Consider the following 144,179-nt stretch of genomic DNA (forward strand, 5'->3'; position numbering starts at 1 on the left):
TGAACTCTTGATCCTTCTGTCTCAGCCTCCAGAGCCACTCGGGTTACAGACGTGCACCGCTGTGCCTGGCTAGAAGAGAGAAATTGATGATTCTATCACTATAGCATCCTCATCATACAGCAGTTAATTTTAGTTCAATGCTTCAAACATTCCTCAGGCCCAGTGTGTTTTCAACTGTGTACATTAATGGTGAGCACCCATTCAATCATTGTGGTTTCTACTTTCTGCCGAGTGTTCAATAAACTACACAAGAGATTCAACGCCTTATTATAAAATGGGGTACATGTTAGATAGTTTTGTACAACAATAGGCCAGGTAAGTGTTCTTTAAAGTGGGCTGTCATGTTTGGTAAGTTAGCTGTATTCAATGCATTTTCAACTTCTGATACTTTCAAATGCTTTTTTAAAAAATATTTTATTGTCAATGGACCTTTATTTATTTACATGTGGTGTTGAAAATTGGAGCCATTATCTCAAACATTCTAGGCAAGCTCTCTACCACTGAGCCACAACCCAAGCCCCCAACTACTTTTAATTATGGGTTTATCAGAATGTAACCCATATAAGTTAAGGAGCATCTCTGAACTGTATGTGTGTGTGTGTGTGTGTGTGTGTGTGCGTATACATTTGTGTATTTGCAATGCCTGTTTTTATTCAGATAACAAACAAAGGCTCAATGCTCACCTGTCTTGGTGTTTACTAGAATTGGAATTCAGAAATAAAATTCCTGCTATGGAGCACAAATTGACATTTTTCCTTTAATTCAAAGTGAAGCTGGGTTTTTCACAGCACACACATGTCTGATTTGACTAATTGTTTATGTGAGAACTGGTTTTGCCAATGAGGTTTTATATAGCTGATATGTTTCATAAACTAAATGGGATAAATTTGCAACTCGAAGTATATTTTAAAATATATTTAAAATTTCATATGTAATATTCTAGAAGTTGTATCTTTGTAACTATTACATTTATATAAAATTTAAATGTCAGCTTAAAAGTATAAGAATATATATATTTTAAAATCACAGTGTGAAATGGAATATTTTATGTGTATTATAAAGAAAGCTTTAATTTTAAGACCTTATAATAATTTAAAAATCAGAAAAATTATCTTTTGAATAATAGGGCTTGACTAATTTAAGGGACCTAGAGACCCCATCAACTTAGTAATGAGAAAATGAGGGTAGAGAGAAGTCAACAACTAGTCTGTCCATTAAGATAAGGACTAACTCCATCCATTTTGCTTGCTTTGTCAGAATACTGCTCATTATACTTATAAAAGGCTTATGAAACTGCTATTGTCAGTCCATGAACTTTTATTATGTAAGGGAGCATGAATATACTGTACAGTTCATGAAATACACAAGCATAAATTTAACCCAATAACAATATAATATGTATTATAAACTGAGCATTTAATTAATAGCTGTTTCTTTACCTTCCCACCATATATAAGGACTTCTAGACATTTTTGTAATACAAATCTTTTAAAATGTCACCTAGGGAACTGTGAATTGATTTCCCTTCTTCTTTCAATAATTTTCCCTTCAGGAAATACTTTTAAAGCTGTTGCAAATATTGTTAATTTACTAATTAGCCATCACAGTACCTTGTGAAACAAAGAGCACCAACTTCTGGAAATAGGAGGCTTGGACCTAGTTCTACATGTACCACTATACGTCTGTGTGACTTTGGCCCTCGTGTGTGTGTGTGTGTGTGTGTGTGTGTGTGTGTGTGTGTTGAATTGGTTTCACTCTGAGAAGCAACTGTAACTGATGACAATTTCCTGCAGTTTTGCATAAGGAATTATTTTAATGCTACTGGCTTTTGTGGGAAGGGGTGCTGATTGGTTGAAATGATCTCTTAAAGGTGTAGATGGGGGATGTTGCATATTTGTCCACTCATATGATACAAATAATTATGTTGACAGTATTTGGTCTTCTGATGCACGTTCACCTATGTGTGTGTGTGTGTGTGTGCGCGCGCGCTTGCACACATGTATGCACACATGCGTGTGTGCCAAAGCCATCTGTGAACTATGCATGAACTGAAGCAATGTTGAAGCCATTAGGCAGGAAAACCCGGTATCAGGAACTCCCAGCAGCAACCCTGCTGGTTTGAGAATGCCTGATTCATGTGGAATCTTGCCTAGCTCCATCTCAAGCTAAGCACAGCATCAGAGATGAGGTGGCCTGCTAGAACCAGACAGCCTCTTGGAGATGGGTGTGGCTTGCCAAAAATGCCAATCAACCTGCTTACTGCAAGACCCCTGCTACACTGAGAAGCAAGCACTGAACCAAGACTCCTCCTGCTGAAACTTTACCCCTGCCTTTGATGTACTCCCCCTTAGATAAAGAATTAGGGCCCTTTTTCAGTTGTTCAATTGCAGCTCCTATTAGGACTGGAAGATACTTCCTTTTTTATATCTAATTTCTGACTCTGCCTCTTATTTCTTAGTAATTATTTCAGACTTTTTGTTTCCCAGGTGGCTCACACCTCCTGAGCAGGAACCTACCCTGGTAGGGTGCTGGTCATCTCGATATGTGAGTGTTCCTCCTAAACAGGGATTCCTGAAAGGAAATAAGAAGGCAAGAGCAATCATATTCCTTTAATTACTGTGGGGCAACTGCCATTTGTGAGTTTTTAAAAATAACTGCCAAGATCACCTCATTTTCCCTCTAGATGAACAGCTCACAAATGGCAGAATTAGAAATGAATTTATAAAAATTTGAGGGACAGATGAGGTCGTCATCTGGGGTCAAGTATGTTATAGGTAGAGCATTTCAGAAAGATTTTGATTGAGTCACTTTCTCATGGCTTGTACCATTCCTTTGCAGATCTATGGATAGATTTGCTTGGTTGAAATAGATTTCTCTCTTTCTCTCTTTTTCTTTGAGGCTGGGGATTGAACCTAGGTTCAAGCAAGAACTTTACCACTGAGCTATACCCCTGGCACTTCTGAGCTTACTCTTGATGACAGATTCTTGACTATTAAATTCACATGCATCTGGTGCGTAATAACATTATTCCTAATTAAAAATGGGTGATAGATCTTTCATAAGTCCTTTACCTAAGATAGGCACTTCCTGGTATCAAGGTAACTGGGAAGTAAGTTTATTACTGATCAGAAGAAAAGCACAGAATTATAGTCCTGGAGATGAAGTGTGTTTAAATAGCCTTAAAAAAAAGACTCAAAAGGCATACTGGGCACTGTGCGTAAGGGGTAGTGTGTGTCATCAGCAGGCTGGCTTTCCATCTTGTCTTGGAATGTATAAACCGTGTTTATATGAATTATGATCAAGTCACATTCCTATGAGTCACGGTTTTGGTATTTGTGGGACCTGAAGAGGACAATACTCTGGACTTGAAAGGTTGGCAATGCCCATCCTTTTTATCATCTATCTGGAGACAGTGCTGTGGCTAATGGGTGGGTGCTGGGAAGCAGAGAATGAAAAGAAATTCAACATGAAGAAAAGATAAGAAAGGAAATCTTCAAGTACAAACATTCCAAAAGGGAGGCAATTGACTTTTATACTAGTTTGTTTCCGTCCTTCTTCCTTCTGAAACTGGATGTGGAATGTTATGGTGAATGGGAGGCTGAGGGGGACTGTGCCATGTGCATAGATTACGATCTGTGTACATGCATCAAAGGTGAGTCTGCATCTGGAGGCTGATGTCACATGGCACATCCTGCTTTGCAGACCCTTAGAAACCTATGTTTAAGTGGGGAGTCAGAGCATAGAGTAAAATTGAGCTGTGATCCAGAAGTTTCCATAGGGCAGAGATTGCTGACTCCTCTTTACTAACTGTTCCTCCTTTCCCTTTTAGCAATAGAATTCCCCTCCAGTCAGTTTTAGTGGAGCAGGTGGTCACTCCAGCTAGAGAACATATTTGTCAAGTTGTGGTCACGTAAGTAAGTTTAAACCAATGAGTGGTGGGAAGAAATATGTGTAATTTCTAGGTCTCATCCTTAAAGAGTACTGTTTATCTTGGATTGTTTTTCACCCCTTCCTGATAGCTGGGAAATATTGAGAACAGGTGCAACCTTAAAGATCACGCGTTGCCAATGTTAGAGCCACATTGCCAGCTCTGGACTGCCTTGTGGGAAAGTAATAAACTTTTTTTCTTAATATTTGGGGTCTTCTTATTATGGCAACTAACTAATGCAGAAAGTAGTACCCAGGACTGAGGTGCTACATAACAATAACAAAAACTATGCTTGGCAGTCTGTCAGTGGGTTGCTAGGCAACGGGTGTTATAGACTGTCGTAATGCCACCTGCTGGCTGTTGAAAAAAAACTTGATCCTATTTTGACTACAGCACGGGGAAGATAGAACACATGGCTACTGATTCTGATAGTCTAGGGTAACTACATGGAAAAATTCTGAAGTTCCATGTTTATAGACTTGCTGCTCTTTTCAAGACAGGTAAGGACAAGACAAATGTACTTGGAGCTTGGCAGAAGCAAACCTACAAGAGCCTATCCCATTTTTGAGGAAATGGTTGTGCCAAAGAAATTGTACATATGGCTTACATAAGCTTATGATTGTTCTGATCCATCCCCTTCATTCTGCACCTGGGTCAGCAGAAAACTGGCATATTTGTCAACATCTATGTTGTGTGGCTGTGAGGTCATTACAGTGGTGGGTGAGAGCAAACCATCCAGACAGCAATGCCAGGGGACACAGAGGGTTACTGACAAAGGCGGTTCTTCTTAGTAAGTAGAACTATATTTCAACCAAGAAAAACGCTGTACTTATAAGACAGGGAGCCTTCACAAATTCCACCTGGACAGATTCATGATCGCTGTAGATCAGCCATTGCTGTGCGCACACCATTCCCTCATTCACAAGTGGCATGTGTTATTGCAGCTGTCCCTTCCCTTCTCTATCATTGCAAGTGGGGCAGAGCAGAGACTTGTGTGTTAGTTTATAGGCTGATTCAATGTGAGGAACTTTATTTGAACCTGATGGAAAGGACTTTAGCACCACTCAAAGACCCAAGGTTTTAAGCTGGAAAAATTCACAGGACTTGGGGATAGCGTAAGTGTGTTCTTTATGTTCAAGAAACAACATGCATGAAAATTTGAATGACCAGATGGTTGGGTTGTGACATTAAATCTTACCTTTCACCCCTGCTCCTATTACCAAGAAAATTCTCATAGCTAGCTAGGCATGGCATTTCTTCACCTCTCTCGCCAACTATTGACCAATAGGATGTGAGCAGAGGAATGTGTTTGGGTTTGGGGCATCTCCTTCAATATTCTTTTGCTTGTGCTAGTTATTCTTGTTTTCCTGTCACTAGTTGTGGAATGGTGAGACTTTGGAATGATCTTGAGAATCATGTGTAGGGAACAGCAGAGTTGACTCCACCAGGTCTGGATTATTTACATCTGGACTGTTCTGGGAGAGAGTAAGCAACCTCTACTTCATTTAAGACTACTCTGGCATTGCTTCCTTTGAGGTACTTTGTTACAAAAGATCAATTTCTTTCTTCTGGTATTACTAAAGTAACTGTGGATGCACTCCTGATAATAGTAACACAATGGCTTGCTAGGATGTATCTACTAAATTCTAAGATCTTATAACACAACCATACCCCAGTGGAGACTGACTTCCTGCTGGTGGGGTTTCTTGTGTCTGTATTGAACAGTACTGGTTAGAAGTGATGTGGTTTTTCTGTATCTCATTATTACTTGCTTATTTTCCCTCTTTTCTGGTGATTTTAATTAAATAATGCTTATTTAACTTATTATATTTTTATAAAGCTGGAGACAGTCTGTACAACTCCAGTATGTATTTATATAATTAGATGAACCCCTGGCATTCTTCAAGAAACCTGATATAATAGGCTGAATTAAAGAATTAGTACAAGATGACCCTTAATGAACAGAAATGTGGTGTGAGATGCACCAAATAATGAAAGCTCTGTGTATCTATAAGAATAATGACACCATAATGATATCCAATGTATAATCAGTTTTTTAGTCAGGTTTTTTTTTCTGCTGTGACTAAAAGATCTGATCAGACAATTTTAGAGGAGAAAAGTTTATTTGGGGGCTACTAGTTTCAGAGGTCTCAGTCCATAGGCATCAATCAAGATGAGGTAGAACATTATGGTGGAGGAGTGTGGCCAGGGAAGCAGCTCACATGATAATCAGAAAGCAGAAAGAGACTCCACTTGCCCGATACCAAATATATATACCCTAAAGGCATGTCCCCAGGGACCCACTTCCTCCAGCCACACTCTACCTGCCTTCAGTCACCACCCAATTAATCCTATCAGGGGATTAATCCACTGATTGGGTTATGTCTCTTATAACCCAATCATTTCTCCTCTAAACTTTCCTGCATTGTCTCACACATGAGCTTTTGAGGGAATACTTCACATCCAAACCATAACACTCAGTTAATTTAATCCTTTTAATGAATTTCAATTTCATACTACTGCAGCTGAAGTAGAATCACTTCCTTGGACACCATAAGATGATCCATCACTACATTCATATTATGAGAGGGACCGGGAGAAAGGCATGGGAGAGAAGCTGGGAGATTCTCAGTGTGTTGGGGAATTGAGCTGGGAAAGGGATCCTCCAGCAGTGAGGGCCTCTCTCTTCCTCTCATGCTCTCACTGGGATTTGTAGTCCAGGGCTCTTACTCCTTGGAGGCCATGTGTACCATAACATCCACCAACCTGTTGCTACAGCCAAATTAATTTTCATACTAGGAAATATTTTTGCCAGAGTGGTCATTGAGGGCAAGACCAGGTCCAGCATTGAAGGTGGACTAGTGGGTATTTCTGTTAACATTGCAGGAGGAAGCCTGGTCCTCCATTTAGTCCAGTATGTCCATTAGGGGCCCTTTGATGCCTGCTTTACCACCTTCTTGGTGTCATGGTATTTGGCAGCTTTCTTCAGGTGACAGGTCATATCCATTACCTACACTTTGGAGGTGGAGAAGGCCATGCCAGTGAGATTCCCATTGAGCTCAGGGATGACTTGGCCCAAAGGCTTGGAAACATGTGTGGACCCAGGGATGATGTTCTGTGCAGTTCTACCTCCATCATGTCTCAGTTTCCCAGAGACGCCATCTATGGTCCTCTAAGTACCAGGTACCTCTAAGTACCTCCCTCCATGATGCCACAGTTATGGATGACCTTAGCCAGGAGGGCTGAACAATTGGTGATACAGGAGGCATTGATGATAATCTGGAGGGAGTCGTACTTTTCCTGGTACACCACCAACATGGGGGCATCAGCAGAAGGGGCAGAGATGATGACCTTTTAGGCTCCATCCTTCAAATGAACCCTATGGTGGGAGGGTGTACATATTTTTATACCCACTAACACTGATATCCTCAAGGTCGGCAGTATTCCATAACAAGTGGATTAATGATATTTATTAAAAAAAAACAGGACCTCAAATGATATTATAAAGTTGGCACTCCAAGAAGTTTGGAACAAGCCAATAATGATATGTTCTCATGGGGGAGACACAATGAAAGTGGAATTTGAAAGGGATTAAAATAAAGATATTTTCCTTGATGTCAGAACATCTTTCCAGCTTGAATAACTGATCTTCAAGAGCTTGTGTTTATAATCATCATCCATAAGTTAGGGAGCTATGCCCATTGGTTGTGAACCTATAGTATTCGAAATATTACTATTAGCTGCTTTTTATATAGAGAGATCATGATCATGTCTGGGTAGTTATAAAGGGAGATCAGTGAACTATTGCTGGCAGTAATTGCACTATTTGTAGTGCCCTTGTCCAGCCATTCTTCTGTCTCCGACACCATACAAATATGAGCAGCATGTGTCTGCATGATGCCCAAAGGGCAATCAAATGAGGCTGACTGATTTTAATATTCAGATTGAACTCTTAGTGTTAGGTTTGTAACTACCAGGCACTAACTTGTGAGTTAGCAAGGTCAGACACTGAGTAATTAGTATGTGTTTGAATCTGTGCATATAGTTTTTATGTATAAAATCTATTAAATCCAGGAACTCAAACATAATAGGAATATATTACTTCATTTATAGTTCTGCCTGGTATCTTTCAAGGTATATAAAGACACAAAGAGTACAACTTCACATTAAAGGTTTTCCTGATTATATATTATTTATGTTAATAATCTGAAATTTACAAAGGCCATTTTAATAGTGGGTGGAAGAAATTTTTCATTTTCTTTTTTTCTAGGTTATTGACATTGGTCCTGAAAAAACAGGGAATTAAAAAAATTCTCTTCCTTACTTCAGTTTCTCTCTCTACTTCTTTGTAAGTTTGGTGAACCACAGGACCCAAATATAATGTTTTCTTGTATTTTTACAAATGGATATTTCAAGTAGCAGAGTCAGAAGTTCTGCAATATAGAATGTGTTTCTTATGTCACATAAGCTCTGCTGCAAAGTTTTTTTTAAAAAATTAACATGATTTTTCTATTTTTGTTTATTTGTAGCAGATAATGGTTTTAAGAAAATCTATAGGCTTTTATTTCTACAGGCTGACATTGTGAAACTAAACTGTTCAAGCTTTTTGCCAGGAGGTCTCAGAATGAGTTGGAAAGAATGCCAGTTGTTGAACTTCATGTTTTCTCTCCCTTGTCAAGTCTGGTGTGAGGAGCTGCCTTAGTTAGGATTGTGGATTTATTTTCTATCCCTGTAACTATGGACACTGATGATGGGGAAAGGGGAGTTTTGGTGAGGGAGAAATGAGGCACTCTTTGATCAATGCTATACTTAGGATAATATTCATGGGATTACAGAATTTAAAAATGTAGAGGATATCAGAAATGATTACATCCCTCACTTTCTAGAGGGAAATGGATTCCCAGAGGTTAAGTTGAGCTGCTGGTGGTACCTCATCCCAGTGACAAATAGAAGATTGCAGCAGTGTGTGGAAATCTGGTTGTATGACTTAAGTTCAGGCCACATTTTCTCCCCTCGTGTTTGCGGTTTGGGGCAGCCTCATTTTTTCCTGCCTGTCTCCATCTCTTCACTTAAGCAGACGTGTCCTCAGTCTCTCCCAGTGAGGAGTCTTGCAAACAGAGTGTTTCCCTTAAGCTTGTTTTGTGCCTATGTCCACTTCACAAAAGGCCTCATTACAATCTTCACCATTGTTATAACTTCTTTCTTGGAGATGCATTAAGAATGGAGAAGAGAGGAGTAAAGAAGGCAGAAAGGAGATTTTCCTCATGATCACTCTCTATCTCAAGGGGACACATCACTTCTTTTTCCTCTCTTTCTTCCTTCTGAGCAAAACCTGCCCAAGCAGCCTCATGTGGACTCTGGCTCAGGCTTCTCTACTCCATGGAAACTGGTTCAGTACATGTCAACAGTCATTCTTGGATTGTCAAATACAAGGGATGCTTTTCTAGGTCTTTTCTGACTTGATCCTTCTGTACATCAACACATTTGGTAACTTGCCCCTTGAAATAGTTCTTCCTGTATCTTCTGTAATAAGACTGACTTCTGTTTCATTTTTCTATCCTTGAATATTTCTGTTCCTGCTTCATGGGCATCTCTACAAAGGCCGTGCCATATATTGGGAGTTAGGATGATGTAGTGCTTAAAAGTTTATATTCTGGAGCCAGATAACCTGTGCTTGAACCCTATCTGTCCCACTTAACTTTTCAGTGCCTCAATTTTGTCATCTGAAAAATGGTGAGATGTTGAGAGCCACAGCCAAAGGGGCCACAGCAAACTTCCAGCTGCCAGCAATCCAGCTGCCTGCTGATGATTGGCTCACAGCGGCCCCAGCAACATCTAGCTGATTGGCTCCTCTGCGGTGATGTTCATTGGGCTGTTTCCCTGCCCTTTCAGACCACAGAGCTGCTCATTGGGGAACTTCTTTGGCTCCGCCCACACGACCCAGCCAATCGGCCTCAAGAGCAGGAGGATTGTGGGAGGTGGTGAGGCTTGTGTGGAGAGAGGCTTGGGGAAGCTGGTGGTGGCAGTTGGGCTCTGAGGGTTTTTTCCTAAGGAGCTGTTTTGTTTGGCATGTGTAGTTCTAAAAATAAAGTTTGTTTCTTTTGACAAGTGGCTCCTGAATTGTGCCCAGCCAGACTGCGCCAGTGATATTACTAGTACTGTTACTTAGTGTTGTTTTGCAAATTAAAATTTTTAATTGATTTTTTTAAAAAAATAAATGTCAGCGGAATGCATTACAATTCTTATTACACATATACAGCACAATTTTGCATATCTCTGGTTGTATATAAAATATGTTGACACCAATTCGTGTCTTCATACATGTACTTTGGATACTGATGTCCATCACATTCCACCATCCTTACTAATCCCCTAACCCCTCCCTTTCTCTCCCACTGCTCTTTCCTATCTAGAATTCATCTAATCCTCTCACGCCCCCTCCCTACCCCACTATGAGTCAGCCCCCTTATATCAGAGAAAACATTCAACATTTTTTTGGGGGGGGATTGGCTAACTTCAAAGTGAAGCAAATTAAATTATTTAATATTCATAAAGTATTATGAGTAGTTCCTGGCAAATAATACATGTTATAAAAAGGAGAGAAAGAGAAAGAGAGATTGCAAGAGAGTGAGTATGTGAGTGCTGTGGTTAAGAACATTTGAATGTCTGTGATCCTCATGTGGAACTCTTGAATAAGATTTCTAGACCCATGCTTAAAAGACAAATGAAACATGCTCACATATTCCTTTTTGAATAGATTTAACTATTTTGCAATAACTACCCCATCTAAACTTTTGTGGCCAGACACACTACAGAGCTGCTGGACTCTGTGTTCATCTGTGACCATCGCCCCTACACCAGCCTCCTGCTCATATTAACCTGTCCAATGTCAGGCCAGCTTCCTCTGCCCCTGTGCTCATATTTGTAGCTTCAAACTTGTGTGTTAAATATAATCTCAGTAAAAATTAACATGGTGTCTAAGCCTTTCCCCCATTATTTAGAAATGTAGAGGACAGGAAGGTGTTTATTATAATTATCACAGGAGAAAGCATTGGGAACCAAAGAGGAAAGATACTTTCCAGAGCTCTGGGTGCAGGAGGGTGGTGCGAGTGGTGGCATGGAGGTTGTGCTTGCAGAAGCTTTGATCTCCAGCTATGTGGCAGGGAGAAGTGACATTCTCATGGGCTGTTTCTATAGGAGGAGGTAATTCTCAGACAAACAAGAAGTGTTCCCCACAGAATTTAATGCAAGCACTGCTGGCACTGCTGTGGTATATGAGGGCAGTGCCAGGGACAGGGTGGGTAGAAAGGAAGAATTTATCCTGGTTTGTCTAATCTCCATATAGCCCCACAGTGTTCAAGAAATTGGTGTAAAGAACTTGGGTCATTTTTGAGATGACCTTTAGCTATTATGCCATAGTCCCTCATCAACTGCTGAGACTGAGCCTGGTGCCTGGCTTCATCAGGGAACATAAGTCAATATCTTTGCAAAGCATGAAATAAAATTTCGTCATCAAACATACTCCTCTGTTTGAAATCATAGCTGAAAATTTCCTCTGTGCTTTACCACTTAGTTGCCAATACTTCCCTTGCCTCTGAACTGCCCTTCTAGCAATTATTGAAATCTCTCTAGGCTCATCTTTGCAGTAAGATTCTTCTCACTGGTGGTAACTCATTTGTTCACCCAGAAAAATGTTTTTAAAATCCACTTACAAATTATGGGCTTCTTGTGGTTAGGGAAAATTCTTGATATATCCTTTGCCCCTTATTTAGTTTTGCATTTTACCTCGTGTCTTTAAGGCACATTTCACATAATTGCTACAGTAAATCCTAAAACAAAATAAAAAACAACAATAAAATAAACAAAAAAAACCCTTTGTTCAATAAAAAGGTAGAGTAATTGTTCCATTTTACAGATGGAGAAAATGAGGCTCAGTGGTGTGGAGTGAGCTGCTCAAGGACATGTGACTTATAGTTGGTGATTTTTTTTGGTAGTGGAGATTGAACCCAGTGGTGCTTAACCACTGAGCAACATCCCCAGCCCTTTTAAAAAATATTTTATTTAGACACAGGGTGATGAGTGGCTTTATCCAACTATATTGTGAGAGGTTGGGTCAAGCCTTTGTAGGTTTGTCATTCTCTGTTTGATATTAAGAGGACAAAATAAGTATAAAAGTAAATAAATAAATAGAAAAAAGAAAACCATCAGGATGTTGCATTCTGTTATATCTTTTTATTTTAGCATCTCTAGAAACAGAACCAGATTGCAGGCTACACAAGGATGAGTTGTTGGGCACCTTCTCAGTGTTTCACAAAGTACCTTAGTGTGTGGGGGGGCTGGAAATACCGCACTTGACAGAGGGGCATTCCTCAAAGGAAAGTTGTGGGGAATTTTAGTATTTTAAGTTTCTAAGGGAAATAAATATCCATTTAGTGGGTTTGGGGGAAATGTGGATAATGGCTAAGAAATTGGTGCTGACACTTGAATTCTGAGGACTATGATTGTAATGGAAACTTATAAAGAAAATGCACAGTTTTAACATAATCTGTAGAAGAACAGTGTGGCATTGCAGGCTTTAACTGACATTCCTGCAATGCTGTTGCAGTTTTGATAACACTTTGACAATCTGTTTGACTTAACAGAACACCTCTGTGCTTGGACCCGGAATCATAGAGTGATGATGGATGGGGCCAATAAAGGATAAATATATTGGCTATTTCAGGACTAAAGATCAGAATCGCATGACACACTGAGGCCCTAACTTCACTTGTTGCTAAGGGGTCCCCTTGTTCTCATGCCTTCCATGGTGATTTAATTTCAGTGAATAGCACTCATTGTCTTTAAAGACATTTTTAAGATTGATGTGAGGACTTACAAGAGTAGATGACACAAAACTGCTGTCCTCTAGTCCCTCCCTATTTAGGGAAGAAACTGAACTCCTCCAAAATCTATCAGTTTGGAAGCCCTAAGTGTTGCATTTTGATAGCTGCATAGGGAAAAAAAACTATATTAAGTGTGTATACAGGCTAATCCCTGTCTACAGAGTCAGCTAATTAAACCCTATTTCTGTGATATTCAATAGAAATTTAAGTTTCTTTTAGGTTTTGGGGACTCCTGGGTGTGTGAGTCATGAACCCTGCTTTTGTGGTGCGGGAGAGATATAAACAAAGCATGTGTGGGCAGGGCAGCTGGGCAAGTCTGTCCAATTACAACAGGACAGAGGGGAAGGAGGGAACAGCTAGTTCAGGGCATGAAGAATGAAGTTAGGAGGAAAGGAAGGGCTGGGGAGAGGAGGGAGTTTAGCTATAATAAGGAGTGGTTACCAGTGGGCCAGGAACAGAGACATTCTGGGTAGAGGGAATGGCTTGTGCCTTCTGTTATACCTATCTTAAATGGGCACTTAAAGGTTAATCAATCACATTTTACATTTAGAGTTTTCTTCAAAAATATGGTCTTGATTCAGTTTCTCAATTTTCTGTAATGGCAGAAACAAAATTATTTCACTTTTATTCCAGTGTGGAAATGGAGTACACAAGTAATGGAAAGAACCATGAAATAAAGGACTGAAATAATGTTTAGGGTAGCACCTAGATTACTCACAAGGCTGGCACCACTGCTGCTCTTCTAAAAATTCTGACTGCTTCATCAGTGCTGAAGTGTTTGATAAATATGATGGACGAGATGTGACATTAAGTTGGAGAACTGGTTTGTATGAATGTCTGGATGTTTCATTTTACAGTCAAAACTTTATCTGAAACTGCACTTGTTGGTTCTTCTTATTGCAATCTTTCATGCATTGTATATTTTTTTCTGGAAATAGTCATTAACTGGCATAGTAAGTCACTATCATTTGTTCTCATTTTCTGAAAAGACATACTCCTTTTTTAAAAAAATGTCTAAGATCTGCTAAAATATTCGTAATCCAAAAATGTGATTCTGTTAGATTTTTTTAAAAAGCAGAGGGCTGGTTCTGAGTTTGGCACAAATAACAGAGAAAAAGACACATCGATTAAAGTATAAAGTATAAAACTTATCAGTTATATTTAAAAAAATGTCAGCCTCCTAAAAAACTGGCCAGAGCAATTAGATGAAAGAAATCAAAGGGATACAAATAGGAAAAGTACTCAAGTTAGCACTATTTGCTGATGATATGATTCTATACCTAGAAGACCCAAAAAATTCCACCAGAAAACTTCTAGAACAAGTAAATGAATTAAGCAAAGTACCTGGATATAAAATCAATATATGTAAAATGCCAATAAATCAAAGGCATTTCTGTATATCAGTGACAAGTCCTCAGAAAGGGAAATGAGGAAAAATACCCCAATTACAATAGCCTCAAAAAAAGAAAAAAACAACTTCTTGGGAATCAAGTAATGAAGAGATGGAAGACATTTACAATGAAAACTACAGAATGCTAAAGAAAGAAATTAAAGAAGACCTTAGAAGATGAAAATATCTACCTTGTTCTTGGATAGGCAGAATTTATATTGTCAAGATGACCATACTATCAAAAGCAATGTATAGATTTAATGCAATTCTAATCAAAGTCCCAGTGACATTCCTCATAGCAATAGAAAAAGCAGTCATGAAATTCATCTGGAAAAATAAGAGACCCAGAATATCTAAAGCAATCCTTAACAAGAAGAATAAAGCAGGTGGCATTACTGTACTAGACCTTAAACTATATTACAGAGCAAAAACAGCATGGTACTGGTACCAAGATAGACTTGTAGACCATGATACAGAATAGAGGACATAGAGACTAACCCACATAATTACAGTTATATTAGACAAAAGCACCAAAAACATACATTGGAGAAAAGATAGCCTCTTCAACAAATGGTGCTGAGAAAACTGGAAATCCATATGCAACAAAATGAAATTAAACCCTATTTCTCACCATGCACAAAACTCAAAGTGGATCAAGGAACTAGGAATTAAACAAGAGACATTGTGTCTATTAGAAGAAAAAGTAGGTCCACTCTCCATCATGTAGGATTAGGCCCCAACTTCCTTAATAAGACTCCTATAATGCAAGAATTAAAATCAGGAATCAATAAATGGGACAAATTCAAAACTAAAAAGCTTCTTGTCAGCAAAAGTAACAATTAGTGAGGTAAATAGAGAGCCTACAGTATGGGAGCAAACTTTTACCACTTGCACATCAGGTAGAGTACTAATCTCTAGGATATATAAAGAACTCAAAAATCTAACCCCCAAAACAAATAACCCAATCAATAAATGGGTCAAAGAACTGAACAGCCACTTCTCAGAAGAGGATATGCAATCAATCAACACATGTATGAAAAAATGTTCAACATCTCTAGAAATTAAAAAATGCAAATCAAAACAACTCCAAGATTTCATCTCACTCCAGTCAGAATGGCAAGTATTAATAACAAAGGCACACTCATACATTGCTAGTGGGACTGTAAATTGGTGCAGCCAATATGGAAAGCACTATGGAGAATTCTTGGAAAACTGGGAATGGAACCACCATTTGACCCAGCTATCCCACTCCTCAGTCTATAACCAAAGGACTTAAAAACAGCATACTACAAGGACACAGCCACATCAATGTTTATAGCAGCACATTTCACAATAGCTAAACTTTGGAACCAACCTAGATGCCCTTCAATAGATGAATGGATAAAGAATATTTAGTATATATACACAATGGAATACTATTCAGTATTGAAAAAGAATAAAATCATGGCATTTTCAGGTAAATGGATGGAGTTGGAGTTGGAGAATATAATGCTAAGTGAAGTTAGCCAATCCCAAAAAGCCAAATGCTGAATGTTTTCTCTGATATAAGGATGCTGATTCATAATGTAGTTGTAGGAGGTGTGTGTGGGAGGGTTAGATGAACTCTAGATAGGGTAAAGGGGAGGAAAGACAGTGGAATGAAATGAACATCATTACCCTAAGTACATGTATGAAAACCTTAATGGTGTGACTCTTCTTTTTGTACAATCAGAGATATGAAAAATTGTGCTCCATATGTGTAATATGAATTGCAATGCACTCTGCTGTCATACATAACAAATTAAGTTAAATGATTTCATTCTTACCTCTGTTTCTTTTGCATGTTTTTATTAGTGTGCCATACCTAATAGTGGGGTTCATTGTGACAGATTCATGCATACAACATAATTTGCTCCATTTAATTCCCTAGTACTTCCCTTTTCCCTTTCCTCCTCCCTCCCCTGAACACCCTTCCTCTACTTGTCTCCCTTCGAGTTATTTATTATTTTTAACTTGCTTATTTTCATTCCTTAAAAGAATGAGGGGCGGTGGAGAGAGAGAGGGGTAGGGGAGAGAGAGGGGGTGGGAGTGGCAGCAGGCATCACAAAAGCAAAGGAAAATATTTGTTATGTGGCTTTTCTTATATCTCTAAGATCACCAATAATAGGCAGCATTTATGAAATGCTTACTCTGAACCTTTCAAAGCAAATCTCTAAGGTAGGAAATATTATGATGATACTCATTTCACAGTTTAGGAAACCGATGCCCCAGATGTGAAGCCATGTCACCTGTGTGTGCATGTTCTCGGAACTGTTCTTCTACAGCTGCCTTCAATTTACACCTTTGCTTTGTAGTAAGGGGCTCTCCCTGGCTAAATTTCTAGGGACTATTTCCTCCTGTGAGGTATATGTGTGAGTATGATGTGTGTTTCTACATGGGTACATACTTACATATGTATGCTTTGTATATGTGGACCATCTGGGCAAAGTTTCATAAGCAACCGTTGTACTAGTCAAGATTAGGTAGGCCACGGCAGCAGTAACAAATGATCCCTGAATCTTGATAGCTTAATACAGCAGAAGTTCATGCAAACTTATGAAAAAATTTCTTCCTGTCCAACGTGTGGTCAGACGTGGGGATAGGAGATGGTGATAGAGAAGTTTGTAAATAATAAAAGGGCATAGAATAATATAACTTTAAAGCATTTAGTAGGAGTAAACTCATACTCAAAATTTCTGGGCAATCTCAGCCTGCCCAGCCACCTCACCTCTTCCCCTGACGGTTCTTGAGGGTAGGCAAGACTGTGGGTCACAGTCTAAATTCACTCTTGTGACATACTCTGGACTTCACTGGACATGTGGGATTTTTGAATGACTGAGATTCTCTCTCTCTCTCTCAGCTTTGCCTCCATCCAGCTATCCTCTTCCCACTACATTGGGTGCTGCCATGCAGAAGACTGATAGAGCAAAGCTTTGCCTGTACTCAATTCTCTGGATATCAATAACAATGAAACTCTCTCAAAAATGCTCAGAAGGAAGAAGCAACTTCTTTCTTTTTTTTTTTCCTGATTGCATTTTCCTCACTACGTTCTGTGTCGTTGCCACATTCAATATGGCACCTTGGCATATTGAATGTTTTAAGCTGAAGGAATTTGTAGAAGCTGGAAGTTCTCTCTGTCCTCCCACACTCCCCCGGCCTTTTCTCTGAACCAGGTCATTAGAGTCTCATGTGAGAAGTTCTCTCCCCAAACTTGTAGAGAAGTGCCACAGTCTGGTTGGGCACAATTCAGGAGCCACTTGTCAAAAGAAACTAACTTTATTTTTAGAACCACACATGCCAAACAAAATAGCTCCTCAGGAAAAACCCTCAGAGCCCAACTGCCACCACCGGCTTCCCACAAGCCTCTCACCCAAACACAAGCCTCACCACCTCCCACAATCCTCCTGCTCTTGAGGCCGATTGGCTGGGTCACGTGGGCAGAGCCAAAGAAGTCCCCCAATGAGCATTACCACAGAGAAGCCAATCAGCTAGATGTTGCTGGGGCCGCTGTGAGCCAATCATCAGCCGGCAGCTGGAAGTTTGCTGGCAGCTGGAAGTTTGCTGGGGCCCCTTCAGCTGTGGCTCTCAACAGAGAAGAGCATCCTTATCTCAGAAGATGAAGAAATAAAGAGAGGAATCTGAATGAACAGGCCTTGATGGGTTCCCCAGTTCTCTGATATTTATCTCATACTCTATTTGGATCATATTTCTCCAGGACTGACCACTCTTAATCAACCCTACTACATAAAGTACTCTGGTTTAATTGCCTCTTTGGGTCTTCATTTCCTCCCATGTCATGTAAAAATTAGATCAAATTTTATGCTTTTCTCTTATTGATCCATATTTTATTATAGGAGTTCCAGTCATGAACTTAGAAGAGTTAAAGAAATACATATCCTCTCTTACAACTGGCTCTTCCAAAGGACATTTATCAATTAACTGATTTATTGATCAATTGATCCATCTATCTAAGTGAAAGATATTTCTAATATTTTTACCAGAAGTGCTTCTGGCATCACCTTTTTGATACTTAATTTAATTAAATAAACAGAAATGAGATTTTAGCATTGTTTCAGCCAGCTACTTCCCCAAGCAACTAATACAACTCACCAAATGTTGATACCTCTGTACCCAGTCCACCAGATTTCCCTCAGAATTGGACTATGCTAAGTTCTTGATGGACATTCAATCCCTAATAAGGTAGGGGGAAGAAAATATCATATGACCTGCAGCGTTCTTTTGAGGTCACAAACATGAAACAGAATCCTTGATATAAATATCTCAACAATACATAACCAATACAGGGCAAGTAAAATATCATAGCCATAAAACTCACCTCCTGAATTATGAGAGATCCAAAGGAAGTTAGACTAGATCTTTATCCTGGAAAGTTTTTCTCATGGAAGTTATTAACAGAATAAATATGATAATATAATCGTATCTATTGCTTCATATTGTGGACTTATTAGCACACAAGTATTCCAACCTGATACATTTTGGCACAAACTTTGGGACCTTTGTTTCCTTAGCCTGGTTCTTTGCCTCTGAAGCATCAGAATGGTAGAATGGACTTTCACACAGGCCTCCGAGTGATAGACTATGAGTTCTTTGAACCAAACTTGTGTGGGAAGGATGGGTTTAAGAAACTGAAGGAGCTCTTGTGCATGAGGCAGCCTGTGTACTTAAGGAGTTAGGAGAAAAATCTCTTTCCAAAGATACTCTTCTGCCCTTCCACACACTGCCAGTGGTAGATGGTCGCTTTGTCATAGCGACAGAAATTGTACTAATTAGTGATTCACTTATGTTAACAAGCATCCCTTTTAAGATGCAATTACTTCGAGATGGCAATTGCTAATTCACAAGTTCATGCAAATTTTCTTAATCATATTGCTTTCTCCTTAACACCTCGCTGTGATTGTTCTTCCTAAAGGAAATTAGAAGGAAATTTTGGAATTTGATGGTGTTAGGGGCTGAGTAAGGGTGGGCACAGGGCAGAGACAAGAAAGAAAAGGTATTTTAATGTATTTTTTTCTAATGATCAAAATCTTTGATGCAGTTCAGTGGAGTCAGGCTTTGGAGCCAGGTTGCTCTTGCCAGTCCTGTGAGTTTGGAACATTGCCTCACTGCCACATACCTCAATGACAGGAAGGAAACACTAATACTTACATCAGAGGATTCTGTTGTTATTGTACTTAAGATTAGTTGAGTTAATGCATGTGAAGACTTTAGTGCATAGAAAGCACTCTAGATTTCAACTCTTTTGAACAATTTAGAAAATATAAACAATAAGAATTTCTTGAAGATCCTCAACATGTCTCCAAACCATTGCACCTTTACAATGTCCACTGTTAATATTTTGCCCTGTTTTTACCCAGGATGTTTACATTCCATATAAAAAAACAGAGAAATTTAGATCACTTTTTTTTTTCAGATAATATTAGCTATGAATACTTTGGGGGAGACTTTGTTCAGAAGGTGGGTCAGTAAAAGCATTTCCAGTTAGATTAGAAAGGTGTTCACAGGCTAGGGGTACAGTAAAAACAAAGGCACAGGAAGACCTGAGGATACCTGTGGGGAGGGGGTGGGCAGGAGGGCTCAGGAGGTGGAGAGCTGAAGAAGCACTTGGGTCTCATTTTGGAGGAACAGGAATACTTGCTCTTTAGGCACTAACAGTGGGTTAAGTTTGCAGTGGATTACAGTACACAGGAGTCGCTTGCAATAATCCAGGGATAAGGGACTTGAACTGTTCACATTTGAATAAATAGAAAGTTATGGGAGACAGTATAGAGAAAGAATTGACAAAATGTGCTGATAAGATAAGAAGCTGTTGGAGAAGAGGGAAGAGATAAAGACAACAATGAGAATTCTAGAAAGTATAAATGGTAGAGTGTTGTACTATTCAGAGACACAGGAAAGAGGAGAAAAAGTCAGTCTGGTTGTTTAACTTTCAGATGAGAAAACAACAACTACAGCAACAGTAGTGGTTGTCTGTTAAGCATTAAGTATAATTCTGGTATTGTGCTAAGCATTTTATATGAAAAATCTTGTTTAATCTCCATAAGATTATTATTTTTCCCACAATTTATGGATGAGCAAATGTGATGGGGAGAAGTTAATTCCTCTTCAAAGTAACACAGCACATAAAAAAACAGGGCCATAGTTGGAGGCCTGCCTACCACTGAACCTGATGTCCACCCTTCTCAATGATCATGCCTCCAAGCTTAGTCTGAGGTGTATGTACGGTATGTTTTCACTGTGTCCAGCACAGAGATGGAAATTTGGATTTGAAGTCTAGGAAACAAATCAGGATATATTAGAGATGTGCAGATGATCAACATGAACAGAATTAATTGAAGTACACATACAGATTATTATAGAGTATGTAGAATGAGAATATACAAATAATCTGAAAATGTAACTATAGAAGAATGAATATCTAATGGTGACTAAATGGAATGAGATAAACTGATATAAGGTCAGAATGACAAGAAAGAATTAGAATTAGGAAATTTTCAAAAAGTTAATTATGAAGATAAATATCCAGGAAGCAAAGGTCAATAGCATTAGGTTTCCAAGAGGTCTTGCAGGATGCGAATTAAGAAAATGGGTTTGATTTGTGACTATAAGTCCCTTAAAGACATTTAAGACAGAATGTTTAGAAGATTAACAAAGAGGAGTACAGATTTCAAGGTTAATAGCACATGGCTAAGAAGTTCATAAAATGAGTGGACGAGTGTAGATAACTTTTTCAAGGGCTGATGTCAAGAAACATACCATGAAATGATAACTTAATGGGGGAATGAAATAAAACAGGTGAACTTTTTGCTTTGTTTGTTTCTGATTAATTTTGTTTTCTCTTTAAAGATAAGAAAGATCTCTATCTGACAGGAAGGGAACAGGTGAAGATGAAGGATAAAGGTAAGTTAGCAAATACAAAAAGATAAAGGGCCTCCTTGAAAATGAGGAGGTTGCTACCCACTTCTCAGAGAGAGTGATGGAAAGAACATGCAGTATGGGGGTAGGTGAGAGATATTGCCATGGAAGGAACTGGAGATCAGGTCGTAGCTAAGGGCAGTGAAGGCAAGCACTTTCTGGAGATGGTGGTGGACTGGAAGATGTTCTGACTAACCATGACAAAAGGTTAGGAATTTTTAAAAAGATACTCTAGTTCTTTGAGGCTTACCTTATTTATCAGAGAAGAACATATACCAATTTAAAACCAAATTTAAAATTCAATCAATGTGCTATACAAATTCTTTAGTTAAATAAACATTAGTTATTGAAGACATCTTCTTTTACTATAGCAGTAAGGGAAAAGATGCATAATCATATAAGTTATGTGCTAATTCACGTCTCCTTTCAATTATTGCTTGGACTTGAAGAACAGAAAGAACAGTGTCTTCTATGTCTATCTGAGGAATTGGTCATAAAGATTCTTTCTCTGCCCAGTGCTTTACCTATTGTCTAATAGGTGCACTCGTATTACCTCACATGCTAAAGGAATGGAAAGGCAGAAAACTCTTGAATATAATTCACATTGGAAAAATATTTCTAGAAAAGGGATGGTCTCTCCCCGCTGAATAACCACTATTCCAGAAAAACTGTATAGAAAAGAAAGTAATACTCAAGAACAACTCAGAGAGTTCTTCTAAGATCTTGTTAAAGGAGTTGTTGCAAGTGTTCTTGAAATTTGATACTTTGCCAGTAAAAATATTTCTTTTCCCTTAAATTTATGAAGGCTGCACAGAGTGCTCTGAGCTTCTTGAAATTCCAATTAGTACTTTTAGATAGTAAAGCAATAATAATTTCTTAAACAGCCTCGAGCTCTTTTCTAGGAATGGTGATGAGTTTTGCAGATTAAGTTAAATTTCTGTGTAAGCATTTTAAAACATCTGGTTACATTTAGGCTACTGGTCCTTAGGCCAAGTCAGAAATGCTAATTATAGGGTTCTGAAGAATTGGCTTTGGCCTTGACATGATTATCTAAAACTCAGTTAACAGCACAGTGGAGGGCTCTTTACGGTCATATACACTAATTTCTGCTAGCTGCTACTCTTTCACATTTGAAACTCAGGAATGTGCCTTGTTAGATTTTTCATATTTAGAAGTGTCACATATAAAAATCATGTTTTATATCCTTCACAGTTTTATACACTCCATTTGATCCTCACAAATCCCTAGGAAATATGCAGGTCAGAGCAATATTATTCTTCAACAGGGGAATAATTCTGTAGTAAAGATGATTTATCCAAAGTCTCCTGCTTGTAACATGGAAATCAGGATATAAGAGAACCCCCTTTCTCTTGTATCTGCTTTTAACTGACATTTTAATGTTTATTTATCATGGGATTTGATTTGAGAGTAATAATAAAAGTGAATTTTGTTTTTATTATTTGGAAATAACATACAACTTCCACTTTTCTCTGTCTGAAATGATTTAACATCAGCAATGTCATACAGGGAGCCAAATCCTATGTGGAATTAGTGTGGAATTTCCAGTCAGATAAGCCTAAGCTGGAATTCCAGTTCTGCCCCATGTTAGTATTGAATTACCTCTATAAAACTATTTAACCTTCCTAATCATTTGCTTCCTGAGCTTTAAAAAAATGTTGACAATACTTAATATAGAGGTCCTCATGCAGAGCACATGGTACAATGTACTATCTCAGTACATGATAGATAGTAAGTTAAAAATAGCTCACAGCAAATATCATTGTCAGCAAAGGATTAACAATGCCAAATTGGATAATAAAATTAGTATTTTAATTATATCTGTATGTTTGATATTGTGTTTTTAGAAAAGAAATAATTTGTCATTTTTTTGGTACTGGTGTGTTATTGGTCATTTCAATTTCATTTTATTTTGCATATGTACATTTTCTTATTTTCTATAATAAACAAGGGATGATTTTTATAGTGGATATAAAGTTATAAAATAAAATTTTCTTTAATTACTCTGTGTTAAAATATTAATTATGTGAAAAAGGACAGCTTTCTAAAAAATCAATAGACCTTGGATAAACAGAAATGGTTGATATTTAAAACAAAATTCAATGTACCTCTTCCTTCTGATAATTTGCATTCATTTACTCATTCAACAAATAATACATAAGTGGCAACCATGTTCCAGGAACTATGAGGAGAAAAAAGATGGAATTCTTAACTCATAACTGGTTATTGATGACTTATCTTTTCATTAGAATGTGGAAATGCAAAGAAACAGCCCCAACTTGAGCATCCAGATGTATGTACTCTATATGCACTGGTGAGCTTGCTAAAACAGAGCAGGACATAGAAATTCAGCTCCAGGGAAATAAAGGATTATGCCTATCATAATTCAATAGCAACTGAAAGACTAATTTTTAAAGAGAAGGTAGTTTATTTGCCATTGAAAAAATTTTTAAAAACATGCTAGGAATAGGTATTTGCTATCATTAAAATATTAAAATAATTCATGCAAGGAAAAATAATTATAGGTTTTTATGAAAAGAACATTTGCCTTGGGATAGAATAACTTAAAACTAAAATTCAAGGAATCCTTGAAATAGCATGTTGTGAATTCTGTCCTGTACTTGCCACATGTTGGAACCAATACATTTCCCCTTCTTTCAAGATGTAGGTCAAAGTGAACACATTTTTTTTTATTCAATGTTTAAAATTTTAGTTAAACAGCATTGGTACTTATTGATTTATTTTTAACATTATAATTAGGAAGAAATGTGTATTTTCAGAAGGTGCCTATTATAGAACTGGCAGCTGAATCTGAATCCTGTTTCTGTCCTAATTACTTGTATGATCTTAAGTAGGTCACTGAACAATTCTGAACTTCAGTTTTCTCATCTATTAATCAGGCACAATGGTTTCTAAGGCATGGGATGGTTGTGAGGATTAAGTGTGACAAGATAAGGAACATACCTATGACAGTATCCAAGACACAGACTCAAAAACATTCCAGTATTTAAAAAGTATGATGAATGGAGTGTAGTTTTCAGAGATTTGGTTCGATTTTAACCCTACATTTAATTATTTCTTAATAATTGTTTCTCCTGCAGAAATATATAGCCAAGTTTATATAAAAGTCAAATGGAGAGGACAGGAAGATCTGATTTCTTAAATTAATTGTTTCACCTGGTATTTTAGATAAATGTCTATTTTTTTTAATAGAAAGGTAGTCTTGTATGTTTGCAAATATTTTCACATGACACCAGGAAATAGTGGTATGAACTGATTTTTCATGCAATAAAAATATTTTGAGTTAACTACTGTGAGGCATGAATGAAACAGACATGGAACCTTCTCTAATGAGACTCATAATAAGATATATGAAAGATAGAGAAGAGGGAACTACAACTCTAAACTGTGTGACATGAGAGGACATGTCAGTTAAGACTGAAGAATGAAAAAAAAAATTAACCATGAGATAGTAGTGAAAAATAGGAATCCAAATGCCCTGAAATGGGAAAAATGCATACAAAGAAATGACAAAAGGGAAGTATGGCCAGAGTATGGGAAGTTTGCAGAGAGTGGTGTGAAATATTAAAAAACTGGTGAGTGACCCATCACCCAAGTCCCTGCAGACCATGTCAGGGAATGTTCATTGTCTTCAGAGCACAGGGAAGGCAAAGACGGAAAGTAAAAATTATAAAATGCCTGGCCCTTGTGCTGTGATTAGGTAAGACATATATTGTGAAAAGAAGTGGGCCAAGACTTAGTGCTGAGGGACTCTGATGTTTGGAGGCTGGATTGAGGGGATGAGGGCAGGTTGAAGCCCATGGAGACCAAAGAATGACAAAGAAGATTAGAAGATCTGAGAAGGAACCCAAGGCATAATTCTAAAAAGAAAGGTTACAGGATGGCAGGAGCAATTCTTCCTCGTTTTCTTACTTGATTTTTTTCTCCAACAAGGCTGTATTTCAGCTATCACATTATTACTCTGCATAACTAAAACCTAATTGTATTAACATTTTCTTCATACATAAAGTTCTCAAGTAATTGATATTGTGATCATAATAGCAATATTTGTATTCACTTCTTTTCTCATTACTGTTTATTGAGAGAACTATTTACCAAATATTTAGAAATATCTTCATCCTTAAATTGCTCCATAAGATTAATTTTGTTCCCCATCTGCCTTTTTTGCCTTTATGTATGTCTCAACATGTGTTTGTTAAAAAAGAAAGAAATGAACTGGATTGAAGTAAGATGGGTGTGGATGAGTGAGATTAAAGTATCACCAGAATAGTTAATTAACTTTGAAAACAGGCTATTAAAGAAAATGGTAATGTCATCTATCACTGACATACCAGTATCTTCAAAGTCACAAATATAATACAGCAAGATCATTGGGCTTGGTTGAAAAAGAGCAGGATGGATAGTAGGTTTCGTTTTACTCAACTAATATAGGTTTAATAAATCAAATTTTCAGGCTGGGTGTTACTTAAACAAATCTATGTTTGATTTGATTTTCCAAAGCATCACCAGAAAATTAATTTTACTTCATTGTCAATGCTACCAAACAATTTCCTTGGTTTTGAAGTAATTCAAGGAAGGCTTAAAAAAAGAGAGCCAAGAATACATTTTCACAGTTGATTTTATCTGTCTTCTAATATCCTGACTTATTTCATAATTTAGAAATGTATTTGAAGCTACAGCCACCTTGGCCACTGGTAAAATACATGTTATTTTCTTTTCTCAGAAGAAGTTGTTCTTTCAGTTTGGGTCTCATTAATGTTTCTACATTGTTCTCTTAGCTATGAAGAAAATACTGTACTCTTTGGCATTATGGCAAATAGTATACAATTACAGATTTTTCTTGAAGTTATTTCTTAATAGTCCAGGTGGTATTTATAATTGCATATGGAATACTTTAGTTTTAAGTAAAATTCTAAAGTCAATTTATATTAATTAAAATAACAGCAAATGGTCTCTTTTCTAATCATTATTTCTGATACAGTTAGGACAAAGTATTCTGAATTTGTGTCTTCATATAATTTCAGTTTGAATATATAAGGGATAAGACTTAAAAACTATATAATGAAAGTATTCTCTTTCTCTCTCCCTCACTTTGTTCCTTTTCTCTTGTGTTTCACTAAGCTTTAAAGTGGCATATAAACATGTTTCTCTCTCTCTCTCTCTCTCTCTCTCTCTCTCTCTCTCTCTCTCAGTTACAGTAAATATAAGACTAGCAAGACATGTAAAGCAAAGGAAAAAGTAAAGGGTAGAAAAAGTAAAATGAAATCAGGAGTGAGATTAAATACCTAAATTGTAGCCACATAATCCCATGTTCTTATTAGAAGTGGGTGGTGGATGTGAAACTAAGGCTTCTAATTGTCAATGTGAGTATGGAAAAACAAATTTTTCCATAAAGAAAAAAATAAGCTAACCTAGGGTAATCAGCATTATTCTTGACAGTGAGACCAAAAGAGCTTTTCTACACTTGATCCTTTTTGAGGGGCACTGTGTAACACACTCAACAAAATCATCAACAACATTCTCAAAAATTAACACAGAATCACTCATATGGCCTTATGGCATTAATCCAAAATATAACTCAATAAAATAAATTCAGGTTCAAGGGGTTGGGAATATGGTGGGCACTTATAATGTGGTCAAGGGGAAACAGTCTGTAATGAACTACTCCTATTCAGATTACATAATATTTTGATGAATGGTAAGTTTCATATATTTTATAGCAGTGATCATCAAACTATAGGTTATATCTGCTAGTGGGTTCTAAAATTAACCAACTTTTAAAAAAATAATAAAATAAATAGAAATAGGATGTAACAGAAAAATCAGAGTGTTTTGAGAAATGTTTCAATATTTACTATCATTTTGTGTACTGGTCATGAAGCAATATGTATTTCCTACTACAGGTCTATTATGGGATTTTGAAAATTCTGAATTGAGACAATTCTCATAAGTTCATCTTCTTTGCTTAAATTTGGGGATGGCATTGTTTGGCAGTATCTCTAAGATTATCTTTTGGTGAGCACCTTGAGACCTGAAATTCTGTGTTTAATTATCAGCTACAGTAGATGGTAGATTGCAGAGAAAGGGAGTGGAAGGGAGGTCATTGGCTGTCCTACATACTACTCTACAATGTGGTAAACCAAGACAGTATGCACCAGGCAGACCAGGATTTTTTATGGAGAAAAAAGGAAAACCTATATAAATAAATGCATTGCTTATTTAAAAGTTGGAAGCCACCAATCCAAAATAGTGATTTGGGTCCTCTTTTCAGGGGCAGACCAAAGTTTCAGAGGTAAGAAATATGGTAACTGCATCATTGTGGTAAAATTACAGCAGGTACCGTGAGATTAATCTAGAAAAGAATACCTTCCTTCTCTTTCCATAAGGTAAGTATCCCTTATTCTAAAGACTTTTTTTTTGTTTTAGGTCTTAAGAATTTGATCAGATTTCATAGGATTTGTAACTGATACATAGAAGTGCTTTTGATTTATGGGTATTGATTTTATATCCTGATACTTTGCCGAATTCATTTACTAGTTCTCAAAGTTTTCTGGTGAAGCTTTTTGGGTCTTCTATGTATAGAATCATATTATTAGCAAAGAGTGCTAATTTAAGTTCTTCTTTTCCTATACATATCCCTTTAATTTTTTTCATCTGTCTAATTGCTCTGGCCAGTGTTTCAAGAACCATGTTGAATAGAAGTGGTGAAAGAGGGCATCCCTCTCTTGTTCCAGTTTTTAGAGGGAATGTCTTTAATTTTTCTCCATTTGGAATGATGTTGGCCTGAGGCTTAGTGAAGATAGCCTTTTACAATGTTGAGATTTGTTTCTGTTATCCCTAGTTTTTCTAGTGTTTTGAACACAAACATGGTAATTCTTACATCCCACTTGTCCTAAGAGAAATCACATAAGGGAAGGTTGTAACAGCTCATGTCTTATAAGTATATATTCTTGGTTCCTGTGAATCATTTTTTCCCTCTGGTCTTGGCTTATCCACCATCCGTAAGTTCCTTGAGGTCACTAACAATGTTCTCTACTTTTTAAAGAAGTGAATTCATTTAGGGAGAATGTATGTATGGTAGAATTTGTCCTTGTTGCGTGTACAGTTCTAATGAACTTTGACAAATGTATGCTGTGTTCTGTAACCCCCATTGATATCAAGGTGTAGAACTCCTTTATCACCACCAAAAGTTCTGTGACCCTTCGTCATTATATTTCAGTTTCAGCCTCCAGACCTTGATAACCACTAATCTGTTTTGGTCTGGTTTTGTGTCTTCCTAAGTTATGTTTAAATTGAATTATGCAGTATGTACCATTTGGGGTTTATCTTCTTTTATTTTGCATAATATCTTTAAGATTCACCCATATTGTTGAATGCATGAGTGATCCATACCATTTTAATGCTGATCTGTATTCCATTACATGCAATATTTTTAATCTGTTCTCCAGTTGATAGATCATTTGTGTTTTTCCAGTTTTTAGTGATGATAGCTGAAGCTGATATAAACAATTATGGTTTTTATATGGACATATACTTTTATTTCTCTTGGATAAATGCCTAGGAAGGAGGTTGCTGGGCATATGATGAATGTATACTAACTAAAAGAAACTTCTTAACTACAGTCATTACTTAGTTGTTTTTAGCCAAGGACCAAAGCTAATATGGAAGAAATTTGGTACATGTAAATGAAAACCTTTTATTGGCCATTAATCCCAAGTGAATTATTACTAGAAAGTATAGGGTAATTGAATTTTGTCTCCTTAGTTACCTTTGTTCATTTTAAATTAGCTGGAAATAAAGAGTGAGGTGACCCAAGGCCTATAGAAAGGAAGACAGAGAAGCAATCAAAAATCTGCTAGATTCATAAACTGAAAAATAAACATCTAGAGAAGTGTGGATTAACTATGCTTAAATATATGTAGTGTTTATACTATTATCATTTTTATACTTTGAGGTTAAAATTTAGTGATATTTTAAAAGATATTATTTTTCAGTTAAAGCAGTTGATTTTGCACATAAGTAACACTAAAGGTGACCCAGTTATTTCTCTTGAAAATATAAAGAAAAAAAATTTTGCACTTATAGTGCTAAGTTTTAGAATCTTGACTGGAGATAAATAAACAAATGTTATCAAATTAAGGTGCTGTTTGATGTTTAAGTATCTTAATGTATTTCTGAAAATAAAAAACCTACTACAATATGAAATTCACATTTTAATCAAAAACAATTTCCATTGTGTCTTTCCTTTTATTTTTTTGTTTGTAAAAATTTCAATTATTTTGACTAAGACTCAAAACTCCATCAATACAGTGAAAAGCTGTTTTTCTGTCTTAAGTGCTCAGAAGAATTCTTCCAACTGAGTTAATTATCAGAGCTATTTTGATTAAGTGTTGTTCACTGTAGGAATTAGAATTCATAAATGCAAAGATTATGTGAATGATAATTAGTTTTATTATTTTTTAACAAATAAGGTGTTGTGGGGATTTACTCACACAAAAACTCTGTTGAAATGGTTTAAACTTTTATAGTAATTATGTGCTTTTCAAATCATGTATTAAATATACACTGTAGACTGTCACATTTTTATGGTCACTAATAAATGCAAAAACAAATTCCATGGTTATGAAAGAGGCAGTCAGGTTATACTTAGAAGACAATATTGTATTATTACACATAGAGTCACCAACTGGTACTTGGCAGGACCAGCAACAGTCTTACATGATAGTATGAAAAAAAGGCTAAAGAATAGATAATACTAGATAGGATGAGGATGCCTGGAAATGGTTGAAGAAGAGGAAATGCCATAGATTGGGAAAACACAATTCATATCCTAGAACCTAAATTGTAGGGCATGACTTGCTGCCCGCTTCCGGTCTTGAGGCCACACATGTGGTTGGGATGGCTCCTGGAAATCAGCCAGGAGGCGGTGCTGTGGGTGGTGATGGAAAAGGTGGACCACTTCCAAGATAGGTCCAGGACTCTTCCACCCTCGTGGACAGCTTGTGCTTTTCCTTACAGACTATGGGATGGGTGTACATGTGTACTCACTCCACCCCTCTGACCTTTATCCTGATTGGTTCCTGTGCAGTATATAAGTTGTGTGTATTTCCTCAATAAACGAGATTCTGCTTCTACTCGTCTTCCTGGCGCGTCTGATTGTCCTCCGCCGAGGGAGGGCTGGGTGCGGGCCACCAGTCGACGTGTACCTTTCTTGGCTTGTCCTGGTCGGGGCGTGCTTTCCCTGCTTCTCCTGCTGGTCAGGAGGAGACATGGGGCTAAAAACCTTGACACTAAAAGAACTTGCTTTTACTCTGGAAATATAAATAACTTTTCCATAGTTCCCTATAGATAGTGCCCTGCCACCTTTGCATAGGACACTTGACCTGATCAATAATGGCTCCCTTTGCAAGTATGTATACAAAAATCAGAGCTCCTCAAAGGAGAAATGATGGTGCTTTAAACCTGGATGATTGTGGTGTAGAGGAAGAGAACAACCAGATTGATCAATGCCAAATTTGCTAATTGTTTGTTGGGCTGTGGGTGGGGGTAAAGAAAAGACATGAAGCAATGATGGACAACAAGGGACAGGATCATGGAGAAACAATTAAGGGGTGCATTTTGATGAAATTAATTCCAAGATGCCAATAAATATGGGATGAAAATGTGAGACTCACAGAACTCTTGGCATGAATGACTTCATTCAACTTCCTGTAATAAGAAACTTGACTGAACTCTACATAACTTCTATCAGCCCCACATCATATCCCTAACAAGACCCCAGCCTCTTTAAAATGCCAGCCTGAGAAAACTCAATAGTACTGCAAGAATTTACTGTTTGTTCCAGCCCAAACCTGACTGTAGATCCCTGACTTCCCTTTCTTTAGAACAAGTTATTTTAGAAAACTTGGAATTGTAAACCCTTTCTCTGCCACTTTTAGAAGTTAACTAGAAAGTTAAATGCCACCCAGAAATGTCTTCCCAAGGATCTGGGAGTGGTCTGTTTGGAATGCAAACATCCAAGGAGACAGCTTTCCTCATTTCAATTCCTGTGGGAGGGTAAGACCTAACTTTGGTGGACATTGTGTTCTAATTTGCAAAACTACCTTCAGGTGGTTAGGGGTTGGGTTGGTACAAGGGAGTGGTGAGCCTTTCTTAGAAACACCCTTGGGCGGGAAATCAAAACTTAACAGTGGCTGTCACTTAAGATGGCCATCCAGATGCTAAGCAAGGACCTTATATACCTCTTTTAAACACTTTATTTCTTTTCCTATCATGCATTTTGGTATTTAAAATGTCTCATGCCTTCTGTTTTAGTAGAATTGAGATCTGTTTGCACTCAATTTTTTCTCTTCTTCTACAGTATCTGAATAAAATTTGTCTTACTGCCTTTAACAAATTTCCAATTTTGTTATCCTTTTCCAGATGCCAAGTGGGCAATTGATATACACATCAAAAGTTCAGAGGATAGGTTGGGTATTAGACATGTGAATTCAGAAATCCTCAGTACATGAATGCTATTTAATTATCATAGAAAGAAGAAGTGGGAGAGAGAAGGAAACTTAGAAGAAAGTAGTGGGGAACCTTACATTTAGATGAGTACTATGGTTTAGATATGAGGTATATACCCAAAGCTCATATGTGAGATAATGCAAGAATGTTCAGAGGTGAAAGGATTAGGTCATGAGAGTCTTAACCTAGTTAGTGGATTAATCCACTGATAACAGATTAACTGGGTGGTAACTATAGACAGGTAGGATGTGTCTGGAGGAAGTAGGTCTCAAGAAGCCTTGTTGTTTACATTTGGCTCCTGGTGAGCAGAGCTCACTCAATCCACCCCCTTACTTCTTGGTTGCTGTGTCCTGTGCTTCTTTCCTTCTTTCCTCTACCACCATGTAGTTCTCCCTCACCTCAAGAGAAGTTGAGTTGGAATCCTAACCTGGAATAACCTGGACTGAAGCTCTGAAACAGTGAGCCAAAATAACTTTTCCTCCTCTAACTTGTTCTTGCCTGGTCTTCTGATCACAGAGATGCCAAACTGACTAAATCAGACTAGGAAGGGTAGAAGAATCAAACATCAAATGGAAAAGAATCTAGGCAGAGGATTGAGGATGGCTTTCAGTGAGGTAAAAGGAAAACTGAGAGAGTATGTTATTGTCACAAAAACAAGGGAGGGAGTTATTCCAGGTTAGGAGTAGCTAGTCATATCAAATGATATGGATGAATAACATAAGGAAAGAGAAGTGACTACAAGATTTGGCAATGGGTTGTTGGCATTGATGACTTTGATAAGCTCTATCAGTAGGTTCTAAGGGTCAGAAGATAGAGCTTAGAGGATGAAGGAGTGAACAGGAGCTGAGGAAGGGGGAAATTTCAAGTTCTACTGGAAAGAGAGTTAGAGAAGGGGACATTAAGTGCATTGTTTCATTTTTCTTTTCTTTCTTTCTTTTTTTAAAATAAACACTAGAGCTGGATATAGTAGGACACATTTGTAATCCCAGCAATTTAAGAAGCTGAAACAAGAGGACAGCAAGTTTGAGGCCAGGCTAGACAATTTAACAAGACCCTGTCTCAAAAGAAAAGTTAAAAGCATTGGAAATGTAGCCCAATGGTAGCATGTCTCTGGGTGCCACAATATGTCCATTCTAGAGATTTTAAGATAGTGGGCATAGCCCAGTAGGAATGGAGAATTAATGATCTATCTGGGGCAGGGAAGGGAAAATGCTAGAGTGAAACCCTTCAGAAAGTGAGAGAGATGGGATCCTCCAAATTAAGGTCTGTACTCTTATAGGAAGAAGGGCACCCTCTCTATTCTTAAAAGCAGGAAAGTTTATGGATTGAGTGATATGAAGATAAATGAGTTCCTGTGTGGTGGTACTTATTTCCTCCATAAAACCTGAAGTGAGGTCACAGAGGAATGGGGAAAAGTCAAAGAGTGAGGGAAAAGTGTAAAATCCTCATCTTGAGGGAGAATGGCACAATAACTGGGGAAAACAGTCAGATGCTGGTGTTTTGAAGGCCCATGGGAGGCATGGTCATGAATGGTCTATGAAGCGGTCACTTTACATGTGTGATTTTCTCCAAAAATGTTCATCTGTTTAGTTAACTATAATAAATTTGGCACCAACCAGGACTTTTATTTTCTATTGGCACTTCCATTTAGGGAGATAGGGCAAAGAAGATGGCCTGATAGAAAACCATGGAGTCCCAGAATAAAGATCTTAATAAGATTTTGTTAGTGGAGGTATTAAATAAGTAATTTAGAGGACTAGAGGTGGTGAGTGAAGAATGAAATGTTTGTAATTGAGATTCTGAATGTGGAACAATTTCCAATGATAAGACATAGGACCTAGGATATAACGGTATGTGGGGGTGACTGGGGTACTGTGATGTGACGTACATAGTCTCTTAAGAAAATGACGGTCACAGGTACTCATGTGCATGTTGAAGCCATTCTGAATGGTGGCAGTAGTTTTGATGGAAAGGAAGGCCACACACAGAGCAAGGGAGGCTGACAAAGGCCCTCACAGATGATAGCAAAGAAGAGACAAATGACATGCTATCTTTAGGTGGCCTATGCATCAAGGAAACAGGAGGTGTGTCCTTTCCCCTCCCAGGACATTTGCACCAACCACTTCAAACTCTTTGAAGGGGACCACAGGACTCCCTGCTTTTTCTGGTACCATGCTTCTGAACAGCACCTACATTCCAGTTACTATGGCCCTTCAGTTTCATGAGGAGGCTGAACTCTTCTACCTCAGGGTCTTACCACATGCTATTTCCTACGCTTTATATTCTTATCACACGAATGACCTTCTTTCAGCCTCAGTTTAGATGTCATTTCTTTCCTAATCTCACAGATAAAGGTGTTCCTACGTATAATACCTTGTTAACAAAATTTGAAAGTTACATATTTTTTTTTTTACTTTTTAAATTTTTTTAAAATTTGAATTTGTTATATATGACAGCAGAATGCATTATAATTCACATTATATAGAGAGAGCACAATTTTTCGTATCTCTGGTTGTATACATTTTGTCTTCACACATGCACTTGGGGGTAATGATGTCCAAATCATTCCACCATCTTTCCTACCCCCATGTCCCCTTCTTCACCTCCCTCAACTTTGCTCTATGTAGAGTTCATCTAATCTTCCTAAGCTCCCCCTACACAACCACATTATGAATCAGCATCCTTATATCAGAGAAAACATTCGGCATTTGGCTTTTTGGGCTTGGCAAACTTCATTTAGCATTATATTCTCCAACTCCATTCATTTACTTGCAAATGCCATGATTTTATTCTTTTTTAATGCTAAGTAATATTCCATTGTGTATATATACAACATTTTCTTTCTCCATTCATTCACTGAAGGGCATCTAGGTTGGCTCCACAGTTTAGCTATTGTGAATTGTGCTGCTAAAAACATTGATGTGGCTGTGCCCCTGTAGTATGCTGTTTTTAAGTCCTTTGGGTATACATCAAGGAGTGGGATAGCTGGGTCAAGTGGTGGTTCCATTCCCTGCTTTCCTAGGAATCTCCATACTACTTTCCAGATTGACTGCACCAGTTTGCAGTCCCACCAGCAATGTATGAGTGTGCCTTTCTCCCCACATCCTCACCAACACTTATTGTTGTTTGTGTCCTTAATAGCTGACATTCTGACTGGAGTTAGATGAAATCCTGGAGTAGTTTTGATTTGCTAGAGATGTTGAACATTTTTTTCACGTATTTATTGATTGATTGTATATCCTCTCCTGAGAAGTGTCTGTTCAGGTCCTTGGTCCATTTATTGGTTGGGTTATTTGTTTTTTTGGTGTTAAGTTTCTTGAGTTATTTTTATACTGAGAGATTAGTGTTCTGTCTGATGTGCATGTGTTTAAATTTGCTCCCAATCTGTAGGCTCTCTATTCACCTCACTGATTATTATTATTATTATTATTATTATTATTATTATTTTATTTTTTTTTGCTGAGAAGAAGCTTTTTAGTTAGAAACCATCCCATTTATTGATTCTTGATTTTAATTCTTGCATTGTAGGAGTTTTATTAAGGAAGTTGGGGCCTAGTCCAACATGATGGAGATTTGGGCCAACTTTTTCTTCTAATAGGTGCAGTGGCTCTAGTTTAATTCCTAGGTCCTTGATCCACTTTGAGTTTTGTGCATGGTAAGAAAGAGGGGTTTAATTTCATTTTGTTGTATATGGATTTCCAGTTTTCTCAGCACTATTTATTGAAGAGGCTATCTTTTCTCCAATGTACATTTTTGGTGCCTTTGTCAATATAAGATAACTGTATTTATGTGGGTTAGTCTCTGTGTCCTCTATTCTGTACCATTGGTCTCCCAGTCTATTTTGGTGCCAATACCATGGTGTTTTTGTTTCTATCACTCTGTAGTATAGTTTAAGGTCTGGTATTGTGATACCACCTGCTTCACTCTTCTTGCTAAGGACTGCTTTAGCTATTCTGGGTCTATTTTTTTTTAGATGAATTTCATGAATGCTTTTCCTATTTCTATGAGGAATGTCATTGGGATTTTAATTAGAATTTCATTAAATCTGTATGTCGCTTTTGGTAGTATGGCCATTTTGACAATATTAATTCTGCTGATCCAAGAATAAGGGACATCTTTCCATCTTCTAAGGTCTTCTTTAATTTCTTTTCTTAGTGTTCTCTAGTTTTTGTTGTAGAGGTCTTTCACCTCTTTCATTATGTTGATTCCCGAGTATTTTTTTTTTGAGGCTATTGTAAATGGGGTAGTTTGCCTCATTTATCTTTCAGAGGATTTGTCACTGATATACAGAAATGCCTTTGATTTATGGGGGTTGATTTTGTATCTTGCTACTTGCTGAATTCATTTACTTTAGCCCGTGGCCAGCACAAGTTTCATAAATGAAGGCTCAGATACGTGAGAAATCCAAAAAGGGAGTTTGAATTAAAGAGACAGACTCTAATTACCTTTAAACCAGCTCCAGGATGGCTTCTCCTACCTTCAGCCTCAAGCTACCTATTAGAGTATCGAGGTTTACTGAAGAGGAGAGAGAGAGAGAGAGAGAGAGAGAGAGAGAGAGAGAGAGAGAGAGAGAGAGAGAGAGAGAGAACAAGGAGTGGACTTTTATTGGGGAACAAAAAATTCTGGGGAAAATCCCATCCAATGAAGATTAAGAGGGGCAGTGTCCCAAGGTCAGGTGCGACGATTGGGTCTTCAGGAATTATGGCCAGACACGCCTCCACAAGGACAAGCCCTCGGACCTGAGAAGGGTGGGGAAAGCTCTGGACACAAAGTTGTGTCTAAGAGCCTCTCGCCCAGCCAGGGAGATAACTCAAATCACCTGCAAGGATGGCCTCCTACAATTTACTAGTTCTAGAAGTTTTCTGGTGGAATTTTTTGGGTTTTCTAGGTATAGAATCATATCATTGGCAAATAGTGATAATTTGAATTCTTCTTTTCCTATCTGTATCCCTTTAATTTCTTTCATCTGTCTAATGGCTCTGGCCAGTGTTTCATAAAATGTTAAATAGAATTGGTGAAAGAGGGCATCCCTGTCTTGTTCCAGTTATTAGAGGGAATGCTTTCAATTTTTCTCCATTTAGAATGATGTTGGCCTGGGGTTTAGCATAGATAGCTTTATAATGTTGAGATATATTCCTGTTATTCCTAGTTTTTCTAGTGTTTTGAATGTGAAGGTGTGCTCTATTTTGTTGAATGCTTTTTCTGCATCAACTGAGATGATCATATGATTCTTATCTTTAAGTCTATTGATGTGATGAATTACATTTATTGATTTCCGTATGTTGAATCAACCTTGCATCCCTGAGTTGAACCCCACTTGATTGTTGTGCACTATCTTTTTGATATGTTTTTGTATTGTATTTGCCTAAATTTTATTGATAACTTTTGCATCTGTGTTTATTAGAGATATTGGTCTGAAGTTTTTTTTTTTCTTTGATGTGGTTTTTGCCGCAGTCTGGCTGGGCACAATTCAGGAGCCACTTGTCAAAAGAAACTAACTTTATTTTTAGAACTACAAACGCCAAACAAAACAGCTCCAAAGGAAAAAACCCTCAGAGCCCAACTGCCACCACCGGCTTCCACACGCCTCTCACCCCCACAAACCTCCACACCTCCCCCATGCTCCTGCTCTTGAGGCCGATTGGCTGGGTCGCATGGGCGGAGCCAAAGAAGTCCCCCAATGAGCAGTTCCGTAGTCTGAAGGGCAGGGAAACAGCCCAATGAACATCACCGCAGAGGAGCCAATCAGCTAGATGTTGCTGGGGCCGCTGTGAGCCAATCATCAGCTGGCAGTCTGAAGGGCAGGGAAACAGCCCAATGAACAGCACCGCAGAGGAGCCAATCAGCTAGATGTTGCTGGGGCCGCTGTGAGCCAATCATCAGCCGGCAGCTGGAAGTTTGCTGGCAGCTGGAAGTTTGCTGGGCCCCTTTGGCTGTGGCTCTCAACAGTTTCCTTTGCCTGGTTTTGAAATCAGGGTGATAGAATGAGTTTGGAAGTGCTCCCTTTTTTTCTATTTCACAAAATAATTTTATGAGTATTGACATTAATTCTTCATTAAAGGTGTTGTAGAACTTAGCTATGTATCCATCTGGTCCTGGGCTTTTCTTAATTGCTTGGCTTCTGATGACATTTTCTATTTCATCACTTGAAATCAATCTGTTTAAATTATGTATATCATTGTGATTCAATTTGGGCAAATCATAAGACTAGAAATTTGTTGATACCTTCAATATTTTCTATTTTATTAGAGTACAAGTTTTCAAAATGATTTCTAATTATCTTCTGTATTTCTGTAGTATCTGTTTTGATATTTCCTTTATCATCATGTACAGTAGTAATTTGAGTTTTCTCTCTCCTTGTCTTCATTAGAGTGACTGAGCGTTTGTCAATTTTATTCATTTTTTCAAAGAACCTACTTTTTGTTTGTCAATTTTTTCAATTGTTTCTTTTGTTTCAATTTCATCTCTGATTTTAATTATTTCCTATCTTCTACTAATTTTGATGTTGTTTTGTTCTTTTTCTAGGTCTTTGAGATATAATTTTAGGTCATTTAGTTGTGAAGTTTTTCTTCTTTTAAGAAATGAACTCCATGCAATGAACTTTCCTCTTAGTAATGCCTTCATAGTGTTCCAGGGATTTTGATATGTTGTATCAGTGTTCTCGTTTACCTCTAAGAATTTTTTAATCTCCTCTTTGATGTCTTTAGCAACTTACTGTTCATTCAACATATTATTTAGTCTCCAGGTGTTGGATTAGCTTTTATTTTTTACTTTATCATTGATTTCTAGTTTTATTCCATTATGAACAGATAGAATCAGGGTAATATCTCTACTTTTTTTGTGTGTTTGCTAAGAGTTGCTTTGTGGCATAGTATATGGTCTATTTTAGAGAAGGATCCATGTGCTGCTGAGAAGAATGTGTATTCACTCATTAAAGGATGAAATGTTCTATATATGTTGGTTATGTCAAAGTTATTGATTTTATTATTGAGTTCTATAGTTTCTTTGTTCAGCTTTTGTTTGGAAGATCTATCCAGTGACAAAAGAGGTGTGTTAAAGTCACCCAGAATTATTGTATCGTGGTCTGAATCTTGAACTTGAGAAGAATTCTTTTGATAAACATAGATGCTCCATTGTTTGGGGCATATATATTTATAATTGTTAAATTTTGTTGGCATATGGTTCCCTTGAGCTGTATGTAGTATCCTTCTTTATCCCTTTTGGTTAACTTTGGCTTGAAGTCTACTTTATTTGATATGAGCATGGAAACCCCTGCTTGCTTCCGCAGTCCATGTGAGTGTTATGATTTTTTCCAACCTTTTACCTTTAGTCTATGGATATCTTTTCTATGAGATGATTCTCTTAGAGGCAGCATATTGTTTGGTTTTTTTTTTGATCCAAACTGCTAGTTTATGTCTTTTGATTGGTGAGTTTAGGCCACTAACATTCAGGGTTATTATTGAGACATGGTTTGTAGTCCCAGACATTTTGGTTTATTTTTAGTATTTAATTTGACTTGACTTCTCCTTTGATTAGTTTTTCCTTCAGTGTAATACATCCCTTGCTGATTTTCATTTTTGTTTTTCATTTCCTTTTCATGGAATATTTTGCAGAAGATGTTTTGTAATGTAGGCTCTCTAGTTATAAATTCTTTTAACTTTTGTTTATCATGGAAGGTTTTTATTTCATCATCAAATCTAAAGCTTAATTTTGCTGGCTATAAGATTCTTGGATGGCATCCATTTTCTTTCATGCTGTTCCATGGTCTCCTGGCTTTGAGGGTCTGCTGAGATAAGAACTGGTCTTCCCCTATACACGATCTGATTCCTTCCTCTTGTGGCCTTTAAGATTCTATCCTTATTTTGTATGCTAGGCTTTTTCATTATAATGTGACTTGGTGTAGATACATGCTAATTTTGTACATTTGGTGTCCTGTAAGTCTTTTGTATTTGATTTTTCAATTCATTCTTCATGTTTGGGAAATTTTCCGATATTATCTCATTGAAAAGATTGTACATTCCTTTGGTTTGAAACTCTGTGCCTTCTTCTATTCCAGTAACTCTGATATTTGGTCTTTTGATGCTGTCCCATAATGCTTGGATGTTCATGTTTTCTTACTATCTTCACTGTGTGGTCAACTTTGTTTTCCAGATTGTATACTTTATCTTCATTATTCTGTCTACCAAGTGATCTAGTCTGTTGGTGAAGCTTTCTATTGAGTTTTTTTTTTTTAATTTGGTTTATTGTTTCCTTTGTTTCAAGGATTTCTGATTGTGTTTGTTTTTCAGAATCTCTATCTCTTTTGTGAAGTAAGCTTTTGCTACCTTTATTTGTTCCCTTATCTCTTTGTTGGTGTGATCAATGGATGCCTATATTTGCTCTCTTATCTCTTTGTTGGAGTCATCAATTTTTGCCTGTATTTGCTCATTTAGGTCATTCTTTAATTCACAGATAATTTTAATTATGAACCTTCTGAACTCCTTCTCTGACATTTCATCATCTGTGCTATCCATAGGTTCTGTTATTGTGCTGTCCTGTTTTGTTTGGGGCACTTTCCTCCCTTATTTTTTCATGTTGTCTATGTGATTTCCTTACTTCCAGTGTGGATCTGAGTTATTACAGTTTCTACCCTATAATCTTGTAGTATCTGTACAGATTATCTCTATCTCACTTTGGTGTTAGGTTTCCAGACCCTACTGGTGTTCCATGATGAATGATACTGCAACTATAGGTGGTAGTGGCAACAGTGGAGGTAACTTGAGATAGCAATGGAGGTGCCCCAAATGGATGCAATGTCTTTCAGAGATGGGTCTGAAAGGGTGGCCTTACAGTGGCTTTGGGATACCTGCTCTGAGATGCAGCTTCTTCTAGGCCCTGTTTTTTTGTCACAAGTAGAGGCTACTGCATGGAATAGGCTATAGAAATGTCTTCAGTGTTCCAAGAAAGCAGTGGGTTAGACCTGGTCTCCTAGGTGTGGGGAGGGTGGCGAACCTGGACCTACCCGGGGCCTGGGATCCCACACAGGTAGGTGGAGGTGGTTCTGGCCTAGGGCCTGAGCTCCAGGCAGAGGGCCTGCCCTTCTTTGGGATGGACCCGGGCCTACTCAGGGCCTGGGCTCCTGTGCAGGTTGGTGGAGTTGGAGCTGGACTGGTCCTGAACTCTTGCAGTGGTCTGCTGGTGGCGGGATGGACCGGGGCCTACCCTAGGCCTAGGCTCCCATATGAAAGTTACATACGATAGTTGACTTACCTTTTTTCTTTTTATGTTAGGTCCATGAAAGTAGGATGTTCTCCACATCTGTATTGCAGAAGCTAGGAGAGTGCCAGGTACACAGGAAGTAGCAAACAGGAATGCACTACAGTGGTTAGGTGTGCAGGCTCTGGAGTTAGATGGTCTATGTTCAAATGCTGCCTCTAACAATCCTGTCTCTACCAGGTCATCCTCCAGTACTTAAAACAGTGAATTTTTTTTTGGAAAATTATTTAACCTCTCTCTGCCTTTATCTTTTCCTATCTAATGAATAAAATAGAGAAAAAATAATTATTTCACATAGAATAGATGTGAGGATTGGAAATAATGTATGCAATTGTAATACTTATCAGAGAGTAAATGCTCAACAATTGTTGCTGAAAGATACAGTAAATAAATGTTCACTTATTCAACTCTCTTGAGCATTGATTTGTTATAGGAAAAAAAACCCCTCTTTTAATTGTACAAATTGTCTCTAACATTGAGCAATTGAACCTCTCTAATGTTGATTTCCTTCAACCATACAATGAGGGATTTGTGCATTGTCACCTCTGTTTTTTCTACTTCTAAAATCCTCAGTCATATGACTATAACATTGTCATTTCCTTCCTTGGTTTGCCAGAAATGGTCATCCTCCAGTACTTAATGGTGAGTTTTATTTTATGTTTTTTTTTTTTAAAATAGGTGTTGGCGGATAGTGGAATCACCTAGAATTTTTGTTTGTTTTCAAATTACGTATGTTTTTCTGTTCCTTTGCCTCTGATTCTGACACATGTGGGGAGACAGTGTTTTAGTTTAGAAACCTCCCCAGGTATATTAAATCCCCTTCAGGCTTCTCTCAGTGATCTGCTTCTATTATCTATCCTATTGAGAACCACCAATTTAACAGAGAAAAGAAGAGATACTTAGCATCTGTGCATGCATAAGCCAAACATTAATAACTTTTCTTTTTTGGACAGAGTGATGACTATGACCACGAACATGCACAAATGTGCCATTTATTCTCCTTAGTTGGAATTGTTATGAGTGTCGCTCTTCCAAAAATGATTCTATTCACAGCTCTGTGCAACTGCAGCTCTCCAATCTTTAGAACTTTTGTGTGAAATGGCATTTTATTAAATGAGCACAAATCTCCCTAAATAAAATTACACTGTAACAATACAAAAGGATTTTAGTCATTTGAATTTCCTTGTATTCATTTTCATGAAATTCTGTTTAGATTTTAAAGGTTAGCATATATTCAAAATATGCTAAAATCAAATTCCAGTGAAAAATCATAACAAATCTAGGCTTCAAGTGTAAAATTTTGACTAAATGTTTGTTTGTCCTTCTTGTCTGGCCTGCTTCAATTCCTCTTTCATTTACCTTTAAACCACATGGAGGCATCAGGGAGGCAGTTTCATTAGCAACAAAGGGCAGAGAGCTGGGTCAGCATGTGGACATTGGACCCTAGTAACTGCCAAGTTTTGTGTCTGGAGAGCACTTAATTGGGAGAGCTGATTTGTTTGCTTAGGTGCTGACCACTGACCTGCCCTAAGTCATGGCACTTCTTCTCTTTGGATAGGTTTTCTCTGAGGCACTTGTTCTCTGCAGGTGAAGCTAGGGAATTTTCTAGAATTTGAGGATGCCTATTCTATAGTAACTCTCACTGGAGAAACAGTTAATAGAAAACTCTAAAACTTAGTCTTACTTGTATTTCAATTTTCTTTTTATAGACTTAAATTTTCAGATCAAGTCAATTGTTGTGTGAAATTTTCATTTCAATCAGCAGCCGTGCAAAAAAGCTTTCAGACTCTTTTGGATTTATACCTGATAAAGTCAGTTCCAGTATTGTGAGGCATGTTTCTTTGCCATGAGTGAGCAGTTTTGCTGCATCAAGTATTTCTGCCATGATGTGCCACCATAGGCCCAAAGCAACTGTGTCAACAAATTATGGACTGAGACCTCTAAAACTGTGAGCCAAAATAATTCTTTATAAGTTGATCATCTCAGGAATTTGTTATAGTAATAGAAACTTATAGTGTTTGAAAGTAATTTCAGCAAGGTGGAATAAGGCTGATGGAGAGTTTTAGGACTGAGACACTTTAAGGAGGTAGCAAAAGACTCAGAAGATTACCAGATGTTTAAAGGTGATAAATTTAAGAGGGGATCTGTGATATTCCATCGATCCAATAGTTTCTTGTAGAAATTTCAATTCTTAAGTTTTTGGATTATACTCATCAAATTATAAACCAAGTAATGTATATCTTTTGTTAAGATGCGCAAAATACAAATGTTTAAGTAGATGTGTCTGATGTTATAATAATGTTCATCCAAGAAATGAAAAGCCCTATGTTCTGAATTCTTTACTGGACATAATTTTTTTTAACTCAGTAGTGACTATATTTACATATATTTTGATATATTATTTGTTTTGAATGTGACAGATTTTCCTTTGCAACATAAATATTCCTAGGTTCTTCAAATGTTCAAGTATATAGTGATAAATACCACTTTTTTTCATTTTTATATAACAGTATCATTCAATTTTGAATACTTTATTTTTTAATGAAATAGGTATTTATGGATAAAATGACAACTATTCTTCACAATAAATCATTTTGATATTAAAATGTAGATTTTAAATTGTATATAGTTCAGTTTTACTCACTTAGAACTATGCAACATCATGTTTTGCAAATACACTTCCTTTTGAAACAAAATCTTTAAGGGCATTTATTAAAACTGGTTAATATTATAAGATAGATAATAAAAAGGATAAGTTTTTGGCATCTAATAGTGCGGCAAGTAGAGGCTTATTTTGAAGATTTTACATTACAAACTTATTCTTTTTCTCCTGTATTTTTTTGTTGGGGCATTCTAGTTGTACATATGATGGGATTTGTTGTCACATATTTGTACAAAATTTATTCTTAGCATGAAAGCTGACAGATTTAAAAATTTAGAAATAATGTTTTAAAAGATGTGGACTAATCATGCCATCACTTGCTCACAAATTAATGTTACACTATACTAATGATGGCATGATGGAAATAGATGATGCTTTGGATACACTATGTAGAATAGGAAGACTACTCTGAACAGACAGACCCTTTCCACTGATAAACTTCCTGGTCAGAAGCTTTTTTCCAGAGGGAGAAATAAAGCAGGAAAGTTATCCATCCATTCATGAAAGAAGTGATGGGGGTATGGCTGTAGGTGGGGGCAGGACTAAAGTTACTAAAAAGTATTGACATACCCTAAAACACTCAGGTGACTAATCCATCTCATTTAAGACCCATTCCTTGTTAATCTATATTCTATCCAGTCATCATTCATTGTTTGTTTAACATGTATTAATCATAACATTCATTGATCCTTAGTCTAGGCTGTTGCAACCTGAGTGACCTAGGAATTTGTGAAAATGCTGAATCTTACCCCAATTCAGACCTTAGACCTACTATATTAATATCTAAAGTTTGCCATGATTCCAGGGTGATCCATTTGCACTTTTAGATTGTAGAAGCACAGTGTTTCTCACACTTTAAGCTGTAGAAGAATTACATGAACATTTTATTAACAGGGAGATTCTGTTTAGTAGGTATATGTGGAGCTTAAGATACAGCACATCTAAGAAGTACCCAGGTATGGGATGCCCATGCCGTGGATCACTGGACCACACTTGGAGCAATTAGACTAAAGAAGGGTTCCTAAATTTCTCTGATGCAAAGAATCACTAGGAAACCTGTTGAAAATACTGAATTCCAGTATTTTATGAGAATTCCAGTGCTTCACTAGAACAAATGAATTCCTTATCTGCTTCTAAATAGCTGTGTAACTCTGGGCAAGGGACTTAACCCTGAGTCTCAATTTTCCTGTATGAAGAAGGAAATAATAACAATACTAGTGTTTGGGTATGTATATGAGATCATACATATAAAAAAACTAGTGCAGCATATGAGACACAGAGATATCTGGTAATTCACAGGTTTTGTTACTACCGTGAATCACACTTTGTTTCATTTGTATGTGTTTAACTGATCTTTGTTCTATTTTCAGCAGCTCTAAATTCTGCAAAAGTACTAATCACTGCTGTTTTAACCTAGGGAGGGCCAGGGTGATAAATGACAGTGGTGTCTATGAATCCATATGTTTTTCTATACCTGATTTTGTTGTGATATTTTAGTTTGATGATTTACATCCGACTTAGATAATGTAGTCCCAAACACATATCTAGACTAGTCTTTTTACACAACTGCTATATCCATATGTACATGAATAAGTACCTAAGGCTTATGCATATGTGGCTTAATTTGGAGGAGAGCAGTGGAGACTCTCATTCACTGTATACTTAGGTAGTAACAGTTGGATTTCTATGTGATTACAATTCTGACTGCTGATATCTCTATTGCATATGGTTTCATCATCTTTTCTGTCATTGTGACCTAAATTACTTAGAGGAAGAAAAATTGGGGGGGGTGGGTGTGTAGAGGGCTCAATGTTTCAGAGTTCTCAGTTCATAGATAGCTGATGTCCATTGGTCTGAGCCCAAGAGGAGATAGCATATATGGGGGAAGGGCCCAGTCAAGGAAAGATGCTCAGTTCAGGAAGCAGTGAGGAAGGAAGGGACTGCTGGGAAGATGGATCTTTTCAGGGCATGCCCCCAATGACCCACCTCCTCCAGCCAAATCCCACCTGTTTATACCCAGTCATTCAAACCAGGATGGACTGATTAGGTTACAGCTCTTACAATATGATCACTTCACCTCTGAACATTCCTGCATTAACACAGGAAATTTTGGGGAGACACCCCACATTCAAGCCATAACAACATATTGTTGATTTTTTTCTCTATCCTTTAGATAAGTAAACCTTGTTTCTAATGCCTATGCCTGGACTTTCTATTAATCTAAACACACACTTAGAAAATATACTATGAAATTATTGTCCCTTAACTAACTGCCATTAAACTAATTTGCCAAAATAATCATGCTCTCCATTGAGTTGTTGCTTACCAAAAGTAAGTTGTTTCAAAACAGCTATCTTAGTTGTACTATAACTCTAATCCTATACTTTCAGAATTTAATTAAATATTATACAACCAATGATAAGAATGCAGAAGAAAAAAGGATCATTGCTGAATTATTTTTTGTGTAAAATACTAGATAAAAGTAAGATGCTTTCTTCAAATGACCAATACACCTAAATAGTATTTAATTAATATTTAGTTAAATATCTAGTTATATAGAACATAAAAATTATTGCTATAGAATTAGGTGGGGGTGTTTTCTTTTTATATTATATACAGTTAAATACAAATTCTACATTCTTTATTGCCTATTTTTTAACCTATTCTATATTATTACTTCTCTTTGATTAGTGGAGTTGTAGAGAATATTTTCAATAAGTTTTTATTATATGCTAGTATCTGGTTTGCTTTTAAGCTGTTGCTGTTACTAGTAGTTATTTTCTCCTCTCAGAATAGTGCTGAGGTTTGAACATAGCACTTTGAACACATTGGTGGAGCTTGAATGTGAGATATACTCCCAACCAGGACACATTGTAAAGAGAAAGCAGCTTATTAAAAAGGCCCTTACATGATAGTGGAAGGCCATCCTAATAGATGTGCAAATCTCAACATAAAAACAGGAGATGAGAAGAAACAAGGTAATAAGATACCACCAAAAGTTCACCCCCCCAAACTGAATCCAGAGATTACAAAGTGGAAGAAATGCTAGAAAAAGAATTTAAAAAGTTCACTATTAAAATTATTAATGATTTTTTTAAAAACTAAAGAATGAACTGAGGAAGATAATACAGGATATGAAAGAGCATTTAAATAAAGACAGATTCTGAAAAAGAACTGAACAGCAATTTTGGATATTAGAAACTCAATAAATCAAATAAAAAATTCAGTGGAGAGTCTCACCAGAACCCTAGATCAAGCAGAAGAAATAATATCAGAACTCAAAGACAAGGCATATGAAGTAGAACACTCAAACAGTAATTAAAAACCAAAAGAAACTATTAACAGAATATATAAGAGCTCTAGGACATTAAAAGACCAACTGTAAGATTCATAGGTCTTGAAGAAGTGGAGATATGGGCTAATGGCATAGAACACTTATTCAGTGAAATAACAGAAAATGTTCCTATTATTGGGAATGAGATGGACATACAGGTACTGGAGACATTTAGAACTTCATATAGACATGATCAGAAAAGAACCTCTCCAAGATGTACTATAGTTAAAATGCCAAAAATTCAGAACAAAGAAAGGATTTTAAAAGCTTTAAGAGAGAAGTGACAAGTCACTTAAAAAGGTAAACTGATAGGATTTATCTTTATCAGATCAGATTTCCCAGAAGAAACTCTGAAGACCACAAGGACATAAAATGATGTATTTCAAGTTCTTAAAAATAAACTACCATCTTAGATTATTATATCCAGCAAAGATACCTTTAAGAATTAAAGAAGAAATAGGGACCTTCCAAGATAAGCATAAACTAAAGGAATTTGTGACCACTAAACTAGCATTGCAGAAGATTCTTAATGGAATCCTGAATACAAAAGAACAACATAAAAATAACCAAGAAGGCATGGGAAAAATAAATATTAGAAGAGTAAATAGGCAAATGAGAATTAGGAACAAATCAAATTTTAAAAATAAAACAGAAGAACAGGAAGCTACACAGAGCTTTTTTATAATACCTCTGAATACAAATAGTCTTAATTCTCAATAAAAGACATAGAATGGCAGAATCTAGTGAATACCGTCTGTAAAAAATACACTTCATGGAGAAAGACATTCACAGACTAAAAAGATAAAAAATGATATTCCATAAAAATAAAGCCTGAAAGCAATCAGGAATAGCTATTCTCACATACAACAGGGTAGATTTCAAGCCAAAATTAGTCAGAAAGGACAAAGATAGTCTTTTACATATTGGTAAAAGTAACAGTCCAACAAGAAGAAATAATTATGTAAATATTTATATCTGAAAATTGGTGTATATAATTTCATAAAACAAACACTGTTCAGCCTAAAGGGACAGATAGGCCCGATAAATAATAGTGGGTGACTTTAATATACTCATTTCTAGTAGATAGATAAAAAAAAAATCAACAGATACTACAGAATTAATAGACATTCACAGAATATTTCACCCATCAACACCTACATATACCTTTCTAGCTGCTCATGGCACTTTCTCCAAAATAGATGATATATTAGGGCATAAAGTAAGTCTTAACTTTTTCTCAGTCTTTTTTCAATACAAAATATGGGAATAATTTCTAGTACATTTTCATAGCACTATGGAATGAAATCAACAATAAGAAAAGCCACAAACACATAGAGATCAACAAAATATACTTTTGAGTGATGAGTGGGGTCATTGAATATATCATGAGGTAAATTTAAAAATTCTTATAATTATTCATTGATCCACTGAAGGGCATGTAGGTTGGCTCCACAATTTAGCAATTGTGAATTGTGCTGATATAAAGATTGATGTGGCTGTGTCCCTGTAGTATGCTGTTTTTAAGTCCTTTGGGTATAGTCCGAGGAGAGGCATAGCTGGGTCAAATGGTGGTTCCATTCACAGATTTCCAAGGAATTTCCATACTGCTTTTTAGATTGGCTGCTCCAATTTGCAGTCCCACCAGCCCTGTATGAGTGTACCTTTCCCCCACATCCTCTTCAACACTTGTTGTTTGTCTTCATAATAGCTGCCATTCTTACTGGAGTGAGATGAAATCGTAGAGTAGTTTTGATTTGCATTTTTCTAATTGCTAGAGATGATGAACATTTTTTTTTCATATATTTATTGACTGTATATCCTCTTCTGGAAAGTGTCTGATCAGTTCGATGGCCCATTTGTTGATTGAGTTATTTGAGTTTTTGGTGCTTAGCTTTTTGAGTTCTTTATATACCCTAGAGATTAGTGCTCTATCTGATGTGTGAGGGGTAAAGATTTGCTCCCAGGATGTAGGCTCTTTGTTCACTTCACAGATTGTTTCTTTTGCTGAGAAGAAACTTTTTAGTTTGATTCCATCCCATTTATTGATTCTTGGTTTTAATTTTTGTGATATAGGAGTCTTATTAAGGAAGTTGGAGCCTAATCCCACATGATGAAGATTAGGGCCTACTTTTTCTTCTATTAGACGAAGAGTCTCTGGTTTAATTCCTAGGTCCTTGATCCATTTTGAGTTGAGTTTTGTGCATGGTGAGAGATAGGGGTTTAACTTCATTTTGTTGCACATGGATTTCCAGTTTTCCCAGCACCATTTGTTGAAGAGGCTATCTTTTCTCCAATGCATGTTTTTAGCACCTTTGTGTAATATAAGTTAATTGTAATTTTGTGGGTTAATTTCTGTGTCCTCTATTCTGTACAATTTGTCTACCAGTCTGTTTTGGTGCTAATACCATGCTGTTTTTGTTACTATTGCTCTGTAATATAGTTTAAGATCTGGTATAGTGATGCCACCTGCTTCTTTACTCAGCAATTAAAGAGAATAAAATCATGGCATTTGCAGGTAAATGGATGGTGTTGGAGAAGATAATGATAAGTGAAGTTAGCCAATCCCAAAATAACAAATGCTGAATGTTTTCTCTGATATAAGGAGGCTGACTCATAGTGTGGTAGGGAGGGAGAGCATGAGAGGAATAGATGAACTCTCAATAGGGCAGAAGGGTAGGAGGGAAAGAGAGGAGGCAGGAGATTAGCAAGGATGGTGGAATGTGATAGACATCATCATCCAAAGTACATGTATGAAGACACGAATTGGTGTCAACATACTTTATATACAACCAGAGACATGAAAAATTATGCTTTGTACATGTAATAAGAATTGTAATGCATTCTGCTGTCATTTATTTTTTTTAAAAAATCAATGAAAATAAAAATAAAGATTCTTAGAATTAAATTAAAATAATAAGGCGGGGGATAATAAAAAGAATACAAGAAAGGTCAGTTGAGAAGATAAAGAGGAATGAAGGGAAGGGAGGAGAGATAGGATAGGGAAAGACAGAATGATTCTAACCTCACTTTCCCATGTACATATATGGCTAGACCAGAGTGAATCTCATCATCATATATATCCACAATACACTAATTAAAAATAAAACTATAAGTAAGTAGCAGAAAGATCAGTAGAGTAGAGAGAAGGAATATGTAAGTACAACAAGCAATTCAAAGAAAAGAAACAAAACGTACTAGAATCAGTGGGATGCAGCAAAGGCAGTTCTAAGAGGGAAGTTTATAGCTATGAATGCCTACATAAAACAATCAGAGAGGTTTTTGTTTGTTTGTTTGTGATGCTGGGGTTGAACCCAGGGCCTTGTCCATGCAAGGCAAGCACTCTAACAACTGAGCTATATCCTCAGCCCTCAATCCTAGAGTGCTTAAACCAATGACCTAATGATGCATCTCAGGGTCTTAGAAAAATAAAAACAAACCCATCCTAAAACCAATAGAAGGAAAGGAATAATAAAGATTAGAGCTGAAATTAATGAAATGGAGAATAAAAGAACAATATAAAGTTTCAATGAACTGATGAGTTGGTTCTTTGAAAAGGTAAAAAAGAGGGGTAAATCCTTATTTGAACTAAACAAAAGAGAGAAGCCCCAAATTAATAAAATTGAAGATGAAAATGGAGATATTACTTATGACATCAGTGAAATCCAGAGGATCATTAGGGACTATTTTGAAAACTTATATTCCAGTAAGTTGGAAAATTGAGAAGAAACTGATAAGTTTCTAGACACACATGATGACCTACCAAAATTGAATCAAGAGGATATAGAAAACCTAACAGGCCAATAGCAAGTAATGGAACCACAGCAGTAATAAAATGCTTTCCAAAGAAGAAAAGCCTAGGACTGGATGGATTCATGGCTGAATTTTACCAAACCTTAAAGAAGAACTAATACTATTGTTCCTCGAATTGTGTTTTGAAATTGAAAGGGAAGGAACACTTCCAAACTCATTTTATGAAGCTAGTATCAACCTAATACTGAAACCTGATAAAGACATATAAAATAAAGAAAACTACAGGCCAATAGCCTCGATGAAAATAGATGCAAAAATTCTTAATAAAATACTTACAAACTGAATTCAATAGCATTTTTAAAAAATCATGCACCACAATCAAGTTGGTTTCATTTACCAGCAAGGATGGTTCAATATGCACAAATCAATAAAAATTAAATACCACATAAATGGAAAGATAAAAATCATATGATCATCTCAACAGATGCAAAAAAAAGCCTTTGCAAAATTTGACATCCCTTTATTATAAAAATACTGAAGAAACTAGGAATAAAAAAATATACCTCAACCTAATAAAGACTTCATATGACAAACCCAAAACTAATATCATACTGAGTGGAGAAAAATTAAAAGCATTTCCTGTAAAATCAGAAACAAGACAAGGATGTCCATTCTCACCATTCCTAATCAATATAGTACTTAAAATTTTAGCCAGAGCAATTTTGTAAGAGAAGGAAATTAAGAGGACACAAGTATGAAATGAAGAAGTCAAATTATCTTTATTTGCAGATGATATGACACTAGTCTTAGAAAAATAAAAGCTCCTAAAAACTCCACCAGAAGACTTCTAGATCTGATAAACACTTTCAGCATAATAGCAGGATGCAAAATCAACATACTAAAATCAATAGTTTTTTTATATGCCAATAATGAACCTGTTGAGAAAGAAATCTGAAAAACAATTTCTTTCACATTAGCATAAAATAAAACAAAATAGATCATTGGAATAAACCCAACCAAGGGGGTGAAAGTCCTCTACAAGGAAAATTATAGAATTATAAAAAAAGAAATAGACTAGAAGATGAAAAAACCTTCTTGCTTATGGATTGACAGATTTGATATTGTTCGGGTGGCCATACTACAAAAAGTGATCCACAGATTCAATACAATCTTCACCAACATACCAATAATATTCTTCATTCAACTAGAAAAAAATTCTAAAATTCAAATGGAAGAACAAAAGACTCAGAATAGCAAAAACAATCATGAGCAAAAATGGAGCCTTTTTAACACATGGTGCTGGGGAAATGGGACATCCATATGTAGAAGGATGAAATTGAAAACCCATCTCTGACTCAATATATATGTGACACTTCAAAATAGGTCACAGTCCTAAGTATCAGATCAGAAATGTTACAACAGGGGAAATACTTCAACATACAGGTCCAGACAATGATTGAACACAATTTCTATAGCTCGGGAATTAACAGCAAGAATTAATAAATGGGATAGCACTAAATTAAAAAGCTTCTACACAACTGAGGAAACAAATAACAGAATAAAAAGACAGCCTATAGAATTGGAGAAAATCTTTGCCAACTACTCATTGGACAGAGATTAAAATCTAGAATATATGAAAAAGTAAAACAAATTCAAACCCAGAAAACCAAATAACCCATTAAACAAATGGGCAAATAAACTGAAAAGGTACTTCTCACTTTTCAGAATAAATACAGATGGATAATAAGTATTTAGAAAAATTCTCATCATCTTTAGCCATTAGGGAAATGCAAATAAAAACCACATCAAGATTCTATATCACCCCAGTCAGAATGGCATATTAAGAATACAAATAACAGGGGCTGGAGATGTGGCTCAAGCGGTAGCGTGCTCATCTGGCATGCACGGGGCGCTGGGTTCCATCCTCAGCACCACATAAAAATAAAATAAAGATGTTGTATCCACCAAAAACTAAAAAAAAAAAAAAAAAAAAGAAAAAAATTAAAAAATTCTCTCTCTCTCTCTCTCTCTCTCTCTCTCTCTCTCTCTCTTTAAAGAAAAAAAGAATACAAATAACAATAAATGCTGGTGGAGGATGTTGGGGAAAAAGGAATCCTTATATCTGTTCATAGGAATGTAAATTAGTACAGACACTGTGGAAATTAGTATAAAGGTTCCTCAAAAGAATAGCACTACTACATGATCCAGTTATATCACTCCTCAGTAATTTTCCAAAGGAATTAAAGTCCACATTGCTGCATACTTCAGAGACAGATGTACACCCATGTTTACTGAAGCACATCTAACAATAACCAAGTTATGGAATCGGCCTAGGTGTCTGTCAACAGGTGAATGGATAAAGAAAGTGTGATATATGTACACCATGATGTATGAATCAGCTGTAAAGAGGAAGAACAATTATGTCATTTGCAGGAAAATTGATGGAAATAGAGATCATTATGTTAAACAAAATAAGCCAGGCTCAGAAAGACAAGTAATTATGTTTTCTCTCATATGTGGAAACTAGAAGGAAGAAAAACAAAGTATGTCATAAATGTAGAAGGAAGACCATTTCTCCGTGTGCAGAGAACACAGAGAAAAGGAGAGAGGATATAAAGGGAATCAGAGGTATTGACATTGAAATCAATCGTGTTACATTATATGCCTGTATGCCACAATGAAACTGATTGTTCTGCCTAACTAATATGCACCAATAAAATAAAATAAATAAAATATTGCCAGCACACACACAAGAGATATAAATGCTGGGGAATGGGGAAAATGTAGTCCTAAAAATCTGATTCTTCACTAGACTGCATTGAAAATATCTTTAGGTTCTTGGTTCACTTAAAAGACATTGAAACTGTACATCATAGATGATGTATTATCAGTTATAGACAGATAACACAGAATTACAATGCTAATGAAAGATTTCATTCTAAATTAAATCTTGGTGAATTAAGATGCTCTTATATGTTTTCAGTCAAAATGAAATACATGTGAAATAAATAATCATTACTTACCATTTTAAAGAATAATGTAATTTTTATTACAATTAAAGAAAATTTTGCTTTTTTAATATTCTTGGACCATCCATTATATCAGAAATTATGCCACATGTAGCACTGAGCTTATTATGTAACAAAATTATTTATTTGTGCAAAGGAACCTCATTTGTTGGCCAGCACTTTAATGTTTCAAGGAGATTGGGACTGATATTTTAGACAATATGACAGGTAATAGAAGAGGGTTTATGTAAATATATAATTGTTATGTCATTTTTAAGTTACTGTTTGGTTGAACTGTATCTTTCTATCAACCAACCAACTTATTGGTCCAGTCTTGTTAAACTGGATAAGAGACTCTGCTGTATGAATGTTGTGATAAATGAATCATCTGACTACACCCTACAACTTCAGCTCTCCTCTCTCAGAGAGCTGCTGGATATGTTCTATTCCTTTTATCAGCTCATTAAAGCTTTTGCTATATTCTGATTGCTGCATTCCAGACATTTGCTTTCCCTAGTTATAGAAACCTAGTTTTCCTTTCTTGACATTGCATTCACTTCTTTAAACCAATGATTCACTTTGGTAGCTGACAGCTCAGGTTCTTTGTTCTCATCTCATGGCTAATGGGTCTCTCATGTGTCCTGCCCATATTTCCCATGGCCATGCTCATCTCTAAGTTGAGCTTCTTGTTCACAACCCCATGTTTTGTTCTTCAATTGGCACTTTTCATGACTTTGGCACAGTCCTCATCTTCTGGTTTTTAACTCTTCAACTAAATGCTAAAATGATTTTTCACTTTTTAATGTTTTTCAATAGGTGCAGCATACTGGAACTTAACCTACTTGTATTGCTTCCAGTTTTGTTCTGTTCCATGTTATTTTGAACTGAATTTCAGTTTTAGGGTAAAACTGGTGGGACTAATTTCTTGTAATTATGTAGCTTTTTCACAAGCATTTATAGTTACCATCCCATCATAGGATCTCAAGTTAGCTCTGAATTATTAATTACTATTATTAATTATTAATCTTACTAAGTTTATCTGGAGAGCCTATTTACAGTGTTCTGCTATTATGCTTTACTGTAAGAAATTAGAAGCTTACACCACTAGTATTATGTTAACTAAATATATACCTATATATCTTGATCATGGTCATAGATTTTAGGAACTGAGGCAAGGAGTTCAACGCAACCATGGAAAGCTGGTGGGTTTAGTAATGAAAGAATGGATAAAGAGGAGCAAGATGGGGTTGTTAGTGGCTATTACAATAAGATACATGATATTATTCAGTCATGGTACAGAATCAACTAAAGAGTTATTATGCATATAAAAGCTGAAGAGGAATAAGAAAATAATATTTGTCCTTAAGATACTTTGTTGAAATTAGTGTGTTTAGAATTTAAAGAAATGCAGGGATGAGTTTAAAACATATTTTAGATGTAATATCTTTATAGAAATAAAACAAGAATGAGAACATATATCATCTGTGGTTATGGTCCTCAGAGCACTCTCCTCAAATACCCTTGCATAATGTTAAATCAGGGCTGTCCAACGTCATAGCAAATAACTACTCATATGAAAAAGTACAAAAGTCAGTATAGCTACACAAATTAACTTGAGTTGAATTCTTCAGTCTGGAACTTAACTACTTGTATTGCTTCAGTCTACCGTTTATTTCCAGATAGAGTTGTGGATGTCATTATAGCTTATTCAATAATGAGCCTTCCAGTTCTACTGTTTGGTAGAATTTATCACTTGGATTTAGTCAGTTTACATGTTGGAAATATTAATAAATATGGCTCAGTATTAACTGAAAGATTGTCTCTAGCCATTCCATCTCTAGTATCTTTTAGTTCTTCTGTGGTAAGGCAAAAGCTTAAGGATATGATAGCATGATGCAGAAAATAGACACAAAATATAGCAAACTCAATGCTAAAAGCAATAAGCAAGCCTACTCTTCTGGGAATGTTTATAGGAATAATTCCCACAATATAAAAAGACAGTGTCTTTAGGTAGAGTCACACTAGTGGTGTAAGCTTCTCATTTTATACAGTAAAATGTAAGAGCAAAAAATTGTAAACAGGCTGTTAGCAAAAGGTAACCATGCTGCACCACTCAGCAAATAGTTACAGACATGCACAATAAAAAATCTCATTGGTTTTTGTAGGTGATTCTTGGAAACTTTTCCTTGAGATAAAGAAGAGTGATAATTCAAACACAGGGATTTAAGTGAATTTATTTTATACCAGAAAACATCAAGTTGAAGTAATTTAAGTTACATTATACACTGATTATTAATATTATGCAAAAAATTTAAAGCACCCATAAAAGTTTCCCAGTATTGTTGTGTACAAAAATTTCTTCCACTGAAAAAACCACACTGCAAGGTCAATTTGGAATCTGCTTATGTGCTAAAACTATAAGACAAAATACAGTTCCAAAGATCTTGGCAGAAAAAAATATAGTAATGCTGAGGCACACCTGGGGATTCTGATGAGGTCTGATTCCTGCTTCCAAACTGTACCCTTCTGTCCTAAACAGAAGTTGACCTGAAAACACCTCAAGAAGTATCCTTCTGGGTATATTAGAAGCAGGCACAATGCACTACTGCCTACAAAGTTGTGTTTATATAATTATGTTTATGGCAGTGATTCAGCTCTGAGCAATTACCCCAGAATTTTTTATTATATAACATTTTAAGTATTGAACAGACATGTACCTGTGCCACAACCTTGTCTTATCCTCAGATGATGATCAGAACCAAGTTATCTACTCTTACTGAACCTCTCGGCTGCTACCACATTAATATTTCTTTAAGGAATGCGTGTGTAACTGCTGTAGTGACCAATTTGGGTTCAGATAACTGACATACTAAAGCAAACTTTTTCTTTCTTATCACTCCCTTTGAACTTGGCTTCTGATTTTATTCTTTCACACTCCTGGATAAAAAATTCAAGGCAGACCATAGGGCTTTGAGAACTTTCTGAAACAAAGAATAGGCTCATTTCAAAAATTAATATGTTCAGTTGAGTGTAATAACTCAAAATCAAAACTTCATTCAGCTGATATCTTTTCTCCTCCCCTAACTTGGTCCTCATTCAGGCTTGGAGCCTTTGCTTGGCTTCTGTTCTCTTGGTGCCACCAGACCCTTCTTGCTTTGTTAGGTGAGAGACTGACTACTGGGCTTGAGCTAAGGGAATGAACAAAGGGAAGAATTTATACACTTGGGGGGAGATTGTGAGGTTCTAATGTTATTGGGGTGCTTGTGTGTGAGAGAGTGGATGTGTGGTGCCACCCTTAAACTCATGCAAGAGCAGATAGGGTCCTGCCCTGAACTCCAATCTCTACTCTGTTTGAGCCCAAAGGAAAGAAAAGTACCCCCACTCCCAAGTCTCAGCTCAAAGGCAGTAAGGCAGGAAGTATTCCCTTTTATTTGGGAGCAGGGTCAGCTTTTTTTTTGGTTCTAGTAGGACCTTCAACTGATTGGATAAAGATCAATCAGGGAAGGAAATCTGATTAATTCACTATTTAATTTAAATGTTGATTTCACTCAAAATACCCCTATGGGAAAACCCAGAATAATGTTTGATCAAAACTATTGCAGTCAAGTTGACACATGAAATTACAACTGATTCCTTTCCCCCTTCTAGGAAGAGAGATGAACCTTTTAAAGTAAATAGAAGCTGACTCCCCACAATTTGTCCCTTCGGCCACGAGAAATCTAGGCATCCCTTCTCATGTACCTCATGCCCAGTGAAACTCTCTTTCTCCTCAGTATTAGGCAGGTGTTTCTGACTTTAACCTCTCTTTGTTTCCTATTGGCAATAGTCAATCCCCATTCACTCAAATACCCGGGGCATATTTGGTGATTCTTCCAGGGGATCCATCAAAGCTACTCTCACTTGGTCTGAAATAATGGGGAAACACCTCCATTGCATCATTTACAGGGGTGTGAGATGCTTCACAGTATACGCACAATCCTGCAGGGAAGTACTTCCTCCTAGCATCTTCAACATCGCCTGCAATTACGTTTTTGAGTTCTTTATATATCCTAGAGATTAGTGCTCTATCTGATATGCAAATGGTAAAAATTTGCTCCCATTCCGTAGACTCTCTATTCACCTCACTGATTGTTTCTTTTGCTGAGAAGAAGTTTTTAAATTTGAATCCATTCCATTTATTGATTCTTGATTTTAATTCTTGTACTATAGGAGTCTTATTAAGGAAGTTGGGGCCTAATCTGACATGATGGATATTTGGTCCTACTTTTCCTTCTAATAGGCACAATGTCTCTGGTTTAATTCCTAGGTCCTTGATCCACTTTGACTTGAGACTTTTGCATGGTTAGAGATAGGGATTTAATTTCATTTTGTTGCATATGGATTTCCAGTTTTCCCATTTTAACATTGACAGAACAAGATATTCTGTCCCTGAGTTTCTCAGTACAGGTATTCTAGTACCTATCTGTAAGGAGTCCTTGACATTATTTTTCTGAGTCTTTGAGGTCTGTACCAAAGTCTCCCAATAGCAGAAAAAGCCACATTTAATTTCCTGTTATATCTGCATTTAATGGGGCCCATGTCTTTATTTCTCCTTCTCACTATTGATGAAGTAGGGAGAAATATGCAGCTCCCCAGAAAGAGCCTCAAGAAGTATGTAAGAAGAACAAAGAATTAGATGCCAAATAAAGGGAAAATAAAATATAAGAAGATGGTAAAAATCTAGCAAATATTATTATATTACAAGCAGCAAAGGAAAGGGATCAATTTAAGAAGCAGTTTATTTTTTTTGACATTTTTATTTTTTAATGTTTTTTAAAGAGAGAGAGAAAGAGAATTTTTTAACATTTATTTTTCAGTTTTCGGTAGACACACATCTTTATTTTATTTTTATGTGGTGCTGAGGATCGAACCCAGCACCCTGGGCATGCCAGGCGAGCGCGTTACCGCTTGAGCCACATCCCCAGCCCTACTTTTATTTTTTTATTTATTTTTATTTTTTTATTTTTAAATTTTTTTAATTTTTTTCAGAGATGAAAATAAACACCAAATTATATTGTCCTTTACTTGTTTGGGGGCAGTGTTTTACAGTAGAAAAAATATTCTTAAATTTTAATATCATTTGCAAATGATCATCTTACAAATGCTACAGTTTGACATTCAGTAGTGAAATTCATTTGTTCACCAAGTTGTGCAGAGAAGCTGTAATTTTCAAGATTATTGCACAAAATATTTTCATCATTAGGTGACATGTCTTTATTTATTTTTTTTGCATCTTTTTTTTTATTGTTGGTCATTCAAAACATTACATAGTTCTTAATACATCATATTTCACAATTTGATTCAAGTGGGTTATGAACTCCCAATTTTACCCCGTATACAGATTGCTGTATCACATCAGTTACCCTTCCATTGATTGACAAATTGCCTTTCTAGTGTCTGATGTATTCTGCTGTCTGTCCTATTCTCTACTATCCCCCCTTCCCTCCCCTCCCCTCCCCTCCCCTCCCCTTTTCTCTCTCTACCCCTTCTACTGTAAATCATTTTTACAGAAGGGAAATCGCATGGAAATGGAAGGCGATCCTCAGGGTTATACATAATGACATATAAGAGGAAAGGAGGGGTAAGACAAGATAATACAAATCGAAGAAATGATTTACAGAAGAAGCAGTTTAGAATGATACAAACTAACTGAGCTCACCTCAAAGGAGTAGTTAAACATCAGGAAACTTTAGAAATATTTTTACTACTATCAAGAAAGATGTAATAGAACAGATGGCCTGGTTGGAAAATTCAAAATTTGAGAATTTTAAGACTTCTCAACAACACATATCAGAAAACCTATTGGTTAACACTCAGCTGTCAAAGTCACAGTCTTTAAAAGCATCGGCAGAAGCTTCAGCCCAGGAGACTATCAAAGGTAACTATCCTTCTGGGACAGATGTGGCAATGTGGGAGCAACCCGTCTGAAGAAACAGGTTTTTGAATTTTTTTAAAATTTTAATTTAAATTTTCTAATTTGTTACATATGACAGCAGAATGCATTGCAATTTATAGTACACGTATACAGCACATTTTTCATATCTCTGGTTGTATACAAAGTATATTTTCTAGGTATAGAAATCATATTGTCGGCAAATAGTGATAATTTGTGTTCTTCTTTCCCTATCTGTATCCCTTTAATTTCTGTCTAATTGCTCTGGGCAGTGTTTCAGAAACTATGTTAAATAGTAGTGATGAAAGAGGGCATTCCTGTCTTGTTCCAGTTTTTAGAGGGAATGCTTTCCATTTTTCTCCATTTAGAATGACGTTGGCCTGGGGCTTAGCATAGATAGCCTTTACAATATTGAGATATGTTCCTGTTATTCCTAGTTTTTCTACTGTTTTGAACATGAATGGGTACTGGTTTTGTTGAATGCTTTTTCTGAATTTATTGAGATGATCATATGATTTGAAGAAACAGGTTTTGTAGGCCTGTTCCAGAGCAGGAGGCACTGACCACGGCCACCATGGTAAGGGAAAAAATGTCTTGAGACCTTGTCATCGTGAGAAAAAAAACAGAGACAAGAGCAAGAGAGAGGATTGTGGAGAACACATGCTGCAGATGTGGGTTGCTCTGATATCACAGTGAGGCTGTGTCTCAAGAGCCAAGGTTCCCAGAATGAACTCCAACTCAGTGCAGCATGTGTACCAGGGAGGAAGGGCTCAAAAGGGAAATGGAATGGGGAAGACAGTCTCGAGTAAGACCTTATGTCATGGGAGGTTGACATAGTGATTTTCTAAATTTTGCAAGAAGGCAGGAATGTTTTAAGTGCCCAAGAAGACACTGGTGGAATTGCTCCACCCACCTCCCCAGCATGGCCCAAGCCATAGGGGACCATCTCTCTCCATGGGAGACTTCTGTCCCAGTTTGGGTCACAGACTGAACTTTAGATGGCCAGCAGAGTTTCTCTCTTCAGTCTTTGAGCCTGGGGACTCTTTTCTAGTGATTCTGCTGATGACTTTCCTTCCCCCAGGTACCATGCAGTCCTTGCTGCTTGATGGTCACTACCTTTAGGGGATGCTGTGGGAGCTCCATGGATTTCTAGAGGAAAGGCCAGGTTCTGCCATGAAAGGAACTCCATTCAACCAAAAGAAGCTTTACATTGAAGTGGAGTTGAATAAGATATTTTGAAGGAAGAATTCTGGACTTTTATTTGTGTGGTCTTTCATTAGAGTTTGTAATTTTAGACTTCGATTTTCACGTGGAAATTTTAATAGGAAAATTTGTACTGTTCAAATTAGAGGCGTATATTTTTTTTATTATTGGTCTTTCAAAATATTACATAGTTCTTAATACATCATATTACACAGTTTGGTTCAAGTGGGTTATGAACTCCCAATTTTACCCCGTATACAGATTGCTGAATCACATCAGTTACCCTTCCATTGATTGACATATTGCCTTTCTAGTGTCTGATGTATTCTGCTATCTGTCCTATTTTCTATTATCCCCCCTCCCCTCCCCTCCCCTCCCCTTTTCTCTCTCTACCCCTTCACGTAAGACAAGATAATACAAATAGAAGAAATGATTTACAGTAGAAGGGGTAGAGGCATATTTTTACACTAATTTTTCCCCTGTTATTTAGGCTTATTGAAATCTTCACTGTGTTATTTAGATATTAGGAGTAGGCATAATTAGAAATATAATGGGAGGTAAATTTTTAGCTTTGGGTAAAACATGGTCATGGAATTAATTTAAAGGTTCCAACCCATCTTACAGCTCTCTCAGGAGAGAAACTGGAAATGCCACCAGTAGTCTCAGAATAAACAAAGGAATAAATGGGGGAAGCAGCTACTCATGCAGGAGGAAGCAGCACTGTCTTAATAAATGGTTCTTCTCATCCCTCTAGAGGTCAGCTATAGCCCTGGTTGGCTATATCCAGTCCTTACCTCTTGCTTCTGGGAGGCAGAATGATATGAAGCATATGGAATGGTGATATGCAGCAAGAACATCGAAAGAATATTGGCTATTAAGACTTTGCCAGTGTTTCTCCAGGAAAGGGAATGCCCTGATTCTGTTCACTAAACCAGCTCACATTTGCTCTTCTTGGTGATCTACCCATTGGAATTCTTTTATTGTCTTTTTTTCAGCCCTTTACTTTCATTCCATCAGTAATTATGTTACTCATAGCTCCATACTCCTTAAGGACTAGTCTTTGCTGCTAAAACAGATCGTGAACTATTATTCAGTGTGTTGTTTGTTCCTATAGGTTTCCTGGACTCAGCTTTGATTCTCACGTGAATGCCTTGTATTTTTGCAGGGTATGTCTTTTGTTCAAGCTGTAAATTCCTTTGTTTTGGGGTCGCTTTCCTGAGTTTTTGATTTGTTGGGTGACTCTCTTTAAAGATAACTTTGAGTTTTGTGCTGGATTATGTTTGTGTCTTTCCCTGGATACTAAGTTAATGATCTGCAGTGGCTCATCAGTCCACCTTACTATCCTCAAAATAAGGATGAATCTGTTGTGTGCTTACCAATATTGGGTTTTCTCACAGAAAAACCTTGGGATACTCCCTGGCATGGGCTGTAGCAGTTTTGCACTGACTTATTCCAAAGAGTTATAAAACAACTTATAAATATGCAAACCAAAACAAAAATCAGGAGAAAAATAGAGTGAGTAAATTATAAGAAATAAAAATGTTTGTTTAAGTAAAAATGTTTATGTTTAAATAAAAATAATTATGTTTTATGTACAAGTTAAAAATAAGTGAGAGAGAAACAGGTGAAAGCAGGGATGAAGTTCACACACAAGACGCTTATGAAGGCCTGCAGAGTGGCTGCACTTGACCACAGGTTCGCCATTGAGTCTTTTAGCAGCTGATGAAGAAGAGAAAGAGAAAAAAATATATAGAGAAATATACAATTTTCTGTGCATGTGGTGAAAAGCACAAAAGGATAGCTATTCATGATATTGATTCCCATGGGGACGTTTAGTGTGCTTTCATAAAGATTGTTCTGTGAAATTTAATAAACCATCAGTAACATCCTCAGAGTAAGATGACAACGAATATCCCAGGGTTGTTTCTCCGAGCTTTGTTTAAAGTACATGACTGACATAATTATTAAGCACATTTCATTCAGTATGAACAGTTCTATAGAGATCAGAGAATGTGGTCAAGCTGAATAGCTCTCAGAGTTCCAACTCAATTTAGAGCAATTTGAAGTTTACAATGTGTGGATCATCTTATCCAGGGTTTAGGCAATTCTTAAATATTGCTGCTTTTAGTGAAATTTTGATAGTTACTGGAGGCAGTAGGCATGAGGTTATGATTACTTTACCAATTTCTTGAGTAAATTTCCATATTGTTTGTTAAATTTAGAATCTTATTATTTAACATATAGGTAAACTGGACAATAGAGCTGACATTCTCTTTTCAGATTAGACTATCCTAATAATAATCCCACTTCTTATAAGAAGTGAGTTAAGGTAATTCACATGCACAAGATAGTATTTTTGCTTTGCTTAAGCACAATAAAAATTAATGATACAAGCAACAAAGTTTTATTCCTTAGAGCCCAATGCAGTAATTTTTTTTTCCAATGCAGTAATTTTGCCCTGGAAATTTCCTGAAGTAGATGTTGGAAAAAAGCCAGCTCAACCTCCAAAAGAAAACCAATTCAATAAACACCTAGGAAACATCTTATTTTAACTTATATCATTTCTTGATGAACTTTTAAACAAAAATTCCTAATTGCAGAATGTGTCACAAAAGATCTCAACGATTTATTCTCCTCTTGTATGGGTATAAGTAGTTAATTTTTAAGTGATAGCTATTAAAAATGAAGAAACTTGCTTTGGAATGTTTGACGTGTCACCAATGTGCCTGGCAGTCATCGGATCATGGAACACTTTCTCACCATATTTTACTTCCAAATTCTAATTGATTGTACTAATTGATGCTGTTTTTTAGTAAGTTATTTTAATAAAATTTATCTCCACTTAGCAACATTATTCCTCCTATATGATTTAAAATATACAAAATCCCATCTCTCTTTCTTTTCATATGAGTGTTGTTGTTTGAGATCCTTTGTGAGTCCTTTGTTTCAGTCAAGTAAAATTTCCTATATGCTCTATAGAAGACTTTTTCTTCTGTTAGCCAGAGCAGCAGCACATGTGCATTTCCCATTGCATTGGAAAGTAGATGTTTAGCTTTTAATTCTCTGGAGTAGAGGCAAGACTAAAATGGGTGTTAGGTTCACCCACTAGCAATTTTTTGTTTAACAGCTTTCTATGCCATAATAAGATCGTGGTGCAAGCAGGATTGCAGGATAAGGGAAGGGATTTGGATTTTTACACCAGCAAATTAAAAGGAGTTTTAGGGTGCACAAGGAATACCCATTTGGCTGAGACCAGACAAAGTCAGAAGGAGGTTCAAGCCAATAGTCATAATGAAGTACTAGCTCTTCTATTTGTCTTTTTTTTTTTTTTTTTGTACCAGGGATTGAACTCAGTGACATTCAAGCACTGAGCCACATCCCCAGCCCTAGTTTGTATTTTATTTAGAGACAGGGTCTTACTGAGTTGCTTAGCGGCTCGTTTTTTGCTGGTGCTGGCTTTGAACTTGTGATTCTCCTGTCTCAGCCTCCTGAGCCACTGGGATTACAGGCATGTGCCACTGTGCCTGCTCTATTTGTCTCTTAATGCTATGAACTTCTTAACATCAGGCCAGTGTCTCTGTTCAAAAAACATTTCATCTGGAGACATTGCTATAGTCATTTTTCTCTGAAAATTCAAAGGTCTCAAAGTTGGTATCTTGCCATTGTAAGAGGTATTCAAGAGGAAGTCATTTGGAAAATAAAAACATGCCCCCAATAATTATTATGCAAATGGAATAAGTGGATAAAATACTCATGTTTCTTCTCTCTTATTCTATAGTGCAGATTTATTCAAGTAGATTATTTTCAAATATTCACTTTATAAAAAGCTTGTTGGGACAATATATTATCATTTGAAACACAACTGTTTCTATCTTAGACATCACATAATATGTTTTCAACAATAAGCAACAGAAGCCTCATCTCTAATAAATAGAAAAATAGATTTTTTTTTAAACTCACGTATTAACTGTATAGATAGGGCAGGTGCAGGGCCATTTCAGGTTGCCTCTGCCCTTTTTAGAAAAGCTCAGTGACTCCTCCCTCTTCTGCATTTGGTGCCATCTTCAGGCTGGTAGCAAAATTACCATAATTCCAAATGTTAAAAAAAAATAATCCTAAAAGGAGTTTTCTCTCAAGACCAGAGTTCTCAAGGTTCTTGACTGGCTTCATTGGAATCAGTGGGAACTTGTTAGGTATGAAATTCTTAGACCCCATTCTAGGCTTTCTGAATCAAAAACTCGGTGTTGGGGCCCAGCACTCTGTGTTTTAATAAGCCCTCTAGGTGATCCTTGGCTGGTTGAAATTTGAGAACCACTGGCTCAGACTTGTAACTCTAAATCCTGGCTGTTTGTTAGAATCACCTGAGGAGCTTTAAAGGCATACCAGATGCTAGGACCCTGCCCCAGAACTGTCAACTTTGGAGGGAAGAAAGTTTGGGAGGAAACTAGGTAGGGAATTGAGCTTAGATGGATACCTCCAAAGCTTCCAGGTTAAGTACCTCTGGTTTAGACTAGGGGTGACTCACCCCTGGGCTGGGAATGACCTGGGCACAGGTTTCTCTGAACATATAGAACTATCATCTGAAAGTCTGTGTACTTCCAAATCTCATCTGTTGTAATATTCATTCCCAAGGTGATGGGTTTAGGAGACCGGGCCTTTGGGAAGTTATTAAGTCTTTGGATGGATCTCTCTTGAAAGGGATTATTGCTCTTATAAAAGAGGTCCAAAGGCCTTTACTCTATTGAAGTTAGAGTGAGAAGACAGCGGTCTATGAACTAGGCAATGGGCTCTCACCAGACATCAAACCTACGGGCACCTTGATCTTGAACTTTCAGCCCCTAGAACTGTAAGAAATAAATTTCTGTTGTTTATAATCTTTTCAGTCTATGGTATTTTGTTATAGCAGCCCAAGTGGACCAAGACATGGCCTGTGGCAAAGGGTAGGCCCCTGCAGGGAATGTGGTCTTGTTAGGGGATGGGGCTCCTGAACAGGTTACCAAAGAGCACCTCCAGCAAGTTCCATACTTGTGATCTTGGCTCAGACTGAAATCCACTTTTTTCCTCCTTTTTAACTTTAAAAGTATTTTCATACAGTTGCATGGTTTTATTTCATAATTATTGTCTTAATGTCCACACAATGAATGGAATCAGTTTTGAAGTTGAAGTGTATGTAATTTTCACAAACTTAAAAAAAATGTTCATGAAGACTGGGAGAGGCTGGTGTTATATAAGCTTAAAATTACCATAGAAACAGACTCTCTGAAGCTGTGTTATCAGAAGCATAGCAGACACGTATATGATGATGTGTCAACCGCTAGCAAAACACAGCTTTAGGGAGCTGTGCTGAGTGTTTTTCTACCTTCTTGATGGCAGAACTTGTGTGGAAATAATTCTAAGCACACACATACACACGGACACACAAAGCTGCAATTTTTTTTTCTTGACTGCACTCTATAATTAGTAGAATACTAGTTCTTTCAAGTATGAGGTGGAAATACCATGATTCATGCCGCATAACTAAATATTTGGAAGTTTAATGGCAGATATTTCCTAACTCTCTGCTGACAAGGATCATATAAAGTGGGAAGAAGACCAATCGACAAGCCAAAGAGTGGATACCAATTAGGCACCTGGAAGGCACACGTCCTGACGATGTGCTAGGACTGTGCAGGAAAAGAAAGGGTAAGACATGAGCCCTGCTCTCAGGTATCTGTGTTGTTGCTGGGAGATAAGTTGATGTACATAAAAAGGTAGATAATTCAAGGAACCAAACAGGTAACTAATAAGAGACAGTTCATTTATCAAGTGGCCATATCATAAACAGTGAGATTAACAGGTGTTTAGTGGAAGACTCTGGATTAGGATGATGTGGATAGTAATCCTAGAGGAGTGACTGCAGCAGGATTCCAGAAGACCTTGTTTAGATCTATGCGGGATTACCAAGTGGCATAGCAGGTTTGGGGAAAGGCTATGTGAGAAAGAGGATCCGAGGTGCAGGGGCTTGTGAAGGTGAAGGACTATGTGGTCTGGTATTAAAAGTAAAATAAATTTTATTCCTATGATGTTTCTTGTTAAAATGTGGTACTTTTACATGAATTTTTGAGCTAACAGTGACTCACTTTATACAAGTGGAGATGTATACAATAAGGTTGGGGATACAGGCACTGGCCAAATTGTGGAGGTATTTTGAACTATGTTAAGACCTTTAGTTTGGGGGCTGGGGCTGTGGCTCAGTGGTAGATCACTTGCTTAGCACATGTGAGGCACTGGGTTTGATCCTCAGCACCACATAAAAAATAAATAAATAAAATAAAGATACTGTGTCCATCTACAACTAAAACATAAAAATAAAAAAGAAGAGTTTTAGTTTTACCATGACTCAGCTTCCTTATCTACAAAAATAGGGTTAAAAGTATGTAGCTCAAAATAGTTTTCGGGAGGACCAAATTAATATAAATGTATGGCGTGTAGTAATTGCTCAATAAATGTTTTCTATTATAGGTAGTGTTAGTATTTTTGTCAGATTAGCATGAGAAGTTCTTAAATAACATTAAATAGAATATTTAAATCTAATTTGTATTTTAAAATTTTCCCTGGCTGGAGTATGAGAAAGGGACTGATGGCAGAGAAAAGGATGGTTGGAAGAGTAAAATAGGAGGAAATTGCAATTAATCTGGGGAAGAGATGTAAGCGACTTGGCCAGTGGAAATGCATTGGATTGATAGCTGTAGTACTTAACTGTTTGGATATTTCTTCCAATTGTCAAGTTAGTAATTATTGAGCTGTTATCATGTGCCAACACTGTTTTCAGTGTAGGGGTAAAATGGTAACCAAGAAGAGCAGTGTTTTTTTTTTTTTTTCCTATTGAGGGTTTAGATTCCAGTTGGAAAGACAGATAAAATATGCAAGCTAAAAAATGAAAGCAGTACCAATTAGGATAAAAGTTATACAGAGAACAAATAAACCAACAGGGAGCTAAGAAAATGAGTCAGGGGAAGGGACAGGGCTATTTTTTGATGTCCTTTAGGATAAGTCACTCAGAAGAGGCACTGAAGCTGAAAACTAAACCCAGAGCCTAGTGTTCTAGGCGCTGGGAATGGTACCTCCAAGATGGAGCTAGTGTTGCCGCATCCTTGCGAGGAAAGGTGGCTGTGGACTGAATGTGGGCAGCAGCCAAGTTATCCTAAGTCTTAGAAAGGAGTTTGTATTGGACTTCAGCTGCAATGAGAAATATTTGCAGTGTTTTAGTTGGAAGAGTGAGGAAGACTTATGCTTCCCAGTCATATGGTTGCTTTGTGAAGAAGAGTCTGAGGAGCCTGTTAGGTGAAGCTGTGTTAGGCAGCTTCCATTACAAAATACCTGAGATAACTTTAAAAAGAGGACCAGCTTATTTTGGCTCACAGTTTTAGAGGTTTTAATCTCTGCTCAGTTGGATTCTTTGCTTTTGGGCTTATGGCGAGGCAGCACATCATGATGAGGGACGTGTGGTGGGGCAAAGTGTTCACGTCATAGCTGGGAAGCAAAAAGGTAAAAGAGGACTCTCCTTGGAGGGCTTCCCCAGTGACCTCAAACTTCCCACTAGACACCACCTCTCAGAGTTTCCACCACCTCCCAGGAGCACCTAGCTAGGGTTCAGGCCTTGAACACATGGACCTTTGGAACATACATCAGATCTGAGCAATGGCATTTTTTTTTGGTGATGGTCAATCTTGGAGGTTGACTGGATTGAGGGATGCCTAGAAAATTGGTGAAGCAGGATTCTGGATGTGTCTGTGAGGTTTTTTCTAGAGAATACCGGCCTGTGGGGAAGACCTGCCCTGGATGTAGGTGGCACCATCCAATAGACTGGGAACCTGGATGGAAAGTCAGAGAACGAGGAAGGGGAAAGATTGTGAATACATGACCCATGACCCTACTTGTGTGAGGGCATTTTATAAAAAAAAAAAAAATTGCTGCTGCCATTGCCTGCAGATATCAGATTCTTCAGCCTTTGAATATGCATTTACATGGGTGACTCTTGGGCTTCTAGCTCTTGGGCTGAGAAGCTGTGAGTTTGCCTGGCTCCCGAGCCTGCAGTTCCTTTATGGGACTACTCAGACTCTCGTTGTGTAAGCCAATCTAATAAATACTCTCTTATGATTATATTGATTCTATTGGTTCTATTACTCTAGAGAAGAACCCTGAATACTTCAGAAATAATGAATGAATGAGGATAATTTGTAGGGAAAAAAAGGAAAGGAAAAATGCTCTGTCACTCAAAGAGAGACGCTGCAGTACATTTGTCCATTTTAGATGGAGAAGACCTGGCACATGTAATTACACTTGGTAATATAGTAATCTCCAAGGAGATAGCTCTTAGTTTATTATAGGTTGTTTCTTTTGCCTTTCAATATTTCACTTCATATTATACATTTGAAAAATCCTTTTTAATAGTCAAATTCAGTAAATTTAAATGAATAGAGACCTGAATCTTAGAACCCTGGTGTCCTAGAGCTGCAGCAAAAGCAAGAAATCATCTTGTCCAAATTCCCACCTCAGGGCAGTGTTTTTTTCTACATAGTCCTCTACTTTGTGAAGGATATCTCATCTCTGAGTTGACCTTCCCTGAACCACAGGCAGGCAATGCTAATTCTTTTTCCTTAAAATGATGCCACAGTCCGGCTGCAGCAAAATAACCGGGGGGTTGATGAACAACTTGCGTAGATTGATACAGCAGGAGTGGGAGCTGTTTATTGTAGGACAACAGAGGTATTTATACATTCCGCACAGCTTATCTCAATTAAAATAAACTAGATACAGCAGTCAACCAATAAGGAATCTCCACACTTAATGGCTCACTGGAGTTACTTCACAAACCACTCCCTCTGGCAAAATGCCAGGCGCCATCCTGACTTGTTTACAGACCTTAACAAAATGAAACTCTTCTCTTTCCATTTCATATGATTCTGGTTTCACCTTCTGAATTCAAATACTGCACTATCCACTTCCTTCCAAATATTTTGCCAAATGGCATAGTGAGTTCTTGCTTGCTTACATAAGTATTCCTCTTTTCAAGTCAAAGATTTTCTGTTTCAGTAAACAGTTTATTAAAATTAAAAACAACTTTGTCAGATTGTCTAGTCGGCCTGGCCACCTACTTCAACTCTAGCATTTAAGTTCTCTGATCTCTGAATCTTAAAGTTTTGAGTAACCAAAATTGTACTGTGGTTCATGTGGATCTGTGAATGACTAACCCTCCCTCCCCAATTTTCACTTGAATCCAGGGAATTATTTTCAAGCTTTGTATTTGTGTCTTGAATTTTTTTTGAACAAAAATTTAGCATTTTGACATTATCTTTGTCTAAATTTTATTCTAACATTTCTAGATATCATCAAAGTATGTTTTTAAAACTAAAATTTTGTTCAATCATTTGTTGGATTAAGTATATTCTAAGTTTGTGTTCAAAAGACATTTAGTGACCATTATCATGTTATTTTGCCTATTTATTCACTGAAAAAAATGTTAGAAAAGTCATAGAAAATAACATAGTTCTAGGACACAAATTATATGACATTTCAGCAGTTCAAAATCAGTCCATGACTTTGTACTATTATGATAATTACCACGTGCAAGATGCAATAATTTCTTTGAATACATTATTAATATAATACAACACTGACAAAAAGATAGCATTGTGTTATTATTTCCTTTTTACTGTTGAAAAACTTGGAGCTTAAAAACCAAGTAACCTGTTCTGGGTCATCTGCTTGCCCTGTGGAGCTCAGGTTATAACACAGACAGACTCTGCTTTTTATGGCGGGGGGGAGATATTTATTGGGGATTGAACCCAGGGGCACTTGACCACTGAGGAGCCACATCCCCCAGCCCTTTTTATTTTTTATTTTGAGACAGGGTCACATTCAATTGTTTAGGGCCTTGCTAATTGCTGAAGCTGGCTTTGAACTTGTAGTCCTCCTGCTTCAACCTCCTGAGCTGCTGGAATTAGAGGTGAGGGCCACGGTGTTCAGCAATCCTTCTTTAGCCATCTAACTAGTTTATCTTCCCATGTCTTTCACCATGATCTCAAAGATGCCATTAGTATATATCTAATAATGAAATTCATTTCCAAAATATTTCAGTTACTTCTCTGGTTTACTAGTATTTTTCTTCAATTAGAAGGAAAAAAGAAAAGAAAAAAGTAATCTATGGGGTAACATTAGAGTTCTTGTTTTATTTTAATAACTTGCCTTTATTTCAATCAAATGCTTTTAGGATTTTTTTTTGTCTTTTACTCATCAGTAAATGTGAGACTGTCATTACTGGAGGAATAAGATAAAGTATCATCATACTTCATGTTTCAATCAGAAATAGTGTGAAACATAAAGTAAATACCATTCAATTTAGAATGTTAGAATTTACTTATAGTGAGAGTTTTTTTAATTGCATTGAATTTAATTCAATGCAATTAAAAAAACTCTCACTATATTCAAGGAATGTTTTTTCTTTTAAAATTATAATTATATATATATATATATATATATGAATTGTGCCAATTAATTGGATTCAGTGTGTTATTTCCATATATACATATATTGTATTTTGATCATCTTTATCTTCCCTATGATCTTCCTTTGCTCTCTCCTTCCTCCCTTCCTTCTTTTCCACAGTTTCTTTCCCCTTCCTTAATCCCTCTTCTTTTTTCATGTCATTATTTTATTTTATTTTTTTTAGTTTCCACATATGAAAGAAAACATGCAATACTTGTCTTTCTGTGTATGTCGTATTTTGCTTAATTCAATGTTCTCCAGTTTCTATCCACTTTCCTACAAATGAATAATTCCATTCTTCTTTATGGCTGTTTTTGTTTGTGTGTGTATATACTCATTCTCTGTCTATCTACCCACACACAGACACACAGACACACACACACACACACACACACACCACACATCATATTTTTAAAATCCATTCATTTGTTGATGGACACCTAGGCTGATGAATACCACAATTAATGGGTATTCGAGTGTCTCTTTTTTTTATCCTGAAAACATTTTTCTTAAAGTCCCCAAAATTGTCAAATAAAAAGAGGAAAGAAATTAAGGAATCCATAATTCTCTCATTCAGAGATAACTTCTCTTAATATGAATGTGTATATTTTAAACTTTTGCTCTAATTTTCACTTTAAAAATTAATGCTTATTTTTCAGAATAGTTTTAGGTTTATAGCAAATTTGAGCAGAAAGTACAGAGTTCCCATTTACCCTCTGTTTACACAGACCCACAATGTCCCCTGGTATCAGTATCAGATTCCACATTAGTACTATAATGATAGCCAGAATTATAATATCCTACACAGTAGTGTCATTGCCCTAAAATTTCTCTGAGCTCCACCTGTGGTAATCCTGCCCCTGCTCCCTGTTATGCTTCCCCTTCCTCTGCACCTTCATAACTACTATCTTTTCACTTTCTCTAGAGATTTTCCTTTCCCAGAATGATATTGAGATGGAATCATGCAATATGTAGCCTTTTCATTCTGGTTTATTTTATGCACATTTAAGATTTTTCCATATCTTACCAAGGTTTGGTAACTCATTTCTTTTTAGAATAATATTCATTTAACCCTGGATATACTAGTTTATTTATTCATTCACCTACTAACAACATCTTGTTTGCCTCCAAGTTTTGGTAATTATAAATAAAGCTGCAATAAACATCTAAGAACAGGTTTTACTTCGAATGTAAAGTTTCATTTCATTTGAGTAAATACCAGGGAAAATGGTTGCACAAATAATAGTCATTTATTTAATTTTAGGATTGAGGTTCAAATTATAAGTACAATTGGGCCAGAGAGAAATCTGAGTGTTTGTGCAGGCTGCTGGGTTAACTCATTTCTTTTGGTTTTGGCTTTCCTCTCCAGACTGACCTTTTCAGTTCTGTTGTTCTGGTAGTTTGGGCTAGTATGTGGTGCTGACTTTGGAACTAAGTTAACACATAACCTTCCTCTATAGTATGCATAATGTTTTGGTGGTCTCTGTTAAAAATAAAAAAAGACACACAGTCTGGCTGGCTCAACCTACCACATAGGATTGATTGGTTTCTTCCAAGTTTGCAAACTAATCAGTTGGGGCAAAGCAGCAGGGCCAAAGTCTCTTAAACTTGCCCCTCGGGAGATGTCCGGGATAGTGTGTGTGTGGTCAGGGAGGGGATAATTTCAAATCCAGACACTTAGACTGGGAGGCTATTGCTAGTCAGACTTAACACAGTTATAGACTAGTGTTTCCAGTTACAATTTCTTTGGTCTATTTATTATTAGTAGTGCTCCATTTTAATTTCAACATTTTGATGGGAATCATCTAAAGTTATCAAGTACATGATAGGGATGAATTTTAAAAAACTCTCCTGAAAACTTCTTTTTTTGCTTAGAGAGAGGAGAATAAACTGCATAGATTTTGAAAATGAAGGAAAAGAAAGATAGGCAGACAAATTAAGCTCTTAAATGTCTACAGAAGCTTTTATTACATTTTGTTTCAGACTCAATAAATAAATATTAGTTTTTTTTAAAAAAAGAAAATGTGAAACAACTTAGAATTTTTGAAGCTGAACTTTTTCTTTAATTAATTTACTTTAGTTAATGCAAATGAGCATAAAATAAATTGCTTGTGTCCAATTTACCTGTTAATTAAATTGCTCTTATTTTTATGTCCCTTCAATATTTGGGCAAACCAAAATTTTTAATGACAATAGTTCTATCATGTGAATTCAGTAGTTCTTTCTGAAAACTAACTTAGCATGCAAATAATTGGCTTTAAAAAAACCCAAAGTGTTTTCTTTAAAAAAAAAAAAACAAACTTTTTTCTCTAGAAAGCTTTTGTTTTAACACCCTTTAATGGATCTCAAGCAGTTCTAGTATTAAAAATATTTTTTAGCTTTTTATGATTACTTGGTTTAGTTTAGAAGTCCCAAAAAAGAGAAAAATGGAGGAGTTGATTCTATAAACTATAATCCCCTCCAGGCAGCAAACATTTGTCAAGCTGTAACTATAGATATTCACTGGAGATGGTGAGTAAAGAGAGCCAGAGGGGTGGGGAATAGCTCAGCAGTAGTATACATGAAGCACTGCTCTTTTCAAGGATAAATATTCATATGGAACATATGAATTGTTTCACTTTGTTTTCTTATATTTCTTCGATTGTGTTCTTTTGAATAAGTATAGATTATGATGCATAGAGTATGAAGTAAAGATGGAGTTAGCACTTGTTATTCGAAGTTTGGGAGATGGCTGTTCAATTTTCACTCTGTGCACTGGTATTATTTCAAAATTATCTTAAGAAAAAATGTCTGTAAAGATGGCTTCAAAGAAAAGAGTATTGTAAACAATAATTTTGAGAATCTGCTTTATAGTAGCCAAGTGATGAAAGGGACGAATATTCCAAAGTGGAAGGATAAAAAAGTTACAGAAAACTGCTAGTTTCAGAGTGTAATGAGCCCTACAGATAGAATCACCAATTTATCAAATACCATTATACTATTTGATTCAGTGAAATGGGGATTTTTCCATAGTCTGGCCTTCAGCCCATGCCAGCTTTGCTTTTTTTATTTTGATACAAAGAAATCTATTACACTGAAAACTTATGTAATAGAGATGGATGTTGATTGCAAGTTTTTGCTGCCCAGTCTGCAGACTGCTATTAAAGGGAAACATTGTTCTTTTGAAAAGGAGTCTGTTACAGTAACTCCTAGAATACATTGAGAGATATTCTTAGTGATTTTGACTGGTTTGCTACATCCCTCTTCCTTGCATTTTTTTCAGTGGTGAAAAACTAAGCTCTGTCCTCAGACTGGTCCTCTATGGTGGAGTGCATTTGTCTTACAGAGGGGGGTCCAACCATATCTCTGTAGGGTGATTTCCCTGATCATTTCATCACCATCCAGTTGAGGACACTCTGCTATTTCATCACTTCTATCTCTTCAAATGACAACAGTGAACAGTAAGTCATTAGGAAGTATCCTTTAGTTGTTTCACAAGGGTATGTGTACTGAGAACCTTGTCAAGGACCATATGCTATAATAATTTGTATTATTTAAATGTCAGATATCCTATTGAGCACATGGAAATCACCAGATGCTGAGTAAAGAGAACCAGAGGGGTGGGGAGTAGCTCAGCAGTAGTATACAAGAAAGCACTGGGTTTTAATTTTCAGTACCACAAAAATATTTTTAAAAGTAAGCTAGGGGTTACATGAACTTTAATTTTTTTCATTATTATTATTTTTTACTTTACAATTTAAATGCAGTATAAAATGAAAACTATTCAAGATGGATTTAACATGAAGCCAATAAAGCTTAAGCTTTGCAGGGCCCTTTTCAAGGCATGAAAGTGGCCTGACAAGTCCTCCTGGTCATAGGACTTTGTAATATTTATAACATTTGTAATAGTGTTCATTTCTACCTTGCTGTGGTTTGGATGTGAGGTAGCCCCTAAAAGCTCATGTGTGAGACAATGCAAGGAGGTTTAGAGGAGAAATGATTGGTTTTTGAGAGTCTTAACCCAATTCAGGAATTAATTTCCCCGATGGGATTATCTGAGTGGTAACTGAAGGTGGGTAGGGTGTGGCTGGAGGAGGTGGGTCCCTGGGAGCCTGAATTGGGGTATATTTTTTTACCTGGCAAGTGGAGTCTCTCTTGTTGCCTTCTGATCATTATATGAGCTGCTTCCCTCTGCCACACTCTTCCACTATGTTGTTTGGCCTCACCTAGATGCTCAAGGCATGAAGCCTGCTGTCCATGCACTTGAGACCTCTGAAACTGTGAGCCCTCAAATAAACTTTCCTCCTTACAATTTTTATGGTCAGATCTTTTAGTCAGAGTATTGAAAAAGCTGACTAAAACATGCCTTAACTTGTTAACACTGTTGACTCTTTACTTAGTGGATCATACTTTCCCTCATGTTAACTGACTCTGGAGTGATATCAGGCATTTTGGTATCTAGAGAAGGGGAATTGGTCTTCATTTGGGTCTAGTAAGATAATTGTACATGGCTTGCAGTTACTTATATCTATGGGTTAGCTATAGCTAGCTGTCCTGATGCGGCAATATACTCACCCTCTGGTGCAGGGCTAGAGGTTATACTGAGATGCCTTATAGTTTCCAGCTCTGGATGTATGTTGAGAGTGAAGGAGAAACTAGGTTTGAAATATGTAGAACCGGAAGCTTGTCTGGCAAAATTTCTTCCAAGTAGTAGCTCTTATATATGAAGCACACCCACACCCTCCGCCACACCCCACTATCATCACCACAAAAAGAAATTCAATGGAAATATTCTCAAATTTGATGGCATTACTAATAAGTTTATGTGACTTCACTGATTGTGAGCTGTAAAACAGGGGAAATATTTTTCAAACCATAGTAACCAAAGAATATGAAGTCACAAATGGTAGGAACCATCCCAAATAAGGAGAAATTGAAACTTAAGTAATCACATAGCCACCTTCCCAAGGGAACAAAAACAAACCATTCGATGAAACAGCCTTCAGATTTATGACATATGTAGCATTTATATCCAATTTAAACACTCAGAACTACAATGATAAATATTCCTTTTATTATTCTTCAATAATACACAGAATAAATGGTCTCTGGTTGTGTTTTGGAAACAATTTCACTGTTTATTGTACTCAACCTCCCACTAGGTTCCAAATGCCCTTCCTGCTGGTCTATGTATCAGGCCCCAGCAGGCTGCAAACCCATTTCCAATAGTAAGCTTAAGTTAGTCTCTTTACTTAACATGCTTCTTTAAATCCTCACTACATAGTCCAGTTCTACTCTTACTCCACATCCTGGCCAGGTCCCTCCCCTCCTGCCAGCAACCTTTCCTGACCTTCTAGCACACAGAGCTATGGCTGGTACAAAGGCATCTCAAAACTCTGTGGGCTCTCTTGTATTCACATCTCATGTTGACATTCGATCTTTGTAGCTCAGCCTAATTTATCTTATTAAATTCCAATGTTCTGCTACCTTTCAACAGTTACTAATAGGGCATTATGTAAAAATGTGGATGTGTAACCGATGTGATTCTGCAATCTGTATTTGGGGTAAAAATGGGAGTTCATAACCCACTTGAATCTAATGTATGAAATATGATATGTCAAGAGCTTTGAATGTTTTGAACAACCAATAAAAAATATTAAAAAATAAATAAATTCCAATGTTCTTAGTAGTTCTTATCAATCCCCTATAATGAAGTAAATGCTTAAGATTGTAGAAATTCAATATGTAGTTTTGAATTATTGCTTCAGAAATGACTAGTTATAATCTGAGAAGATGATTTTTAAGTTAAGATAAATTACCAGTTTAAGGGTTTCCCTTCCCTGAGATTAGATTCCAAATATTTGTTTTATTTTCTTTTGATGGAAGTGGAACAATTTAATACTTAATTCTAAAGATTTTTTTTTTCTGTTTGTTTGGAGGTAGAGACTGAATTTATAATTCACAGTTAAGGGCTCTTAGCCCCTTTGCTTTTGATCATCCTTTTCCTTCTGTTCTCTTCCTGCTTCTTATATCAATGACACAATAAAAATGATATAATAAATATTTTATGAGTGTTCATACACATATGTTCCAAGGAATCGTATCTTTAACAAATCTTCTTGCATATCTCCCTCCACCTATGATCCCTTTTCTGTTTCTCTTTCCAGCAAATTTTTTTATCATGTCAATATTTGTTATTTATTATTTATTATTTATTATTTTCTGATTTTTCCTTTATCTACTCTATTTAGCTTAAATTCTTTCTATTCTAACTACTCTTATTAAGGTTACACATTTTCATGTTGCCAAAGTTAATGTCACATGTTTATGCTGGCAACATAAACCATCCAACCATCCACACTTACAAATTTCACACCAAGAAAAACCTGTTAGCAAACTATGTGGACAAAGTCAAAGTGACAGTGAAGGCAGATGGACAACACACACACACACACACACACATGAATAAACCAAGATTCTCTATTAAAAGAGTAGATAATCTAAGTACTATCACAGTTCATTTTCATTAGATATGTTAGCAGTTACCATAGTCAGAATGTTTGGGTCTGTCCCAAATTCATATGCTGTAATTCTAATTCCCAAGGTGGGAGGTGATTAGGACTTGAGAGTGAAATTCATGAATGCAATTATTATCCTAACAGAAGAGATCCAGAGAGTTTCCTTGCTTCTTCAGTCATGTGAGGACATGATGACATTGAAGAACCAGAAAATGAACCCTTACCAGACACCAAATCTATTGACTTCTCAGCCTCTAGGACTGTGTGAAATAAATTTCTATTGTTTATAAGCTACTCAGTTTATGGTCTTTTGTTACAGCAGCTCCTGGTGTGGCCAGAGCAACTTACACGTCAGAAACATTTTTAATTCTACAGATAGATGTGGTCTAAAAGTTTTCTTTTAAAATGCTCACCATCTCTAGCAGTCAGAGAAATGCAAATCAAAACCACCCTAAGATGCCATCTCACTCCAGTAAGATTGGCAGCCATTATGAAGTCAAACAACAACAAGTGCTGGTGAGGATGTGGGGAAAAGGGTACTCTTGTCCATTGCTGGTGGGACTGCAAACTGGTGCGGCCAATTTGGAAAGCAGTATGGAGATTCCTTGGAAAGCTGGGAATGGAACCACCATTTGACCCAGCTATTGCCCTTCTCGGACTATTCCCTGAAGACCTTAAAAGAGCGTGCGACAGGGATACTGCCACATCGATGATGTTCATAGCAGCACAATTCACAATTGCTAGACTGTGGAACCAACCCAGATGCCCTTCAATAGATGAATGGATAAAAAAAATGTGGCATTTATACACCATGGAATATTACACAGCACTAAAAATGACAAAATCATGGAATTTGCAGGGAAATGGATGGCACTAGAGCAGATTATGCTTAGTGAAGCTAGCCAATCCCTAAAAAAACAAATACCAAATGTCTTCTTTGATATAATGAGAACAACTAAGAACAGAGTAGGGAGGAAGAGCAGGAAGAAAAGATCAACATTAAACAGATACACTAGGTGGGAGGGAAAGGGAGAGAAAAGGGAAATTGCATGGTAATGGAGGGAGACCCTCATTGTTATACAAAATTACACATAAGAGGTTGTGAGGGGAACGGGAAAATAAACAAGGAGAGAAATGAAATACAGTAGATGGGGTAGAGAGAGAAGATGGGAGGGGAGGGGAGGGGGGATAGTAGAGGATAGGAAAGGTAGCAGAATACAACAGTTACTAATAGGGCATTATGTAAAAATGTGGATGTGTAACCGATGTGATTCTGTAATCTATATTTGGGGTAAAAATGGGAGTTCATAACCCACTTGAATCTAATGTATGAAATATGATATGTCAAGAGCTTTGTAATGTTTTGAACAACCAATAGAAAAAAAAGAAAAAAAAATAAAAGTTTTCTTTTTATAAGGATTTATTTCTGTAAATCTAGGTTACATGTAGACTGCATTGAAGAAGCCATAGAAAGTCATAACAGTTCAGTTTGTAATTAGGAGAAATCCTCATTTCCCAGTCTTATGTGCTGACTAGGGTCACTGTACAGAACCAATCAAGGACACAGACATTGCAGAAACACCCAGGACAATGAATAATCTGGCTGATCCAATCCCTTCGGCTACTGAAGATTTTCAAATTGAATTACAAGCAAGTATCATAATTTTCTTAAGTTGTTATTTTTAAAGAAAATCTTCAAAAGCTTCTATTTATAAAAATGTATTTTCCTGTGTTCCAAGTCCACAGGTTGAAAGTCCATGTTTTGTCATTAATGTATCTACCTTGAGGCTGTGAGTTACTGATTCTGATTTCGTCATTTACATTGTTAGGTACTCAGGGTATTTAAGATTTATGTGAAGAAGACAAAACTTTTGTTTGAATTTCAACAAAACACTGGTTCATTATGTTAAGTAGTAAGAGAAATCCAAGCAAAATCTAAAATTCTAGAAAAATCTCAGCAGATTGCTGCTTTACCGAAAGCCTTTTCATCCACAGGATGGGTCATCACTGAGGGCATGCACTTCATGGGGACCAAAAGGGAAAGTGGAAGGAGAGAGCTCAAGAGAGGAGGAAAGAACTGGAACAGAAAATGAGCAAGATCCTGTATCTGGAATAGTGTGGAGGAAGGCTGAGTTCGGCCTTATAGTAGTTGGGAGAGGGTTGACAATGTGATGAAGGATGAGAGGAGAGTAGACACTCTCATAATCTACTTCTCTGTGATTTAGTTGAGTGGAGAAACTATACACACTTCTTCATTCAAAGGTTACGAGAAATGTCCTAGTATCTGTTAGTTGTTAAGAATACTATGACATTGAGAAGAGGGAGGCTAATTTATTTCTTGGTACACTTTAAATGAATTTGGAAATGGAGGGAGACCCTCATTGTTATACAAAATTACATATAAGAGGTTGTGAGGGGAATGGGAAAATAAACAAGGAGAGAAATGAATTACAGTAGATGGGGTAGAGAGAGAAGATGGGAGGGGAGGGGAAGGGGGATAGTAGAGGATAGGAAAGGTAGCAGAATACAACAGTTACTAATAGGGCATTATGTAAAAATGTGGATGTGTAACCGATGTGATTCTGCAATCTATATTTGGGGTAAAAATGGGAGTTCATAACCCACTTGAATCTAATGTATGAAATATGATATGTCAAGAGCTTTGTAATGTTTTGAACAACCAATAAAAAAACAACAAAACAATATCAGATTATTCTAATGTTCATCAGGGATTCCTCAGGAACAGGTGAAGTTTTAACTAAAACAGAAATAAAGAGAAGACTGTTGAACCAACCCTGGGGTTGATTGCTGGCCAATCGACCACATGTCTAATATTAAAGAGGAGGAAAAATAAGCTTTCTTGTTGCTTTGTGATCTTGCTTTTTACATTGATTGCACTTTCACAGGAGAATCTGGGAGCAATTTTCAAGCATAAAATGATTCCATTTTATGTCAGAAACATGAGAAATAAAGCAGATGAGTGAACAGATACAATACAGCTAACATTTTCTTTTTCTGCCTCAATCTTGGCATAGATATAAAGTATAGCTATTCATCTTCTATCCTATATATAGCATTAAAGACAAATATGGAAAGATACATTTTTTTTCTGGAAAATAGCAAAATACGAACCAAAGACACACGACAAGAGCAGCTTTATTTGAAACCAGTTTACAGTGGATTTTAAGTTATTTGAGCCTTAAAATGTTACATGGTTTAGAGACAAGGGGGTTAGAAGCAAAACAAAGTAGAAGTTTTGGTTTGCCTGCCTCCTTAGTTCTGGCTCAGTGGATGTTTCACCCTATTTATTTTTGAGGAGCTCATTGACTTTTGCTTCTTAACTTGTCTGGTTGCATGACAACATCTGCTACATACATTTAGATATAAGAAATAGGTCTTCAGGCTTTCTTGTCTAAGGAGAAATTGCTTCAACAAATAAAGTTTTAAGACCTTCAAATAGGGTATTCAGCCTGGGTCTCCATACCAATTGCTGCCCAGTGAGCCCACCGTGAAGAGTCAGAAAGCCTTTCTGTTATTAGATACAGGACTTTCACTTACAATCTTTTTCATAGCATGATAAATAGCAAATTATTTTTCCCTCTAGGGCTTTATGTTTAAGAAGGGAGATCAGGAAAAATGTCTAATGGTCAGGCTGCATTGCAACTGCTGTGATTATTTTCAAGTAATTGTGGATCAGACACATTGTTTGCTTTTAGTGATGGAGGGATCCACAAGAGGAATGGCACTTTGGATCTGTTGCCTTCTTCATTCAGAGGAATAGAAAGCTTTGCTAAAATTGTGGATTTTATAAAGGGGAACCTGATAATAATGCCCTTCACTTTCATGTCTCCTGTTGGAATTCCTTTAGGACTACCCTGAGAAAGAGAGTCTCTTTCATTTTGGAATTTGCCTTGCTGATCAATAATAAACATGGCTTATACCCATCTGATTTTAGGAAGCCTTTTCCCTAATTGAGCGTTCTCCCACCCCACTGTCTGTTTTCTCCTTGGTGATGTCCTGGAGAGCCTTGCCTTAGTTATCCTAGAGTGACTCTTCACTCTGCCACTTTAGTTCTATAGATCCCTCTGCCACCAGCAGCCAGTGTTAGGCTGCCTAGATCATGTAGCAAGAGGTCTTTCCCTTTGGTAAATGTGTAGATGCAGCATAAGCTGTTCATTCTCCTTGTAGAGATGTATGGTGCTTTTGGAGGGAGGGACTTGATTTTTTATGATCTTCTAAAAACTTTATTCTTCATACTTTATGATAGAATTAATCAAGGGGGTGAGGAGCTGATAGGGCTCCATATGGAGCTACTGAGCCATAGGGAGATTATATCCTCCTAGGACATGCATTGAAAGATGACTAAATTAATTTAAATGTAGGGAAATTCTCAGCTAATTCATGAATAGAATTTGGTGGAATTAAGTGGTAGTTTTTAATAATGAAGACTGAACATTTCATTGAATAATTCTTATTGCATTCATTATAGCTGTTCATATTCAGGTTTTCTCCAGTCTCTTTCTAGCATGCTATAAATGCAAAAATCAAAGGGAAATGATGTGATGATTGAAAATTATTCTAGTGAATTTCTTACAAAATAAGAAATTCACTATAATAATTTATTTTGTATTACAAAATAAGTTAAATATTGCACACCTTTTGTAGACAACAAAACTGCATGATACAGAACACAAAAGAAGAATGTCCCACATGCTGTTATAAAATGGAAATTGTCTTGATGGGAAGACAGACTCTTCCTGCATGTAGCTGAATGCCTTACCATCACCTGATGACACACTTGGGAGGTAAATGGTTCAATATATGAGGTAACCAGTGAAGATGTTTTGGGGATATGAGAAATCCCATGCTGGTATTTTGGAGAGACGGCCAACTCAGTACATACTCTGTCGTTTTGCAACAGGTCATACTGCATGACAGTCTAAAACAATTTGGATTTAGAGCTGGCATGTTGTGTAGTAGATTTTCTTCAGCCTTTTAAAGTCAGTGTCAACCTAAATGTTCCCTAAGACAGAAGGTAATCAGAAGCTCAAGGACATTATGTATTTCTTTAATTCATCTGGGTTTGTGATGAACAACCACACAGAATGAAAGTGGAATAATCCCAGGAGGGATTAAGAAGTATAAACAGTAATAACAAACTTTCACTAAATTGCCAATATGAGTTTTGTTTACTGAGTGACTCCTTTTAACTTCAAAATTGTTAGTATTGTCTCATGAGTTGTAGATTTCTATTATACAAAGTGTCATTTTGTAATGTAAGGAAATGAATACTTGAATAGCTGTCAGTCAAGAAAATAACTTGCTTAATACTTGGCCAAGCATGGCACAGTTTTCATAGACTTTAACATAAAACATTCAGAGAAGTATATTCTTCTAAAATGCTTGATGAATAAACCTAGTCACCTGCTCTGTGATTTCTTCAAGTGTAAACAATGCCATGGCTTTGTTGTTGCCTACTTCTTAGGAGGTACATATTCTCTGCCCTGCAAGAGTTGACAGAGCAGTTTAAGAGGAAAAGAAGACTGCATGAGATGGAGCTGGTCCTTTTCTTAGCTTACTCCATCTCTTTGGCAGCAATGTAGTACAAAGGCACGAACCTAGATTTTAAAGCCATACCAGCCTGGTTCCCAGATATTTTTCTGTCAATCTTGAGCTTTTAACATTGGGAAAGAGTCTCAGAATACTACTACTGTTCCTAAAAGGTGCCTTATAGTATGGGGTTGTGAGAATCAAATAAGATAACACATGTCAGGTATCTAGCACAACCTCCTGCATGTGATAGCCCATCAATAAATGCTAGCTCGACTTTCCCACTCCTCTTTCAGTCTTCCTACTCTGGGAGAAAATTGTAAGTATGACTAGTTTAGAGCAGCTTTGTACTATTTCAGTTCCTCATCTACTCTATTAAAATTTCTAATCCCAATGGACACATTTCAATTTTTAGCCTATTTGATCTTTGTAGCATTTAATTTAGAATGTACAAAAGGTCAAACACTCATAGGAAAAGTTTAGTTCTTCATAGTCTTGGTCATAGTCACCCAAACAGATTTTAAATGTTGTAGTCAATCAATCACAGTTCTATAGCTGTGTTAATAAGCAAACCTCAGAATTGGTTTTAAACATCTGTTATTGGTCAGTGACAACTCACTTTGTTAAACATGCCTATGAAAGCCAGTCGGTCAGTAACATACTGGATTTAGAATATCAGACAACTGACAATTGACTTGCCCAAGGGAATATGCTTCTAAGACTGATTTCAACCAATTCTTTTTAATGTTTTTATTAGTGCATTATAATTATACATATTAGTGGGGTCTACTGTAACATATTTATATATACACACACTACAAAAATTGCTTTAATTCATTCCATTTCCTTTTCCTTCCCCTTCTTTTTTTCCTATTACTGTTTCTCTACTCTTCCAGTGTGTGTGAGTGTATAATATTCACAATATATATTAGTGCATTCTAATTATATATAAAATTGGATTCATTGTGATGTCTGTTAATAGAGAAATGATTAAGAATGTAGTTTGTGGGTAAATGGATAGACTGGAGAACATTATGTTAAGAGAAATAAGACAGACTCAGAAAGTCAAGGGTCCAATGTTTCCCTCATATGCAAACTAGAGAGATTTTTAAAAAGAATAAAAAAGGAGTTCAATAAAGGAGATGTGGGCAACCAAGGGGGAGAGAGGAAGAAAGGGAAAGGGGAAAAACTTGGAAATAAAATTGACCAAATTATGCTGTATGCATGTATGATGATGCCATAATACCCTCTCTGTCTCTGCTTCTGACCTCAAAATGCGCTGAGTGGCTTTCCTTCACTGAACCCTTTGCCCAAGATATACTGTTTCACCTTGGGCTCAGGGCAATGGAGTTGGCCATCTTGAGCCCCAAATAACTTTTTTCTCCTCAAAATAGTTGGATATTTTGGTCAGAGTAATGCAAAAGCTGTTTCAAATAGCAACCATAAAGAATATAAATAATAATAAAATACTGGTGAGAATGTGGGGATAAAGAAAGACGTATACATTTTTGGTATTTTGTACAATGACTGTGGAGATCAGTATGGAGATTCCTCAAAAGACTACCAATGGAACCACCATATAACCCAGCTATCCTTTTTTTTTTCTTTTTTAAAAATTTATTTATTCTAATTTGTTATACATGACAGCCGAATGCATTTCAATTCATAGTTCACATAAAGAGCACAATTTTTCATGTCTCTGGTTGTACACAAAGCAGAGTTGCAACCATTTATGTCTTCATACATGTACTTGGGGTAATGATGTTCATCTCATTACACCATCCTTTATACTCTCCTGCCCCCTTCTTGTCCCTCCCTCCCCTTTGCCCTATATAAAGTTCCTCCATTCCTCCTATTCCCTCCCCCAATAACTCCCATTATGGATCAGCATCCAAATATCAGAGAAAACATTTGGCATTTTGTTTTGTGGGATTGGCTAACTTCACTAAGGATGCAGAGACTAACTCACATAACTATAGTTATCTCATATTAGACAAAGTCACCAAAAATCTACATTGGAGAAAAGATAGCCTCTTCAACAAATGGTACTGGGAAAACTAGAAATCCATATGCAACAAAATGAAATTTAAGTCTCTATCTCTTACCATGCACAAAACTCAACTCAAAGTGGATCAAGGACCTAGGATAAACCAGAGACACTGTGCCTGTTAGAAGAAAAACTAGGTCCAAATCTCCGTCATGTTAGACTAGGCCCTGACTTCCTTAATAAGACTCCTGTAGTGTAAGAATTAATATCAAGAATTAATAAATGGATGGATTCAAACTAAAAAGTTTCTTCTCAGCAAAAGAAACAATGGGTGAGGTGAATAGAGAACCTACAGAATGGGAACAAATTTTTACCAAACGCACATCAGATAGAGCACTAATCTCTAGGATATATGAAGAACTCAAAAATCTTAACACCAAAAAACAAATAATCCAATCAATAAATGGGCCAAGGAACTAAACAGTTACTTCTCAGAATAGGATATACAATCAATCAAGACATATATGAAAAGATGTTCAACATCTTTAGCAATTACAGAAATGCAAATGAAACTATTCTAAGATTTCATTTCACTCAAGTCAGGATGCAGCTAATAAGAATATAAACAACAATAAGTGTTGGTGAGAATATGGGGAGAAAGGCACACTCATACATTTCTGGTGAGACTGCAAATTGGTGAAACCAATCTGGAAAGCTCTATAGAGATTCCTTAGAAAACTTGGAATGGAACCACCATTTGACCCATCTATCCTACTCCTCAGTTTATAGCTAAAAGACTTAAAAACAGCATACTATAGTGACACAGCCACATCAATGTTTATAGCAGCACAGTACACAATAGCTAAATTGTGGAACCAACTTGATGCCCTTCAGAATACAAATGGATAAAGAAACTGGTATGTATTCACAATGGAATATTACTCAGCATTAAAGGAGAATAAAATCATGGCATCTGCAGGTAAATGGATGGAGTTGTAGAATATAATGCTAAGTGAAGTTAGCCAGTTCCACAAAACCAAATGCCAAATGTTTTCTCTGATTTAAGGATGCTGCTTCATAATGTGGTGGTGGGGGAATGGGAGGATTAAATGAACTCTATATAGGGAAAAAGGGAGGTAGAGGAAGGGAGGGGGCCTGGGGGTAGAAAAGATGGTGGAATGAGATGGATATCGTTACCCTAAGTACATGTATAAAGACACAAATGGTATGACTCTATTTTGTGTACAACTAGAGATATGGAAAATTGTGCTCTATATGTGTAATATGAATTGTAATGCATTCTGCTGTTATATACAACAAATTAAAATTTTAAAAAATAAAAAGTATATTTTCTATAAAAAAAGAAAAGGTGGGAATACATATTGAGTTAGCCAACTATCAGTGTGCATCCCAAACTCACAAACTAAATCCTCACAAATGATTTCATATTGCTCATAAAACAATGTTCAATTTCTTAAAATGTCATGTGAAGCCTTCATTAGCTGCCCCTCTTATGTTTTATTTCCTGTTACTTCTCCTTCATCCATCCTCCTCTTTTGTAGAGCAGGTGTAGGTAGGGAAATCTGAGACTAACACTTCAGATGACAAAGAATTTAACCAAAGGAACTACTCAAATTATTGCATTGCATAGGGTTTAAATTAATGTTTCTAAATATTATTCTATGTGTAGTCATTCATAGGGAAGATTACTTCATATATAGAGAAAGATATTATATTTTATCTGCTTCTCTGAGTGTAGTGTGGTAAATTTGTTGTCCCACTAGATACTGAGTATGATACTAAAGGACATTAGGGAAGTTTGGATAATTAGGATAATTTGGGAAATTGCCTGATAAAACAGTTGATATCTTTTAATTCAAGATTTTACGGGAGGAATTCTAGGAATTTCTCCAGAGAAAAATAATTATACTTTTACAGATTTATCAAAGTTTTGCCCATGCACACATGTATTCAACTTATAGGCAACTTTATGGTTTTATAGATTGCTTGTCCTAACCGTTAGGTGAGTTAACTGGAAATGTCACCTGGGGCAGGTTAGAAATATGAGACACTGCTTGGATTGCAGTATCAGCAAACCACCTTTGGCTCAATATCTGTTCTAGTCAGCTTTTTGCTTCTGTGACTAAAGGATCTGATGAGAACAATTGTAGAGGAGGAAAAGTTATTTGAGGGCTCACGGTTTCAGAGGTCTTAGTCCAGAAAAGGCTGGCTCCATTTCTCAGGGCTTGAGGTGAGGCTGAACATCACAGTGGAGCGTGTGGCAGAGGGAAGTAGCTCATATCTTGGTGATCAAGAAGTAGAGAGAGAGACACTCTAGCTTCAGATCAAAATATATAACCCATAGCCACACCCCCAATTAACCACTTCCTCCAGCCACACTCCACCTGCCTGCAATCACCACTCAGTTAATCCCATCAGGGATCAATTCACTGATTGGGTTAAGACTCTCACAATCCAATCATTTCTCCTCTGAACCTTCTTGCATTGTCTCACACATGAACTTTGGGGGGGGGAGACCTCATATCCAAACCATAACAACATCCATTTTTTTATTGTTGCTATAAACATTTGATGGTCTTTCATATCAATGCCTTTCTTTATTAAAAGACTCAATATCTTAATATTTACACATTAGTACAATGAGATTGTAGGCTACACCCGGAATTGGTAGAATTTGGTACACTTCTGTATGGAAGAACATACTTTGATACAGAATCTTGTTGAAGTTCTTCATGTGGCCCCATTGTTTAGTAACTCTTCATATAATTGAACTTCTACATAATTATGGGCTCTTTCCAGTGTCTTTTCTCATTGATCTCTTAATTTATACTTAATTTTCTAGATTTCTATTTCAATATCCATTAAAAATTAAATCAAATTGTTAATTATCACAATCTTATAATCAAGTTAGCATTATTTCAAATGGTACTAAGTAACGCATTTATATTAATATAACATTAATAAAATTAGTATTAACTTTGGAAAAAGTCAAGTGCTAACTATATAATATCTAGTAAAAGAAGTTTTTCTAAAAATTAAACTTCTCTTTCATAGCCCTAATATGTTGTATGTATGAACTAGAAAGGATTGGGCATAAAGCAAAGTTCTAAGCTCTTTAACTGAGGATTGTTAATGGTATTATATAGGAAGTATAAAATATTGTGCAAGTGGGAATCTGTTTTTCAGTTTGACTTAAAACAAGAGGAGAATTCAGTAGGGCTTTAAATTTTTCTTTCTATTGTTGCAATGCAAAAAAAAAAAAAGAGAATACAACAGAAACAGAATGTGCTATTTGAAAGACAGAGCTACAGTGTTACTGAACTATTGATGGAGATGATGATGGTGATGATAGTGATAATGATGATGATGATGACAGTGATGATGATGATGATGATAACAACAACATCTATAGCAAAGTTTCTGCATTCTCAGGAATGCAAAGGCCCACCTCCAGCGTAGACACTGAGGGACACAGTGGAGAGGACTCATTCCAGAGCAGACCTTGTGGGCTGGACACTGTGAGGAGCTCATCTCCCAATCTTAGGTGAGGAGGAAACATAGTAGAGTATCAGAAGCCTGGAGACATCTTGCTGAGTTGGTTTAACAAGGTAGGTATGGTAACCTGTATATATTTTCAATTAGGGTCTGTAGCCTTAGTGATTAAAAATTATGTTTTAAAAATAAAATAAGGGGAACTGGGGTTGTGGCTCAGAGGTAGAATGCTTGCCTAGCATGCTTGAGGCACTGGGTTCAATCCCTAACACCACATAAAAATAAAATAAAGGTATTGTGTCCACACACAATTAAAAAATAAAGTGTTTTAAAAAATAAAAATAAAATAAGGGATTGGAGTGTAGCTCAGTGGTAGAATACTTGGCTAGCATACACAAAGCCCTGGGTTGGATCCCTAGCAGAGCATATATAAATAAAAATAATGAAATGAGACAATATGAATACACTATTATAAACACTTGTATTCTCATCAGCATAAACCAATCAGGTAATTTTCAGTAGATTCTTTTATCCTTGTCCAAAAAATACCCATAAATTAGAAATCTTCAGAAATTATCACATATAGACATTTGGACCCAGTGTATTAGTTCAGACAATATTCTGTGTTTTAGTAGGAGGAAACCAGGTAAGAGCCTTCACTTACAGAACAATGCCTTGATATAACAAGGATTACTCTTTTCTAGTTATGATTAGGTTATGGTGTTCAGAAGTCAGGAGGTGAAATACCATTGATTCTAGCCTTATGTATTGTAAAGTGTGGGGGTGGAATCCAAAACTCTTAGGTGCATATTGGAGCTGATAGAACTGTAAGGCACCTGAAATCCTGCAGAAACCAGAGCTCTAGTATTATCTTGTACCTCTCCCAGGAGTCCAGGACTCATTGCAGTTTTGCATATCAAGAAAATTTGGGTTGTGAATAAAGGTTTCATAATGCTCTTTTTAAAATTTAAAACATACCAACCAATAAAAATTCTTGAGTTGCTTCTTCTCTTTTGTTTCACCTTTGGATCAATTCTTTCCATCTCAGATTGTATGCACTGTCCTTTGCTCTTCTTGACCCACTGCCAGTGGTGGTGTGTGACAATTCTGGGAGACTTATGAGACTATTAGTGGGGTGGGTGGTTAGCAAAGTTGGAATCCATGCATCCTCCTCACCACAAATGAATAATTGTCATGGTAAAGTTTCAAAGAAGCTGTAATGAGCAAAAGGGACAGTATTATTTATGCATTCTCTGTTTTGTTTTCGAACAGCCATCTCATCAGATATATGACAATAAAACCATTGACTTGGATGTCACCTATTATAGCAAATTCCTCTGAATGTGCTAAAGCCTACATTCCATGTTTCAAGATAAAAGACAGAGGCACAAAAATGATGATGATCTTTTCCTTCTCCAGGAAATACCTCTGATGAATAAGACTGCGTCAGCAGGCTGTGCTTCTTGGGAATGGGAAATGAGAAAAGGATGATGCAAAGCCTGGCATTCACAGCAGGAACAAAATTCTATTGTTGAAAAACAGACAATACATGTCAGGGGAAACGGATTCATTCCTCATTTGCTCTTCTATCATTTTGTTATTCAAACCAGACCAAACATTGAGAATATTTCAGATCCTGAAGCTAGCTTATTTAAGGCAATAAGAGGAATAATTTAAGAAATCCAACCAACATTTATTAATGCAATGTCTACTTATGTGCCAGACACCATTCTAAGTATACAAAAGATAAATCTCTGGATCCCTGCTACCCTCCATCTTTACCATTTACACTTTAGTTGAAGACACAAAGATATATATGAGGAAATTTAAGTGACAGTGGCAACTTGAATCACAGAAGATAAGGCAGAGGAGATAGGTAACTATTGTTGAACGAGTGGAATAAACACTGAAGTGGAGACATTTTGTAGAAGAAGAGATGTTTTCCAGCTGGGTGGGTGAAAGAATGCTTTTGGAGAAAGAAGAAATTTGAGAATGTACAAGGGAAAATAAATGATGTGACTCTGAGAAAAAACAACTGATTTTTGAAGGCACTTAGTGGAAAAAACAGTTTATGCCAAGTTCTAGTGGAATTTAGATATAGACAAATACATTAGCCTGTATTAAGATTTTATTTTGGCGCTGAGAGGTCTTTGAAGTTTAGGGGCAAGGACACCTGATAAAATTGCTCTTTTAGGAATAGTGTGGACACTTATAAGAGCTTATTTTGTGAAGTGAAAAAGGATCCAAAACTTACAAGTTGATGCAGAAAAAGAAGAAACTGGGAATAAAGAATGGAATGAACTTGGTGAACATTGTGGTGACCTCAGGGAGAGGAAAGAATATAGGGGATCTTTTTTGCTAAGCCTGTGGAGCTCATAGAGCCTGGAAGACTCAGAACACAATGATGCTGCATGGATGAGTGACATGGGGAGTGAGGACTGGGTGCTGTGTATTATGAGTGAATGGGGAGAATGATAGAGGGTGCTGGCTGGAAGTTCTAGGAGGAGTGTATTGTGGGCAGTGAGCGGCCAAGGCTAGAAAGATAGTGAAGTGTCATCCTCATGGAAATAGAGCACAGAATAGGGGAGCTAATAGAAATAGTCTAGTCAAAGTAAAATTTTAATACAGAAGTAGATTGCATTTTAGTTATTAGGAGTAGGATTTTTCCTTACCTCAATATGTAATTAGGAATGAATTTTTTTCTTGATTGCAAATAAAGGCAATCTGGGATCTGATATGAGTGACATTAAAAGGAAATTATGTATGCTTGAGTTTGAAGAGACTCCAAAATGGCCGTAATTCTTTGAACCAAGTGATCATGTTTTGGAAAGGTAAAGAGTATACAATAAACAAATATATGAAGCATCTGTGATTTCAGATGAACAGATATGGTATCACTATCATCACGTCAGTGTGATGGACATTATCACAACAGGTCAAGTATTAAATTACACATTACATTTTTAGATCCTATTAAAAATGATTTTAAAAAGAGCTGCATACTGAGATCTAAGGTATCATATTATGACCTTAGTTCATTTAGAATTTTATAATTTGGAGTCAAACATTATCCACTTTTACAAGTGCTTTCTGAGCATATACATGACATTGCTGGGTTGCTAGAAGTCTGCAAAGATAAATTAGACACTGCTGATTTCCATGAGGAAGGAAACTGCTCATTAAGTACCTATTGGCCATGGGCCAAACACTGTGCACAGCACTATGCTAGACGTACATTGTAGTGTTGCCTTATAGTTCTATTGGAAAGGCAGGCACATATACCAATGACTGGCTTACATCAGCTAAGCTCTGTTTAAAGGAATAATAGAGGTTAATATATGAGACAAGGGGAATACAATCACATGCCATATAATGATGTTTCAGTCAATGATTGCTGGCATATGCAATGGTGGTCCAATAAGATTAAAATAGAATGGGTATTCTTTTTGCCTGGTGGTGTGCAATGCTTTGGTCATGTGTTTATAGTGATCAAGGGGCCATGTGGAGTGACTGGCCTATACCATGTAGGTTTGTATAAGTACTCTCTATGATGTGTTCACAATGACGAAATCACCTAATGGTGCATTTCTCAGAACATACACTTGCTATGAAGCGATGTCTGGCTTTATTTGCAGCTGCAAAGATTTGAGAGAACTCCATATACTCGGTGAAGTATAAGCTGTATTTTGTCAGATGCACAGGAAAAGGGTTTTTTTTTTAAATAGGACAATCTAAGTGCACTTTGGAAATTATTTGACAAATTACATATCTCATTACAAGATGCCATGAAGGTGAAATCAGTCTCATGAGCAAGTTTTCAGCCTGTTAATATCACTTAGCAGTGAAGACATTGTGAAGTTATTTTATCCAGTTTCTCAGTTCTAAATGAAGGAAGAAATTCACTAATATCTTGGATGAAATGCTTCAAAAGAATCAATGCATGGATGCAGAATAAACCAGGATTATTTTGTATGGAAGACACTTAGAAAAGATTCTCTCATCTGTTTGGCTGTCTTGCTGTTGGGTGAGGTGAAGGGTGTGGGACCTGCAGGCATAAGCTCAGGGACATGGCTGTCCTCTAGAATGAGGACCCCAATTCCACACCAGCTGTTGGTGAGGTACAAATTTTCTCTGCTTTTAGAGGTCACTGGCATTCCCTGGTTTGTTGCCTTCACTTCCATCTTCAAAGCCAGCTCACTTTGGTCAAGTCCTTGTCAGGCTTTATGTGTCTCTCACCCCTGTAACCATCCCCTTTCTGCTTCATTTTTCCAATTGACTCTTTCACCTTTTTACATTGAGTCCACCCAGAAAATACAGGATAATCTCTTTTTTTAAGGTCAGCTGATTAGTAACCTTAAATTCCATCTGCAAAATCTGTCCACAGTGTTTCTATATTAATGTTTGAATAACCTGGTGGGGGAAGCTTAGAATATGTCACTAGGATTCTGTACCAGCCCTAGAGTTCTGTTCCTACTTACATTTGCTACTAGGAGTAGCAATTGCAAAGGAATAATTTCAAGCAAATGTGCATAAGGCTTAATTTTTTTTTTGCTTCTTCAGTTTATGGAGAACGGTTTCTTGATTGAAGAGAAGAATGAGTTTCAAATTCAACATTCTCTGACATTCTCATGTGCATTTGAATCAAAGTTGTCATTAAAAGACCACAACTTCCTCTGCTGCCATCACTCTCTCTTCATTCTTCCTGTGCCACCACCTCTTTAGTCTAATAGCAACTTATTGTTTGTGTTCTGTCTAGATGTCAAGTCATTGCCAAATGTTGGTACATTTGCATCTTTGGCACCTCCAGCTAAAGTAGGTTTCTTCTTCTCTGATACATGGGATTATTTCCAAGTCCTCTTTGTCCTGTTCTTTCAGTTATACCACTCTCTCAAGGAACTCCTTTAATCTTAGGATATTCTCCCTCATTTCAACTTGAATGACTTCCTGTGCCCACAGCCCCTTCTTCCATGTGCTAAACCAGCTCACATAAATTGCTTGTGCTTTGGGGGGAAGAATGTGCAATGCAAACTCTGGCACACAATGAGTCATGATCTAAGTGAGAAATCAGAGTTAGGGCAGGATGGAGAGCAGACAAAAGACAACTGAGGACAGTTTGGGTTGAAAAATACAGGAAGAGTGAATAGTTGCACAGATATGGGTCCTTTAATCTGATTTCTAATATTGGCTCTAACCAAGTGTTCTATTTTTCCTGTGAACTATGTGTACTTGTGAGCAAGATAGCCTGGCTTTGGATTCTGATGATCTTTGGGCTTTGGTACAGGAGTTAATAATGTTTGACTTCCTGTTCTTGCAATCAGAGAATTTTCCAATACATCCAAGTACTTACTGAATATGTTGATGTTGGAGGGATATTATCAAATTCATCTATTTTCTGAATTTGTGCAATATGTTCTTATCCCACAGTATTTATGTGTCTAAACATTTTCATAGCTTCTTGCTAAGGTTTAGTCCTTGACACCGTTTAAAAATTTAGTGACACTCAATACCAAATTCTAACTTCAACTTATCAGTGTGAAAGGAGATATATAATGGGTTCAGTGAAACAATGTTCATTCTTAGGGCTAATTTACATGGCTGGCAAAGGAACTCTAAATACAATGCTCATTTGTGGACATATTGCTATTTATCCATTAGTTTACTAAACAGTTATTGAACCCTTATCTATGAAAGGCACTGAGCCAGGGATGATAGATCTACTGGTGGGCTGAAATGGAGAGTTTCTACTCTCATGGAATTTATGGTATGGTGGGAAAGACAAGCATCAGGCAATTAATTATGTAAGTAAACATTTAATCCATTTGTGATGTGTACTATGGAGAAGAAATCTAGTGGGCTTTGAGTGTAATTGGGGGATTTGATTTCAGCTGGTTTGTTAAGAAAGCATCCTTCAGAGGGAAACATTGGTGTTGGGCCTGAAGAGTTGCCATTTTAGCAAGTATGGACAGAGGGGAGAGAACTCCAGTAGGAAGCTTAGCTTGGGTGAAGGTCCTGAGGTACATAGTAACAGGGTTGGTTCAAAAAACTTGGAGATGTTCCAATGGAGGGGAAGTGTGGACAGCAAGTGGCAGTGTGGCATGGACAGTAACTTGATAAGGCAAGGTGCCATCACAGAGCATGAGGGGACTGCATAAATGTGACCTAGCTTTAACACCTCGTTTTTATTCTCTGCTTTATAGTTGGCTCTTTCTTCCACCTTCCCTGGAATAGATTTAAGATAGACACACTTTGCGAACAGGAATAGTTGGCAGTAAGAAAGTAGAGTGAGGAAATAGTGAGAATGATTTAGATAAGCATTTTTAAAGACGAGCTATTTTATTGTTTTTCCGATGACAAGGCACATTTTGTGGGGATAAAGGGAAAAGAAATTTAAAACATATAGCACCATAGCACCACATATAGTAAATTTCATTATGAAAGACTGTCAGGGAATATTGATGTAAGCTCCAGGAAAGCAAGGAGTAAATCCCAGTAAGGACTGTATGATCCCCTGAGCTCTAGAAGAAATTAATCTCTGCTTATGCATGGAATGCACTTTCCAATGTTTCTGGTTCACTTTTAATTCATCATGAAGTTACAGGCTCTGCATGGGGCTTATGATAAAAGAATACCTGTCACTCTGGGACCCTCGCTGTATGCCTGAGTGAGAGTGCCTAAACCCAGGATTCTCCAGAGCCAAGGCTTAGAACTCTGTTCCATGGTTGTTCTAGTCTAGCATGAGCTCATACCAAGTGTCATCGTTACAAAGTAGCTGTATGTTTTCAAAGTATTTGAATATCTTGAAATATTACAACATTAAAATTTAAAAATTCAGGATACAAAACTATATTACAGGGTGTGATATCCATTTGGTAATGTTTGTGGGCTGAGATTCTCTAGACTTCCCTAGCATGAGTGCAGATGAGGCCTCATTACTGGCCAGATACCAGATTTCACTGTTGATCACTTTTCTTTGCATAATTCAGTCTCACCATGTATGCTTGGGAAGGCTTCATTCTAAATCCTAAATTAGAATGAGTTCTATCAGTATTCTTTACTTGAGGTTACCTGTACTGGTATCCAGGGTCTACAGAGACAGTCTGTATTTGAATTGGTACTATGAACATGTAAATTCATGTATATACAGAAAAAAAGATTCAAAGAAAGTACACTAACTCCATGGGATGCAATTATGGATAACTTATTATTATTTTTTGTTGTATTTTTCTAAATTGTTTTTGATGAACCTGTAATGCTTAAAAAAACTACATAAAGAGGAGAAACCAAGAGGTAGGAGAAGGAAGGATGGTAGGGTGAGGGAGAGAAGCAAGGAGAAAAGACAGAAATTAACTTCACTCTTTGGATCAAGGAAATGATCTTATGATCACACTAGAAATGTGGCCACGTCTAACAATTTCTGCAAAATATCTTCCAGACTCCAACTCTGAGGGACAAACAAGTTATCTTGTTTTGATGAGTCTAACTTTCCTGAGGGTAAAATGATCTAGGTCTAGTAGATCTCTTTCATCTCTGGCGTGTGATACATTAATTCTTATAGAAGTCAGAGGATTTGCGCAGGAACATTTGCTGGAGTCCCATGGAGATGATGTGCGGTTGGAAGATGCCTGAGAGTCCTACCTGCTCCAGGTAGAGTGGATGTCTGGTTTGAGCAAACACAAGCAACTGTTCAAGTGAGATGAATGGTGAGGGTTTCCTTGAGGATGACTGCAGATATGTGGAAACAATAAAAGCAGGTGAAACTTAGTAATGTTTATAAAATGACATCAGTGGGGGGAACAGGCCCACTAGAGCAGTCAAAGATGGGTGTGCCTGCATACTCAGGGTCAGTCTCCTGTGTTTCTTGTTCAACTTAGGAAAAATATGGCAACATGAGTGTAGATGAATAATCCCTATCTGTCCCCTGTGAAGGACCATTTATCATATCTTAACATTTATTAATTCTAATGATCCCTATAGTCTGTCTTGAGTTTCCTAAAGAAGCCTGAGAACAACTTGTTGAAGAAAGGAATTAAAGTCAACGATCTCTTATACAGTTTAGCCCTTCTAAACCTGCAGACTTGGGGATGCCAATGTCCTTCAGAAGGGTTGTTCTAGCATGGGGCTTTGCATGCCTAAGCTGTCAGCCCCTGGTATATCAATATCTCAATATTTCTGCCTCCCATAACTTAATTTTTGTCGTGAGTTAGTGTTCTTTCCTTGACAGTAAGTATACACAACCTCTAAGTCTACTTATCTTTCTTTCAAATTAAGTAAGTGAAATGAAATATTACCAGCCAAATTTTAAAAGAAGATTGTATCCCTTTTTCCTGAAAGTTCAACCTCATTAAGAAATATATACCAGGCAAGATATCTTTGGCTGCAGTTATTCTTAGTTCTACTGGAACTTGTCTGACAATGTATTACAACTCGAGCAGCAGGTGAGCATTGGGCCTATTCTCCTTCCCCATGTTCTCTTCATCATCCATCCAGCTTGTTCTCTTCAACTCTTGAACAACTCACTAAACACAGCAAGAAAATAAACAGAGGGAACTTGAAGTAGTTTATCTCACCATTAAAATGCATGTAAATTATATAAAATAGTGTTATATTATTTACAGTTTATTCACATGTAGTATTTCATTTGAGCAATTCAAATGTGTTGTGATGGATGAAAAATTTTGCTCATTTGTTGCTTAACAGTTTTCTTTAATTCACTCCTTTGAAGTCCGCAATCACCATTCAAAGTTATTCTTTTGTTCCACAAATATATAGTCAATGATACAGCACGGTAGGCACTGTGTGAGGTGCTGGGGGTGCAACAGTGAGAAGACAGTTACAGAGCTCTGCATGGGGCTTACGATAAGTGTAAGAAAAGTCTTCTGATTAAGTTCTTCAATACACAGCTGGAGAGTGATATCTCAGAGAAAGTAAAGACTGGAGAGCAAAAACCAAGGAACCAGGGATAGCATACTAGAGTTCCATCAGAATTCCATTAAAAAGATGAGGTGGTCTATAGAGGACTCAACATGGTTATTGAACTGACCTGGATTTAGAGTAGAGATCAGTAATCCTAGGAAGCCTGTATATACCTCACCTGGAGAGAAACCCTGGGATACAGCAGGGAGGGAGCAAAGGAAGGAACACCTTGAACCCTCTCTCTTCTTGCCTTCTGTTCCCCACAAATGCTTCCCACTGGCCATTCCAGCCAGAACCACAGAGGAAGGGAGGCTCGTCACGTGTTTCAGCTTTCTAGGGCACAGATCAGGGTAGGAAAGAAGAGAGAAGAGACTGGGGAGGAGAGAGAAAAAAGGAGGATATAAAAAGAACTCATTTTAAGTTGAAATAGGAAGGACATATAGAGAATAACTTAAGTAAGAATGGGAAAAAAGAAGGCTGTAAAAACTGGAAATGGTATATTTGAATGTCCTGACATGAGGACACGGCATGTTCAAGGCACTGAAAGCAGAGCATAAGCCAGAATAAAAGAGCTAAGAAAATTGTCATAAAATGAAATATCTTGATGATTCGAGATTCAATCCTGAGAGCTATGGGAAACCACATAAGGGCTTTAAATGGGAAATTATCTGAATCAATTTCAAATTTTAAATGATTATTCTGTTTCCTATGTGGAGAACAGTTTGTAGGGACAAACAATTGGGGTACAGAGAGATCATCCAGAAAACTGCTGGTGAGCAATGGAGGCAACTAAGGGATAAAAAGAAGTCGATCTAGTCAGGAAATATTAGGTGGGGAAACAATTAGGACTTGAGGATTCAGGAGAAATGGATGGTGTGTGATGGAGTGGTCAAAGATGATCTTCAGGCATTTGGTAGAGGAGTTGTATGCAGGATAGTGCCATTTGACAAAATAGAAAACACTGAGAAAGAGCTTTAGGGGTTGAACATGAGTGTCACCCATCAGTGGAGATATCCAGTAGAAAATTGAGTATGTGCCCCTCGGCCTCATGGACTAGAGATATTGATTTGGATGGGCTGAGGATATAGCTCTGATTTGGAACACACTGATGCATGAATGAAAATCATGGTTAAGAACATGAATGAGGTTACTCATGGAGAGGTTGTCAGAATGGGCATGAAAGAGCCCTAAAGAGTGGGAAGTTTTAAAGAACTGAGTGAGAGGGGGGTCAATAGGGAAGACTGGGAGATAGTAAAGAAGAAATGAAACTAAGAGTGTGTAATTCAGGAGCTGAGAGAAGAGAATGCTTAAAGAAAGAGGTGGGCAGCAATGTTGCAGGTGGGTCCTGATCATCTTGGGATGGAGCCACTGCAAGGAACACTTCCTGACCTTCCATTTCCAAGGTCCTCTTCTTTGGTCCCAACTGACTTGAAGATGCAAGGATCATCTTTTGTATATTGCTTTAATTTACTTTCTCTTCTCAGACTTTCAAGTACTTAGAACACAAACAGAATTTTTTTCTTACATTAAGATCCTAAATTTTTCCTCATTCTGCCTACTGAGAATAAGTCACAGGTGCTTTGGTTTTCTTTACTACAGATAAGCAAATGGCCTGACCATTGCCTACTTACCAGTTGTCTATTCTTGTCCATTGACCACTTTATGGCCACTGAGATGAAAAGGCTTTTCTCTTTCAACCTCATTTGAATAAGATCTTCCCCAGATTAATCTCACCCAGCATATTTGAAATTGCTCATAACTGACATCTATTTTGCATGTTGTAGCCCATGTACAGCCACTGTTACTTATGTTCTGGTAGATTATTGTAGTATTTTTGCTTCTCAGAAAAAATATTTTTTTCTAAAATATGAGCATGCCTATGAGTGAATGTTATAACAGTGAACGTCTTTTGTCATATCATTGGGGGGAAACATTGAAGATTGTTGTACTATGCAATGAATACATGCAAAAATAGTTCTTTAGTACCTAATAGATAGGTGATAGGTTCAATAAACAGCATAATGTAAGTATTATTTGCTAGTAGTGAAGAGGAGATTAATGTTAATAACTAAAACTCAAGGTAGCCAATAGTGCTATTAAGGTGATAGAGTATTATTAAGAAGTTCATAACAGTAAGAGATCACTCCCAGGTGACTCCCAGCGTCCTGTGTGTAAGAATAGCATCTCTTTGTTATTAATATGTCGTTTATGTTATGAGTATGTTATTAATATGGTTAGGTCATCTGTGTCTCAACTCAGGCTTATACTCTCATGACCAGAATAAACCAGACAGAGGTTGGTTTTCTTTCTTTGAACTGCACTATGATGCTCTGTAACTTAAAGCCACTCATGTTCACCCGAGTCGAATACCTAGTTTCTAGAGACTCCCATTGGAATAAAGGCCCTGGTGGGAAGGAAGGGTCATGGACTGACACTGATGTTGAGGAGTTATAAGCAAGGCCCATCTGAACCAGTGTTCTTGAAAATGACTCAGACCATGTGGTAGATGTGGAGATATGTAACAAAGACCTCACATTGGAGAAGGACTTGCTGCTCAGCTGAAGGGAGCATGGTCTAGACACAGATCCCAGCCATTAGCTTCTGTAGGGATGGCCTCACCTCAGCTCTAGAGAACTACTTTTCTCCAGGTCTTTTCCTCTACGGGGCAGCCCTAAATTTGATGAGTGAATTCAGAGGATGTATAAAGGCCCAAGGTGCCCCCAAGAAATCACCCTGAAAGGAAGGATGTGCTGCCCAGCTATAGGGAGGGTGGTCAGCACTCTGCCTCCAGCTGGCAGACTCTCAGTATCTGTTTCCACTCTAAGCAGCCACCTCCTCTCAAGTCAGGTCCTTCTCAGGTTATCTGCCAGCCAGTGGCTAGGAAGGCAGCACTGTAAAGCTATGTCCAATTTGTCCTCCATGGTACAGTACAGTTTTGAAGGGCAATTAATTGTGGATTCAGAGTCCCCTTCCAGGTTGGTCAAGGATTAGTCAGACTTGCATATTGGCTCGCTCTCTCTCTCTCTCTCTCTCTCTCTCTCTCTCTCTCTCTCTCTCTCTCTCTCCCCGTCCATATGTTTCTTCCACTTTCTTTCACAGGTAATGTGATAAACATCTCATCCCTGATATAATTTCATCCCTAATACTGTTTAAGCATTTGCTTTCAGCCTGTAACAAGAAAGTTTGTGTTCAAGGTTAATATAGAAGATCCAAAGTTGATAGATCCAATTCTATGTGAAGTTTGTATTTTCTCTGGCTTATATAATTAGTAACCCTTTTATAACCTACCTCAGCCTTATTATTCAGGGATTTATTTATCACAACTCTTCAGTTGCTAAGAGTTGTGATAAATAAAATAAAGCTGTGTTGTAATGGAATAAGACATCAGCACACAGTTTGGAGTTATGGTTCTTTAGACTAAGTTTTTGCTAGAATTGTTTTTTTCTTATCTTTAATACATTCATTACCTTTACCCTTATCTTTTATTTGGAAGGATTTCTGTAAAGGGTAGGCTTAATATGACTCATGCACACTTGAATTCAGAAGAGGGAGAAACTTGAAGATGATCCTGAGGTTTTGCTGTGGGGTATGCAGAATTTTATGACAAAGTTGAGGTTTAGAGTCAACATAAATCTGTCTGAAGTGATGCCTTCTTTTAAAAGCTCTTCCCATTCATTTTATAGGGCTCTTGTTGGCTCAGTAATTTTTGCTACATCTTCTAACAGCCTAAGGATGATAGTGAACTGTAGTTGTTTTTTTTTTGCACTGGGGTTTGAACCTAGGGGCATTCTATCACCAAGCTACATCTCTCTAACCTTTTTAATTTTTTAAAAATTTTGTGACAGAGTCTTATAAGTTGCCCAGGCTGGTCTTGAACTTGTGATTCATCTGCCTCAGCCTCCCAAGTAGTTGGGTTTGTATGTGTGTGCCAGCATACCTGGCTTGGTACCTTTTTTTTTTTTTTAAGAAAACTCACAGAAAGGTTGCAAGAATAAGAATAGTACAAAGAACATCAGTATAGCCTGTATCCAGACTGATCTACCTATAACACTTGGTTCTATTCACTTTGTCACTGATTTAGATGGTGCTTGAGTTCTCAGGCATGTATGTGCTCTCTCCTTTCTCTTTCTGTCTTTACAGCTGGCCCATGCGTGTGCGTGCACACACACACACACACACACACACATTTTTCTGAACTATTTACTAGTAAGTTACATGCATCATAGTCCATTTTCCCTATATTTCTGTGTTATTTCCTAAGAATAAAGATCCTTTTACATAAAATTGGTATGTTGCCAACTTCAGGAAATTCAATATTAATACAATACTCTTACATAACCTATCATCCATTGTTTTAGTCAGCTTTGCATCACTGTGACCAAAAGACCAGACAAGAACAGCTTAGAACAGGAAAAATTTATTTTGGCTTGTGGTTTCAAAGGCTCATCCCTGAATGTCTGGACGCCAGAGCTCCCAACCCAAGGTGAGCCAGAAGGCAGCTCAGGAATGACAGCCAAGAAGAAGAAACCAAGAAAGAGAGGGAGAGAAACTCCACTCACCACAAACAAAATGCAAACCTCAAAGGCACACACCTAATGACCTACTTCCACCAGCCACACCCTACCTGCCTATCATTACCATCTAGTTAATCCATATCAGGGGATTAATCATAGATTAGGTTACAGCTCCCATAATCTAACCATTTAACCTCTGAACATTCTAGTATTGCCTCACGCATGAACTTTTCTGGGGATACCCAAGATCCAAACTGTAATGTCCATGGTTTAATCTTATCATTTGAACTAATAATGTGTTATGGTTTAGATGTAGTGTCCCCCAAAAGCTCACATGTGAGAAATATAAGAAGGTTTGAAGGAGAAATGATTGAGTTATAGCCTTAACCTAATCCATGAATTAATCCCTGATAGGATTAACTGGATGGTACCTGGAGGCAGGTGGAATATCGCCAGAGGAAATGGTTCATTGGGGTGTGTGGCTATGGGGTATATATTTGAATCTGGCCAGGGGGGTCTCTCTCTGTGCTCTCTTATCATCATGTGAGCTTCTTCCCTTTGCCACACCATGATGTCCTGCCTCACTTTGAGTCCCAAGGAATGGAGCCAGCCACTTATGGACTGAGACCACTAAAACTGTGAGCCCCTAAATAAAACTTTCCTCTTCTATAGTTGTTCTTGTCTGGTCTTTCAGTCACAGAAGTGAAAAAGCTGACTAAAACATAATGTCTTTTTAAATATTTTCACCCAGTATAGAATATAGCTTATGATCATGTACCACATTTAGCTTTGTGTGTGTGTGTGTGTGTGTGTGCATGTGCAAGCATGTGTTGTGTAATCAGGTGCCATTTATTAAAATTTGAAACAAAGACTGAATATATTCAAATACATTCAAAGTGTACAGGGAGATGATTTAATGTACGTGTACATTGCATAAGGATTACCATGATAAAATTAGTTAACACATCTGTCACCACCCATGGCCTACATTAGACCCTAGGACTTGTTCATCTTGTAACTGCAACTTTGTACCCCTTGTCCAACATCTTCCCATCCCCCCACACTCCAGATTCTGGCAAAGACTATTCTACTGTTTGCTCCTACAAAATCCATCTTTTAGATTCAACAAATGTTTTAATCACCTCTTTCGCTGCCATAACCAAAAAGACCTGACGAGAGCAATCAGAGGTGGAAAAGTTTATTTGGGGACTCATAGTTTTTGAGGTTTCAGTTCATAGATAGCCAACCCCATTCCTCAGGGCCTGAGATGAGGGAGAACATCATGGCAGAAGTGTGTGGAGGAGGGAAGCAACTGAGGATGTTGCCCCAGGAAGCAGACAGAGAGCTAGGCTCAACAAGGACAAAATATAAACCCCAATGGCATGCCCCCAGGGACCCACTTACTGGAGCCATACCCTGCCTGCCTACAGTTACCGCCAAATTAATCCTTATCAGAGGATTCCTACACTGATTAAGTTAAACCTCTTATAAACCAATCATTTCATCTCTAAACTTTCTTGTATTGTTTCACACACAAGCTTTGGGGATACCTAATGTCTAAACCATAACAACATATAAGTGAGATCATACAGTTTTAAACTGGAATATTTCCACAGGATTTCTTTATCTTTTGTGACATTAACAGTTTGAAGAATACAATATTTATAAAAATAGAATATTTCTTGTCTCAGGTTTTTCTGATGTTTCTCATAATTATTTTCAGATTCTTGGCTGGAATACTGCATAAGGAATGTTTCCCTCCCAAGACCAAGAGTGTTTGTTCAAGCACTGTGATCATAAATTGCTAGGATTAGTACTTTCTCTGTCACCCTCATGGTGGGGGATTATTTTATTCACTTGAAATGCTGGTTATTTCTTTCATTTTTTCCTTTTTCCACTTTTGTTTATTTAATTTTATTTTTAAACATTAAGACTTTTCCCCCCCAAATCAAAACTGTACCCAAAGGTATTCTCAGAGAAGTGTTTCCTTCCCCTGTGTTCCTTTAACTTCATGCCTTCTGCTTTAAAGGTAGCCAAGCTCATTGTTGTCAAGGTCAAATAATGGATTCCCAAATGACATCCACACCCTAATCCCCGAAACTGTGCATATTATAAGGCAGAATAAGGTCTTCTCAGATGTGATTCAACTAAGAATCTGCAGATGGGAAGAATATCCTAGATTATCCATGGATTCATGAATTGCAAGTGTTTTCATAAGAGAGACAAGAGGAGATTTCACACATACATGGGTTAGGAGGAGCCAACAGGGCAGAGGCAGGGGCTAAAAAGATGCAGCCACAAGGTACAGGATACTAGCAGCCACCAGGAGTTTGGAAGAGATGAGGAATGAATTCTTCCCAAGAATTTTTGGAGGGAGGAATTGTCCTTCTGAAACCTTGAAGGGTGAAACTGAATTTTGATTTCTGACATTGTTGTGAGCCACCAAGTTTGTGGAAATCTGTTATACTAGTCATAGGAAACAAAATCAATTGTCTTGCGATAAGACTCTAAGGGCGGTCTTTGTTTTCTTCCTGCCCTTCAGTCTACTTCAGTGTACCTGTGGAGCTTTCACTGTCAGAACTTCCCAGATGGTGGACACATAAACATTCACACACCTGGGTACTTCTACTATGGACTTGGTGGTACTGAGAAGAAAAAAATCTGTATAGGGGCTGGGAACCTGTGGAAGGGGGAATTCAGAAAGAAATCACAGAGGAGGGGGTTATCTGTTAGGAATATTCTGTGTTTCTATCTAGGGGCTCAGCCCAGGTTCCACTTCTTGATCTGCCTCAACCTATCTCTTCATTTTGCTTCCTGCTACCCCTGGGATTTGTTGCACACTTTCCCCCTTGGTGACCCACCCATGGCTTTGGGCCTTGGGATCCTCATTTTTGCTGACTTGCCTCCTCTCTGTGTGAGAAACCCAAGCACTTGGATTCTGCCACTGCCCTGACCTCAGGTGACACCTGTACCAGGCTGGCTGGGTTTCGGGAGGGACTTGAACTTTGGTTTCCTGTGAGGCTTACTTTCCTCTTACAGATACAGCGGAGGGCAGTTTGCAGCCATAGATTTTGCTTTTGTAGCCCTACACACTTCCTAACTTAAAGCAATTAGTATTTTTTCAGAAAAGGTTGTGAAGCTTTCATACCTTCAAGAGAAAGATTTTTTTCAAGTTTTTATTCTATATAATATCAAGTATGATTCTTTGCACATAGGAACTTTTTGAAAACAGTTTTTTACTGACTCCAGAAACAATTGTTGGCTGCAGAAGCAAAGCTCATGATCAAGTGAAGTGAGCAAAGTTCATGATCAAGTGAAGTGGCTGCTCTGCCCATGGGTGGATTCACTCCTGACCTGGCTCTGTGGGGCAAGGCATGGCTCTCTCAGAGGCCCAGGCTGGATGAAGCAAAGCCTTTCAACTTGTAGGAAAGCAAGTGGGATAAACACATGCTGGGAATGAAGATTTAAAAAGTACCTTAGAGGCAAAGTACTGGATATATTTCTTTCAAAGAAAAATAGCAATGTGGTAATGACTGAATGATAAATTGGTTTAGTATTTATGCTTTCTGTCTAAAAAATGATGTGCTTCTCTGGGTCTCAGTTTGAGGAGGGAGTTAACCTATGATAGTAGTGTCTGAAATTCTGAATTTCTGACTTCTAGGCCAGAAATGGATATATATATGTGTGTTGATACACACACACACACACACACACACACACACACACACACACACATACCACTGACAATCTATGCCTATAAAACTAAAGGAGTGTAGACTCAGGATATGTGGGAGCCCATAAGCTTTCTTGGAACAAACCTATACCTTGAGTGAGATACAGCTGTTCCTGAATTCTTGTGTTTTTCAAAAGGGCACCCCTAGTGTTCAGAAAAAGCAATGACAATGTCAAAACAAAAATGGGGAGGGGGAATTAAATGACTTGGATTTACTTGACATAAAAGAATCCCGAATGTTTTTAATTAGATGAAAACTTTAAGTCCACAGTTTTTCATGGTATATACCAGTCTTCAGACTCATGTTTTCTGTTTCTGGATTCTGGGAAAAGATGGGACATAGAAAGTAGGTAGCAGGTGCTCATGGAAACACATCCTGGGGTTGTTAAGGGAGTATTAATAACACCTGTCATCTGTTGGCTCTTGTAATATACCTATAAACTTCATGTACCTTTTGCAATTTGGGAGAAAAGGAGTGAGGAAGCAGCAGACTCAGGCTTATGAAGATGGCCCATGTGTTGCTGTGCCTTCCCATGGTCTTCCCATTCTCAGCACATGACAATTTTTGCTTCCAGATGCTCAGACCAAAAACCTTGGAACCATGCTTGTCATTTCTGATGCCCCACATGCAATCTATCAAAAAATCTTGTTGATCTTATCTTAGAAGCCACTCACCAATTCCACCACTATTACCCAGGGCCAGGATGTCCTGATCTCTTACCTGGATTGTACATTATTAGCCCCCTTACTGGTCTCTCTTCTTCTAATCTTGCCCCTTTACAATTCATTCTTAAGACAATATCCAGAGGGATCTTTGTAAAAGATAAGTCATATTGTACCATGTTGAAGCCATTGAAGCTATGTGATGACTTCCCTTTTGGATCAGAATAAAAGATCATTTATTTAAAAAATTTGTGGCTCTAGAGAGCTTCCACAATCTGTGCCTTTTTCTCCAATCCCACCTACCTCCCTGCTATTCCTTGAACTTACTAACAGTGCTATTGCTTTGGGACCTTTGCCTTAGCTCCCCCTTTTGTAACACTCATCCTTTAGATACTTTTAATTTCATTCTTGATGCTTTTTGGAATCACACATCACCAATGGGGCATTTCTGAGCCACTGTTTATAAAATAATCAAACCCCATCCCTAGTGTCCATCTTTCCCTGCTTTCTTTATTTCCAGAACACTTATCAGCATCTGACATATGACTTATTTACTATCTTCTGTTTCTCTTATTAAATATGAGCTCTTTTAGAACTCCCCCCCCTTTTTGTTTTATCATTATGTCCCCAGCACTTAAGAGGAATTTCTGGTATGTTTCCAGTATTCAATTAATGATAACTAATAAATAATGCAGTAAATAATTACTCATGAAAACGGTTGAATTAAGGGACTCTAAGAGTAAATTCTAGTGGAGAAATCTAGTTAAGGAATAGGAAGGAAATTTCTTGTTAACTAAATGTGTTTGGTAAATAAAAACCTGCTGTGAAATAACAAGAAATCTTCTTTGCAAGTCTTTTAAAGAATAAATGATTATATTTAAAGGTTCATGATTTCTTGTTTAGAAATTGCTCCAACATAACCTTTTAGTTTTAAAAATTTTAGTAGATTTTCCTCACCAATCTGGAATTCTTAGGATAAGATGTATATAAAACATGGGATTAGGGACTAGAATTTTCATAATTAAATAGGATTCAAATGTAAGTAGCAGTGACTTCTTTTATTTTCTTTTCTCTTGTCACTGGGAAGATCATGGTTGATAGAAAAACAGACTGCATTTGAGGTAATGAAGTGCACATTCTCCCAAGAGCCCCTTAATGTAGAAGGAGGGGTCAGTGGCACAGATGGCAATGAGGGCTCTGTTCTCTCCATTAGAAAGAGAACCCTGGTCCCACTGATTTTTGGATGTTCCAGTTTCTGCAAGGTTCCAGACCACAGATATCTGGAAATAGGAGGCTAATATTCATACAGCTTAGCAACCTTAAAAATGTTTTAAAAGTTTATTTTCTTATAGATCCCATTGAAATAGTAGATTTCAGAGTGACTTGCTATACTCAAAGAACCCACTGTCTTTTTTAAATTTAATTTTTAATGTGGAAACCTCCAAATACACAATTAGAGAGAATATTTTAATGAGCACGAACACATCACTCAACTTCATAATCACCACACTTTTTGCCTGACTTAGGACATCTACTCTCTGCACTTGCTGTGACTTTGCATTTCCGTGTGAATAGTAGATGATTACATCCTGACAAAACTAAGGCACCCCAGCTGACTGAAAGGTCAACTAGCATAAAGAAATAAGTTTCTCCCTCTTTGTGACATATTGGCTTTCTTTATAAATAGTTTTACTAGTTATACATGATGTATAACAGACATAGGGTCTGAACCAAAGAACTGCAGCTTGGTGGTTGTTTTGCTGAGTACACGAAGAGAGAATGGGAGGCATTGATGTGGGAGATGGAGACACTAAGATTTTTTTAAAAAATCACTTTAATGTAGATAGATTGCTTGTGATGATGAACCTATAAAACATGTTTGTTTCAGTGAGGGAAAATGTGAGTTTTTAAATTAGAAATTGGTGATTTAAGAAGTTGCCCTGGAAGGCTTTGGGCCAATTATAATTTGTGTCATTCTTGGCTGTGGGTTGAAGAGTGTGATGGTTAGTGTTCGCACTGGTCATGAAATGATTGGCATGCTTCCTACACAGCTGGTTAGAAGGTGTGGGCCTGTTGATGTCAGAAAAGAGGAGAAGTCGAAGGTCAGAGTTAAGGTAGATGCCTCTGATTTCAAAAACAGATCTTGGAGTAATTGGCATTTATCTGTATTTTGTTTGCTTTACTTAGCATTTTTAAAGAGGAATAATCTTATAGAATTATAGTGACTTATGAAGCATTCATAGAACTTATTTTCTTAAATAAGGCCACATCATTGTATGGCACTTCAGCATTTCCAGATTTAGATAGTCAAGGAATAACTTTATTACTCTGTATTAATCAGCAAAAGTTCAGTTAGGGTTTAAAATATTATAAATTTTAAGCTTTAAAATTAAAAATTTTAAAATGTATAAATTTTACTTAAAATTTTTAAATAAATAAAAAGATCCCAGATAGATTTTCAGATAATCAGAAAGTTATTCATTTCATTAAGTCATAATAATTAGCATGAAACATATTTTGTTATGATTTACAAGGTATCATTTATATGACTAGCTAGGGATTTTTCCTTAAACTAAAAAGTTAAAGGCAGTAGGATAATAGGTTTATCATAAAATACTCTCATTTGACTATCTACAGGATCTTTTAATACAGAGGAAAATCTGTACAAAGACAATTCATATCTTGTAATAAGATCATATGGAGCTGTAATGAAGATATAACCTCTATTAGCAAAGGTTGAAATATAAATTAAATGGTATAAATGATATCATATTTCAATAACATTTTTAAGCTAGCAAACTATAAAGGGAACACTATTATAGTAAGAAGTTTCTCAAATTATAATAGGAAAAGTTCTTCCAGATCATAAAGACACCTCAAGGGGAGACGGAAGATGGCGGCGAAGGGAGTGCATCACTAAGCGAGAGAAAGATGATGTGAAACGGCTGAAGGCTATCTTGTTGGGAATGTCCAGTGAAATTGAGGTGCTCCAGAATCTAGGGGTCAGATTTCCATCGTGCGAAGTTCGGCTGTGGGAGCTCCATTTCTCCGCATAGAGGGTTGCATAGCCTGACAGGCGATCGCCCCACAGCTGGAGTCTGTGGCGCGCGCTGGGGAGTGAGCGGCAAGGTGCCGGAGCGGGGGAGCAGCGATACGGATTCGGGGGGCTCCCGCCAGTGGTACATTGGCAGCACCTAGTGCTGATTTCTGGCTTTGAGACAGAGGAGAGAAGCGGCCCAGTTTGGTTCCAGACACTGGTCGGACCACAGAGGAGGACAGCAGCCGCCATTTCGGAGAGATGATGTAATCATCCCCATGTTCTACTGATCTCAGCTCATTCAGCTACGGAACAGGTGATTTCAGGCTGGTATTTGCCTGCGTCTAGCAGACAGATTTCTTGCTCAGGCTCGGGACTGGGGATCTTGTGGAGAATACTCCTAGAGGCTCGTGCCTGTCAAGGCGTGCGCCGGGCACTGAGCAGCTGGATTCTGGTTCCCGGGGCTAACCTGGCCCAGGTCTGAGGAAACTGCGGAGACTGCCGGTGGAGGCCAGCTCCAAGTGGAGTGTGCGCTGAGCTTGGGGCGACTGAGTTCTGACTCCCGGAACAGTTTTGGCCTGGGGCTGGGGAACCCGTGGGTGTCGCTCGCTGGAGCCAGCTCCCAGCGGAGAGTGTATCGGGATCGGAGAGGCGGGGTTCTGGCTACCTAAGCTGCTTTGGCCCAAGGCTAGGGAACCAGCGGTGACTGCTTCTCAATCAGGGTCCTGCTGGGTGCTGTGAGGGCAGAGTGGAGCTTCCACCTGCTCCCAGAGCAGGCCAAGTGACCCGCCGTCATGGTATCATGACACCCCAAATGCAGCTGGGGCTGAAGAGAGTAGCCGCCCACGCCTAGAATAGGACCAGCGACCCCGCGGCGCGGTAGTCAAGTAACCTCATTTGGAGTAGGGGCTGTGCAGAGCTGCCATCTGAGCAAGCAGGACAGGCAGACCTGCGGCCCACTGGCAAGACAGGCCAGGTAGCTTGCGAGCGTGGTGGAAACGTAACACCGAGGCAGTCGCGTCACACTGGTTGGAGTGGGGGTGGAGCAGGGTCGCCGCCCGGGTCCGGAGGGGGCTCAGCGACCCGTTGGAGACATAGTCAGGTACCCCCATTGGGAGTGGGGGCTGTGCAGAACTGCGACCCACCAGCCTAGAGGTCTGCCAGCGTGGTAGACACGTCACACCAATTGGAGTGGGGACCCAGCAGAGCCGCCACCCACATCCAGATCAGGACCTACGACCCCAGGGTGTGGTAGTTACCACAATTGGAGTGGGGGCAGAGCAGAGCCGCCACCCGTGCCCGCAGGGGGGGCAGACCTGCTACCGATCAGCGTGGTAGACAGACCACCATAATTAGAGGAGGAGCACAGCCACTACCCGCCCTGCAAGGGAGACTTTCCAACTATACAAGAGCAATATAAATAAATAGGGGGTAAATTTCAAAAACACAACAGTTGCACCAAGCAGAAAGAAACACAAGCAGTATGAAAAGACAAGGAAAGAAAGGACCACAGCATTGCAGGTCAACTCAACTTTAGAAGAGGTAATAGCTGCAACAGATGGAATGTCAGATAAAGAGTTCAGGATATATATGCTTCAGATGATCTGGAGTCTCAAGGAAGACATGAGACAGCAAAATCAGACAATGAAAGATCACATTGACAAACAAATCCAGGAAGTAAAAGATCAATTTCACAGGGAGATAGAGGTAATAAAAACCAAACAAATAGAAATCCTAGAAATGCAGGAAACAATAAACCAACTTAAAAACTCAATTGAGAATACTACCAGCAGAGTAGATCACTTAGAAGAGAGAACATCAGACAATGAAGACAAAGTATTTCAACTGGAAAAGAACATAGACAGCTCAGCAAGTCTGCTAAGAAACCATGAGCAGAACATCCAAGAATTATGGGACAATATTAAAAGACCAAATTTAAGAGTCATTGGGATACAGGAAGGCACAGAGCTCCATACCAAAGGAATAAACAGTCTATTCAGTGAAATAATACGAGAAAACTTCCCAGACTTGAAGAATGAGACAGAATCCCAAATCCTAGAAGCCTACAGGACGCCGAATGTGCAAAATCATAAGAGATCCACACCTAGACACATTATAATGAAGATGTCCAACATACAGAATAAGGAGAGAATTTTAAAAGCTGCAAGAGAAAGAAAGCAGATTACATATAGGGGTAAACCAATCAGGATAACAGCTGATCTCTCAACACAGACTCTGAAAGCTAGAAGATCCTGGAATAACATATTTCAAACACTGAAAGAAAATGGGTTCCAACCAAGAATCATGTATCCGGCGAAATTAAGCTTCAGGATAGAAGATGAAATTAAAACCTTCCACGATAAACAAAAGTTAAAAGAATTCGCAGCTAGAAAACCATCTCTTAAAAAAATCCTTCGCAAAACATTACAGGAAGAGGAAATGGAAAATAACATTGAAAACCAACAATGGGAGGTAGGACAGTAAAGGGGGGAAAGTAGTCAAAGAGGATAACAAATCAGGGTTTCTAACATCAATAAACAAATATGGATAGAAGAACAAACCATATCTCAATAATAACCCTAAATGTTAATGGCTTGAACTCACCAATTAAGAGACACAGGCTAGTAGAATGGATCAAAAAACAAGACCCAACAATATGCTGCCTACAGGAGACACATCTGTTAGGAAAAGATATTCATAGACTGAAGGTGAAAGGTTGGGAAAAATCATACCACTCATAAGGACCGCGGAAACAAGCAGGAGTGTCCATACTCATATCTAATGAAATAGATTTCAAGCCAAAGTTAATCAAAAGGGATAAAGAAGGACACTTCATACTGCTCAAGGGAACCATACACCAACAAGACATAACAATCATAAATATATATGCCCCAAATAATGGTGCAGCTGTGTTCATCAAGCAAACTCTTCTCAAGTTCAAGAGTCTAATAGACCACCATACAATAATCATGGGAGACTTCAACACACCTCTCTCACCACTGGACAGATCTACCAAACAAAAGTTAAATAAGGAAACAATAGAACTCAATAACACAATTAACAACCTAGACTTAATTGACATATATAGACTATACCACCCAACATCAAGTAGTTACACTTTTTTCTCAGCAGCATATGGAACCTTCTCAAAAATAGACCATATATTATGTCACAGGGCAACTCTTAGACAATATAAAGGGGTAGAGATAATACCATGCATCTTATCTGATCATAATGGAATGAAACTGAAAATCAATGATAAAAGAAGGAAGGAAAAATCAAGCATCACTTGGAGAATGAACAATAGGTTGCTGAATGATCAATGGGTTTTAGAAGACATCAAGAAGGAAATTAAAAACTTCCTAGAGTTAAATGAAAACACAGACACAACATATCGGAATCTATGGGACACATTGAAAGCAGTTCTAAGAGGAAAATTCATTGCTTGGAGTTCATTCCTCAAAAAAAGAAAAAAGAAATGATAATGATCAAATAAATGATCTCATACTTCATCTCAAAATCCTAGAAAAAGAAGAGCAAAACAACAGCAAAAGAAGTAGAAGGCAAGAAATAATTAAAATCAGAGCTGAAATTAATGAAATTGAAACAAAAGAAACAATTGAAAAAATTGACAAAACTAAAAGCTGGTTCTTTGAAAAAATAAATAAAATTGACAGACCCTTAGCCATGCTAACGAAGAGAAGAAGAGAGAGAACCCAAATTATTAGCATATGGGATGAAAAAGGCAATATTACAACAGACACTTCAGAAATACAGAAGATAATCAGAAATTATTTTGAATCCTTATACTCCAATAAAATAGAAGATAGTGAAGGCATAGATAAATTCCTTAAGTCTTATGATCTGCCCAGATTGAGTCAGGAGGATATAGACAACCTAAACAGACCAATAACAATAGAGGAAATAGAAGAAACCATCAAAAGACTACCAACTAAGAAAAGCCCAGGTCCGGATGGGTATACAGCAGAGTTTTACAAAACCTTTAAAGAGGAACTACCACCAATACTTTTCAAGCTATTTCAGGAAATAGAAAAAGAGGGAGAACTTCCAAATTCATTCTACGAGGCTAACATCACCCTGATTCTGAAACCAGACAAAGACACTTCAAAGAAAGAAAACTACAGACCAATATCTCTAATGAACCTTGACGCAAAAATCCTCAATAAAATTCTGGCGAATCGGATTCAAATACATATCAAAAAAAATTATACACCATGATCAAGTAGGATTCATCCCTGGGATGCAAGGCTGGTTCAATATACGGAAATCAATAAATGTTATTCAGCACATCAATAGACTTAAAAATAAGAACCATATGATCATCTTGATAGATGCAGAAAAAGCATTCGACAAAGTACAGCATCCCTTTATATTCAAAACTCTAGAAAAATTAGGGATAACAGGATCATACCTCAATATTGTAAAAGCAATCTATGATAAGCCACAGGCCAGCATCATTCTGAATGGAGAAAAATTGAAGGCATTCCCTCTAAGATCTGGTACAAGACAGGGATGCCCTCTCTCACCACTTCTGTTCAACATAGGCCTGGAAACACTGGCCAGAGCAATTAGGCAGACGAAAGAAATTAAAGGCATAAAAATAGGAAAAGAAGAACTTAAATTATCACTATTTGCAGATGATATGATTCTATACCTAGCAGACCCAAAAGGGTCTACAAAGAAGCTATTAGAGCTAATAAATGAATTCAGCAAAGTGGCAGGATATAAGATCAACACGCATAAATCAAAGGCATTCCTGTATATCAGCGACAAATCCTCTGAAACGGAAATGAGGACAACTACTCCATTCACAATATCCCCCCAAAAATAAAATACTTGGGAATCAAGCTAACAAAAGAGGTGAAAGATTTATACAATGAAAATTACAGAACCCTAAAGAAAGATATAGAAGAAGACCTTAGAAGATGGAAAAATATACCCTGCTCATGGATAGGCAGAACCAACATCATCAAAATGGCGATATTACCAAAAGTTCTCTATAAGTTCAATGCTATGCCAATCAAAATCCCAACAGCATATCTTGTAGAAATAGATAAAAGAATTATGAAATTCATATGGAATAATAAAAGACCCAGAATAGCAAAAACAATGCTAAGCAGGAAGTGTGAATCAGGCGGTATAGCGATACCAGACTTCAAACTATACTAAAGAGCAATAGAAACAAAAACAGCATGGTACTGGTACCAAAACAGGCGGGTGCACCAATGGTACAGAATAGAGGACACAGTAACCAATCCACAAAACTACAACTACCTTATATTTGATAAAGGGGCTAAAAGCATGCAATGGAGGAAGGATAGCATCTTCAACAAATGGTGCTGGGAAAACCGGAAATTCATTTGCATCAAAATGAATCTGAATCCCTATCTCTCGCCATGCACAAAAGTTAACTCAAAATGGATCAAGGAGCTTGATATTAAATCAGAGACACGGCATCTGATAGAAGAAAAAGTTGGTTATGATCTACATACTGTGGGATCAGGCTCCAAATTCCTCAATAGAACACCCATAACGCAAGAGTTAACAACTAGAATCAACAAATGGGACTTACTCAAACTAAAAAGTTTTTTCTCAGCAAAAGAAACAATAAGAGAGATAAACAGGGAGCCTACATCCTGGGAACAAATCTTTACTCCACACACTTCAGATAGAGCCCTAATAACCAGAATATACAAAGAACTCAAAAAATTAGACAATAAGATAACAAATAACCCAATCAATAAATGGGCCAAGGACCTGAACAGACACTTCTCAGAGGAGGATATACAATCAATCAACAAGTACATGAAAAAATGCTCACCATCGCTAGCAGTCAGAGAAATGCAAATCAAAACTACCCTAAGATACCATCTCACTCCAGTAAGATTGGCAGCCATTATGAAGTCAAACAACAATAAGTGCTGGTGAGGATGCGGGGAAAAGGGCACTCTTGTTCATTGCTGGTGGGACTGCAAATTGGTGCAGCCAATTTGGAAAGCAGTATGGAGATTTTTGGAAAGCTGGGAATGGAACCACCATTTGACCCAGCTATTCCCCTTCTCAGTCTATTCCCTAAAGACCTAATAAGAGCATGCTACAGGGACACTGCTACATCAATGTTCATAGCAGCACAATTCACGATAGCAAGATTGTGGAATCAGCCTACTTGCCCTTCAATAGATGAATGGATAAAAAAATGTGGCATTTATACACAATGGAGTATTACTCTGCACTAAAAAATGACAAAATCATAGAATTTGGAGGGAAATGGATGGCATTAGAGCAGATTATGCTAAGTGAAGCTAGTCAATCTTTAAAAAACAAATACCAAATGACCCCTTTGATATAAGGGGAGTAAACAAGGACAGGGTAGGGACGAAGAGCTTGAGAAGAAGATTTACATTAAACAGGGATGAGAGGTGGGAGGGAAAGGGAGTGAGAAGGGAAATCGCATGGAAATGGAAGGTGATCCTCAGGGTTATACAAAATGACATATAAGAGGAAAGGAGGGTAAGACAAGATAATACAAATCGAAGAAATGATTTACAGTAGAAGGGATAGAGAGAGAAAAGGGGAGGGGAGGGGAGGGGAGGGGGGATAGTAGAGAATAGGACAGACAGCAGAATACATCAGACACTAGAAAGGCAATTTGTCAATCAATGGAAGGGTAACTGATGTGATACAGCAATCTGTATATGGGGTAAAATTGGGAGTTCATAACCCACTTGAATCAAACTGTGAAATATGATGTATTAAGAACTATGTAATGTTTTGATCAACCAACAATAAAAAAATAAATAAAGACGCCTCAAATGTTTCAAATAGAAATCATGAGCTAATTTTGAATTAATTCTTTCGTTGGGGCATTGGGTAAGAATGGCATGAGACAACTTTTTATTTTCAAAATTAGTGGTTAAATAAAATTTAATGGTCTGGGAAAGAAAGTAAGAGGCATTTCTAGCAACAAACATGTAGACCTTGTACTTTGAAGGAAATTAATTCTTTTGAGCATTGGTTAGCATTTTGGCCTGGCATAAGTGGCCTGCTTTGTTTATTTCTTTTGTCTTCTCATTATTAAAAGAACTCAAGTGCTGATTCACCTAAAAGGTACGCTTTGTAACCATACTGACACTTACATACTCACCATGTGATAGGTAGCACATTTTTTTTTGAAATGTGAACAAAGCATATATTTTTTTGCTGCATGCAATGAAAGAAAATGCAACACCATATAATGCATGTCCCTGGATGGTGGGAGGTACTAAAGGCAAACTAGACATAGTGTGTGATCTAGGGAGAATAGCTTATTATGGGAAAGTGATGGTGAAGACTTTTTTGTTTTTGTTTTTGAGATGCAATCATGCCTTACTCTCACTGTCCCTTTATAGACCCCATAACATTCTTTACCCAGCAGAGTCTTCCTCAAACTCAGAGTCTGTTACCATGCACCACTGCAGAGAAGAGAAATAGCAAAAGAGAAGGGAAAGACTGTGCCTCCAATGGTTAAACCTCATCCATACCCATGGATCTTTCCAATTTTCCTGTCCTTCCAAAGAGGAGTCCCAGTGAGCCTGCGCTTTGTACATTCTCCTTGTCCTGTGAGCATCAGCTGTCTAAGGAGGCCAAATACTCAGGGCTGAAGTACACTATAAGGGCCAGCCTGACTGCATTCATCTGCATTTCCTGCATGCAAAGACACCCACACTTGATATAAACTCCCAGGCTCTGTCCTAGACACCCAAGCCCTGGATGATCCTCTTTAGGTTGGGTCAGAATAGCAGCCTGCAGTATTCCTTCCTAAGATACATCCACAGGGCAACCCCATGACAATAGAAAGTGCTGGATGGAGGTGACTAGGAAGATTGCTACTTGTGCCTGACAATTATGCTGTTGTGTGCCATGGGTCAGAAGTAAGGTGGCTCCAAAGAAAGAGGGAAAAAATGTGACAGATTGATACACAGTGTGGCTCCAATGGAGGGAAGAGCTGAAACAGACAAAACCAGTGGATCAGTGGGTAGGAATGGGAATCTCTGTGGATTCTGACATGACACATAGGTCATGTGGACTTTGAACAGCTGCAGGAGCAAGATGTGCAACCACCTCGGGTTTCTCTGCAAGGGTTCCAGCCAAGAGCACTTCTGGATCCGCCAGGACATCAGGAGTCTCCTCTGCCCCAACCTGCGGAAGACATCAGAGACTGTTCTCGCTGACACACTTCCCTTGTCCTGCTCCTCTGTCCTTTCTCCATTCTTCTGAGATGTTTTTTAATAAATTTGTTTCAAATTGTGTTAATAAAATTATTGTTCCAAAAATTAAAAATAGGCTGATTAAAAAAGAAGAGGCCTCAGGCGAAGGCAGGAGTCCACCAGCCATCCTTTCCAAGTCCTGGAACACTGTTCCTCCCCTCCAGTGCAGATGGAGACTCACTTGCCTTTAGCTAGAATACATGGGGACTCACTAGCCTTGAGCCAGTGTGAAGCATTCACTTTCTTTGACCTAGTGCTGACAGACTCATTCTCCTTGAGTGATGGAGACTCTCCCTTTGAGCCAGTGTAGACATGACTTTTAGCTGGTGACCTCGGCCAGAAGGAATCTCTCCCCTAGTGTGTGGACACAGGGGATGGGGGTGGGGTGGCAGCAGTTGGAGAAATCACATCTGAGAAGGCGGGGGACCATCGTATTCTATGGCCTTTTCCTCATGGTACTGTGTGCAGGGAAGGAAGAGGTGGTCGGTGGGCAGGGGCAGGAAGACAGGTATTTTTATTACCTCCTCAAATCCCTTCATCGCCTTTTTACTTTGCTCCTCCATCTCTGGCAATTGATCACTTCAGTTTTGCTTAAAATATCATAGTAATACAGTAATGCAGTATATATTCTTCTGCTTTTGGGTTCTTTCCCTTTACCATAATGTTTTTGAGGTTTGTCTGTTATGTTATATAACAGAAGTTCACTCTCCTTTTTTATTGGTGAGATGTATTCCTTGTATAGGTACAACTGACTTTATTTACTCATTCTTTTTTTTTTCTTTTTTTGGTGCTGGGGATTGAACCCAGACCTCACACATGCTAGTCTAGTGCTCACACTGAGTTATATTCCCATCCCTACCCATTCATCGGTTTGTAAGCATGAGGTTGATTTCAAGTTTTGAATTAATAATTAAGTTGCTAGGAACATTTGTATACAAATGTTTTGTGGTTATGTATTTTCATATCATTTATAATTATTCATTGTAGCCAAACTGAGATAATTAAAACAACAACAACAAAAAGATTATCTCCAAAGTGGATGACATCCCTCCTAGCAAGGGAGTAGTACCACACCAATAATCAAAAATGTCCTACATACAGGAAGCAGAGCAAACTGATTATTAAAATTGTCATTTAAGTGCTTGCTATTGAGAATAAAATATATTAAGAATTGGGCAAGATTTAAGGTGAGTTTAAAACATTTCTGAAATGTAGTGATCTTACTCACTTGACAGGCAAATGATTCTTTTTGAAAAGAACATTTTCTAACAAAAAGCTCAATTTTTTTTGCAATATTAGAATTGGTAAATAAATAGTTCTGAAATTATAGATTAATCTTAGCCAGTGGAGATTTAAACTTAGTGATGAGGTTCATAATGTTTCAAGCAACTAAATTCTTTGACTTGGTAATCTAGAATTATAGACTGTCTGCAGCTGCATGGTATACAGGAGACTTACTGGGCTGAAGGGGGCATAGCTGGGTCTAGCCTCATTTGGCAAGGAACCTTGGGTTTTGTCATGTCCCCTGAGTTTCACTACTTAGGGCCTTAATGAGAGGATTGAGGGCTAGTAAACGACTTTGACTGGAGACTTAGAACATCCAAATTGGACCACCTAAATAACCATTATTCTGTAAACATCTTAAGGGAAAACAGTACACTACTTTAAAAAAATATATCAAAGATGCTCATCTCTAAGATTAGAATGTGGGACTCCTGAACAAGATCAAATTGCTTAGATCTGAGGTCTTGTCTTTCACTGAAGCACAAATCTCAAATCTACATCCAACTAGATATTTGCTGATAAAAGAGTGAAAATATCTAACTGCTTCTGAGAAGAAGAGAAGAGGAAGAAAGCAGAGCAATATGGGCTTTATTCTTAGGGAACTTAACATCAACTCCATTTCGAGAGTCAGGATGAATTTTAAACAAACACAGAGTGACCTGCCTACTAGTAATCCCAGTCCAATCAGTGTTCTGGAATCTGGCCACATATGATTCAAGTTCCTTTCCCTTGGAAAAATGTGAGAGTGGTCCAGATGTCTTTTCTCCTCTTACCATTAATCCTACAAAATCCTGTGGAAGGTAATTGAGTAATACTGTACTGAAGTATAATTTGTGGGGTGTGTGCTTCTGGTATGCTTAAGTAAGTTCCTTCTGGACTGATGCTCCCATAGAAAACAATGGTAAACCCCGGGAAAAAATACAAAATAGTAACCACATGAAGACACTGAGGAAGAAACAGAGGCAGATTCTGGAGGGGAGTTCACATTTGAACAAAGAGAATGATAGAGGCATAATTTCCTGTACTGTAAGGATTTTAGATTGAGAATCAACTCCAATCAGTGACAAAAACTCTTATAGAAAACTGGCAGTTCTGCTTTCCAAGAGACAGATTTCAGTACAACCAAAGCCACTGGAAAATGAGAGTGGAATTGCATCAAGGAGAGAACCAGAAAGGGAGGAAATGCAGACTCTGCACAAATTCTGCCCAGACTTTTAGCTGACCCTTGAATTAAACATGTGCGTAGTAAACAACAGGCAAAGACAACCCACTTAAGGATTTAAACATTGAACTAAAAATTGAGTTCTCAAAAGACATAATTTTCAATTTTAGTTCCATCAGGTTAATTGGCTTCTAAACAAACAAACCAAAATTAGCTCTCTTTAAAGAACTTTTAAGAAAATTCAGTCTCCACAACTTAATATTCACAATGTCAGGCTGTAATTTAAAAAAATCCTTGACAAAAAGGAACAAGAAAATGTGTACCATTCTCACAAGAAGTCAATCAATGGAGGCTGACCCTGATGTTGAAAATCACAAAGAAGGATTCTAATGTAGCCATTATAACTATGCTTAATGACATCAAGGGAAATATTCTTGAAATAATTGAAGAGAGTTTTCAACAGAGAAATAAAAGTTTTAGGAAAAGAACCAACTGGGATTCTAAGATAGAAATATATAATATCTGAATAAAATCTATTATTAAGTAGGCTTGATAGCAAACTGGAGATGACAGAAGGGATTAGTGAATTTAAAGATAGATCAATAGAAAGTAGAAAGATTGATGTTAGATATGGTTGGTTGCTTGAAGAATTTATTATAACATTACATCTACAAGCCACAACTTAAAAATGTTTGCAGAACTGATGTTAGCTTCACTGCCTTCACTAGAGATTTGGCTTCATCATTCACTTATAAAGTGGTTCAAAAGAAACTTAAGTGATCACATACTGATTTGCACATATATCACCAGGAGATGGAGATCTATTTCTCACTGTAAATTAACAAGTCATATTAGGATTTTGGTAATTAACTGCTCTAATTGCTATGGGCTACTCACAAAATCAAAACATTTTCTAATTAAACCTCCTACAATGATCAGTTTTTAGCTCTTGGATCCTTTTGTGATTACTCAGGTAATAATAATAGCTAAACTTTATTGAGCATTTTGGGCTAGATAATGTACTTGGAACTTATATTGCATATTCCCTAAAATGAGAATTAGAAATCATTTTAGTGCTATTTTTAGAGATGAAAAAACTGAGGCTTTATGATGTTACTTATATCTATGTCATATAGCTAGTAAATGGTGGTGTCAAATATAAACCCTGGTTTTTGAAGCCAAAGGCTATGTAATTAACCCTCACACAGCCACCTCAGCTCTTAATCATTTTGTAGCAATACCTAGTTCTACATCCTTCAATATACATGAATTACAGGCATATGTCATTAATTGTAAATGATTCTAACATTTTCCAGTTATTTAAGTTTAATCTGTTCAAGTACCTTTCAAAAGCTACATATTTTAATGAAATGTGGCTGATGACTATAAAAAGTACATGTTTTTACAATGTTTATGCATTGCTTCATGTGTGAACCCTGCTCAAGATAAACGGCAATTCTTAAGCATTTTCATTAGCAGGTGGCCTGCAACAATTCTTCACCTGATTTAATGGATACAAAATAAATTATTATGGTAATTAATCCACAGCATATTTTGGAAATATAAAGTAACTGATAAAGATACTGTTATGGTTTTAATTTTAAATGTTTTCTCAAAGTTCACGTGTTGAAAGCTTGGTTCCCAGCTTGTGGCATGATTGGGAGGTGGTGGAAACTCTAGAAAGTGGGGGCCCAGGCAAAGAAGTAGGTCTCTGGACATGTGCCTCTGATGTATCTATTTTATCCCCAGTACCTAGCTCTCTTGCTGCTTCTCTGCAGCCATAAAGGAAGCAGTTTTACTCTCACTATGTGCTTCAGGCTATATGGTGTTTTGCCTCACTGCAGGCCCCAAATCAATGGAACCCCATGACCACGGATGGAAACCTCTGAAATGTTGTGAGTCAAAATAACTCTTTCCTCCTTTAAGTCATTTTTTCAGGTATTTCTCACATCATTGGAAAGCTGACTAACATAGATTTCATGGTATTTTAGTTTAACATGAGCAATGGAGCCCTTATATACTCTTCTGAAAAGAACCCTAAGACTACTTTGGCTTATTCGTTTCAAAGTATTTTTAGTTTCTGTTAAAATAATCCATATTTGACATCAGTCTTTCTACTTCCTATTGATCTGTCTTCAAATTCACTGATAGTCTTAAAAAGGTAATAAATACTAGTGGTACCCCAACCCTATTGGACTATTTCCTAAAAGTCAGCTTCCTCAACTTTTTTAAAAGCTATTTTCACTGGTATTTATCATTATTTTTGAATAATATGGGTATTCTGCTATTTTTAAATTTTGAAAACATTATCCATTGAATTTATTCCATCACAGCAGAAGGGCTGCTTGTGTTTGTTAAGTGGTGAGAGAGAATAGTTTTCTAAAAGATTGCCCATACATACTGAGTTTGGTGAGGATGTGAAGAAATTGGAATTCTCACAACTAATGAAAGGAGTTTGGCAGTTTCTTAAAAAGTTAAATGTGATCCATCCATTCCATGCCTAGGTCCTTTATTCAAGAGAAAGGGAATCATGTGTCTGTATGTAAAGATTTGTGCATGAATGTTCATAAGCAGTTTTATTTGTAATAACCCTCAACTGGAATAACCCATCAACTGATGGATGGAAGCAAACTGGTATGTCCAAAGAAACAGTACTCAGCAACAAAAAAGAATGAACTGATACATGCTTTAATATGATTCTCTCAAAATATTTACATTGACTGAACAGACCCAGGAAAAAAAGAAAACAGTTTAGGATTCTGTTAATGTAGAATTCTAGGTAATGCAAATTAATTTATAGTGACAGAAAGCAGATCACTGGTTATCTGGGTATTAGAAGGAATTGTAGAAGAAATTATGAAGACATATGACACAAATTTGGGGGGTCCTGTTATGAATATGTTCATTATTTTGATAATGGTAATGGTCTCATGGATGTATACCTATGTGAAAACTTAATAAATTATATACTTATATATAAATTATATACTTATTGTATATATACTTTATATATATACTTTAAATATATATGAAACTTATTTGTAACCAAAGTGAATTTCAAAAGCCCTAAGTCTATCATTAATTTAGCATACAGGTTAAAAATTTAGTACTAGCTGTGTCAACTCACAATTGCTAATTTTCACTTTTCCTGAACCATTTTCATCTTATACTTAGTTAGCATCACACTTTCCTAATATATATTACATATATATTTGAATAAAAGTTACTGTTCAACTTATTGAATCTTTACTCTATGCCAGGTACCATTTTTTAGCCTTTTGCTTATATTTATAAATGTGTGGATATACACATTTAATTTAGCATCTGCCTTTTAAATGCCCTGGTAACACTGGGACATTAGCTGTTCCATACATGCTGTTTTAGTCATCTTTTTCATCACTGTGACAAAAGTGCCTGACAAGAACAACATAGAGGAGGAAAGTTTATTTGAGGCTTATGGTTTCAGAGCTTTCAGGCCATGGATGGCTGACTCCAGTGCTCTGGGTCCAAGGTGAGGCAGCACATCTTAGTGAAAGGGCCTAACAAAGGAAAGGTGCTCAGCTCATGGCAAGGTCAGAAAGCATAGAGAGGGAAGAGGGAAGGGGCCACAAGGAAGATGCACTCCCAGTGACCCACATCCTCCAGTTATGTCCCACCTGCCTACAGTTTCCACGCAGTCAGTCCATTTAAACTAAGATGAATTGATTAGGTTACAGCTCTTACAGTCCAATCATTTTACCTTGAATATTCCTTGCATTAGTAGGAGATTGGGGGGGGGGCACCTCACATTCAAACCATAACACACACCTTGCATTTCTGCCTCCAGATCTATGTCCAAGATCTCTGCCACGGAAGTCCTCTTGATCCTTGTTCCTGATTCTCACCACTAGTACCTTATTTGAAACTTAAGCCCTTCACCTCTAAGAAGCAAAATCAGACCACTCCCATAATTAATCTTTCCCTTCCCTATGTCCATATACCATCTGTTATGATGTTATTCCAGTCTGCCTAACTCAGTGCCACTTATGTATATTTGTAAGTTCCCTATCCTGTCGTGCTAGGAATACTAGAGGGAGAGAGGCTTTTTTTCATCATTCTTCATATTCCCAGCCAGGGTCTGCATACAGGGAGACTAAATCACATTTGTTGAGATATAATTTTTCCTTTTAATGGACTACTAATAGCATCTATCTACTGTATTCTATCCACAAGAAACCCCTACCCTTCTAATTCTTGTGTCTGTAGAATTTAAAGCAAAAAGCAATTTTTAAATGCTGGAATGTAATCTTTAGGTTACTTTCTTCACTTTCTGCTTTCACCATTAAATAAAATTTTTTTTTAAAAATCCCTGCATATATGGAGATGATTTTCATTTTTCAAAATCTAATTTCATAATACATAAAACATGTATTATGTGTGAAATATTTCTCCAGTAATCCTTCTGGACAACAGAAAGCCCCAGGGCCCTGGTGCTTTTGTTTGCTGTCATTATGTTCTTTGAAATGTTGCTCTCACATTAGATGCTCTCAGGGTAGCTATTCTAAAGTCAAATAATTTCCAGGCTGTCCCTCTGGCCTTTGTTGTAAAAGGTGCTTCCTTTGATTTGATTTTTCCCCCTGATGCTTTGTCTAGTTTTGCTGTTCAACCAAGACAATGTACTATGGGGAGGAATAGGAGACTCACATATGTAGGAGCTGAATAAACCTTTGTGTTATGAATGAATGAATAGGTGATTTTTATAGACAAAAAGCCATTACCAATTTCATTCATTCCCTAGAATGTTAAGGGGAGAATCAAATAAAAATCAAGTCAATTTATTTTGGGGGATATGTTTTATTTAGGATCTATATTCAGAGACTCTGTATATAAGGAGTCCAGAAAAATTTACCCTTGCTCAGTTTTCATGTCTGAAATGTTCTTATTTCTTGGCTTAATTTTTAAAATTAGTTTTAAGTAAAGAATTAGATTAGAAAAAAATGAAGCAAAATCTCTAGCCTGTCTCCTAATCTCCAGACACATAGATCCAACTTATAATTTATATATCCACTTGAATGTTTAAAGGACTTCTCAAACTTTCTGTGTTCAGAACTGAGATTCTGATCTGTTCCCCTCAAACCTGTTCCACTAGGATTTTTCCATCTCAGATGATGGCAGCTTCATCCTTCTGGTTCTCAGGCCACTACCCTTGAAGTGAACATCAACTTGTCCATTGAGCTCACTCTCATACCTTTCTCACCCCCTCCATGTTACTGCCCCTGCCCAAGCTCTTGGGAGAACTTGGTGGGATGTGGCGCTCACTTCTTAGTGGGCTTTCCTGCTTGTTTCCCACAGCCTCCTATAGTTTATTCTCACAGCAGAAAGTGTGAAACTTTAAAAATGTAAGTTGTGTCAGAGCACTTGATTGTTTAAAACTCTGCAACGTCTCCCCATCTCACTCAGAGGGAAACTGAGTGCCCTGTCCAAGGCCACAGACCCTTCATGGTCTTCCTTGCCCCAGTCCTCATCCCCACCACTCCTGCCACTCCCTCCACCTTTGCTCCAGCCATGCTGGAGAACTCCTTCGCCTTGGTGGAAAGTGGCTTTCCCTCTGATTGCTCACTCTGCCTGTTACATATCCCCGTTCCTTGACTAACTTTCTTGGTGTTTTCCAGTGTCATCCCTACATTCCAAATTTGCCTTGTCTTACTCTATTCTTTTTTTTTCCTTTCTCCTTAAATTTGTTGTTTATCTCTCCTACTAGAATATAAAAACTACAGAACTGGGATGTGTGGTTTGCTAATGGATATATCCAAAGCTTCTAAGATAGTGTGTGACACATAGTGGAACACAATACATATGCTTTGAAATAATTCATTCTTGTTTTAGTATGTAATGTGCTGCTATAGCATCATACTACAGACTGGGTAATTTATAGAGAGCAGAAATTCCTTTTCTCACAATTATGGAGTCTTGGAAGTCTAAGAACAAAGTGTTGGAAGGTTTGATGTTTGAAAAGGGCCTGATTTCTGCTCCTGAAATGGCTCTTTGAATGCTTCATTCTCTGGAGGAGAGGATTCCTCTTCCTCATTTGGCAGGGGACAAGAGCAAACCTTTCCTGAGAGCCCTCTCTATAGCGACATTCATTTCATATGTCCCATCAAACCCCATATTTCAATATAACCTGTGGATGAGGCAAAAACATTCAAACAACTGCAGACCTCAATTGGGAAGTGAGGAAAACAAAGATATTAGAGAGCGTTCCAAAACATATTTGAGGAGAAAAACCTTTACATGAGAAACTGGTTTGCCAAGGTGCTGCAGTCTGGGGACTATGGAAGAGGTGACTGCTTTGGCTTAATGAGGCTTCAGAGGCAATGGTTTTGAGATTCTGTTTCTGTGTCCCTGAGGGCCTTACTCTGAAATGACAGGACAATATGGGAACTGGAAAGCTCAAGGAATCATAACCGGGAAGAACAGAACCTAGCAGCTGGTTAAGGCTATTAGATATTAAAGTAACATTCATTTGGCAACTAAAGCAGAATGGGAAACAAGAGAAGTTCTTTATTTGCTGGCAGGCACTGAGTAACAGGTTGTACATTTGCAGCCACTCTGAGGAGGATGAGTCTTGCCAACACCATTGATAATACCTGCCAGATGGTAAGTGGCCACGGGAGAATAGAGAAACACAATGGAAGCACCAATACTCCATGTGTTGAAAGTCACCTTTTAAACACTCAATCCCATTTGACAAGGTAAAGAGCAGAATAAATGTCAGAAACTACATCTGATGATGGCTTTTATTCTTGGTGTGAAGTAGAATAAAAGGAAAATATTTAGAATTTTTCAAACATGATTTTAACAACCACGTATTTGTATTTGTTATATCTTTGTAACCAAAAACAAAATATGAAAATTCAATTAATGACCAACCCTTTAAGTTTGGATTTTTATGACCCAAAGCACACCCAGGAAAGCATGTTGAATCATGACATGGCTTTTCTCTTGGCTGGAGAGTCTAGGCTGAGCTATGTATAAAGCAAGAGAAGAGATGAATGTAGGTGACAAGTTTAATTATATTCTCAATTAGTACTGAGGGCTAAAGCTATTTTTTTTTGGGGGGGGGAGGGTTCCAGGGATTGAACCCAGGGGCACTTAACCACTGAGCCACATTCCCAGCCCTTTTAAATATTTTATTTGGTGACAGATTCTCATTGAGTTGCTTAGGACCTCACTAAATTGCTTAAGCTGGCTTTGAACTTCACGATCCTTCTGCCTCAGGCTCTCAAACTGCTGGGATTACAGGTGTGAGCCACTGGGCCCAGCTCCAGAGTTATTTATTGACTTATGAAAAGATAAATAAGGCCAAGAAGCATACTGAAGATGACAATTTACATGGAAGAGGGTTTGATTAATTACAGAGATCAACCACCACATACATGGTGATTATAGAAAAAAATCTTATGCAAATTTCTTAATCTCAAGCAGACACACAATGGCAAACTGTATTTTTACATTCCTTCATTGAAAATAAATGCTTTCCCTCAATGAAGTCTTTTTGTCCCCTGATTTTTGAGTGCTCAGGAGCTTGTCACGCATGCTGTTCTCCCATAGCATTTCTTCTCTTCTTCCTCAAGCCCTTGTTTTCTTTTGAACTCGTTTCATAGTCTTTCCTTATTCTAAGATATATCACTTATCTTTTGCACAGTCTGATACAATCTCTCTGATTTCTGTTTCTTCTTCTTTTGGGGGGATTTGTTTCAGAACCTGCTGGACTCATCCCTCAAATTCTTTCAAAGTTGTCTGTCTCTCCCTTTGAACTGACGTGACCTAAAAAGCAAATGCCTTCTTGAATCTGATATCTTAGGAGTCTTTCTTGCTTTACTCTACTACACACCCTGATGTACACGTGTGTGTACATAAGTTTGTTATAGATTTAACTGACAAAAGGAATGAATAGTACATGATCTATACGGTTTCATAGATTTATGTAAGTTACATTTTAAAGTTTCAGTCAAGCCAGATGAATAAGCTCTAGAGATCTGTTGTACAACATTGTATCTAAAGTTACAACAATTTATGATACATTTAAAAATTCAAGAGAGTAGATCTTATGTTAAGAGTTCTTAACACAATAAAGCAAAATTAAATTAAATTTTGAATAAGAATGATGCTTTAACACAACAGCTTTCTAAGATACCTGCAATGAAACATGAAAGACAGGGCTGTATGAATGAGTAGCTGTGTCAATTTTGGGTGAAACCATGTAACCTTTTCTGGCAAGTGAGTGCTGACTTAGGGTGACCTGTGTCAGTTTTCTGGTAAGCAACTAGGGATTCTGAGATGGTGGCTGTTCTATTAGGCTGGATTTCTGGGTGACAAGATGAACAGCACACTTCTGCAGACCTAGTATGGAACCAAAGTGTGAAAAAGAAGTCTATCTTTGTTAATTTAAAGCATGAATTCCTTGGATGTTGCTAACACAGTATATTCCTCCCCTAGCCCTTGACATAAGTGCAAATATGAAATTAAAACATTATAGCATAAATATAAAAAGACTCACTGGAAAGCTGCATGTTTCAAAATTCCCCATTGTGGTGACAAATCTGTCAGATTCATTCAGTTCCACTCGGATGACTAAGGTTCCACCATATTGATAAGGAGGCAAATGGTTAAAAGCAGCTTGAAGGTTGGGGCAGGGATAGTGAGTTTCAGGGAGAAATATTCAGTAGCTGGAGAACACCTTACGTTGTCAGCCTAATATTTCTATAAGCTGATAGGGTTTTGTAGGCAGAGCTTTAGAGAACTGAAGGGAACCCTTGAGAACCAAGAAGCTCTGAGAAACCTGAAAATGTCTTCTCCTGACAGTACCACTGCCCTTTAAAAAGCAGAGCAGGAGTATGAAACCAGGTGATGCTCATCAGTGTGACAAGACAAAGACAAACACACTCTGGTGTTTTTCCCAATGTTGATTTTACTCCATTTGAGTTATTTAAAATTGCGCACAGTGGTCTAATCAGAGTCTGCATCCACATGAACTCCCCCCAAATCCCTAATATTCCTTTATTTCAAGGTGACCATCTAAGTTATTGTCCAAACTAGGACAAATAAGAATGAAAGGATGTGGTCCTCCTCTTTATAACTCATGAATATATATATATATATATATATATATATATATATATATATAATATTGCTATGAAAAGACAATTTTGATAATTTATATTTGTCTAGAGAACTGTTTTTTTTAAATTTGTTTCCAAATGTATCAATATAGAATTGTTCTAAAATTCTATTATATATTGTCATTTTTATCTACTACACCTATAGCTTTGCCCCTTTAAAGTGAATCTCACCATTGTGTACATCCAAAAGAATGGGGTCCTAATTAGGAAGAGATACATTCCATGCTTGTAAAATTATATACAAAATGGATTCTTCTGTCATCTATAACTAATCAGAAACAATAAAAAAGATATTCCAAATAATATTTGTGTGTACCATCTCTTTTCTTTCCTGACCAATCTTACTGGATCTTTTTTTAAATTTAAATGCTTTTTCCCCCTAAGAAGAAACAACTATTGACTTTGGTAATCCCCTCTATTCTTTGTTTTTTATTATACTGATTTACTTATGTTTACATTTTTTTTCTCATCTTTGAGTGATTTTTGCTATTTTTTTTAAAGTTTGTTTCTTAAGCTGCATGTAGGTTCCATGTTTTAGTCTTCTTTCTCAGATAAGTATTTAAGGCTGTGAATGTAGTTCTTTATGCACATTCTATAAACATAAAATGCTAGGATTTCCATTGTGATTTAGTGTTATTGTTTTTATAATTAAAGTATTTTGTTCCATGGGTAATTTGGAAGTGTGTTTTTAAATTTACAGATAAGTAGGAGGCCAATATTTTGGTTTCTTATTTCTCACATTTTTAATTTATTCAGAGGATGCAGTTTGTACAACAATAATTCTTTGGTATTTGTTCAATCTTGCTTGTGACCTAGCAGGAAGACAATTTTTAAAAGTGTTTGAAATTGATGTATATTATTTAATTACTGAGTATTGCACTCTATGGAAATCCTTTAAGGCAATTTTTGCTAGTTGTCTTATTCAATTCTATGTATTGACACATTTTATCTGTTTAACGTACTAATTTAGGAGAAAAATGTGTTAAGTATTACTGTGATTATAGGTTTGAAATATTTCTTATACTCTGTCACTTTTTAATTTTATTGAAATTAATAGAGCTATTCCATTTTTCTTTGGGTTCCTATTTCACTGATATATATTTTTCTATGTCTTTGCTTGCAACATTCTTTATCCATGCGGCTTAGATGAATCTGTGGCAAACAATATACAACCAGATTTTGTTGTTTTAGCAATTTAGAATAATTGATTTTTAACTGGCAAATTTAATTGGTTTGTATTTATTGTAAATTTATATACATTTTGAGGGATAAATGTTTAAAACTAAGGCATAACAGAGAAGGATGCAAATATCATGAATGTCCAGACATTAATTTTTACAAAGTAAACACATCTATTTAACTGCCATCAGATCAAGATATAGAATGTAAGCATCTGGGAAACGGACCTTGTGCTCTCTTACTCATTATTGACCCCAATAAACGACTGTTTTTACTTTTGTTATCATAGATGAGCGTTTCCTGCTTTAAGCCTTTGTGTGTACATGGATCCATATGTATGCATATTGTGTCTGTTTTCTTTTGCTCAGCATCACGTATCCATGTTGTTGCATGTCTCACTAACTATTTCAAAATTCCACTGTGGTATTATGCCACAATATACTGTTTTGCTGTATTCCCCAGCCCAAGTTGTGCCTACAATAAATATTCTGTTTTAAATATTTCTGTGTATGCTTGTTGCACATATGCAATGCCTGTAATCACATATGCAATTATTTGGGGACATATATAGATTTGGAATTTCTCAGTTTTAATGAATGAGTTCAACTTTAGAACCATTTTCTAGATAGTTTGCATCAATTACACTTCCACCAGTAGTAGATGAGAGTTCCATTTATTGTCAACTCTTGGAACTACTAAATTTTAAATTTTACCATGTAAATTTCTGGGTATTGGTCCCTGACTATTATTCATATTCTTTTAATTAATGAGCTGTAATATCTTTATGTATTTATTAGTCTTTTATATATTTGCTTTTGTGAAATGCATTTTAGTTTTAATTTGTTATTATTTTTACTGTTTTGGAGGAGTTCTTTGTGTATTCTGACTTTTTAAAATTGGTAATATCTTTTTCACTCTGTGACTTGCCTTTCTGTCCTACTAATTGTGTCTTTTAACACTGTTAATGGCAAAAACAGAAATTCTTGATTTTAATGAAATCAACATATTAATATTTTCTTTAAAGTTTATACTTTGCTGTGTTCTATTTAAGAAATGTTTAACAATTAAAGGTCAGGAGGCTATTGAATACTGACATATAGAAATCTTATTCTTTGCTTTTATAGTTAGGTTGATAATCCATCTGTGAATGTTTTTTGTGCATAGTGTGAGAAAATATTAGACAATCCTTGTTTTTACATATGGTTATCTAATTGATCCAATACTTTGTTGTAAAACAAGTAACCATATGTGCATGGATTTGTTTCTTGATTCTCTATTTTGGAATATTTTTTGCCCATTACACTAACATCACATCACTTTAATTACAGTAATTTTTATGAGGATTGATATCTGATAGGATAAGTCTTCCAATATTCTTCAAAATGATTTAGTTATGCTTGTTCCTTTGAAATTGTGTCTAATTTTACAATCTACTTGATGAATTTCATTTTAAAAAAAACTGCTTGGATTTTGATTTACATCATACTACCTCTGTAGATAAATTTTGGAGAATTGATATTTTTTAAAAAGTAAGTTTTTCAATACATGAACATGATATATCACTTCTTTTATTTAGGCATTTAATTTTATTAACTTTTAAAGCTTCTTTGAAGACATCTTTCATTAGGTTTGAAACTAGGTACAGATTATTCCCAACTTACCAGAATTTGACTTTAGATTTTGATTTTATAATGGGGTAAAAGACATATGCATTCAGTAAAATTGTACTTCAGATTGTTAGGTAGCAGGTAGACATGAGTGGCGGAAACCTGGAGTTTGAAGGGTTAATTCAAAATGACAGCCTACATGTTAACTCTCAGTATGTCTTTCTTCAAAGCAGCTCACATAAGGCCATTGTGACCCAGCTCTAATTTTAAAAGATAATAGCAACCCAGGTCTAATTTTAAAAGATAACAGCGTGTTACAACCCTTGACTGACAAGCTTGTTATTTTCAGGGTGTTCTTCCTTGTCAAGGTTGACCAAAGCATGGCCAAAAACTCCTCCCTTGATGTAAAGAGCACAAGTCACCCTGACCTGGGCCAGAACGAGAAGAGAGAGGGCCTTTGTGACCTCACACAAGCCACAATGACTGAGAGTTATCTTTAGGTAGAAAGATGTACAGCAGGGACTTAAAAATTCGATATGGTCCTACTGACACTCCAAAGTTAGGAGGTAGTGCTTGGCTCAGATTTTCCAGAAATCTCTTCTCTTACCCCAATAAAACGGAGCTCACAAAGAAGTGAGTTGTCGCTGTCCTCTCTGAGAGGATCCACTCTCTCAGTTGAGAGTGTCTTTCCTTCTTCTTTCCCTTCTAATATTATACCTTTACTAAGTCTCTTATCTTGCTTGAAGTTCTCCCAGGCCAGAGCACAGAGCTCTGAACATAATGCAATCTCTGGTAAGATCTTATCTCAGGTCTCATCATATCCGTTCTCAAGATTTTGAATTTTTTTTACCATTTCCCCGGCTAGCATTATGTGGTTTCCTGCTCTCTTGCATCGCTGGGCAGTGACAGCAAGATACAGCCCCCTATCTGCCATGTGATCCCCAATTTGAATTCAGGCATTCGATAATTTACATGAGATATTCAACAGTTTATTATAAAATAAGCCTTTTGTTAGATGATTTTATCCAACTGTGTTCTGAGCATCTTTAAGACAGGAGAGGCTAAGCCATGATGTTTGGTAGATTAGGTGGAGTAAGTGTATTTTCAACTTCAGATATTTTCAATTCATGATGGGTTTATTGAAATGCAATCACATCCTAAGTAGAGGAGCATCTTTATTGAATTTTTTGATGCTTATAAGTGATATATGTAAAAATCTTATTCCCAATATTTGTTCCAAACATTCAGACCTACAGTTGATTTTTACTTATTTATCCAAAGATATTGCTAAATCTCATTTATCCATACATTCCTTTGAATTTTCAGAAGCAATAATGTCATGTGTAATAACAGTTTTCTTTTTTTCGGTTTTTATCATCTTATTTCTTTTCCTAGCCTTATTGCACTAGCTAGAACTTGCAGAACAAGATTGAAAAAAAGTGGTGAAAACAGATATTCTCGCCTACTCAGTCACAGAGAGGAAATTTCAACCATTCAACATTTACTGAGGGATATTTTGTTGTTTATGATTTGTTCATTTTTTAATAGGCTTCTATTTTTCTTTGCTAAGAAGTTTGTTTTTATAAAATTGTGAGTGGGTTTTGGTAAGTGCTTTTTCTGCATCTAATTTGATAACCATATGGTTTTCTCTTTGTTCTGTTAATTCTAATAGCATTCTAATTTCCCTTGTAGACTAATGTGAATTACATTGATTTATTTTTACTATTTACTTTATTGAGGATAATTTACATATGATAAAATGAATTCATTTTCAATGTACATTTCAACAAGTTCTGCAAATTTTTACACTCTTGTAACCAACATCAAAATCAAGAGTTACTACATTTCCTCCTCTTCCCTGTCAACTTCCCCCCATTCTGAGCCTCAGGCACTGATCTGTTTTCTACCACTATGCAGCAGATTTATTTCTTCTGGAGTTTCACACAATTGAAGTATATAGTATATGCTTTTTTTGTGACTGGCATTCTTGCTCAGCATAATGATTTTGAAATTCATCCTCGCTGTTGTCTGTATCAAAATTATACTCTTTTATAATGGCCCATTATATAAATATAATGCAGTTTGTTTATAAAAATTTACATTTTTCAGCTGTATGAACATGAATATAAAAGACCAGGAGAAATTATAGTTTTCAAAGTACAGTATTTCTCCCTTCTTATGCTTACAGAAATACCAATAATATAAAAATGGTTCTTAATATTTTCTATTTTAAAGTAGAGATAATTACTCTAGGATGATTACCACTGTATATAAACTCACAGAGGTCAGGGCTTGCAGTCTGTTATTTCTGCTGATGTATCTTAAGTGTCTATAACATGGTTCACTATTCATTAAATAGTGAACAAACTAATGAAATTACTTTGAAGAATTTTTAAATTTTTAGTGGCTTACATTTATATTATCTTAAATTAGTATATTTTATTTGATAATTTTGCAAAAAATATAAAAGGAAGAATCTTTAGAATTGAATAATGAAGATATAGTGAGAACCAGCCATCTGCCTCAATATTTTTATTTACTTATTTTGTGTTTGTGTGTGTGTATTTGTGTACGTGTGTTTAATCTTGCGTGGATTTAAGTAGTGAGGGCCAGAAATGAAGGTTTTTAATTCAATATTTATAGGTTAATATTTTTATGATTGATTAACTTTCTGAATATAATTGATTTGTTGAAATCACTTTTATTCATTTATTTATTATAAATGCTACCTCTAGAATAATTTTAAATCCACGTGTATTTTTCTTCCTAGGTACTCTGTCGTCTATTATTATGCATATCGTCCAGCTGGAAAAATCTTAAAAGCTGGAGCTAAGACTGGGCCCCCTTGGGATCTGCTGTGGAACAAAGGACAGGTGAGTCTCCCAGCATTTTTTTTTTAATGGGCAGGGTAATTCCTGGGCTGTGAGACATAGGCCTTTCTGCATCTGCTGCTGCAAAAAGATGGGCAAGCCTCTCCTGGTGGACAGGATGGATAAGTATTCCTCTGGGTCCCTGTGTAAGCAGTACTAAGTTGGGACACCAGCTTAGGGACTGGAGCTGATTTAAAGGGTAACATTCAGATCCACAGCTGAGACCCATGATAACAGGATATCTAGCCTCTCTATCAAGGCACTAATGTGTGTGATTCCTGGACTCTTTGGCAGATAATTGTGGTTGCAGGCTCAAAGTCATGCAGGGCGATAACCAGGCCCTTTGCAGAATGGGACTATGTACAGCTATGTATTTTGGAGCATAATAGTGGGCTCTGCCAAATGGGTGCTAGTCTAGATTCTCAAAAGAACTCTCCTGGGTCTTAGGCTCCACCAGGGTTTCACAATCTATCACTTGAAATCCAAGGTTACCATAAAGAGACTTTCATCTGTAGATGGGTGCAGAATTTTTGTTAGGGGTACACACAGGTGACCTCTCATTCTTCCATTTTGCTAATATCACAGACAAGGTTGTACTTAGGCAGAGCCTGTTGGCATGTTATGCATTTACCTTTGTACTGAATTTTAAAGAGATTAAAAAGAAGGACCTTGACTTGGAATCTGAGAATAAAATCTTAAGACTTAAATTACAAAGCCTAAGGAGAGAATAAAATTTATATATTATGGTCTCCACAGGCAACAGCATCCCTACTGTGAAATGGATCATTTGAACTGCATTTGTCTGTTGCCTTAAGTATACATAACTCCCCTTATTTGAATTCCAAGTTCAGAAACAACTTTCTGATTAGGATTTGGCTTCCTTTGTACCTCTGCCCTGAGGGCAGATTCTGTGACAGTATCTTTCTCATTGTAATTTAACAAATTAACTTTCTGTTTCTGGCTTTGGTCTCAGTGGTCTTGGTTAAGATGCTGTTACACTAGTAATGCTGACAGATTTCCTCTAGGAACCTCCAAGCCTGAATAATAAAACTCCAAGCTTGAACCAGTCAATTACCAATGCTTTAACAATCAAACCGTTTGACTTAGGTGTCAACATACCAAACTCGTACAAGCAGATTCCTTCTCTCCTTGCACAGAAGGTCCAGCCATTTCATTCTGGTGCTGATTTCTACACTGGTCAGTGAGGTTTTTGATACCACTCACCTCAGTTCCCAAATTTGCAACCCTCTGATAGGACATTTCCAAGCATATGTAAAACAATAGATACATACCTCAAATACTTCTAACATGTACAATGTTGTGATCTCATATACACAAGCCCTAGAATTGGATAGGAAGCATTGCAGGACTTGATCAGCTGCTGAAAATCTAGTCTTCCTTCTCCTTAGGAGAAAGTATGGCCTGAGTTCTGGCTGATGAATTTTGAGATAAGGCTCCACCACTAGCTAGCAGTATCATCTTGAGGAAATCAACTGTGAGGTTTCATTTGTGAAATAAAGTGCTGGGAGTACATGGCCATATAAGGTTTTTATACCTGTCAGTTTCTGTTAAACCCATACATAGGAGGAATAAAAAGGTTGCACACATGTTTATGTTACTAAGAGATCATTTAGTGGCATTGGCGTGGTATTAGATATGAAAGAGCAATTATATTGTATCCTTAAATTTTGTTTTTCTGTATTTCTTTACCCTGTGGATCCTTATTTCCAGTTATGTGTGTAGGTTTCAGCTGCCTCATCCTTTGATTTTGAATGCAAAGTTTTGAGTTTATGTGTGTTTGTTTTCTTTGGAATGTGTCAGTCTTTGTTATCAGTTATTACTCAAAGGAATCTGCAGGCCTTGAAAGATTTATAATCTCTTATCACAGTCTGTTTCTGCTGCTATAACAAAATGCCATAGACTGAGTAATCTACAAAGAACAGAAATTTATTTCTTACAGCTCTTGAAGCTGAGAAGTCTAAGATGAAGTCTCTGGCCTTCCATGTATGAAAACGGATTTCTTGCTGTGTCCCCACAGGGTGAAAAAGCAGAAGGGGAAAGTGAACCTAGCTAATAAAAGAACCAGCACTTTTGTAAGGCACCAATCCCATCCACAAAAGCAATGCCCTCATGCTTCGTCTTCTGAACACCCTATATCTTAATACTGTTGCGTTGGGTATTAAGTTTCAACAGGCATTTTGGAGGGGACTCCAACATTCAAACTAGAGTACCCCCAACTATTCAAACCTTATGTTAGGAACTGATTTTTCAGGTTGAATAGCATCAATTTGACTTTCCCATTAATTTCTAAATCTGTAGACATAAATGACTCCAATTAGGGGAGAGTAATTATATGCCTAAGTTGATTATCTTTCCATCTAGCATGGAAGAAAACAATTGTCATGATAACTCTGATTATATAATTATATTATCTTTAGTAATAAGCCATTATAAAGCTAAATTTTTATTTAATAAAAACATCTATATAAAGAAAGCAGTCAGGGCTCAGTGGCAGAGTGCTTACCTCTCTCATGGTGAGGCACTGGGTTCGATCCTCAGCACCACATAAAAATAAGCAAAATAAAGAGATTGTGTCAATGTATAACTAAAAAAAAAATTTAAAAAGAAAGCAAATAGAAACAATAATTTCATGTATATTTATATTATATTCGGTTTTGAATAGTGAGAAGTGATAAGAACCTAATGAAAGAGTTTTCTTTGGAAAAAAAACATTGTACTTTACTTATTTCTGAGCATATGAATTCAGATCAGCTGATATTTAAAGAACAAAGGTACATAAATCTAAAGAAATGATTACAAAATCATTCATGAATCACCCTGCTATTCACACATTTTGCTTTATATGATGTAAATCTCTAATATTTGAAAAAAAAAGTCTTTGGCCTAATAAAGGACAGATTCTAAAGCATCGACTTTTATTTCAAGAGACATGATAAACTCTATTTACAGTTAATAAGTGAGAACTGATTAGAAAGGTAATTTTCTATCAATCTAAGATCATGGTGTGTCAAACCTGTGAATTTCAGAGAAACATGGTCCTTTATGAGTGAAGAAATAACACTCTAGTTTGAATGTTGGAGTCCCCTCCAAAATGTCTGTTGAAACTTAATACCCAACACAACAGTATTAAGATATAGGGTGTTCAGAAGATGAAGCATGAGGGCATTGCTTTTGTGGATGGGATTGGTGCCTTACAAAAGTGCTGGTTCTTTTAGCTAGGTTCACTTTCCCCTTCTGCTTTTTCACCCTGTGGGGACACAGCAAGAAAGCCCTCCTCATACATGGAAGGACAGAGCTTTCATCTTAAGACTTCTCAGCTTCAAGAGCTGTAAGAAATAAATTTCTGTTCTTTGTAGATTACTAAAAGTAGAACATCTAATTTCTTTCAAGCCCCTTGTCATTTTGGGGACCCACATAAGGCAGCATTGCTAAGGGTTCAATTTATTGAATTTGTTATTCATGTTGTGTTCCTATAAAAGTGAGGAGTTTCTCCACAGTATCTTTAGCCAATCAAGTTATCTTTTACCCCACTAATTGCAATTCCAAACAATTCTAATATCTGTTATATTAATTCACAAAAAAACTGAGTTGTTGCTCAGAGATTTTAAAAAATAAACAAAATACTTTCAGTAACTGTCCACAGTATATGGCTTTTACATTAAGTATTAGCTGATCAACCCTGGGAGCATATTCCGCATGAGGGCAACTTAACACCTCTTTGGTATAAATTTAAACCAACTGATAGACACATACAAATCATATTGTCTACACTGAAGGTTTTTAAAAGTAAACTACAAACAACATAAACCTCTATACCTATATATTTCAATGTCTAAAAAATAAGATTGTCTTCCTCCATGGTCAAAAATAACATCGTTGCATTTGTGAATTTATAAGTCTTTAATAATATCACACAGCTGCACCAGATTTATATTTTTCCCAATTGTTCTTCCCTAAATTCCCTTGAAACTAATTTGTAAAAATCAAATTCAATCCAGAATCACATTTTGCCTCTGGTTTTTATGTATCTTACGTATTTTTCAATATTTAAGAGTATCTTTTGTGCTTCCACTATGGCTTATGGCTTATTGAAAGTTTATGCTATTTATCTTGGAGAATGTCTTTTTTTTCCCTCAGTTATATTGGGGTACAATTGAAAAAAATTATATGTATTTAAGTTTTACAATGTGATTATTTTATACACACGTATATAGTGAAATAATTACCATAATTAAATCAAGTTAATTAACATATCTATCACCTCACAGTTACTGTTTGCATGTGTGTTTGGTGAGAACACTTAAGATCTATCTACTCTATTAGCCAGGTGTAATGGTGGCCTGAATTCTCAGCAACTTGGAAGCTAAGGCAAAAAGATTGCAAGTTCAAAGCTAGCCTCAGCAACCTAGGGAGGCGGTAAGCAAAAAGTTAGCAATACCCTGCCCCCCACCAAAATAAAAAGGGCTAGGATATGACTTTCTGGTTAAGCAGCTTGGGTTCAATCTCCAGTTTTTTAAAAAAACCTACTGTATTAATAAATTTCAAGTACACATGGAAGTATTATTAACTATGCCACCATGCTATATATTAGATCCCCAGAACTTATTCATCTTATAACTGAAAGTCTGTAACCCTTGACCAACATCTCCTCAACATGTCCTCCACCTGGGACTCTGGGAAGGACCATACTACTTTTCTATGGATTTGACCATTTTCAAATTCCAAATGTGATCATATAGAATTTGTCTTTCTCTATATGGCTTATTTCACTTAGTATAATGTTCTCTATATTCAATTGTGTTGTTGCAAAGACAGGAATTCCTTTTTTATGACTGAATGATATTCTAATTTTATATAAATGAATTGTGTGTATGTGTACACATATACATAGTAAGTGTATCTCTCCCCCCCCCCCACACACACATTTTACATCTTCTGGTTCTTTATCCATTCATTCATGAATAAACACTTTGTTCCAGATTTTGGCTGTTATGAATAATGCTGCATTGAACACGAGAGTATATCTCTTCAATATAATTTTTTTATTTGTATGATTGCTTTATTTGTAATGTCATTTACCTTGTTCCTATTGTTTTTTGAGGTCAAGACTACAGACTTGTTTAGGTACAAGTTAAACATTTTGACAAAAATATATTTATGGTAATTTGTACTCCCTCCAACTTTTTTCAACCTTCTATACATTTTATTTGTTTATTTATCTTATTTTTATAGCATATGTAATTTATACAGAATGGTGGGTTGCATTGTTGCATTTTTAGTACCTTTATGAGACCATAGATTTTAAAATAAATTCATTGTATGTTATTATCCCCAATATCATGCTGAAATTGCTACAAGTTTGACTTATTTCTGAATCCTTTGGACATTTTCCCATTAATTTTTTTAAAGACCCTTTGCTCTCTGAAATAAAAATCTATTGCAGACTCATCTTATACTATTACTTCTTTGAACAAGGTATCAGTCATTTCTCCAGACAGCCCTGATTCCTTTAGTGGAAAATAGTCTAAGAGACCAAGAGGCAAGTACTGCATGCTGAGCTCCATGGAGATCATTGCTTCTAGCTTGATTCACTGGTTATATCTAAAGAAGATATTTTCTAAAAAGCTTGAGTTCATAGAGATACACCTAATTAAGTCCTAGTACTGTATTTCACTATTTCTATTAAATATCATTGTATCTATCATTATGCTTCCTTTTTTTGTTATGATGAAGGTTTGCATCTGAATGACATTAATATAATTATGTATTCTTTTCTCCATCAATACAAAATGTTAAAATAACAATATAAACATTTCTAGTAACACTTGAAACATTCAGCATAGTTCAAACATTTATTTTCATTCCTGGAATGTATTATTCTTCTACATCTGAGCAAAGTACTATATTATAAGACTGCTTGACATAATTTGCTGCTAAGCAAAGTTGTGTAAGCATTTATGTTATGTTCAGATAGATTACTACATTTCATTTTGCTCTGAATTTGAGAGTGTAGCATGATACTGCTGTGTTCCTAGAAAAGAATAGCTTCTGGCTGCTATAAACTTTTAAACTTTTCATGTCAATTCAATTTTTTTTTAAATGAGGTGTGTAAACACTGAGCCACATCCCGAGACAGTTTCATTTTATTTTTTTTAAATTTTGAGACAGGGTTTCTGTAAGTTGCTTAGTGCCTCACTAAGTTGATGAAGCTGGCTTTGAACTTGATATCCTTCTGCCTCAGTCTCCCTGAGCCACCAGGATTACAGGCATGTATCACAGCACCCAACTGAGTCAATTCCATTTTTTAAATTAACCTTTTTTATTTTGAGAGCATTATAAATATCATATACAGTTGTAAGAAATAACAGAGCAACCCTGTGTTTGTATTCTTTTTCAATTTCCCCTAATGACAACATTTAGTGAAACTGTAGTTCAGTATTATTACCAGGATATTGACATTGTAGCAGTTGAGATACAGAACATTTTTATTAACACCAAGATCCCTCACATGCACATTTATTAGCCATTATCCCTTTTTTTCTGCTTCTGCCCCCTCCATAACCCATGGTAACTACTAATTTTTTCATCATTTCTAAAATTTTGTCACTTCACAAAACCCATTCCAATTTAAAAAAGTGGGTAAGAGACATTTCATTGGAGAAGTTATATATGTGATAAACAAGCATACAAAAGATATTCAGTACCATTAATCATCAATGGTAATGCTAATAAATATTAAAAGACAATATTAAATTAAATTATTAAACCATCAATTTAAAAAAGTGTCAGATATTTTACATTAAACTTTACTCAGAAAATTCTAGTGGAGATTGTTACATAGATACATATTTTAGACTACTATCTGGCTTATGCTAAAATCAATTCATAAGAAATTCTAGTTTTTGTGGTTTTTAACATATTTTGTAATAGGAATTTTAGTTTTGATTCTATATTTAGATCGCATATAAATACAACTTAATTATTTAGTTTTACTGTAGAACCTACACCTTTTGTTTGTTTGTTTGTTTGTTTTCAGTTGTAGTTGAATACAATACCTTTATTTTATTTATTTATTTTTTGTGGTGCTGAGGATTGAACCCAGTGCCTCGCACGTCCTAAGTGCTAAGCCACTGAGCCACAACCCCAGCCCAAACCTCAACCTTTCTGTGAAGTACAAATGTATCATGCGTCAGTTTCTCCATTTGCACTCTGTGCTTATTATTTCTGTGTAATGATTGTCACAGAAGAAAATACTAAATTATCACTCTTTAGAATTAAGGTTAAATATGAATCTCTTCTCATTATACATTGTTTAAAAATCGTATTCCAAAATTTATTTATTTATTTATTTATTTATTTATTTATTTATTTATTTTTATTGGTTGTTCAAAACATTACAAAGCTCATGACATATCATCTTTCATACATTTGATTCAAGTGGGTTATGAACTTCCATTTTTACCCCAAATACAAGTTGCAGAATCACATTGGTTACACATCCACATTTTTACATAATACCATATTAGTGACTGTTGTATTCTGCTACCTTTCCTATCCCCTACTATACCCCCTCCCCTTCCCTCTCATCTTCCCTCTCTACCCCATCTGCTGTTATTCAATTCTCTCCTTTGTTTTTTTCCCCTTTCCCCTCTCAAACTCTTATATGTAATTTTGTGTAACAATGAGGGTCTCCTTCCATTTCCATACAGTTTCCCTTCTCTCTCCCTTTCTCTTCTCCCACTCGACTCTGTTTAATGTTAATCTCTTCCTCATGCTCTTTTTCCCTGTTTTGTTCTTAGTTGCTCTCTTTATATCAAAGAAGACATTTGGCATTTGTTTTTTCAGGATTGGCTAGCTTCACTTAGTATAATCTGCTCTAATGCCATCCATTTCCCTGCAAAATCCATGATTTTGTCGTTTTTTAGTACTGTGTAATACTCCATTGTGTATAAATGCCACATTTTTTTATCCATTCATCTATTGAAGGGCATCTAGGTTGATTCCAGAGTCTACCTATTGTGAATTGTGCGCTATGATCATTGATGTGGCAGTATCCCTATAGTATGCTCTTTTAAGGTCCTCAGGGAATAGACCGAGAAGGGTGATAGCTGGGTCAAATGGTGGTTCCATTCTCAGCTTTCCTAGGAATCTCCATACTGCTTTCCAAATTGGCCAAACCAGTTTGCAGTCCCACCAGCAATGTACAAGTGTACCCTTCTCCCCACATCCTCGCCAACACTTATTGTTGTTTGACTTCATAATGGCTGCCAATCTTACTGGAGTGAGATAGTATCTTAGGGTGGTTTTGATTTGCATTTCTCTGACTGCTAGAGATGGTGAGCATTTTTTCATGTACTTGTTGATTGATTGCATGTCCTCCTCTGAGAAGTGTCTGTTCAGGTCCTTGGCCCATTTGTTGATAGGGTTATTTGTTATCTTGTTGTTTAATTTTTTGTGTTCTTTGTATATTCTGGATATTAGGGCTCTATCTGAAGTGTGAGGAGTAAAAACTTGATCCCAGGATGTAGGTTCCCTCTTACCTCTCTTATTGTTTCTCTTGCTGAGAAAAAACTTTTTAGTTTAAGTAAGTCCCATTTGTTTATTCTTGTATTTAACACTTGTGCTATTGGCGTCCTATTAAGGAATTTGGAGCCTGACCCCACAATATGTAGATCGGAGCCAACTTTTTCTTCTATCAGACGCAGAGTCTCTGATTTGATATCAAGCTCTTTGATCCATTTTGAATTAACTTTTGTGCATGGTGAGAGAAAGGGGTTCAGCTTCATTTTGTTGCATATGGATTTCCAGTTTTCCCAGCACCATTTGTTGAAGATGCCATCCTTTCTCCATT

The 144,179-nt window shown here is 36.9% G+C and overlaps 1 pseudogene; it reads right to left on the reverse strand.

The window, feature by feature from the left end:
- Positions 1-6,654: 6,654 nt before the first annotated feature.
- On the reverse strand, positions 6,655-118,607 carry LOC113198106 (glyceraldehyde-3-phosphate dehydrogenase-like; annotated as a pseudogene).
- Between the last annotated feature and the right edge of the window lie 25,572 nt (positions 118,608-144,179).

The sequence above is a fragment of the Urocitellus parryii genome, chromosome 8 (assembly GCF_045843805.1).
Source record: "Urocitellus parryii isolate mUroPar1 chromosome 8, mUroPar1.hap1, whole genome shotgun sequence".
Lineage (NCBI taxonomy): Eukaryota > Metazoa > Chordata > Mammalia > Rodentia > Sciuridae > Urocitellus > Urocitellus parryii.